At 48.6% G+C, this 117885-nt stretch overlaps 3 protein-coding genes across 5 annotated transcripts; all 3 read right to left on the bottom strand.

Moving 5' to 3' along the window:
* Positions 1–5205: 5205 nt before the first annotated feature.
* Positions 5206–56702, bottom strand: LOC144180688 (carboxypeptidase M-like). Of its 3 annotated transcripts, none has more exons than XM_077708981.1 (9): positions 56574–56702; positions 44150–44393; positions 39744–39838; positions 30410–30582; positions 26693–26892; positions 18955–19107; positions 17771–17947; positions 11163–11305; positions 5206–5488 (listed from the first exon to the last, which is right to left on the bottom strand). In XM_077708981.1, exons 2-9 carry the CDS (start codon positions 44352–44354, stop codon positions 5381–5383), a joined length of 1254 nt encoding a protein of 417 aa, XP_077565107.1. In that variant the 5' UTR covers positions 44355–44393; positions 56574–56702; the 3' UTR covers positions 5206–5380. The 3 variants fall into 3 exon arrangements, with proteins under 3 accessions (XP_077565107.1, XP_077565106.1, XP_077565108.1); XM_077708980.1 differs by lacking the exon at positions 56574–56702 and adding an exon at positions 45321–45388; XM_077708982.1 differs by lacking the exons at positions 11163–11305; positions 56574–56702 and adding an exon at positions 45321–45388.
* A 5706-nt stretch (positions 56703–62408) lies between these two features.
* On the bottom strand, positions 62409–72123 carry LOC144180687 (acetylcholinesterase-like). Its single transcript, XM_077708979.1, has 4 exons — positions 72006–72123; positions 68136–68433; positions 63260–63347; positions 62409–62732 (listed from the first exon to the last, which is right to left on the bottom strand). The coding sequence occupies exons 1-4, from the start codon at positions 72106–72108 to the stop codon at positions 62583–62585; spliced, it is 639 nt and encodes a 212-aa protein (XP_077565105.1). The 5' UTR covers positions 72109–72123; the 3' UTR covers positions 62409–62582.
* Positions 72124–77546: 5423 nt separating this feature from the next.
* LOC144180123 (cholinesterase-like) lies at positions 77547–105948 on the bottom strand. Its single transcript, XM_077708517.1, has 9 exons — positions 105941–105948; positions 105303–105548; positions 103519–103533; positions 101689–101711; positions 100720–100778; positions 95460–95694; positions 81425–81695; positions 79503–79752; positions 77547–77570 (listed from the first exon to the last, which is right to left on the bottom strand). The coding sequence occupies exons 1-9, from the start codon at positions 105946–105948 to the stop codon at positions 77547–77549; spliced, it is 1131 nt and encodes a 376-aa protein (XP_077564643.1).
* Between the last annotated feature and the right edge of the window lie 11937 nt (positions 105949–117885).

Raw genomic sequence — 117885 nt, 5'->3', positions numbered from 1 at the left:
CGACGCAATTATGTGTGTGCGCTTTCCTTCCTCTTGCATTTTCCTTAACATCATTGAATGCGTCAGTGGCACCGGATAAAAATGAAGGAAGCTCAGGCTAACGCGCAAGTAGGGAAGCCGTATGGAAGGGAAGCGCAAGTAGGGAAGCCGTAGGGAATGTAGGGAAGCCGTACGCAACTTTCATGACCATCACGAAGATTTAAGTCCACGATTGCAGCCGATTTGCTTTTTCTTCGCTGCGCAACGACCTTTCCTCCACAGTTGTTGCTAAGTGTCAGCTCTCTCGTTCTTTCAAAGGGATAATCGTTGGACATCACCTTGGAGGGGCGTATAGGCTATGACGGATCTTCGCCGTTCCGAGCAAGTGTTGCCACGCTTATGGCGCGCGCTGGAGTCTTTCTCGTTCCGAGTAAGTGTTGCCAGGATTACAGCGAACGCTGGAGTTTTTTTTTTGTATATCTTGGCCAATTACCTTAAGTGGGTATGCTTGGATTGAGAAGCGTGTGCAGGGGATGCTGGGCGATCGTCACGAGGCCCACGCACGCATTTTCTTGGTTGTGTTAACTGCCGGGCTGTCGCTGCGAGGCTCGCGTTCACGTGCGCGCGCCCAGCTATTTCTTGGTATTTTAACTGCGGACTCCAAAAATAACGGTTCGCTAAACAGCTCCGCTATTAAATCAAGTCGTAGCGGGATACAGCGTCGAAAGATGAGAGCATAAGAGCTGTTTACTTAGGAGCGCAAGCATACTGTTAGTTATGAGTGCAGGCATACGTTAAAAAACGGCAGCGCCTTTAAATTGTTCTTGGACCTCGTTCTAACGCAATCTGTTATTCTCACGGCCTAATTACACAATTACGAGGTCTCGAATTGGAAGCATGCTCATCCCGCTTCATTCTTCCTGGCGAACCGATGCGAGCAGCTACTGATGGAATGAGCAGATGATTGATTGATTGATTGATTGATTGATTGATTGATTGATTGATTGATTGATTGATTGATTGATTGTGGAGTCTAACACGCCGACGCCTCACAGGCAATTAAGCGCGCCGTAGTGGAGGGCTCCGTGTTAATTTTTCCCGCCTGGAGATCTTCAACATGCGCCGAAATCTCGAACACACGAGCGTTCTCGCTTTTCGCCTCCATGAGAACAGCGGCCGCCGTGGCCGGAAATCGAACCCGTGCCCTCGTGATCAGCAGCACAACGCCTTAGCCACTGAGCTACCGCGGCGAGAGCGAGCAGCTACTGCTAGACCGACTCGAGGACGTGCATATTGGCGTTTGGCCGAAGAACGCCTATGCTTATGGAAAAGCTAAGCGTTCTATCCTTGTAGAGCGACACATAGGGGGAGGGGCGTGAATGGGATACGAAACAAGTACAGAGGACAAGGGCGATCACATTGTTTTCTGTTGGGCTCACCTATCATGCACTGCAACCCAAGTATTCATGTCAACTGAATCGCTGAGCATCAAGAAGCTTTATTCGAAACCTTAAACTGAATTTTCACCCAAATATGCAGTTGTAGCGGACACACGTTAGTCTTCACCATTCGTCTGCTTTTCGGTACAAAGTTTCCTTGGGAAACTTAAGTCTGCCTAGGTTCTTTGAAGGCGAAAGCTTGGCGATGATTATTTACAAAGTTTTTACTGATACAGAGTGCTTGCGTCTTTTTTCTCGCTTTCATTTCTGTGTCTTTTGGCACAGATTACTTCGACTGGCTTCTTTTCGGCCATGCCGTGTTAGGGTATGTGTCTTCTTTTTCATTTCCTAATGAACTACTTCAGCAAGCAGGCAGTCACACGCCACAGCCTACCTGGAATCGGGGTTCTGCGAGGCTGGTATGCACGTGTCCTGCTCCCGTGGCGTCATGTTCAGGGGTCACGCGGCACGTACGCACCATTCTGCAACTTTTACTTTCCAAATTCAGTGTGGTGAATTGCGCGAAATGGGCACATCAGCTCCTCAAAGCTCCCACCACCACCACCACCACCATCATCATCATCATCATCACCAGCCTATCTATGCCCACTGCAGGGCAAAAGCCTCCCCCATTAATCTCAAATTACCTCGGTACTGTGCTAACTGCGTCCAATTTATCCCCGCAAACTTCTTGTTTTCATCTGCCCATCTAACTTTCTGCCGCCCCCTGCAACGCTTGCCTTCTCTATGGATCCACTCTGTTACCCTTAATGACCATCAAGGACCGTGGTTCGAATCCCGGTGCCGGACAATTCCCACCGGATTAAAAAAAAATCCGCGTATTGATGGAATTGCAGAATGGGGCTTGGGGTGCGGCCTGACCCCGGCGACCGTTGCCGGTACCGCACTCCCTCGCCAGAGCAGGATTGGCCACCCTGGTGTAGTAATGGCCACAACCTCCCATGAATACGCAAATTCACTCAAAGCTCCCAATTGCAGGTAAACCCTCAAGTGGGCATGTGCTACTAAGGAAGGAATAGCAACAACGACAACAACTTTTCAGATATCTTTTCTTTATTTCCAGTTGCTCTTCACCGCTCTTAGACCACTGCACTACATACTACTTAGACCACTGAATAAAAGAAAATCAAAAAGAATGTTTGTGTTTTGTGTAAAACTCCAATTATTACCGTGACAAAGACAACAATTCGACATCTGAAAACACTATTACCTGTCTGTTTTGATTGTTTTCTTCGTTGAATTATTAAACACGTTACTGCACACACATACCAAACGAAGGGCGGCTGCCATTCCGAGGCATCGCCCGCCACTCGCCCAACTTTCGTTCCTGGTGTCATTCCCGAGCGGCCCATGACTCAGCGAACGGCGGCAGGCGCGGAAGTTGGGCAAGTTTCGGTTGCGCGGCCCGGTCCAGCTGCCGCAGTTTTCCGCGACAGCTGGACCGGGCCGCGCCTGCAGCAGCGACTGCGGCGTCACCAACCTCTTTCGCCTGTTGCAACTGGTTGCCATCACGACTAATTAAACGTTTTTCAGACTCCACGTGCCACCAGGGGAGGATTTGGCGCTGTCGGCGCGAATTGCGCGCGAGCACGGTGGAGGCTACAGAGGCCGCCCCGAGCTGTTACTGTCGGTTTCAACTCTCCCCTTTACTCGCTTTGCAGGCTCTGCTTCCTGCCAGACGACGCCCACCGCGGGCGAAACCCGCTGAAATGCGTAGTCTCCGTAGTCTCCGAAAATAGATACGCTCGCTGATTGTGCGCTATCCTGCCAGTGACGTTTTAACAAGAAATAGGCATCACGTAACGCCTCAAGAGAAACTATATGCTGCGATGACGATAAATAAAACGCACGGTCAGGCAACGCCTCGTTAGAAACTGTTTTTCGAGCAGACGTTAACATAAGCGCAAGCTCCACCCGCGGACAGATAGACACGTGGTAGAACCCGCGGAAGCCCTGTCCGGCGAACCACTACAAAAAAGGCGAAAAACATGTCTGCAGAGATCTTATTGACTATCCACTGATGACGGTCGATGGTGCGGTCGCTACCAACGCTTCCGTGGAAAGGGGCCTTTCGTGAACAACCGCAGCGCACACAACACTTGCTTCTGGGCGCTCATGAAGTGAAAGCCGCCTCGAATTCGTCGCAAAGGGGTAGGTCCCCGTTTGTCTGCACACCAAATGCACTGCGATTTTCTAAAGACGAAAACGTGCTCGAAATTCCTCCTCTGAAAAAGATCTGTCGGTCTAGAAATATGCCTGCTACAGCGACCGTGGGCAATGAACCACGCCGCAGCAGCCGCCATCACGAGCCTCACGGCGCGGCGTAGCGACCGAAGCCCCGCCCAACCATGGCATTGACTTCGCCGGTGGGGTAGCGTCGCAGCCGCGAGGTCACTTGAATTTGACGCTTCAGTAACAAAGCTTAGCAGCAAACAATGAATGAAGGAGCTCCCCAGGGTGTTCGGTCCGAACGAAGAGCGCGCTCTATTACGAACCATAGCAGCGGCAAGACGACATGACTTTCCCACGGCAGCCGTCTTGATACACAGTGAAAACACAATCGATGGCAGATGGCACGACTTCAACGTTTTAAACGCACTCGTACATGTTCCAACACGCCCATGATACGCTGAAAAGGGGCGAGGTCTTATACCACGCCCGCCGTCGGCACGTAAACAAAGTAAGTCACGTTTGACAGAGTCGGGAGAAGTGCGCGTTCCCTTCGCTATTTAGCTTACTTGGTTGGTTTGGGCTTGGGCTGAGCTGCACGGGAGGCACCCTAAAACCACGTGGCAAACACAACTCAGTGGAAGCAAGCACAGAACGCCGAGCAAAACGGAGCCGCCCCGCGCCGCTTTTAGAGGCCGGAGTTTTGAAATAAATAGCGGGGTTATCTACTTTACGCAACGGAGTGCATAACTGCAACTCGATTCTAGATGGTGCTCTACGGAGATGTTGGCACAGGCCGTGCTTTTTCAACGTGAGCGGCCCCAACGAGCCGCGCGGATAATATTGATTTTGATGTTGATTACTTGGCAGAACCAAGGGGAGACGGAGACTAAAGGTAGATGTGGCCTGACAGAGGCCTCAGCCTAAATCAGGCCAAATCCGCTTCACCTCAGTGTGCTCCGCGCGATTGCGCCTGTTTCGCTCGAGGTTTATCGGATGCTCTGCTATCACTGCTTTGTTAACTCGAGTAGCTGAGAACTCGGAAGCAAGCTACTTCGGGCCTTCTGGAGTAGGCCCGAGGGCAGTATTGAAGTAGTCTGGTATGCTGCCCTCGATCAATGTTGTATGGTTGACGCCATTTAGCCGTCTGTCATTTTCTTAGAACGACGATGTCAAACAATGCGCGGTTTGATCATTCGTGATTAATTAGCGAGCCAAGGCTCAGGGGTTGTATTATCGAAAACCCGTTCCCGACCAAGCCGCCAATACGGAACAATAGCGCTCAACTTTCCAGATCTCCAATCGTCGCATTCCTAGACAGAATACATTGCACAAGAAGCTCATGGAAAGCACCATAATTGTAACCTGTAACCTCTATGCGCGGAGTCAGGCGCGACGTCACAACACAGTGGTCCTGATAACCGACGTCACTCCGGACGTAAATCTTAATAACTCGCAATGCACCTTCTTTAAAGGGAGGTCATCTTCTTTGAAGAACAAAAGTGAAGTCAATGCTGTTTTTTTTTGGAACTGGTGCAGTCAATAGGTGCTAGCCAATTCTGAACACAAGTCACAGCCGAAATGGAATAATGGGAAATTAAAACTATAGCAACGTAAACGGACAGTCAGCTGATACGGTGTCTGGACGTCCTCTGTGTTTCTATATGGTATCAAACTTCATTACTGATGAATGAGCGTGAAAAATTAAATTAAATATTTCGTGAAGTTATCTCGGTGTATGCGCGCAAAATCAGCATCTCCTTGGTCATTGTTCACGGCTCGTATTTGTAGCCGGTGTAGAGTTTCACTTCCAGCGACGTCAGGTGGCCATCGCTCACGTGGAAGTCGACTGCCGCCGGAAGGAAGCCATCAGCGCTGACCTGGATGTAAGCGAAAACAAAAAGTACGGTCGTTGGAACCACGTCTGCTACAATGCGTACACATCCGCTGCCGCTTTGTTTCTATTTTAAAATTGATTAGGTTTTAGACCTCGTTTCGCGATAACAGGTTGACGTAATAAAACTAGGGTATCATAGCACGAAAACAGTCGGACTTCACGCCGGTAGTATTCAGGTAGTTTGCGTACTCATCCAGATTTGCTTATGTTATCTCCTACGGTAACTATTCTCTTAAAACTACAGGTAACGCTATTTTTTGCTTTAACAAAATTTCGAGTTCGAGGTTTAATTCGAAGTGAGGATTTACACGTTCATTATACACCTGTCCTTTAAGGAGCGTCTTATGCAGGGCTGGTGGTCTTCAACAGGAACGTAATCTCGACTTATGGGACCTATACTCGCCGAGCCAGCATTCGAACCCGCGACATCGTTCCATATAGCATGGCACTTTAGCCACTCAGTCATCACTTCGGGTAACAGAAAAGACAAAATAATATCGTTTTTTTGTTCAGATAATCATTTTTGGAGTTAGAACTGCTTGCACAATGGTGTTAATCGCCGATTTCCTCTATCCCACGGTCGATACTGGAAAGAAGCACGAGTGACGAATGTCATGTGTCAAGGGCAGGGGTTGCATCAAAACCCCCGAGAAAAAAAAACAACATATAAACGGAAAGTTGGTGTGCGCGCCAGGAACGCACCAATGAACGAACGCCGCGCCTAAACACCGGGGTATCATGGCGAAATATGGTAACGCACTGGTCAGGCAATCAGAGAACGCCGCGCAGGGGACAAGTGGCGTGATGACCATATATGGACACGAAAAGCCAAGGAGCCAATGAGAGTGCGTTGCGATCAAGCACAGAGGGGCTAAAAGTCGGGCGCACAAAAGGTGAAGGCATGAAACCAGGAGGCGGAAGGAGTACGTGAACTTCAAAGAATGGGCCAGGAGGACGCGTACAGGCCAACGACTATGCCTAGCAAGCCTGGGTGGGAGCGGGCTGACCTCGCATCTGCTGCGGCGTCCTAGTCGCACCACGAACCTGCGTCTTCGTGGCAGCAGCGGCATCAGTCGGCCACCAGCTGTTCAGTGTCAACGCTCCGTCGACCTTTGCCTCGACGACCCCGAAAGGTTACGTTCGTGCGGAGACTGTCTGGGACCTGCAGCAGTAGCGGCTACCAGGGGGGAGCCACCGAGGAAACACGTCGGGACGCGCGGCGCCCACGCCATCCAAAGAATGACAGCGCGCATCGAACGCCGGCACGTGGCCTCCGCGATCGGCTGCCGGCGGCGCGCCGTTGCTCCGGCCGTTCCAATCGCCCGGAGAGAGCGTAATTCCGAAGAGGCCGTTTCGCCGTTTTCCGCCGCACCGCGGCGCGCTTAGCCTAAGGTCGCTTTCTGTGGCGCGGGCGGGCGCACAGGAGGAAAACTCGGCCTGCGCAGCGTGTGTGAGACGTATAATCGAAAATTACAACCGCTCATCAATGCAGTAGATAGAAGTATTTACAGGTGCCATTAATTACTTGCCGTTTAATTTTTGACGTGGACTGGGGCCGCTGTGAAGCGTAAGTGAATTCATTGCACATCAGTAATTTTTATTTTTGTTGTCGCGCATATTTAAAAAGATAAGGTTTTATTTCTGGAAAACTTGTATTTGTTATGTTAGTACATGAAAGAGCGCGTGATACAAAGAAAGAGCGCAGTGCATTGATTTTTTTTTGAGTACCAACGATATCACTTTTTTTGTTTGCATTCATTCAAGAGAAAAATTGTTAAGTGAAGTGTAATCTTTCACGACGCATAGGTGTCTTACAAAGCGTTGTTCCGATCCAGTGTTGGGTAAGACAAACTTCCTGCAATGCTTTCGTTGAAGTTGCCTGGCTGGAACTGGGTCAATTTTTTATTTATTATGAGGTTTAACGCGTCGACGCTACATAAGCGATGAGGCGCGCCGTAGTAGAGGGCTCCGGATTAATTGTGACCACCTGGTTATGGGCGTCGGCAGGATTTTACCTTGAGGGGACAAATCTATTGTTGCGCGAAGGAAGGGGGAGAGGGCATGGGGTAAATTGTTAGAATGGTTTGGGTGAGGGGGGGAGCAAGGGCCTTTTTTGCACCCCCTCCTCCCTCCCGCCGACGCCCATACGCCTGGGGATATTTAACGAGCGCCGAAATCTGGAACACACGGGCGCTTTCGCTTTCGCCTCCAGCAGAAAAGCGGCCGCGAATCGAACCCGCGTCCTTGAACTTAGCAGAACATTTTTCCCGCGGTTGCCAAAAACATTGGAGGCTAATGCACCGAAGCTACATCTGGGCAAGAGGACAAACAAAGTCATTTCAGGATACGTTATACTTTAATTACGGCAAAGAAAACCCAGAAACGCAGGCACACACACACGCATGCACACCCGCGCGCGCGCACGTGCGAACCTACACACACACACACACACACACATTGACACGCGCCGCGAACACACCGAGAAACGCAGGCACACACACACGCATGCACACGTGCGAACCTACACACACACACATAAACACGCGCCGCGAACCCACCCACATACGCATGCACACACCCGCACGCCACACAGGCGCATGAACCCCCACGCACACACACACGTAACATGCACGCGTGCGCACGCGACCGCACACGCAAGCACACGCGCCGTGAAACAACACGCGCGCACTGTGGCCAAGTACTTTCGAAACAGCCTGCAAGGCATGAAAAGGTAAAGCGCCGTGAAAGCTCGCGAAAAGGCCGTAAAAATGACAAAAGAATTCAGCACACTGGCATTCAATCTGCACGAAATGCGAAAAGAGTTTTGGCTGCCTCATTCGACTTACACGTAACCAAACCGGCTGCATGCAAAACGAACATGTGCCTTTTAAACAACGTAGGTACCTTAACTTTGTACTGCTTGCAGGAACGAGTGAAAACACACCGAGCGTATACTCAAGGTTTGTCTGCAGTGAAAACTCGACAACGAAGACTGACGAACACCTGAAATCGCAGGCAGTGTCGGTCAGATGAGCCTCGTTTCAACCTTAGGCTAACGGCGCCGCCTCGCGGCGCGTGTCGGAGTTAGCCAAATTACAAGTTTTTGCTGGGGGACGCGCCGAATGGGACGGCCGGAGCAACGGCGCGCCGCCGGCAGCCGATCGCGGAGGCCACGGCCGGCATTAACAAGAGACGACGGGTACCACCGCGTCGCAGCAACGCAACGGGTGCGATACGTCAGCACCGACGACCGGGGTGGTGGGCTAGTCCATTAGGGACACGTCTTAGGACACAACTACAGAGTAGTTGTGATAAAGACTTCGCTTAGGACAGTGCTATGGGTTAGTAATGAGTGTATTTGAACGAATTGTGCAGAATCTTTATTGTAGAGACTTTTGGATTGTATTTTGGGATATTTGGTTAGGGGTTTGATTGGTTATTGGTTGTGTGCAATTAATTTCTTGTGTGGCTCGCTTGAGGGATTTTCCAAGTGTGCATAAATTGTGCGTTTTGTTAAACCCGTCAACTGCTTTCCTGAGTTCATCTCTCTGAGCTGGTCAATACACCCTCACCATCCATTACTTGACAACGAAGAGCAGACTCGACGAACAGACAGTAGTGGCACTGTAGGGGCATCGACTGTCCTGTCAGCTTCCGTCACATGCCTGTGTTTCACTCCATTTTACCTCGAAGCAGTATACCTCAACCAGCCATGGAAATTTTCGTGTCCGCGTCAGCAGAAAACGCCAGGCTAAATGAAAGAAATTACTTGCACCGCAAGGAATCGAACCCGGACCCACATAGAGAAACGGAGCGAGAGCCCGTCGTCTTACCGACTAAGCTATACCCACACGATTCGACGGGGAGACAGACGGTGTACTCGACGAGCACCGCGGCGGGTCTGCCTCCTGCGCTCATTCAAAGCCGTCGTGTAAAGTCCAAACCGCATAATATATGATAAGGACGTGCACGAGGTTTGGATCAGCGGTGGACGGAACAGCGTCTGGGGAGGATGAGGGCGAAGAGGGCGACGCATGAATCCAGAGTGAGAGGGAGGCAGTGAGAGAGCCATACCCGCGCGTTCCGCCCACCCCCACCTCACCCTTCACCCGACGTTGCTCTCCGTTTTCTTTCTGACGTCGCTGCTGCGTTCGGTCGCTCGGTTACGCGATGCCACCCCAGCGAAACCCAGATAACGGCTGCCAGAGTCTCTGGCTTCACTCTTTGTAGAGCCACGTGCGTGAATTCAAGCGACGCCGCATGGGTCGGCGATGTGGGTGTCGTTTACAGCTTCGTAGCACAACCACCTTCACAGCGTGGATCGGAGCGAAATGTTTTTTTTTGGTGAAGATCAAGCCAATAAATGCGCCGGGAATTCAGTCCTACTCAATTACACAGGCTACCATAAGCACGCAGCTACCGTGGCATGTTGGCGTGTCATTCGAACGCAGCCCATGTAGTCCTCCTTCCAGCGACGGCTGGCGCCCCAAGCTGCCAGATCCACTCATTGAATGTCGCAGGACGTCGGCAGCTGCTGGAATAGGACGCACAACCATTCTGTGGGCGCCATGTAAATTGATGCCACCAACAAAGCTATTCTTTTTGGTGAACCGAAAACGCGGGCAATCAACAAGGGTTCTGTACTGCTCAATGAATATTGCGGGAAAATTGCGTATCGTTGCTAATAAATTACGTGTCGCAACATTCTAGTGACCGTATATCGTGAAATTTCCGTCATCTTAGCGGAAAATAGTACGGTAGATGCTTGATAGAAACATACCGCAGGACACTGAAATACGCAACTTCCCTTTTCTGATCATGCTTCTGGTCTGGCGATTCTGGTGGGTTCAGCGAACAGCAGCCGCCCGGGTTTCCCGAGAGAGAGCAACGTTAAATTTGCTTGTACTTTTAAGTTTAAAATTGAAATAACTTTTATAAATGCACACATCTTGAGAATTCGTTTTGCGTCTTTCTCTGCATGACACGAAGAACAGACGTAAAGCCTGAAAAGCTCTTCAAAGGAAAGCGTTGCAGGGGTCCTTTAACGCTTCGCGTTGGCACCTTTCCTGCCACCTAGCAGTAACTGTGGGAACTGCCGTTACAGATACAACGAAACTCTAGCCTTCCTCTGAACACTCAAATAAGGACGTCATTTTAATAGCACAATGTGAGCAAAACTAACTTATCTAGGAGGTCACCTCGTTGTATCTTTAGAGGGGAAAAGTAGGCAAAATACAAAATAAAAAATCTCGATGACGCCAATTTTATCGGCAACTTCAAAAAAAAAAAAAAAAAAAAAAAACAGCCGAAGTGTTTAACAAAACGTATAAATCAGAGGCGACTCCGCACCCACTTTCCGGTGACTTTTCTATGACGTCACAGAATCTTGTTTGAACGACTGGCGGCCGCTTGAAACGCGACTGGGACATTGTAGCGGGCCGTCTAGTTTCCTTTTAGCGTATCACGTGAACGCTGACAGGCTGTTTGCACGCTCATGAGTGCTTTTTTAGCGGTGGCTCATTATGCCATCCCTGCCCATATTACGTCACTGCCGCGCGAAATACAAAGTTGCATTTTGCTTTAATGCACTTTTGAGAGGTGTGTTAATGAAAGCATACAACATTATTATGGATGCTACCATATAGGCGAACGCATACCAAAAGCATGTAAGATCCAGGCAGGAGAATCCTCCAAAACTCCCCGAACTCGTTGGTTCGGAAGCCGACCGTCCGGTTGTGCACCGTCAGCAGAGCTCCGGCAATGGGCTCACCGCGACGGTTGGTCACCACTCCCCGCACACCTGTTTGCCAAAGGGCGCCATTACGTAAGTCTGTAAGTTCGAATTGAAATAAAATTGTGGTGGTGATAATAATGATTATGGTGGTGGTAGCGGTGGTGATGAAACGTACCACGAGGTGCGTAAGCTTAACTAAAATTAATGTCCGGCCCCAAGTCCTCCCGACGAGTTTGGTGAATTTGCACTGAGCATCGTGTCAATACAGCAGCCGACGTACACTCATGGCCAAAAGAAGTTCGAACACGAAACGATAAACGAGACTACGCAAAATTGAAAAATACTGTTTGTGGAGGTCCTATAATGGGGAAGTATTGGTATATTTCGAAAGCAAATTTTTTCAATTTTGTTACTTTAATTAGGCGATGGACCAATTTGACCAGAATGGAAAGGAATCGTGCTATTTGGTTCAATATTTTATGACCACGTTTCGTTTGCCTATGACCGTATTTTAGGAAACTGAGGGATGTGGGGCGTGATTGACATATAAGCTAGTTTCGTCTAACGCCTGCTTTGGACGGCCACGCATTTCTTATAAGTGCTACATACCTTCTCAGGGTATCGTGTTGAAACACGCACGAGACGCTTGGCCACCGTACTGAGCAGGTTTTTTCTCAATTTTCTTCAACTTTTTTTTTATCAATCTGAAATGCTTTCATAACGTAGTCAACCAACACTTAGAGTACAGGGCCACAAAGTACATCAACCGAAAATTACTGCTCTCTGCACACCAGATAGCTTATAAACTTGCTCGAAAGATGTTTCTCTCCTTCGGCTCTGACTCCCTCACCCAGCGCACGACCGCCAAAGAACACGTGAGCCAGTCCAACCTTACCAAGGCTATTCTGCAGCGCCTTGAGGCCCTCTAGGGCAACAGGACTCCTCAGCCAAAGAAGCCGAAGATAACTCCGCATCCCGATGCCCCCCTTCTGCCGGATGATGACGGAGCCCTCCGCGATTTCCGTTTATCAATGGAACTGGCGCTCATTTAACAGAAAAAAAGCACAGCTCGGTCACTCCTCAACCGTCTTATCTCCCGTCGTAACTCTTCGTGGCTTCGAATGCTTCTCCCGGGATCCCTCTCATCGTACAGCAGTGTCCGTCATTAAAACATTCATGGCGCAACACCACCATATCCCTTCATCCATTAACCACATGCACTTCAGTCGAGGATGTCCCTACTCACTCGGGTCAACACAGCCTGTTTATCCTCAACGTGTACAGTCCCCCGTAAAACCCGCTTAAGAACATCAACCCTTTTCTTTTGATGGAAACACAAAAAGCCGGTTTTAATTCTCTTATCCTGCTTGGAGATTTCAACGCCTCCACCACTCATGGGGCTATGACCAAGCCACAAGGAAAGGCACTGCCCTCCTTCACACAACGCAACGTCATGCGTTCACGCCGTGCAACGACTTAGCCCTCCCGACCCACACCAGCCCGGGCCTGACTTGCGCGCGAAATGCCCCTCATCTCTAATGCGGTCGCTGCCCATACTTTGGGGAGCAACAATCACATTCTGGCACTCGCTTTTCTCCGCCTTCCCTTCAAGCGTAAGATAGGTCAAGCTACTCTGACCGATTTGTCATCACCCCGCAAGGATCCCATCTCCCTGCCTGAGGACATCACGGACCTCGAAGGATGGACATCGCAGCTCATCCAGAAGTACACAGCCGTTATCCCCCTCACTACAGACAATACCCGTGGACGCGAGTCTAGCATATTTGTAGGAATCATCCCTACGAGGCTTAGTAAGCCGCTGGAAGACGCGCAATTATAATAGCTAGCTCAAGCGCTGAATCGCTGGAGTCACCCATTACGGCGTGCCGCGAAATACGCCGAAACCCTACAAACTTTGAATTGGCGCTAATTCTGTGACTGGCTGCAGGGTACGCTTAGCGCCAAGCGTAGGTGGCGTATTCTGAGACATCTGCAGGGCTCAAAATCTTCCAAGACTGCCACGTATCACCACCTTCAACCTGTGCTACCCCCATCCCCAGCCCACCTTCTACACACCGTACGCAAGAAGTTTTCTGTTCCCCCGCCATCCCCGCCCCCTCTTCAATTCGGTGACTACATGGTACGGCGCACCCTGCGCGTGATGCCCCCGCACTATTACGGAATTGCAGCAGGCCCTCACCCGCATTACGCGCAATACCATCCCCAGGAAAAGATCGAATAGCCAATAAGATATTATGAAATCTCGGCGAAGACACCTTCAACTCCCTCCTTACCTTCTACAACAAGCACTGGGCAGCCGGCACCCTCCCTCCCTAGGGGGCACGAAACCGAGACTAGAATGGAGCATTCACCGTCTGTGTTCTTTCGGGCTTTCTTGCTGCTCGGCCTCTCTGCTCCTGATCCTGTCATAAGTCCACTTCCCAGCGGACCAGTTACAAGGAACACCCACCGCTGGACACTACTCCCAATTTGGGACATGGAACAGTTCGCTGTCTGGCAACATCTGCGTGATACCGGGACTGGCACCGCAAACCTGGATACCGGGACTGGCACAGTGACCATTGTTATGACTCACTGGCGCCATGTTTGCGCGGGTCAGTCGCCCGCTGGGCGACCACCCCACCGCTTGTCGACGGAAACGAAAGGAGGCCGACACGACGCCGCGGCGGCCACTGATTGACAGCGGCTTTTGAGCGGCGTTGAGTGTTGTTGCCCCAAAAGGGATTAAGGAGCCGCCGGTCTTCCCCCGGCCTAAGCAACTGAACGCGTGTGCGCGTGAAAGCCCAGACGGCGACGACCGGACAATGGGACCCAGTGGCGGCGGCAGCACAGCGAAGAAGGCAGTGGCGATGGTCAAGCCATTAACCCTTCCCGGAGTGATTCCACGAACCTTGTTAATCTGTGCTGTTAGGCTCCCTGGGAACGCAGCGCGCGGCAGACACCAAAAGGATACGCGGCGCCCGCGCGTCTTCCGTTCTTCCCCTCTGCTACAGGCTCCTGACGAGTGGCAAGGGTGTGTGTGTGTGCGTGTGCTGTGCATCTGCCGACATACCTGAAAGGCGTGTCCCTACCCGAGGGCGGTGCTTCACAGCGAGGAACGTACACATCACCATTGGTCCGCATTGTTTTGTATGGGGATCCCTAACCTAGGGAACTAGGGATCGGGGGTCAACAAAAGTGGCGTGCTGCGGCCCGCCAAGATATGTCTTCTATCTTCATCTCGACAACGCACTGTAAAAATGTAAATAAACCCGTTGAGTTTGCTCTAAGCTCTCCCCTAGTCCTGGCTCGACGAAGCGACGGCGACCGGCCCCGCTACCAGCAGACTGCGGTCGCTACAACTCGCTACAAGACGCAACACCATATACAATTATCATTTAGAATTGTATATGCACATTTCTTTGTACTCCACTGTTTCTTTTGCATGAATACAAATTAGCCTGCGGGCTAGGGATTCAGATGTCCTGCATTATTCCTCATGTATGTCTCAACGCTCTAAATAAACTAATCTTCTCCTTCATCTTCAACGAGCGCACCCGATATAAGCTGCTTCCAGCTGACTGCATGCTGGGGCATGACACCGAGACTAGAATGGAGCAATCACCGTCTGTGCTCTTTCGAGTTGGTTACCTTAAACGGTCTTTCCGCCTTAAAACTTTGAATCGCTGTCTCTTTGTGGTGCCGTGTCCCTGCGACTGCTTAAAAACGGTAGGAAGTTGTAAAAGCTACGTTTGTTGTTGTGGCGGACGTCTATGGCTGTTGCTAACCGGCGATATTGAATCCAACCCTGGCCCCGATAGTGATAGTGTTCTGGCCGATGTACTAGCAACCGTCCAAAGAATTGAAAAAGGACAGGCTGAGCTGCGTAGCGAGCTTGTTCCTTTGGGGCAGTGGAGGGTGTCCGTCGATGCAGAGCTGTAGCAATCGTATGACAGGATTCGCCTCGTCGAAGTAAATATAGCATCTGTAAAAGCGACCACGCTTCTGCAGTCACACTACCATCCGTACCACCTACGCTGCCGCACTACAGATTAAGAAAATAGAATAGCGCTGCGATGAAGCAGAAGACACGCAGCGCCGATCCAATATAATTTTTTCGGCATCCCCAATGGCCCTGCAGAAACATGGGCGACTTGAGAAAAAACAAGTTGTCAAGTTGGGCTTCGAGGTTCTCGGTATTACCCTTGCTTTATCCGAAATAGAACATGCACGTCATCTTGGACGTCGTCAAACAGAAAAAATAGGCCCATTATTGTAAAATTCGTTCACTTCGAACCCTTGAACAGTGGGAGAGCTTGCTGCGCAGTGGCCAGCTCGCGGATGAGGAGTTTCTTGTGACGTACGCCCGGGCCGCCGCAGCATAGCGTGAACTACCCGGATAGGATGTCCACCCAAAGCCTACGGTCGCACTCCATGCAATCATAAAAAAATTGTTTTCCAATCCAATCCAAGCAAAGGCAAAGAAAATGTTATGGCTGTGGGCAAAACGTTTAGGACACTGACTACGCTGTCCAGGAGGATTTTTCGCTGCGGTGTCGTATCGCCCGGAAAAAGTCGCAGGATTACGCTATAGAGATACATGCACTTATCAAGCTAAATGTTGACAAACTGCGCGTGGACGGCTCCTATTATGTATACGATGCTGTGTCTGACGCTGCCATTGAATTGCCAATATAGCGCAAACGCGTGCCTACTTCAAGCACTACTCACAATTCCTCTCCCACTTCCACTAGGCAGTCTCAGTTGCCACTCTCTGTATCTGCTTCATTTACAGTTATTAGAAGCCTGCTTCCGAAACGCGATGTTCTTTGTTCTTTTCTAGATTATAGTAACTATGACGTTGTGGTATTAACAGAAACTTGGCTTACTCCCGAAATTAGTCATACGGAGTTGTTTCCGGATAACAATTCTTGTAACATTTACCGCCATGATCGTAGAACTAGAAGGGGAGGTGGCGTCCTGTTACGCGCACAGAGAAAGGTTTTCTCTTTCGTTATTGACACCAGATGTGATATCGAAATTGTTTGGTGTGCATCCGCGTCCACGTCAACTAAGGTGTATGCTGTTGGACCCCTGTAATGGGCAATCCTTTGTTGGCGAACTTCACAAAAATATAGCGACAGCTGTCGATATGTTTCCTTCTGACTACATGTGCGTGCCTTTGGGGGCTTCAATTATCCCTTAATCGATTCACTTCTCAGTCAAGTATCCCCCCTCCCCCCTCCTCACATCCCGATTGGGTGGACACCACACCAGGCCATTCTTCCCTCGAAGAAAATGAGGCGGCACACGCTGCTGCCCGCGTTCTTACATTCCGGGCGTTTTGGTTGACCGAAGAGGACCTTCCGAACCATCCACCTACCCCTGGTCCCTTTCCGATACACTGAAATCTTATATCATTATCGCCAACCACGGCTTCAATATCCGCCTCCTCACACATACATCAGCACACAGGCGGCTCGCATTTGGCGTCGCCCACAAACCAACACATACGACAGCATCTCAATACTTTACTACGTGTTTCCCTCCACTTGCTTTTGCTCTGTCCAGAACAGCACATACCACCTGGTCTGGGAATGCCCCTACGCGCCAAGCCCCCTTCCTTCCCCATCCCCTGAGCAGTGGGAGCGCGATCTGGCCAGCTCACGGTGCGAGGACCAGGAACGTCTCATCGTTCGCTCCCTATTTGCTGCGCTGGCTCGCGGCTACATGGATTAAGAGAGCCGCCCACTTTTATACTCAATAAAGGCTCTCAAATCTAGAAAAAAAATCTCTGCCCTGGATGTGGCGTTCCTCGACCGCTGGAATTACGTCATTACAGCGGTGTAGGCGCTATTGGTCGGTTTTCCTTCAGTTTCAGGAATGAACGCACTCAATAGCTACTTCAAAAGGAAATTCATTAAGCAAAACAGAAACGGAAGGCGTATCTGCCGCGAAGAGCGAGTCACGCAGCGCCGCTCAGTAGTGCAAAGGAAAGGTTGAAAGTGTTTATCGGAAGCGGCATGGTAAGAAGCGCACTAGACGGGGACAGAAGAAGAGAGAGTGACACGGGACGAGCGCTCTCTCTTCTTAAGAACGGCACCGGAAGTTGCCGCTGTGCCTTATCTCCGTAGCCGGATGTTTGTCCGCGCGGCGCTAGTAGGGCGTTACTGGGAATATTTTGAACAATGCGTGAGCCGTCCCCGTAATTTTTTGGACTTAATACGCTTATAAACGAGTCCTGTGACGACAAACAAACAGCGTGAGACACGGCAGACGATATCGCGCATTCATAGCAAACCCCTTTAAAAATGCGCGCGCACTGACGTCACGGGTCCGGCGCTCTGGCGGAGTGATACACTACTCGAGGTGGTGCCGTTCTTGTGTTGTAACCGAGTATAGTGTGCTTTTTACCATGTCGAAGTCGTACCAGCAACTAGCCCAAATTTCTGCGTTGAATTATTGGAAGCGTTGCAGGGTCCTTTTAAAAGCACATGGCGCGCCAGAAGTAGATGAAGATCGGTAACGTACCCTTGTTGGCCTGACGGAGGAGCTTGAGCAGTGGCCCCCGCGTCCTCTCGAAGAGCCCCTTAAGCTTGCTCTGGTCGTCGTACTTGCAGCAGCCCACGTACACGCTCAGCGGAAGAGAGCCTTCGTACGCGTACGTGTAGTCCGCAAGGCTGCCGCTGATCGGGTAGTAACTGGCGCCTGCGCAGTTGAGGGGGAAAGAAGAAAAAGTATTGCTGCGCAAGTATTCGTTAGCGGTGCAGCTATACCTGCGGTAATTCCCAACCAAACTCTTTTTCCTAAAAGCTCCATCATACGTTTGTACAGACAGCGAAACCCTCGCCTGTGTAACACCTGCAAAACCTCTTTAGAACTGTCTGTGTAGCCTTGTGTACATGTACAGGTACCCTCGTCTGAATAACATTATCTTCGTGCCACTAATAAACTGAGACTGAAGGTGACGGCCGCTGCAGAATAGCAGCTTCAAAACCTTGTGGACTACGTCGTCCCCTTCCAGATTAAAGGTTTGCATCTTGCAATGAACATTATTTAGACATTGCATTTAATGGCATACGATATTTTTTCACCACATTTAGGGACACTTAGGTCTTGTGCTCTGACTGGTTAGTTCGTCACTTTGTATTCAGACTCCTTTATTACATCGCCAAAAGAAATAATGCTGTTATAAGCTGAGACACTTCTATGGCTTTACTACATATTGATAATAAAAATGTGTCACCATGATATTTCCGGTAGACCGTGAGATGCTTTCATTTTACGCGTATACCGGCCCATAGACCTTTTCGTTTTCTATCAGAAAAAACCTAGAGAAATACGCCAGTTGCCTAGAGCAATTCAAATACCTTTGAACATAACTGGCACTTCGGGACTCCATGCGGTAAATTATACTCTTCAGCCCGGTCATGGTGCATAGTTCGACTAAATCAGGTGCACATATGTTTTCTCTAAGTTAATACGCCCTGAATAGACATAGTCCTCATAATCACAGCGCTGTCTTAAATCTGTACTTCCTCATTTGCATAAAGACCGCACACTATGGATCGCTTGTCAGGGCGTTGTTTTACTGAAAAGAGGTGACGGGTTCGATTTAGGGACGAGGCAGAAGCCACTTTTCCGGAGGAGGAAAATAATAAACGTCCGAGTGACGACCGCCTGGCTCGCGTGAAGCACGAATCCCGTTGACTCACCGTTGACGAATCCCTCGCCCTTGGCCCCCACGGCCGGTTTCCCATCGCACGGGGACTGTGCTCCGGCCCCCATAGCCGTGACCATGAACTTGGCAAGGAACTCGAAGACGTCTGCGTCCGGCGCCCTGCTACCCGTCTTCAGCCAGGGCATGTCTTCGGGGGGAGAGACGCACAAGGATTGAGCATTGTTAGCTTAGGGAAGAGTGCAAAGCAGTTTGTGCTAAGCGGGATACGAAGAAACATCGCAACTTTGTTCAGCTTAGAATAACTAGCCTGTGGTAACTCACTCAGCTCCATTCCAGCGAGAAAAGACGCTTCTTTAACATAAAAAAAATTGGACCCATCTCCCCACGAGGGGGGACTCGAGTAAATGCGTCGCGTAGGGGTGCGTGTATTGCGTTAACGTTAGTGTTTGGGGGGCGGTGGTGGGGTGGTAGTGAATGTGTTAACTATTATTGCTTATTACTATTAATTATTATTATTTCTTTCATATATTAATTATTACTTTCGTGATTTTGCGACTCGAGTCCCCCCTCGTGGAGAAATGGGCCCAATTTTTCTTTTTTTGTGACGCAAGAGGTGAAGGCAAGGAGTAGGTTGTTGTAAGTCGTTATTAATTTATTTTTTGCTGTTGTCGTTGTATTGGACGCTGAGAACGATGGCTTTGTGGTCGCTAAAGTGTACTGTTAAGGGGTTTTTAAGCAGTGGTAGCGCGTTGCAGCAACTGGTGAAACGAGATCGATGCAGCTGCTGCCGTGTATCAGCAGCTTCTTGGCGTAGTTTGAATGAGTCAAGGATATAAGGCGCGTTCGTAGCCTTCCATTCTGTGTCGGCTTTGTGGCGCAGTGGGAAGAGCACCATGTACCTCGCGTTCCGCCCACAGGATCGTGGGATCGAAACCAGGCGCCGATAACTATTATTTTTTTTATAGTGTAGGGGGAGGGGTGCGGACGGACAACAACGCTGCACCTGTTGTTGAGAGCGAGGAGGGTGCGGGGGAGAGACGCGCACCTGCGCCTCGCCGCGACGCGCATGCGCCGTGAGCGTGTGGACGCCGCCGCCGACGGTCGAGGGACATCGTGCGACTAAGAAACGCTCCGCGTTTAAAACGCAATGAATACGTAAGTGGTTTCGAACTTCCCGCAACAGTAATGTAATTCGAGAAGCAGTGACGTCATATGGGCCAGCACTAAAGAATGAATGATACACACACTAACGCGTAAGACTTCAAGGTTGTGAAACTGTGCGCAACCTTCACGACAATCCCGAAGGTTTAAGTCCACGGTTACAGCCGATTTGCTTCTTCTTTGCTGCCGCAACGACCTTTATTCCATAATTGTTACTATAAGTGTGAGCTCCCTTCTTTTATTTGTAGTGGTAATATTTTGGCGTGGCATATGCTATGACGTGTCTTTATTGCTCCGAGAAAATGTTGCAATGATTACGGCGAAAGATAGAGTTTTTCCTCGTTCCGAGCAAGTGTTACCCCGATTGCGGCCAACACTGGAGTTTTTCTGGCCAATCTTGGCCAATCTCCCGGAAGGGGCATGCTCCGCATTTTCTCAGAATTTTAACTCCGGATACAATCAATTACGATTTGCTAAGCACCTTCGTTGTTAAATACAGAATTATAGCATTATCAGTCTGTTAACGTCAGTATTTAAGTGACGCCATCACCCGGAACTAGCGACTACAATATCCCGCTCATGTTTCTTGGTGATGGTTGAGGTCAGCAGCCACTAATCGCACTGAATAGATTCTGCGACGTCTTACCGAAACGCGCCTGGGGATTCTACATTGCTTCATCTGGCTTCCTGAATATCTTCGTTATTTGCTTGAAGTTTGCGGCGGAAGTAATGCCACTGTTACCGGAACAAAGCAGTTTTTTAAGGAACCAAACGTGTGTTTTGTCTTCATGGGCCCTATAAGGAACCATTTATTGCAATAGTAACAAAAGAGAAAAGTGAGAGAAATGTTAGTGCAGTGAATAGTGCAAGGGCTGCCTATATTAATGAGTACAGGTGGCATTCTAAAGGGCATTACACGGGGAATCACTTGTTTGAAAGAATATACTGAACAATGGTTCAGGCAAGTAGTGGCAAATCACTTAGCATATTTTCAGTGACTCAGCCGAGCAGAAACGCAACACCAGATTTTTTTACCCGACCTGGTGCAGACGAGTGCAGTGTCGTGCCCACCAGTGCAGAGTGCTACCGGACATATAGATTCTACGGAGAATCAATATATGCAGCGCTGCTTGCACCACTGCAGCTAGTGCAATCAAAAAAGTTCTAGAGGAACAGGGCGGGCTCTTTGTGCAAACCTTGAGTTTGATGTTTTGCGTAACTGATGTTAAGCACCCACTTCACTTGGAAGTATGGGCTCAGTGGGGTCAGCGTGAAGTAAATTTCATGTCACAGCTCTTTAGATTCTATCATGAGTCGGGATAATGCCAGTATGAATGCTTTTTCTCCAAACTATGGGCGTCAGGGATATAATTTGATGAGGTAGTTTTGAGAGAAGGCGGACCTTCGTTCCCAAGGCAAACATCGCCTCAGAGATGTCAAAAAGTCGAACGGGAGGGTGCGGCGCCATTAGGAGTGCCGGCTGCAGCCACCGCCACTACAATGTTTCAGGGTTGCGCGGCAGTCGCGACAGCCACCAAAGGGGACCTGGCAGCGGCTGGTGGTGGGACAAAGGTCATCGATGGTCATCAATGGTCATCGATGACCATCGATTGGTCATCGATGCACCGTGTTCCAACCGAGCTGATGCCACCGCCAGCCGAAGTTTGGTCTTCATGAGCAGTGTCAGTAAAGTCATTTTTTACCCGACCTGGTGCAGACGAGTGCAGTGTCGTGGCCACCAGTGCAGAGTGCTACCGGACATATAGATTCTAGTGAGAATCAACATATGCAGCCCTACTTGCCCCACTGCAGCTAGTGCAAGCAAAAAATAGTTCTAGAGGAACAGGGCGGGCTGTTTGTGCAAACCCTGAGTTTGATGTTTTGCGTAACTGATGTTAATTACCTCCTTCCGTAGCCTTGATACTTTTTCCTGCTCTGGCGTAAACAGGTCGGTGCCAGGGGATGTACTCGGAAACATCGAATCGATATGGGAGAATTGTGTCCAGCGGACAGGATGATTGGCTCTCGTGTTACCTTCTTGTGTATCGTCTGAACTGCGCTTTAAATATGAATATGAAGCAACTCATGTTTGTTCTGAAGTAGTAGAGCTGTCTGGGGGGTTACAGTGTTCAGTGCCAACGGCGAATATAAGACGGCAGTGGCACGTGTCACTACCATGCCCATACCGCAGACACTCGAAGCTGCAGCGTGGGTTTAGGATCCATGGTTAGGTTTTACAGTGGATGAAACGTGCCATTACTAATTGGAAGTATAGCTTTCGTTGATGAGTGAAACTTCAGGAATTGTGCCGTGCGAGATGTTTGACGCCGTGCCAGTTCTTCTGGATCAGGAATTGGTTGAATGGTTCTTTCAAGGAGGCTTTGTACAAGCATAGCGCCAGATTAATTTTTTTTTTGCCTTGGAGCCAATAAGTCGGTATTTGAGTAAAGCAGCAGGAGCCACCGTTTGCGGTTTCGGCACTTCTATTCTGTAAAATGATTTACGCCCTCAAGTGTAACTTGTGTGTATAACAAACGCCCTTACACCCTAGCAAAAGCACCAAAGGCACCAATATAAAGCGTGTTATAAACGAAAAAACACCCTTTAAAGGGGTGTTTTCTTTTGCTGGGGATTAGAGTTGTTAGTTGTAAACACAAATCACCCTGGAGGGCGTAAATCATTTTACAGTGCACGCTCCCACTTCTAAAAGCATCGTCACGATAAGTTTTAGCCTAGCTTTGTGGCTCAGATATACGGTGTCGACACTCGCAGTCACTAAGATCGCTAAAGGTGTCCAGCACGCGAAAATTTTTAAACACCCACGACCTAACAGAATACTGTTTTGGCTGCAGCACATAGTCTCTCTCTTACAGAAGTAGCACAATGGTTTAAAAAATGTATGAAATGTTTCTTTCTTGCCACACGGCGCGCGCTGATTGGGCGCCGGAGAAGCGCCGGTGGGAGGAGCAATTGCACGTTTGCTGAGGCGGTGGCGCCCTCTCTTGGGCTGAACGGATTTGAGCAGTTTGCATGCCCCATCTGCCCATGTTTGGGGTAGTGGCAGCGGCAACGCGACCGAAGTGCATTGCCCGCGCGTTTCCCTGGGGTCTCCTCCTTTGTGATTAACGAGCCCCGCACAAGGTAAATGCCTTTTCTTGCATAGACCGACCACCGCAACCGATCAGGCCTAACGTCGACAGCCGGTGGGTAGTTATGTGGGACACAAATTATAACCCGTCTACAATAGCTTCTGCTTGTGCTTGACGATTGTTGAAGCGGGCAGGTTGCGTTCCAAAAATCTTTGAATTATGTTTATTTTGAATCGGACTTTTTAGTTTTTTAGTGCGCGCTACATTCGAGCGCGAGGCGTTGGAAAACGAGTGTCCCGGTGTTTTAGTACCGTAACTACAGCAGACGATGACAGGAGTCGCCGAGAACCCAAACCCTGAGGGGCTTCGCCCCTAAAAAAAACTTTTCATTTGTCTCTCCTCAAAATTCCCACAATGTTACTTCCGATGCATGCTTAGCTATGGCGCCAACAGCGCAGGAACACTAGGTTCATGGGTCGCTTTTCGTACACGAAGTAACGCTGTTAGGCAACTCCTGAAACCGCAGCCGTGCTGTTGTGCAGACTCTGCCCGCTGCATCGTGTGCTGACATCCTCTTCGCCGTGGTACTACGACACACGAGCGGGATTTTAGAAGCTGCTGTCTTTTCCTTCAGCTGCCTCTCGGAGAAAATGTCACCAACGGTGTGAATGAATATTCTCTCCACCGCTTCCTCTCCACTAGTCTTTGTTTCACAAGGCCGCCTTTAGGCTGGACGTTCGCTCTTTGACGTGACAACCCTCTTGTCAGGCTTCTAGATCACTCACTCCCAGCCTTGCGCTGTTGCGGTAGCTCGAAATCTCTAGAGTGATTTGCTGTGCGTCAAAATTCAGAGCACTCCGACCCGCCATTTATGCGATTAAGGGAAACCAACAGAATGCTACAACAGATGTCGAGTAAACGATCTTCGAATGTCTTGTCCTTGTGTTCCTCATTGCATTCCTGACGTGATGACGTCGTGTCGGTATCTGTGCCAACGAATTTGCGAGGTCATTTGCTGCGCGCACGTAATCTGTAATCTTTTTGTCTTCTTGTTTATTACGCCACTCTCTTCCGTACACTACGCGGCATACATGCGTTGTCCTTTTCTGCCATTGAATGAGCAAGCGATAATTCGCATGACGTTTCATTTGACTGAGTAGGGGTGATATCAGAAAACGAGTCCGGAAGAATCTCCGCCTAGTACTCTGCGTCGATGGTGTTGACAACACTGTCTGGTTTCACCCTGCATTACTGTCATCCATTTCCCTCATTCTATCTTCTCCCGGTTACTTCGTGCACTCTAACATGATTCACACCTTTTTTGTCGTTACCTTAAATTATTGCGCCCAAACAAAATACACAATAAAACACCCTTTTAAGGGTTGTTATCATCATCACCAGCCTATCTACGCCCACTGTAGGGCAGGGCAAAGGCCTCTCTCATAGGTCTCCAATTATCCCGGTCCTGAGCTAACTCCGACAACCCAGTGATGTAGACAAGAATTTAAAGCGAGCGTAGCGACACCTCGCAGCGCCCATTAAAACCCCCGGGATCGTGAAACTGCGCTACACCAAAACGTAAAAAAATATTAAAAATAGGAAATCTTGTAGTGAATTCATATTTTGATATAAGACGGCCTATATTGCCCTTGAAATGATGTCTTCACAGCAAAGCATTTGTGTTTAGAGGTGAAGCCGATTTTAAGGGCACCGAAGTTAACGTTATCTTTGTAAGCAGGATTTTCAGATTGTGTGTTGCATTGTGAAGCATGGTCATCAATGGAGGGAGTGCGACTACAGAGAACGGCTCTAACTCTTGTGTTATCGAAAGCATCCCGAAATAAGGTATATGAAAAATCGCCGTTAAGACGACTCTACAATTACTGCGAGTTTTATCTACTTGCCGTAGTTAGTTAACAGTGAAGTGTAAACGGTGCAGAATTACTGTCTGCTGTCAATACATGCCCACCTTCGAAGGGAGTACGGTTAGGAAAAATGGCTGCAACTGTTGTTTTAGTGGAACTACCCGGAAGAAAATTGCAGTAAAACCTCGTTAACTCGAAGTAGTAAAAACAGGAAAATATTTGGAGATAAGAGGATTTTCGAGATAAGCACAAAGTTGCGCGAACCTCCAATAAATATTGAGTTCTTTGAAATAAATGCGCTACTACGTACCAGCTCTTCACAGCAGCTTCGAATCTTGCTTTTCATAAAGCAAATCCCTATTTATTGCCTCAAATAGTCCTATTTCTTTATTTTATGGCATACAGGTTAATAAAACTCTTCAGTTAAGTGTTGAGTTTGGTTTCAAAATTTTTAGGTGCGCTGGCTGCAACGGGAGTTCTCCGGGGAACGCCTGCGCACCATACAATTTTTTTCATGGCAAAAGGGTCCCGCGCTCTCCATTACGTTTTTCCCCTCACGACACACCTCTATTGGCTAGTACACTGTGCCTTTGCGCATGTCTCTACCGTCACATGACGTGCCACAGGGTTGCTTGACGAAGTTGATATGCCTTAAGGCTCAGTCTCCATGTTCGGGGAAAACATCGGCTTTGTGGTAGTTGCGTCTAAACGAGAAAATATCGAGGGACTTAGGCGCGGCAGCATCGCGCCAATCTTGTGGAACGGTCCGCGGCGGTGAAAGTTTCGTTCCACTCTCGGGAAAGATTTGGAGATATCCGCAGTTTGGCCAAAAAATACTTCGGAATAAAGGGTAACAAATACATGGGACGTATAGGAAATGGTTCGGTGCCGCGGAAAATTTCGACTTAGCCGATTTTTCGAGATATGCGATCGGTTCCAGTTAACGAGGTATTACTGTATATGGCAATTATCCGATAAGACGACTCCAACATCACAGACCACACCTTCGCTGGTCCTTCTTGAGAGAGCGGAAGGGCACTTAATACTTTGCGGGGTGCTTGTTACAGACCATGAAAACACCCCTCAAATGTATAAATCATTTTACAGAGTATGTCCATGGGCAGTCCTGGCATGAAGGATTGTGAAAGCCGACGTAAAAATTCCCCCGCATTTCCCCGAGGGGGAGAACGTGAAAGTGCGAATGCACGGTTGTCGGCCCGCTTGCGGCGCTTGCGCTCGGCCCCCGCAGCCCACCGCCTCGCCGCCTTCTCTTCCATCTCTTCCATCGGGTTTGTAGTATCACGTGTACACCACGCAGTTATCAAGCCGCTATAACGCCGCTGAGTCACCAACGCACGCCGCTGACGACGTAGTTTGAATGCGTTAAAGATATAAGGCGCGTCACTAACACTGATATCACCGTCGTGTCCGTGGCTTGGTCGGTAGAGCGTCGCGCTGCGGCCGCAAAGTCCTCGGATCGAAACCTGGCGCCGGATGCTGTTTCTTTTTTAAATATAGAGGAGCACTGCGGACGCCGCCGCCGCCGCCGACGCCGCCGCCGCCGCCGCCGGCGGTGGATGGTTTGGGGTCGCTTATAAAGTGCATTAATCAAACTGGGTGCGTGCACAAGCAGGAAGCGTGCCAGTGGACGCCTCACCCGACCCGGGTACGTCGTCGTACGGGTAGAGGACGCCGAACAGCCCGGCGAAGAGCAGGACGCTCAGGGTGGCCGGGTACGCCCGTTCGAGGCGCAGCACAGCGGCTGACTCCGGCTCCAGGGCGGGCCGGCTCGCGGGGGGCGAGCGGTCAAAGGCACCCGGGAAATTGCGGTTGATGCCCACGCCGTTGCTGTTCTCTCTGCGTGCCGACCCGGAGCGGAATTCTCAGTTTTGCTCATTTCGTGTCCATTTCGACGTGTCCACTCCGGGCTGAAAGCAGACGACCGGATGTTACACAGCACAAACAAGGCGATAAAACTGGTGATTGGCCTCGCTAGTGAAACTATGTCAACTATGAAAAAGACGCAAAATGGATGTTTTTGAAACGGATACAACGCAGAATTCCGGCCCCCCGAGTTCGAAGAAAGGGCAGTGACGGACGCCCGTCTGGTCGGCCGGATGCACGGAGAAAGGCCAGGATGTCGACCACGGAGTCAGCAAGTAAAAATGCTTAGCATCTGGCTCCACCACAAAAGCCCTGCCGCAGCGAAAGAAAAATTTCACATATAGCACGTTCGCCTACGTGCTTTGAGGGCGAAAGACTGGCGTACTATTGTGACGGGTACTTTCTCACGAGTACGAATTCCTCGGCGAGTTTCTGTTGCATCACAGAAAAATTCATAGCGCATGCGGACGTGGCCAAGAAAAGAAAACAGACGCCACGGTGCGCCGCCTTTTGCACACATATCTAGCAGTCGACAGAGCAGTCACGATATTTTAAGGTCCCTAATCCGTCCCAATCCTCTTTAATCTAACGAATCTAACTTAATCTATTGTAATTAACCTTACTCCACCTTAATCATCATTAATCCTACCCTATTTATCATTACTAACAACCACTAAGCAATGATTAATTTGTCTCAACTCATCTTAATCCACCTTAATACCATCTTATTACACCTTAATATGATTGCTACATATCAAAAATCCATAATTACTTCGACAATCGTTAATAATATCTGATACCCAGCTGACATGCTTTGGTACGCGTCTGGCCTTGAGTTTTACATCCCGTCCACTGGTATATCACCACGTAACAGGAGCATGAACTCAGGCTTTAGCAAACAAACACGTTCCCCCACCTATCTAAACTTCCCGCCCTCAATCCAACCCTCTACAGCCCCACCTGCTAACATTGAGTGAGATCTGCACCCTTTACCACAAGATGTGGGCCTGGCAAAGAAACTGGAAAGTTCGCCCAATCCCCAACCCTTCCCCTGAGCCGTGGGAGAGGGAACAGCCCAGCCCCAGCAGCAATACTCAGCCTTGGCCGGTGGAACGTGCGGAGAAGGCAGCAAGCTCCAAAGGGATCTTTAAGGAATCTTACCACGTGCTCTCTTTTTTGCAGAGTCAAGTTTCCTCTATCTCTCTCTCCTTGAGTTTTATGCCGTTTGTGTGGGCGCCGGATTCATTCATGGTCACTGTCCAAAGAGACATATGAGGCTTTGCCCTTGAAAAATGCCCGCCATCTCGCCCGGCGAAAGTGGGTGTCCAGCGAAGCTTGTGCAAATGCTCATGTGGGAGGGTACGAAATGTTCCTCGTCGTCTAGGCGGGCTCGTCACTTGCTCACCGCTTCCATGGCGGCAGAGCCTGAGGCATCCGCTCGCCCTTGAATGACGTTAATCCGCCTTTCCCGAGCAGCTGCAAACCGAGTATTTACCAGGAGGACACAGGGGGGCTCCCATTGTTCACAGGGCCTTATCAGGTATACTGAAGGTTGCGATGCTTGCTTTGTGGTCTTTTTAATGAATACTGAACTTTAAGCTGTATTCCTGATTGCAAAGAAAGATTGCGCTGGGCTTCTCTGGCGCAAACGCTGGGTCCTGCCTAGTCGGACGCATGCGCTGTGGGGTCTTGGGCGAGGATCCTGCCTGAACTTTTTGTTTAGGGCACGAAATTTCCCGACCAACGAGAGGATAACAGCTTCGCTGTAAAAAGCATAAATTATTGCCCCTCATTTATGGCCCATGATTGCCAAAGCATCTTGCGCACGCTGTTGCAGATTGCTGGCATTCTGAATACACTTGTGCTCCGTCGTTTGCATGTGATACGGCTCCAGATAAAGCACACGTGCAACGTTACAGTGTGTTGTGCGCCCTGTGATATCGCAATGCTTATCAGTCACTGAGTTTGTGGTCCGCCTTGAGGCCTTTCACTCTGAAACCAGAGTTCGGGCACCAGGCGGCAAGAAACTCTCTAAATTGTTCCTTAACAGTTTGGCCGTGCGACTGCTTTTATTTGCTCAGTGCTCCGTAGCAGTTTTTGGGTTGTTTGTGCAGCCCGTACGTTATTTTCAAAGGGGCCATTAAAACAAAATGCAAGTTTGGTTAATTCGAAAGATTGCCTCGTTGGAGTAACGCTGACGCAACTTTTAACGCAAACTTCACTAAAATAAGATATATGATTAAGAAAAAAGAGTGGCCATGCGCCCCACTAGCTCATTTTTAACACTAGAGACTATGACGTATCATGCGCGGCTGTGCGCTTGGCTGAGGCTGGCCAAATCAGACGCAAGTTAAGCAGGGCTTATAAGCTTGCAACACGAGCTATTCGAGCCTACATTTAATGCATATTCTTTTTATAGCCGTACGAACGGCGAGGTGAGAAGTGGAAGTTACGAACGCAGACTCGAACGCAGACTCACGCACGTAATGCACGCACTATGCCGGTTATAGCTGCACAGCCGTTCGGCGCGTTGATCTCACACCGGCCAACTGGCGTAAGTGACATGGTCTTCTGTGGCCCTGTTTGTCGATCATACCCAATGTTTCAGGGAATGATTACTAGCAACCGTAACAAAAACTACCCAGGTGCAAATAGGGTCAAAAACAAAGTGAGTCCTGAGAAGTATCGTAGCGCCATCTAACAGGACTGACAGTAAAAAGAGCGTTTCGTCGCTCACTGCAGCCATATTCAGTATCTAACGTTCGCTTAAGTACAGTGGCTATTCTAGCCACTGTAGCTTAAGTACCTACCCCGAGTACGTCATCGAAGACGTCCCAAAACACATGATTCGGCGGGAGTATCAAATGTTGGCCTAAATTGTTTATTTGTCAGTGAATAAAGTATCGTTTGCTGCCGGACAAGCTCAGGGGGCACTATAAAACATCAAATATTTTGAATAAAACAAACTTGTATTATGTCTTTATGGCCTCTTTAAAACCATCGGCGGGTTTAGTTATTCAAAAACACATAGTTACGCTACTTGGGATAGCTTAAGCGGACTAATCTAAATGATAGCGCTTGAATATGTCTAATGGCATTGTCGGCGAACTAATTTTAAATGCTGCGCATAAGGATACGACAAAATGTTCTAAATGTACCCCGCATAACCTTCTAAATGTACGTCACATTGTCAAACCGTATGTCAGATAGTAGTGTAATTTCTTAGAGGTACGTTGGGCTTTCCTATCAGAAACGTATTTTTGTTATTATTGTATTGTGTTTACTGCATAATACCACACCTATCCGGACAGACATACCAACCAACTGAATACTGGTTTAGGCTTCAATGACATAGCCATATAACGCATTGCACAACGTAAGTACAAAGGGCATCCATAAATAAGAAGTGGCAAACTGATTTCAGGGCCGCTTTGATGTAAACTTCGGAATTGCGCTTTGCATTGACCACTCGGCCACGTGCGTTGTATACCCTCCGGTCATGCCGCTGCAGTCTCCAGGTATGGAGGCGTCCGACCCGTCCACGTTCACCGAAGGCACCACGTGGATCCGGACGTTGTTGAGGAGCCAGTGGACGTCCGGGTCCGATTCCTGGTTGTGGACCATGTACTCGACCAGGTGCAGAGCCATCTCTCGCGTCACCAGCTGCAGAAAACACGTCCAAAGGGGCCGTCAAGACAACATTTCTCCCTTTGAGAGAGCTATCTTCTGGGAGCCCACTCAGGTATTTAGAAAATCATAATTTTTTGCGTCAGCAGTTAAAAATACCTAGAAATTGCGGAGCGCGCGCACGTGAGCGCGGGCTTCGAGGCGACCGCCAGGCAGTTACCAAAATGAAGAAAATGCCTAGCGCCCATGTGTGCGCTCTTCGCGACGGCCGCACAGCGCCCCCTGTGCACGTTTGTCAAGCCAATCATATGCACGTCTCACAGCACGGCGCACGAAACGCTCGCGAACCCCTGCTTACTTTTAGCGACATTACCACACATTACCGCCTACAGCGACCAGAACTACCGCCCCCTTACACGTCTCTTCCTTCACCGTTGGACAGATTATGGCGACAATTACAGACCCATTCCCTCCCCACCAGACACGTCCTCCGCCACATCTATCCCACATTATATCACCACCCAAACTGCCCGGTATGTGGCGTTCGAGTTACCACGCCACACGCCATTTGGGAATGCCCCTCTTTACCCTCGCTCCGTTTACCCAACCCTCCCACTTCTTGGCTGGAGGTGACCGGGAGATCCTCTAAAACTCCTGACCGCCACATAGGGCTCAAGATTACCTGGCGCGCCTTCCCCACCTAAGGGACACTCGCTAGGACTAAGCCTCGCCAGAAATAAAAGTTTTTCTCTCTCTCTCTCTTAGGGAGGTTGGCCAAGATTGGCAAAAAAAAAACAAAAAACGCCAGCGCTAGCCGTAATCACGGCAACACTTGCTCGGAACCAGAAAGGCACGTCATAGCGCACGCCCCTCCAAGGTGATGTCCAATGATTATCACTTACAAAAAATGAAGGAAGCTCACACTTATAGCAACAATCATGGAGTAAAGATCTTTGCGGAAGCGAAGGAGACGCAAATCGGCTTCAATCGTGGACTTAAACCTTCCTGATGGTCGTGAAGGTTGTGTGCAGCTTCGCACCTTCAAGTCTTACGCGGTAGTGTTGTGGGTTTCCTACATTTTTGTACGCATAAAACACGCCAGGAATATTGAATAAAACTTTCAAATGTTGCGCAACAATGCGCCAGTAAAGATTCAATAGCAGGAAAACTAAAAACATATTGGTCATTTCGTTAACTGCGCGTTCGCATTCAAGTGATGTGATCAAACGGAACTATAGAGGCCTGTAAATAAGGCTCACTACAACCTCACAGTTACGTTTTTTTGCGGTGGCTTTTGCCGGCGGCCGACCATCACACAAGCAAGATTCTGTGACGTCATAGCGACGTCACCGGAAAGTGGCTGGGGAGTCGCGAATGCTTCATCTGTTTGCTTGAATATCTTGATTGTTTCAAGTATGCGATAAAATGTGTATCAGTGTTACATTACAAAGCAGCCTTCTTTGATAAACCAAACGTGTGGTTTGTATGCACGGCCCCATTTAAGTCTGTAGAACTTGCTCGCGGGCAATATCGCATTTACTAGGTTGCAGAGAGAACGCAATAATTAGGCCTAACATTGTGGGACCGCAACTTCTCACGGCGAATTATAGCACAGATTTTATGGCTTTCTACGTTTCTTCAAGGAACAAAAGTTTATTAGCGCGAACTTGTGCTCCACTAAGAATTCAAACAATAGATAACAAAGTGACGTGCACAGGCGAGTGTCGGTGAATCGAATGCCCAAGAATTTGCCGTGCGAGAATTTATCTTCCCGCGTGAGTATTTCTAGAACCATCCAATCAGGTCGAAAACAGCGGCGATTAAAATAGAACATTCTTAATTATCATGTTACGACAGGACCACACATTCTCCCTATAAAATGAGATGGCGTGCGCGGCATACAGAATAAAGGAAAGGACCCACGCGCTTCATTTTAAACGCAGGTAGGACATCGGCGCGCCACCAGACGGTAAAAAGAAGACACGAGTAAAGAAACACAATGCAGGGTTCGCGCCGATACATCTTCGCAGTGTTCACATACAAGGTGGAACCTGCCTGTAGCGCAGTACCTATTTTCTTAAAGGATGCCCGTAGCATTTCGTAGTTAGAAAAATGTCCTTAGAAAAAGTGCTGAATGTGCGTTGTAATCGTGAAAAGGGAAGGAGTCATGGAAGACCACCATTTTATTGGAGAAGACGCATACGAAGTTAATGACTGATGATTAATTCACTGTGCTGTGTAACGCGCCTAAGCAAAGCTGGGCTACAAGGCGCGCCGTAGTAAAGAGCTCCTGAATGATTTCGCCAGCTGCGGATGTTTAAAGGGACCCCGCAACACTTTTTCAGCTTTTTTCAAATTTTAAATGCTTACAGAACGTAGTCAAGGAGCATATCCAGTACTCAGATTAGGGGGTCGCAAAGTAGTTCAGCAAAACTTACAGTTTATGCCGCACAGATAACTTTGAAACTTGCTCAAAAGATTTTTCTCTCTACCCAGGTCTTGGCCTCCTTCGACCGCTATAATTGCACCAGTACAGCGGTGTAGCGCCGTCCATTGGCCACCTTTCCTTCAGTTGCAGCAATGAACGCATTCAGTGGCAACTTCAAAAAGAAAGCCCCGAAAGCAGAGCAGAAACGGAAGGCGTATCTGCCGCGAAGAGCAAATCAGGCAGCGCCGCTTCGTGCTGGCGATAAATATAGATTTCGCAGGGCTTCCACACGCGAAAGTGAGGGAGGGGAGGTGAGATCGAGGGTGGGTTAGTGGACAGGCACTCTATTGACCTGCCGTTCTAGGCTATGCCGTCGTGTTTGGACATGTTGTATTAACGGTGATTTGCTCAAGTCTATCGAAAAGGTAGGCAGTTTGAAACTATTTTCGTGACGTCCATCAAAAAGTTGTTGTTAAAACACGTTTAATTCTTGTGCGCACGCGTTGCAGTGGCTCAGTTGCAAAGGCGCTGTGCTGTTCAGCCCAAGGACGCGGGTTCCATCTATTCCCCTGTGGCTGCCTTTCTGAAGAAGGCGGAAAGCGAAAGCGCCCGTGTGATGACGTTTCGGCACACGTTAAAGGGCTTCGCGGGGACCGCCAGGCAGTTACCAAAATAAAGAAAATGCCTAGCGCTCATGTGGACGTGCCTCGCGACTGCCGCCCAGCGCCCCCTGGGCACGTTTGTCAAGCCAATCATGCGCACTTAGGGAGATTGGCCAAAGTGAGCAATGTGATCAGTATTATATCAACATGTGGAAGTCATGGCACCCTTTATTATTAAAAGTATTTTCCTATGCGGTGACGGTGTGACATAACGGGTTACAGGCTTTCCTCAGCAAGCCCCCACAGAAGTGGTGAAACAGCTAAGTTTCCTTTGTTGTTTGTATTACGTATTCCTTTCAACTGCTAAGGCTGCTACCGGCAAGAGTTCGGCACGAAAGACCTACCCTTTTTTTGTTGGAAATGCCCGCAAAACTGGTTCTCTAACAGATTATCCCCAGCTCGGCGGAGTGGCTTCGTGGGCTTCGCGCACGGCGCCCGGCGAACTTTTAGCGAACGTTGGGCACACTTTTGTCTTTTGGGTGCGGAGTACCTTAAGACCACACAATATCCGTACACGCCCGTGCGCATAGCATTTACAATCGACAAAAATCACACAGGTACCGGCAGGATTCGAGCCTGTGTCTGGAAGACCAGACAGAGTTAGCGTCAGTCGTCTTACCCATTGGGCTCTGACCGTGAGTTCGTAGTACCCGAGAGTCGAACGGCTTACTCCCTCGCCTGTAACTCTGCGGAGTACCTTAGAACCTCCCAATGTCCGTCCGCGTCCATCCGTGCGCATACCACCATCAAGCGAAAATGAAGCGAAATTTGATTTGAGGCGTGAGTTGCAGTTTCATTTAGGGAATAATGAAGGCGCAACTCACGGCTCAAATCCAATGACGGTCGGCGCACAAATCGGATGTCACTCGGGGCGCAACTTGGATGCCATTTCGAGTCCCCGTACTCCGAACCCTTGCCATCATCTACGGAGTGGAGATGCTGCCATTTTTTACGATTCGCTGAACTTTCTTTATGAAGGAATGGTAAACTTTCTGGTGCCGCGAAATGGACAATCATAACAAAAATGCCGCACCGCACTGCAAAACCGTGATGAGAACCTTAGAACAGCTAGGCGGCTGTTTCTTGTTACTGATACGAAAGTGGGAGTACGCACGTTCAGGTGGGAAGAAGCAGCTTTGCAAACGCAGCATACATTTTATGCGCAATCACGTCTGCCTTAGCGCGTAAATTCAAACCTTATTTTGCAGCTTGCCTCAGGCGTGAAGCGATGCCTCTCATTGCGGCAGCCCCTTTCTCACTCTTCTAAAAGGCTTCAAGTTTTGTTTTATTGCTCCGAGCGGGGCGACATATGAGTGCAAAAGTTCAAGCGGACTGATGTAATTGACCTAGCAGTGCTTAAAATTAAAGTCTTATGGTGGAATTGTCGAACAAATGCTTAAAGGAGCCATGAAGAGAAAATGCAAGTTGGTTTTATTCGAAAGATTTCGTGTTTTATAGTGCCCCCAGCGCTTGTCCGGATACAAACGGTGCTTTATTCACTGAGAAATTAAACAGTTTAGGTTAAAATTTTGATTTTCCCGCTCAATCGTGCGTTTTCGTGGTCCCAAGTGACATCACTGAAACCGACCGCTCTGCAGCCTAGAGTACCTTCATTCACGCATCCGCCGTACAGGGTAGAGACACGTATACGCTGGCGCCGCCATTTTCGGTTGCTCGCTCGCCGCCGAAGCAAGTCATTGTGTCAAAACCGCGCTAAAATTATCGCCGCAACGCGGTTTACTGAAGAAGTTTGAATCATATTGTCTGTTTCGCGTTGCTAGGTCTCGTGGGAAACGAAAGGAATAACGCGTTGAGCCCGTTGGCCCAATTGCGGCGGCACGGGACCGTTCAAAGGTTGTCTCCACCCTGTACAGCGGTGTTGGTTTGTTCCCGCGTTTCTTTACGTTCCGTAACCTAGATGGCGCCACCATACCGAGGCAAGCGTTTGGTTTGTTTTTGCCCGCATTTAAAGCTGTCTTGTTTTTGTTCTGGGAGAAAATATTCGTTCCCTGAAACAGTGCTCGCTCGACAAATGGGGTACCGTAAGACACCGTTGCTTGCGTCAATCGGCCAGTGTCGTCTGAGACAACCCCAAGCCCCGTAGTGCTGTGCAGCGAAACGAAGCATGCTGTGCGCAGTACTAACATCAGAACGCATCAGTACTTCTATGTGTACATGTGCTTTCGTAACTTCCACTGTTTGTCCCATCATTCTTATTGCTTTGTAAAGAATGTGCCCTAAATTTAAGCGCAAATCGCTCGTTAGTCTAGTTTGTAAGATCTACCTAATTTGCGTCTGCTTCTGTCAGCCTCCGCCAATCGCAGAGCTTGGCTCATGTGACGACATAGGTTCTGTTGCGGGAAATGAGCTGGTGGGTCCCATGACCATTCCCGTTTTTCCTAATTATGTAGCTTATTTGAGCGAAGTTTACGTTAAAAGTGGTGTCAGTATGATTCTAACGAGACAATCTTTTGAATGAACCAAACTTGTGTTTTCTCTTCATGGCTCCTTTAAGCACCGTTCGATGCACCAAATTTCTTAAAATGCGGCTTCACTACTGCACACACATTCATTGAAGGGAAGGCACTTTTGTAGCGTGGGCTACGCTGGCCGAGGTTGAGCAGTTGCACGTGGCTCCTGGAGAGCCATGCTGCGCATGCGCGAGGAGCAGTGACGTCTCACGGGGCACCGCTGGCGCACCGGAGCCGCCGCCGCCGCGACTGGATTGGATTTGGCTGGATTGGATTAAATTAGATTGGATTGGAAATCGTTTTAGCAGCAGTAAGCATCGGTCGGTTTAGCAGCAGTCGGTTTAGCAGCATCGGTCGCAATGATGAGGAGGTCAAAAAAACAATATTACACAGATCTTATCGCTCGTCAAGGGGGTGATAATAGGAAGGTCTGGAGAATTGTAAATGATGTTATCGGAACGAGCCGGAAAGATACTGTTGTACCCGACAACCCCTCTACTGATGTCTGTAATTATTTCAATACCTATTTCACCAACATAGGTAAAATTGCTAGCAACGGACCTATCGCAGACGAAGCTGAAGATTTTCCAATGACCAATAATGTTTTCAATATTAATACAGTAACGCAGGGAGATATAATAAATATCGTAAACCAGCTATCGGAGAATAAAGCTGTCGGTTATGACGCAATACAAGCGAAAGTAGTGAAGCAAAACATTGACATTCTGTCGGTTCCCCTTCATCATATAATTAATCATGCAATTAACTCCGGTTCTTATCCAAATTTACTTAAAATTGCACGAGTTGTTCCAGTTTATAAGACTGGAGATCCGAACAATCCAAATAGTTACAGACCAATATCTGTGTTAAGCGTAATTAATACCATTTTCGAGAAATTAATATCTATACAGCTTAAAAAATATCTCCAGGAAAATCACGTAATTTGCTCGCAGCAGCATGGGTTTGTTCCCAACAGAACTACGTCCTCGGCCGTTGTAACACTTGCTCAAGTTATAAACAGCGCTCTTCACAAAAATCAGTTGGCAATAGGAGTGTTTTTGGACATTAAGAAAGCTTTTTACTCGGTTAATCATTCAATTCTAATAAATAAACTGGAAAAATATGGTATAATTGGCAACTCCCTTAAATTCTTTGCGAGCTATCTTTCATCTAGAAAACAGAAAGTGGTAATCGATAATCACCATTCTTCATACAGTGACTTAACATGTGGTGTTCCGCAAGGATCAGTTTTAGGTCCTATTTTATTTTCCTTGTATGTAAATGATCTCCCACTCGCAATACAGAACTCCACAATACTAATGTATGCGGATGACACCGCAATTATATTTTGTGGTGATTCTCTATCTCAAATGCAAGATACCATACTAGCTGAAATGGACAGTATCTACTCATGGTTTTTGAAAAGTAAGTTAACCATAAATACCGACAAAACTAAATGTGTCATCTTTCAGTCGAGGAGAAAAGTAATTGATAATAGTTATTTTAGTGTGTATATAAACGACAAACCAATTGAGAATGTAACTTCCTTCAAATATCTGGGTGTTGTCTTTGATTCACACCTATATTGGAAAGAACAAATACAAAAGGCGTGTAAAAAACTTGCGTTTAGTTGTTTCACATTAACCAAAGCGCGGTCTTTCTTCCCATGTAGTATGTTACGATCTTTATACTTCACTTTATTTCAGTGCCACATTATTTATTGTACGGAAGCCTGGGGGCTTACCTACAAAACATATTTTACGCCTTTATATCGATTACAACGACGAGCACTAAGAATAATATCATTTTCTGCATTCAGCCGTCCTGTCAATACAATTTTTAAGGAATTTCGTGTACTTTCTTTTTCAACTATGTGGGAATACAAAATATCTCTTTTAGTAAACACAATTATAAACCATATCTTCCCTGTACCCTTAGCACGTTTTTCTATCCCTGTTCGGAGCACTAGGCAAGCATCCAACGGCAACTTCAACTTGACAATATGTCATAACGTTTATGGCGAAAGGCTTATTGAATTCTACGGTGCCAAAGAGTGGAACGATGTACCTATTCAAGTGAAAACTGCGAGGAACTTCAAATTGTCTTGCAAGATGTTTTATTTGGATAAACAGAATGCAGTTTAATGATGCGATTGTGATTACAGTGGATGTTTATACTGTTTTGCGTTTCATTTATTCCTTGCCTATTTTGTTCATTTTCTTTATCTTCGAACCTTGGTGGATACCTGCGACTCATTTGTATGTGTATTTTTGCATTGGACCTGAAACTAGCCTCCTGGCTATCGGTCCAAATAGTGTGTAAACCTTTTTCCTGTCTTGTGATAATAAAGCTCTTGATTGATTGATTGATTGATTGATAATCAGCTAACCTTAGACAACAAGGAAACCTAAGAATAACCAACTGAACCTTAGCTGACGCTACGTATATCCTGGCATAGCCGAGCTAAGCCACTGCTAATTTTTATACACGCGCAATATAAGCAGTCAGATAACAAAGCAGGACGGTCTTAGAGCCCATCTTTAAATAACGCCAAAAAACCCAATGAATCCTTTGAAGAGCCATAAACCGGGCCCTTTTAACAATTGGGCGACTGTTACATGCAAACGTGTTCCTTAAAACCACTTTTTCCAGCGCACTATAAGAGGCCTTATAAGAAAATTTGAAGTCCTACACATTTTTAATGACTACTCCGTGAAATCTCCTATATCCCCATGCAGCGCACCCAGGTGTCCTGTAGTGTCGGCTTCACAACCACGCACTGTTGCATTGCTAGAAAGGAACTTTTTCCTGAGCGTTGTAAGAAGTCTGATGTCGAAGTATCATTGGCCAAGGACATTTATCATTACCTCCGTAATGTCCCATGTGTCCCTGTAGAATTTTGTCTTCACCCGCACTACTATACACAAATGGATTGCTGGAAAGACATCTTTTGAGCAATGTGATCAGTATTATATCCACATGTGAAAGTTATAGCACCCTTTATTAGTAGCATTTTCCTATGCGGTGACGGTGTGACATGGGTTACAGGCTTTCCTCGGCAAGCCCCCACAGAAGTGCTGAAACGCCTATGTTTCTTTTGTTGTGTTGTATTGCGTATTCCTTTCAACTGCTAAGGCTGCTACCGCAAAACGTTCGGCACCAAAAACCTACCCTTTTTTGTTAGAAATGCGTGTAAAATTCGTTTTCTAACAGATTATCCCCAGCTCGGACAATCCGCAGCTCGGTGGAGTGGCTCCGTAGGCTTCACTTACGGCACCCGGCCCTCAGAGCGACGACATAACCGACAGCCGTCTCTCATTTTGTTTTCTGTTTTTTTTCCCCAGCGATGGAACTTCGAAACGTTTGATTTCTCACGTTTACGTTAAGGTTTCACTAAGTTAAGGACACGTTCAGTGCTCATGGTAAACTAACAGCTCGTGAAACGAACTCGAGAATGGGAGGCACCCGTTCCTCTGCTTCCATATGCTTTCCGTGTTTTTTCGTATATTTGTTTACATTTCCGTCATTGCACGGATAGCCGTCATCTGTGCACATCGGCGCGCAGCAGCGACTTCGTAACGTCCCGTGTTGAGATCATTCTTTTTTCGCCGCGCACTACGACCAGGGCGTGCTTACGTCGTTCCCGTAGATGTTCGCAATAATGTGCAGGTTGGGAATGAAGCCGTCCTGCTTGGCCCTGGCGCTGAGTATCAGGTGCCATATGCTCCGCCCTGCACGGAGCAAAGACAGATGTCACGGTTCAAATGCACAAAGGCAACATAGGAGTTCGGGCAGTTACAAGCGCTGCTTTGTCCCTGCAACAGTGATACCGACTGTATCGCATCTCCAAAAAAACATAAATAACCAAGGCATTAGAGAAAACTAATGAACCAGTGGCGACTTCAGAGTCGTTTTCGTCGCTTTCTCTATGAAGTCACAGAATCTTGTTGGGGCCATTGACAGCCGTTGACCTAGGACACTGCCAGGAAAGATGGGCGCGCTATTCTAGTGGGGACTCTAGTACCAGTTTATTGTAGGCTAACTTGAATGCTAGTATGCACTTTAAGCACTGATAAAAATGTTTCAACACTAGCACATTTACGTCACTCCTGCCCATATTACTGAGTAAGTGCAGCTTGCTGGGCCAGTTGGTACTAATTCACGGATGGGGAAACCAGCGAAAAGAGGACGCAAACACAAGGAGAGACAAGGCGATACGACGGCGTTCTATTGCCTCGCCTCTCCTTGTGTTTGCGTCCTTTTTCCGCTGGTTTTCCAATCCGCCCATATTACGTCACTGCAGCGCGGAATTCAAAAGTTATTTGAATACTCCATTGATATTTTCGTAAAAAAAAGGTATTTTGTGGTTCGAGCTGGGTGAGCTGCCGAATTCCAGTTCTTCTATAGGGAATTCAGTCGTATTTTGTCTTCGCGGCCATTTCAAACAGCTTATCAGTTTAACAAAACATGTTCTGCAGCACTTTACATGCCCTGGCTAGCACCTTCAGTAGTGCACTAGTTTATTGCGTTTTTTTTTGGTCGGACACAGATATATCAAGATCGAAGGAAACAGAACACTCCGGTATATTCGATGATTCGGAAATAAGAATTACAAATTTCCTGCAAATAATTTTCATTAAAAAATTTAAGAATATTCGAAATAAGTATCATCCGATATGCTCGAGATGGATATCACGCGCAAGCAATAATTTAAAATATAAAGCACGCTGAACTGAATTCTGCTATTTTACATGGTTTTATTTAGAGTGAACAAATTTCATTATCGGTAGGCTGATTGTGAAGCAAATGAGTAGACCTGTAGCGCGTCTCTACACGGCTCCTGTAATTACCAAGGCCCCGCGCTAACAACGGAACGCGTCTCTTGCTTCGATGTGTTAGGCGATGGTGTAATTGTTTACGCGTGGTTACCATATTTCTCGATTAACTCGGGAGCCTATGGGGCATATTACTACTCTCAATGAAAATTTCACGCGGACCTGCGCACGTATTTCGGGCTAAAAAGAACCGGCCGCAGGACAGACACACGAACCACTTCGGGGCACTCCATTTACGGCACGGAGCGGTTGAAGCGTCAAATCTCCGGCCACCCAACATTTCCCCTCATGTTACGTTCGTTCACAATCACGGCGGTTTTCCCTCCAAGAAGCAACTGCTCACGCTTGTCGGCGCTCAGCTAAGACCCTTGAAATCTCGCGCTTCGTTCCTAACGCTGAGGGACTAAGAGGGCGGCACCCGTCGCCCCCCGTGTGCAATACTAAGTCCCTCTCAACCCTGTTGCAGTCTGCCCTGTCCCACTTACACCGCAGTCCATCCGTCTGTTATTCCTAACTGGCTGACACACATGGCGACTCAAAGAGGGGCTCATGTAGCCCCAGTGAAAGAAGTTGCGTGGAGCCTTCAGGCACGCAGCGCTATTTAGCCCCGGCCACGTGCACAAATGCACCACATTTGTGCACCAATTCCTCAAGATTGCAAGGAAGGGCTTAGTTTCATTGCTGATAGGCGACCGGATGGCGGCCTGATGAAAAAAAGATTTCCATTAGGGGCGAAATTTTGCCAGCCAGCCACCACGCTCGCCGCATCTTATTTCCGATTGTCAAATTCTTTATCCATGGCGCCGCAGATGCCTGTCACTGCTTCCCTCTGGAAGTTGTGAGAAGAGAGAGAGAGAGAGAAACACGTTTTATTCCTGGCCAGGCTTAGTACGGACGGTTGAGCAGCGGAAGCGCAGCTTTATAGGCCCGAGCACTGTCGACCAGGGCTCACTGGGACTGGGCGTCCGAGCGCGCGAGGGCAGACAGCCAAGAGTCTGGGGGAGGGGGGTTGGGTAGGTGAAGAGGAAGCAGGGCGGTGCAGTGCCAGATGACTTGAGGGTGTCTTCGTAGTCCCCGCAATGTGGAAAAGCGGTGGTGGGAAAGAGGGATGGCGATATGCGGGTGAGGATAGATCGAGTGGGGAGGGAATGGGTTCGCATCTGTCTCCAGAGGGATGATTCAACTAGGGATAACGAGGGGTGAGGGGGTGGAGGGGTGGTGCGTGAAAGCCTGTGGGGGAGGGTGATTTCACGGAAGGTGAGCAGTCGCTCCAGGTGAGGAGGGGGACGGGAAGCCAGGAGGGGGCTCTTCTGAGGGGTCCGGTACATCAAAGCTCGAGCCGCCTCGTGTTCCTTCTCCGCGCCGCCAAAGCCCATATGGCCAGGAGTCCACAAAAGGCAGATGGTGCGTTCAGGAGGGGGGAGAGAGATAATTTTGTGGGCGAGGGGCGAAATGATGCCCGTGCAGAAATTACTAACGGCCGTTTGTGAATCCGTTATTATGAGGCTAGTGGTGGGGTGGAGGGTGGTGGCCAGGGCAGTTGCTGCTTCCTCCGCCCCGTGGGGATGGGCAGCGCGGAATGTGGCTCAAGTTGAGGGGGTTGGGGTGTGGTTCACTGCTGCTATGATGTATGTATGGCGGGGTTGCTGTTCTGCAGCATGAAAGTATACCGTGTCCGAGCAAGGAGGGAAGTGTTGGGCATGGTATCGCGCTCGCACCAGGCGACGGCTTGTGTGATAGGTAGGGTGCATGTTGCGGGGGATAGGGAGGGGATAGAGAACCTCTCGATATTCTGGAGGGATGAGGAGGGGTGGCGAGGGGTGGATGGGCGGGTAAATTTTGAGGGAGGATAGGACGGTTAGTCATCTGGCAGTGGAAGTTGTGAGAATATGTTGCCCTACTTCTGCTTTACATTGACAGAACGCAGAGAAGACCAGAGAGAAAGTCTATAGCCATGCGCTTCTCCTCCAGCTTTCTAGTGACAGCATTCGCGGTCGCAGTCGCTTCGCAGTCGCGAGTTTGCGATCAGGAATTGACGCAGCCGGATCGGCGCCAGCAGGCCGGTCACAATCAAAAAGAACCGATTGGGTTCCATTGCGCACGCTAGCTACCAGTAATCGAGGACAAGCTTGGAGTGGCCTCTCCGCCAATCTTGAGCCCTTATCATAGCTTCAAAATTCTATTGTTTACTGCTTACATTGATGGCTCTCAGCAAACTAAAAACGAAGAAGTTAAACAGAAAACGATTGAAGCACGCACTACTGACTTCTTATGAAGCTTCTCGTCGTTAATAAGACAAGACGGTAGTCTGCCTTTCCCGTGTTCAGCTTCTTTGTCTGTAATGGTTAAAAAGCGCTGCAGAAAACAAAGAACAAGGGCACGGAGAGACGGACGGTGCGATATGCGTGTCTTAAGCGCCGTGTGGCGCGGTTTCTCTCTTCTTGTAATTGTGCCTTGGTTCCTGCAAGGCTTTTTAACCCTTGAAACTAGGTGCAAACTCGAGCAAACGACTTTAACTTCATCTGTAGTTGGCTTAGCGCCGGAAACGTACGCAGTTAAAAACCAGCTTCGCCTCCTTCCTATAGCATCGGATTTTGGGGCAGTGAAATCTTTTCGGCATTCCATAAGAATCGTTTTCAACCTCTGAGGCCGCCTAAGGAGCATCCTCAAAGCTTTGTAATGCGCCTTACCGTGATATTACGTGATAATAATCCTTGCTTTTATTATGAACACAAATGATGAAAAATTTCACTACGTATCCACGGATAAGTATTCCCTCGCGCCCGTGCGTACATGTTATTAGGGGCGAAGCACCTTAGGACCTCGTTCTGTCCGGGGCTTGGCGTCCGTGTGCAGTGTTGCGCATGCGCGAGGAGCATTGGATTGCATTAAATTGGATTGGATTGAAATTGATTGAACTAGATTGAAATGGATTGGATTGGAATAAATTGAATTGTATGGGACTCAATTGCATTGGAATTGTATATGCTGTACACACGCGTTGTCACTCATTGCCACGGGTGATTTAGGGTAAGAACGATCCGCAGTGCTTCGCCCATTCGTCATGATTCACTTCGTGGAGATGCGTGAATTTTTAAAGTTAAAAACCATGTGGTGACTACAAAGCGTTCCGAATTCCTCGCAGAAATAGACAATTTACGTTTCTCCAAAGCCTCCGCAGCGTAAGCGTCGTCGTCGTAGCAATACCTTTGTTGGTCTTCCCGAGCAGCTGCAGGGTGGCGACAGAGCTGTGCTCGGAGACCAAGTGATGCATGAAGGAGTTGATTTCCTCGAGGCTGTGGTACTTGAACTGCATCGGCGTGTAACACGAGGCTCCTCCCAGCAGCAGTAAGAGGAGCAGGAGGAGCGGCGGGGATGTCAGGCAGTCACGGTGGCCGGACAGGCAGAGCATTGCTGCTGGTTGTGCTGGTGGCGATGGGCTTGTCTGGTCCTGCGAGAGAAGTGTGCCGGCTGAGGAGCTCATAGGTCTCTCGTACAGTCTTCAGTGAGAACAATAGCGGACAGAACTACAAGATGATGTTGATAATATAGTACAGACGATATCAAGACATGCGCGATGCATTTGGACTGCACCCAAATGGGGGATCGTTAGGAGGATGGAACACTATGCCTGCTATCTGGAGTCAGACAAGTGCATTACGAGTAAATGGCAATAACTACATCTAATGGGCAGATCCGTACCAGTGGGGACACGGCAGACCACAGAGCACAGCTACCCACGGTCGGGACCGAACGGCAATCTCGTTCCTCGAGCTTTTCTTCTTCTTCCGCTCCGATCGTAGGCACCGTGGCGCATACCCAAGCGGCGAGATGGCGAGATGACGAACAGGCGCCAAAAGCTTCAAACGATAGGATCACTGTGGCAGTATAGTTGATATGGGGCCCTCTCTTGGCTTGTAATTTAATGTTTGTATACATTCTAAAAGAGTTAAGGCAGGAATGCTGTTCTAACTGCTCATTCTATGACCGTTCCTAGGACCGAATGTTACACCTCTCCATATTTTTAACCAAAAACGTGTTTGAAACCCAGCTGTTTCCGCTTCCTAGCAACAATTAGGAGCAACTGATACAGAGAGCGCATTAGGATTTCTGAAAACGTAGAAACTAATGTGCGCAGACCGCGAATAGTGCATCATGACGCCGGCAGTTGGCTTCAGCTGCGTCGTAGCGACGCCGACGGGCGAATGGCGCGAACTTGAGTGATTTGGTGCGAAGAGGAACGCCAGCGGGAAGCGGAACGCGTTCGCGCGTTCACGTTTCAAGCTACGCAGTCTACCGCCCGCGTTCCACAGGCTGAGCTGGTCCCGACGCAACCGTCTGCCGTACACACCACAGAGCAAGACCGAAGTGGTCGCACCTTTGCTGAAGTGACCCGCTAGCAGGACGTCGCTCGCCAAGCACACCCACAAGACAGCCGCCGACCTGCAAACCATGCGCAGCTGCAGATTTTGCTGCCAATTTCACTTTCGTGTTTGACCGATTCCTATGACAGAGAAATCTACCACAGTTTTTCTATTTATTTATTTGGAAATTCCCGCCAACAGTACTAGGCCGTCTAGGGTGGTGTAGTATAAAAATATAAATAGACACAAAACAAACAATAAAATATGGGTACTAGTTGCGCAGTACAGTGAATCAAAAATTGCACCGAGGAGACCGGCACGCCATGGCGTTAGTTTGCGCCACCTGCACCGCTAGTCTTTCTCTATCTCATCAGCTGAGCTTTTAACCACTTGCAGTAAAAATTTGGGATCTTTCGCGGAGAGCACAGGGCGAAAGGCTGTGCATTCGAGGCAAGGCGGATCTTCTACGGCTGTAATAGTCCATCCGACCATCATGTGTCGACGAACCGCACGGTATTCATCCCTTCCATGACAAGGCAACGGGGCTCGACTTCGCATGACGTTGAGTCGTCGTGTGGTAGACGTGCCCTCGAAGGTCAGGCTCTTGGAAAGCGTCCAGAGCACTGACAGACGCTAGTTGCTTGGAGCAGTAAGCTCCCATTCTGCTCGATCAACAACCGTGCGAATGGCCACAAAAAAGCGGGTAACTGACGCTTCGGTGCCAGAATATGTTTAGTTTTGTGGGTATTTCGGCGTGCCTTGCATGGCGCATTCTGACCGTATGAAGTTCCACAGAGCAAAGGTTTTCTTTTCCTTTCTCTGCCTTTCTTTGCTGCACAGCCATAAGCAAAGCGGTGACCTTGCATCTAGAAGTGTAGTCGCACGCGGACACCCGTGCCGGGAATTTCCTGCAAGGCGAGCCTGGCGACCACTCGCGGTTATAAGAAGAACGGTGTTCCTCATGCCAGAGAAACTGGCAGAACACTTTTAACAGCGAAGATGTTTAGCCATTCGTTGTTTCTGGCATTTCACAAACCTGAGTATGGCAGTGTAAAGAAAAGAAATCACCAGCACCGCAGGATTCTGAACCTGTGCCTGGTAGATCAACGAAATTACAGTCAGTCTTCTTACTCACTCGGCTACGACCGTGAGTTAGTATCCTAGAGTCTAACGGCTTTATCACTGCGCTGTCCCTGTGGGGAGAGGAATCTTGCCACCTGCTCGAAAAAGAACGCGCGATAGGGTACACGTTGCAAGCGCGGGCGCATAGTTTAAGTGCGCACGTTCCATTCGTTCGTTCTGCTTCTCCAACAATTTGCTTCTTCTTCGACGTTATAGCAACAAAAAGATGGAGAGAGAGAGAGAGTGAGAGAGAGAGAGAAAAAAAACGTTTATTGTGAAAGCGTTTACGGTTTTCTTGTAGGAGTGGCTCCCTCTTCACAGGAATCCATAAGCTGTCTTAGCAGCGGCTGCCCTCTCGATGAGCAGGAGCTGGTCCGAGAGGCAGGGGCTGGACAGCAGTGTCTTCCACTGCTCTGGGGGATTTGAAATGCGGGGAAGGGGTGGTGGGTGCATGTTTTTTCGACACTCTAGGATGATATGTCGTAGTGTACCAGGTTCTTAGCAGTATTTGCATTCTGCTGGATACTGGGTGGGGGATATCCGGTGAAAAAGATGGAGTAAACGTCGTTCCGGCAGCGAAGCATAAGCAAATCGGCTACAATCGTGGTCTTAAACCGTGGTGATGGTCGTGAAGGTTGCGTACAGCTCCGCTACCTTAAGGTCTTACACGTTAGCGTGAGCTTCCTTCATTTTCTTTCCTCCGTTAGCTTCGTGCTTTGGTAGACTTGGCCTCAAATTTGCATGTCTAACAGATGTCTCGAAGCAAGCGGCTGTAAACCTATACGATTCTGTACCTACGCAGCTCTCTTAGATCTCGTTTACGGGGTGCACGAAATCAGGAGGTGTGGATGCCTCCTTGTCTGGTGCGTCTCTGTGGTACCATCAGCAATGTTTGAACATCGCGAGAGAGAGAGAGAACAATCTTTAATGAAAACTGGCCATGTCAGCCCAGCTAAGATGCCTGGTTTGCTACGCCAGATGAATGCGATGACTATGATGATTATAATGATGTACAGGAATACATATGATTTTAACTAATTACAAAGTCTGATCAAGACTTGTGTCTTTTAGGTATGCCAATAAGGCTTTCGTTGCACGAGCGGCACGTTTGGAAGTTATGTATGGCCGCGCAGAAAAGCTGCATTTATTGTTTCAATGATGTGGTTTCGGAACACTTCATTGTCAAGGCTGCCAGAAAGGGAAGCTATGCGTGTGTTACTCTTAAAGGGCCCCTGAGATGGGGTTTTTTGGGGGTCGATGGTATCGGAGCGCAACGGCTATTTCTTGAACTAATATGTGACGTACTAGTCCGACGTTGATTTAAGCAATTTTTAACGAGCGTAAAAACACCAGAAAGCTATCAAAGCATCTTTCGTGTGCGTTTCCGTTAATGCAGTGCCAGATATTTGTGTTTTACCGAAGTGTAAAGCGATTACACACCCGGCTCGACGCTCACCTGTTCTCGGCGGAAGGATACAGTGAGCGCATGAGCAACGACGTGCGCAGTGCGAGCGCTCGGCGTTTTGTTTCTGGTATAAGAGTTCCACCAGTTTCATTTGTTTTCTTGGCTGCTCGAGCACTTGAAATGATTCTTTGGACCCTCGTCTGTGTTTCTCCTGTGTGTTTCGAGCGTAGCGTCGACGTTGTTTCAGCGAATGGCGCGCCAAGAGAGCAACGGCGAAGTCGGGCACGTAGCGTTTGGACGACGCCGGGCCATGCTCGTGATCACGAGGCGCACGCTCACGTGCGCTCACGCTGGCTGAATAAATAAATAAATTCAAGCCCAAACACTGTCGCGGCTGACTGTCTCTGCGTCGGTCGCGACAAGGTGAAGAGCATACGCATCCCGTAATGACAACTCTAGCCAAAGATTTCATTTCGTTTCTTCCCATCAAATCATGATCGCACGAAAATGTGGTTTGGCGCGCTCGGCCTTCTGAGTGAACCTAGTGTCCTTAGTGCGCTTTACCGTTTACCGTGTTAACAGTGGTCATATGCTACTGAAAACAAAAGGACTCCACCGACTTAACTCTGCGGTTTCATGCATTCCGGCTTACCGGCTGCCATGTAGCGGCATCTGACGAATTCGTCTCGAAGCAAATGTCACAAAAGTTTGTTGCCCAGAACTGTTCGCCTACGCTTGAAAGAGCTTGAATCTCGGACGTTTTAGTTTAAACTCTCACAATACAATAACTTTCTTTTAACAAAGTCGTAGACGTCTGCCGCAGAGTTAAAAAAAATAAAACGATGTCGATTTCACCATTTAGTGAGAACAATTAGCACCAAGTAACGCATTAACTAGAATTAACGTTTCCGCTAAGCATTTCGACATAAAATGAGTAATATATATTGTAATCATTCCGCAGTTACCTATATTACCTTGCAAACACGATTTTAAAAGCGTAAAAGAGCTTAGCTGACTCATAAACGCATCTGAACCATTGGAAGGGTGGAAGGCTAGGACTAGGGGCGGAGATTTTGCTAGGTCTTCTGAAAGAAAAAAAGGTAATTTTTCATACTCCTGAGCATCTTATAGCAAAAATAACGTAATAAACAACATCATAGATTAATTATTTGTATGAAGCGCCGAGCGCAGTGCATTTGCTGTAATCTAACCCGGATGCAAGCGTACACTTCGCCGGCGGAGAGAGCTATGTAGCGACGGTGCGCGAAGCAAAAACGACTCCTGTAATCACGGTATACAGACTACTTCCTGCTCAAAGTCTGTAAGAATAGGAAAGCTAGCACAAAAAAATCGTCGTCATCCTATGTGCGACACACTCGCTGAAGTAACTATGGTAATGACAACGGTGTAAACAGACGTGGGTAGAACCACCGCCGTGAAAAATCGCGGACATTGAAGCGAATTCCGGCGGGCAACCATAAAATGAGTGCTTCGATCGCCTCAGACGAGGTCGGACTTCGTAAGCTGCCGAGCCAACAAACAGTCGTCTCTTGGGGGTAATAAGTTTCGTTAGCGTGAGCAAATATGCTCACTAGTTTAGGACTTGCCTCTACAAGAACCAGAGAGTAGATTTTTGACACGAAGAAAACCACTTTGAAATCCATCTCAGAAGCGCTTTAAGACAATGCAAAAAACTTCGCTCGGTCGTGAGAAGTAATGTGTGTATTAGTGTCTTTAAGGCAAGTCGGATCGAAGTTTCCACGTTTTTCACTCCTTTAACGGGGGCAAGCCAGTTTCGGCACTCCTGGTGTGGGCAGTGCTTAAATATTCGTGTGGCACTAGGCAGCACTTACATATGATGTTAGTTTGGTTTTAGATGCGACGATGAGAGAAGCATCTCTTGCCGGCGGCCCTGTCCTTCCTGCGTCGTCGTCGTCTGCGTCCGCACAGCTGCGTCTCTCCTCCGCTCACCCCCTCTCCTCTCTCCGATAGCGAACACTCTCCCCCAACATCTGTGGAGCGCGCAGTGCGGCGCCCGCAGTGCGGCGCGCTCTCTCACTCCGCCGTTGGGCGGCGCTGCGCGCGGCGTCAGCGCGCTGTGCGCATCTGCAGCGCCCTCTCTCTCCGCGGTCTCCTCTCCTTCGGGCGCGCTGCGCATATAAGCGGAGTGCCGCCCTCAGGCCGGTCTCTCAGTCGACGGTCGTCCGCGCGACACTTGCTCTCTCTCTCCCTCGCATTACCCGACGATTGTTCACGCCATTCGAGTAATCGACCAAACGGAAACGCACAATGGAACCCCCTTCAGCGTCGCATCACACCAGGGTTCCCGCGATGGGAGGTGGGCGTAATTTTTTGTTTCTACCGTCTCCTTCAACTACTAATGCATCCTCCACCTTTAGGGGGCCATAATACTTCCCACTGTATAGAGTTAAACCTGGATGTGACGAACCTCTGTGTAACAAATTCCTGGATTTAACGGAGGTTTTCAATTCCACATTTCCACCTTCATTGAAGACCATGTGTTTGTGACCTCCGTGTAACGAAGGAGTTGCGACGCTTAACCTGGATGTAAGGAATTCGGAACTCTGATGAGTCAAGGTTTCTTGCCCTTTTTCTGAAAAATCGGCCCACGAAATGCACTACTTTAGCGAATTTCGCACGCACCGCAATCTCTCCTCGGCTTTCACGTGTGAGCGTGGTGTCGGTTAGCTGCTAGGCCTGCCTGCCGGCGTGTAGTCGCGTGTGTCCCCTGATGTGTGTGGTCTGAGTTCGTGGATGATTTCTGCTGCCTGAATACAAAAACATTTGTTTTTTCAAGACGAGCTCGAAATTTAAAATGCCGTCTCTTCTGGCGAGAAAGAAGAACGTCACCGCCCGGTATAATGTACCAGCTAGCATCCATTCGACAGTTTTGACTGCCGAAAAAAAGCATGAAGTTCGCGAAAAGGCTCCCTTTCAGCATAAGTTTGGTTCTTGAAACGCGTTAAGGCACCGAAAAGTATCGGTAAGCAAAAGTGATACTTAGTTACTTTTTGGGTTTCGGGGGCCATGTAGCAGTAAGCGCAAATCGCGCAGTTTTTCAGTGTGAAATATATCCTTGAACTAGGGTGAGTTCAGAATTACTGATGCCTAGCATAATGGTTTTATTTCTGCTTCATTCCCGCGAGCTTCAGCTTGAAACCTGCATGTACCGAAAACCTGGATGTAACGAAAAAATGCGAATTTTTTTAACTTCGTTACATCCAGGTTTAACTGTACTCCTAACCTCCACGTTGCATGACTGAGCTTTTCCTGATCCTGCGGTAACATGAGAACTTTCCAGCTTTCCAACAGCTTAAATTCGTGATAATTGTTACGTAGGTCGATCCGCGGAATGCTCTCGTTTTTAAAGAACTGTTTTCCCGCAAGGGAATAAACAAACGTGTGCGGGTCACTTGCCTCAATCCCAGGAAGCGGAGAAAATTCAACGGCTGCTTCTTTTACATACACGCATCCCGAGTCATGTGCTATCAGTGGCAAAAAACAAAGACTCTTTCCTATGAGTCAAACAATCGTGCTTTATGTTTAGGGAGATTTTTCCTAATTAGCTAGTAGTGTTAATTGACGCTGCAAGTCTTTGTTCGTTCAGAGCGCTAGCATCCTTAGTAAACAAAAAATTAGCAGTGGCTTAGCTCGGCTATGCCAGGACATACGTAGCGTGAGCTAAAGTTCGGCTGGTTATTCTTAGCTTTCCTGGTTGTCTAGGATGAGCTTGATTATCACGCTTACTGCTGCTTCAATGACACACACACACGGGATACGCATTATGTGACACATGTATATTTATTTATCAAGCGGCTCCGGCGCAGCGTCACCAATCGCCCCAGAGCTAAGCTGGTTCCACAGGCGCACGCCCGTGTTGCTGCGACGCACGAGCCATCGATTGCAAACGCGGCCACCCCTGGCATGATCATCAAGTGGACCGGGCCGCCACGTGCGGAACGAAAGTCGGCGAAGACGCTGGGCGCGAGGGGTGAGCAAGAGATGCCAGGCAGCGAGCAACGTTCTGTGCGCCGTGTGACATCACTGCTCCTCGCGCATGCACAGCACGGCTCTCCAGGAGCCACACTAAACTGCTCAACTTCGGTCAGTGTAGCTCACGCTACAAAACATGAAAATTATAACCTTTTCCGTTCGGAAACAGGGGTGCACGTGAGACGTATTGACCTCAGCGAAAACTAGAACGACCAAAATCGAAACGGAATGACCGAAAAACAAAAAAACTCCCACCTCCTCTCGCGGGAACCCCTGTGTAGATGCGACGCATAGGGGGTTCACGTTGCAGCGGTGGACAGCGGAGGAACGGCGCTGGAACGATGGAGCGGAGCGGCGCAGGCACCGCGTTTTACAGTCAAACCCGTTTATAGCGTATTGCGATATGCACCGGGATTAGTTCGATATATCCAATAGTTCGATATAGCCGAACCCGCCTATAACGAACTTATTGTTACCAGTTCCCCCGTTCTCGCCCTCCCAACTCCACCATCCCCGCATGCAGAAACAAACACATTAAAGTAGCCAGTACCATACCCAAAATAATCCATTTATTGCAAGTAATAAAGCTACTTTCCGCCGGAACTGCCTACTTTGCAAAGAAAAAAGCGGTAGTTTTTGTTTTCACTTTCGTTTTGGCAGCTTCAACTAGCATAGCATTCTCCACACGAAACATTGTTACACCAGTTCGAGTCCGCGTCCTCCAAAATCTAAGATGCATTGGCCGAGCACATTGACTCCCGAAAGCGCTTCATTATAAGCGTCGGACGGCTTTCATTCGAGACATCATCGGGAACAATGGGGGATCTCTTTCCGCAGTTCACCGATGCTGCTGTCTTAGTCCGGATTCGCTGACTGCGCGGGTTCCGTCGTGAGTCCCGCGCGTCGGAAGCAGTTACGGAAAGTGTCTGGCGTCACGTCGTCCGTGCGAGGCGCAATGTCTCAGTCGCAACTCTTGCTTTGTGGTCGCGGCCAATGCGCATCCCAATCGCCGCCCCGAGACCGTGCATTTCGGCGGCCATTTGCGGTGCGCAGAGTTCGATATATCGGATGTGAACTTCGTTATAAGGAATTTGTTTCCCATGTATTTCCGTAACTGAAATATTTTTCTTCGATATATAGCATAATTCGCTCTATCCGGGTTCGTTATAGCCGGGTTTGACTGTATAGCGCGCATAACGGTGAGGGGACGCGCCGGCGCCAGTGCGTCTGCCGCGGCTATGACGCAACACAATCCAACACAATCCACTTTAATCCAATCCAATCCAGATCCAATCCAAGCCAATCCAATCCAATCCAATCGAATCCAATCCAATGCCCCTCGCGAGAGAGTGTTCGCTATCGGAGAGGAGAGGGGGTGAGCGGCGGAGAGCGCAGCTGGCGCGGCGAGGAGAATGGGGGAGGGGTGGACGCCGACAACGCCGAATGGATGCAGGGACAAGGCGAGTGAATGAGATGCGTTCGCATCTAAAATTATAGCACTTCTACAGAAAGCAAAACGCATTGACCGAAATGAGAACCAGACACTATCGACCAACAAAAAACGAAACCCTTCCATTTCGCTGAGCTTTAGCCAGACGAAAATGTTTGGTATACGTCATTGCAGATCATTACTCCGCCATCACAGAGAACGTTCACATTCTTCAATGGCTGCCCGCTCTTCCGCGGAGCGAACGACGCCTGGCCTACCCATGCCGGGCTAGTAGGTGAATTGCCCGACGAGAGCGAACGACTGCACCTGCGACGTGAGACGATGCGGTCGACGACACTGATTGGCTCCCTTTGTAGCGTGATACCACGCTACACTTGTGCGTGCGCGCCCGCGCCAGCTGCGCGGGGTGCGCGATAGCTGCAGCTGAGAAAGGAATCCCGGGAGGGTTTGAAGTTGAAGCTGGTCATTATTTATATAAAACAAAAAAATATACCTTTACAATGTACACAGCGACCCAACTACGTTACCAAAGGATCCCAACCAGATAATACTACTTTTATTACAAGTTGGCAGTGACAACTCTAGAAAAAAAAAAGAAATGGTGCTATAAAAATCACGCTATCACATTTATTTTCAGACATGAGATGTTGCTTGGCACGGTTTTTTAACAATACGAAAGAAGAAGCAAGGTTTTGAGCTTCGGCATTCAAACTATTTCAGCAAATTGCTCCCGTGAATTCGAGCGTTTTTTTCGATAATTGGTACAAGTTTTAGGCAGCAGAAGGTGTTGGGGGATGGTATCAGTAGTTCGATGGGAAGGTTGGGCGCAAGGTGTGTTAATGTTTAATTTGCGACGCCGAATTTTCAACATAAAATGAGGGATGTTGTATGTCACTAAGTTATACACAGTAAGTACATTAAAAAATTCAAACGTACTCATTATTTCGTTACTTGTAGAACGTTGAACTACGCGAAGTGGTCATTTTCGTAACCGCGGACTGGGCAACAGATGTGTATTATATGTGCAGCCCCAGACTACGATAAAGGAATTTGTGTGGCAGTGGTTGAATGCATAGCACCGGTTTACAAGTATGTGTAAAATAAATTTTAAGTTATTATCAACAAGAATACCTAAAAATTTGTATTGTTAGTGCGTACTATCAACAAAGAAATATAAATAAAGGAGATAGATCGCCTACGTTTTTAGCCTTTGAGTGGAATACAATGTGTGCTGAATTTTGGCGATTAAGCCGAATGGTTTTAGGTGTACAACGGAGGCAGAAGTTTTTTAGTTGTTCATCAACTCTCGTTATTAAGGCTCTCTCATTACGGTCCGCAACTAATAGATTGGTGTCATCGGGGTAAAGCACTTGGCTTGCGTAAGCTAGCTGAAAATACAGGTCATTATTGTACAATAAGAACAATATAGATCCAAGGATGGATCCCTGAGGAACTCTTAGATATACAGTTTTAACTTCTGATTGGGATTTACCAATATGGACGATCTGTTGTCTATATTACAAATAATTTTCTATGAAACTCAAAGGAACGCCATTAGTGCCGTAAAGCTCTAATTTAGCTTTTAGAATTACATGGTTCGAAAAATAAATTGCTTTACAAAAATGTGTACAGATTCCTCCCGCTAAAGAACCAGTATCTGTATATTACCGCACTCTATCTACGAAAGTCAAAATAGCTGTGCTACTCGAATAGCCTCTCCTAATTCAGATCAAAACATTTGCGAGAATATTATACTTTTCAAGGTACGCGTATAAACGAATAACGAAAAGTTTTTCCATTACTTTACTTAAAAAGGGGGATGAATATGGCCCGATAATTTTTCATTATATCTCTCCCTTTTGATTTTAATAGAGGAAAAACTTTAGTAATTCTTATTCCGTCAGAGAATATGTACGTGAGAAAAATAATGTTTATTGTATGGACAAGAACAGGGGATATCGTATCTTCTACAAGCTTTATTGCCTGTGCGGAGATGTTATCTACCACACTAGCAGGCGTGCGTGATCCTGATTGGCTGAATATACTTGAAATCATCTGTAGGATAAAGGTAAAATCAGTAAGCTGAATGGCATGCATCGCACTCTTCGATTATAGGACTCTCCAACGAAGAAAAATATCTACAGTTGTCTTCGGGAGAACTCAGAATTACATCATTACGAAGTAAATGTTCTAGGGCAGGTTGTTGATGTCTCTTCCTAAGAATTAGTTAGTAGATTCCAGATTTTTCGAGAATCATTCCTTTTTGAACGAAATTGTTCACAAAATAATGTTTTTTTCGCAAAAACAGCGTCGTTTAACACCGAAGCACATTTAAAGTATCTTTCAGATAGGGAAAGATTAAACGGTAGTTTTTTAAGTCTTCTATAAATATTATATTTCCTTTTTATACAGCGAAACACGGTTACGGTACGAGTGGTTGATGCAGACGTGATGTTTATACAAAGTTTCCCAGGACTCATTCGAGCACTGGAACACATTAATACGTGAAAAATCTACTGAACAAATATAATTTACAAAGGTAGAGGAGTCAAAGTAAGACTTACATTGATACTTGGCCTTGTTTTCGCACAGTTGGACAAGGTAAACATTACCGGGTAACGATATGAAATATCGGCTTTAAGAACGATCGCAGTTTTACATACAGGAGTGCGACATAATACATGATAAATAATAATGCTACTGTGGGCTGCAACACATATTCGAGTCTCCACAAGATTGCTATACCCATAATAACTGGAACACGATCTACATTCTATAGAAGACAACGGACTAACTTGTTGCGTTGGAATTTGTGGGGATCCTGACGCCATAGCCATTGCGCGATCACTGGGTTTGTGTCATTACGCGGCGCTCTTCCCCTCTATCCTCCAAAATTCCGGCTCGTCTTGGCGCCACTGCGTAGAGCCGAGCAGTCTCTCAAACTCTTGCGTGAGGTGAAGCCTGCAGAGACCGTTGCGGCGATAAAACACTGTCACGCAGCGGGCGCTCCACCCTGGTAGCGGAGCTACGGCGTTTCAGTATCGTGAGCGTGCTCAACTAGCTCGAACCCACGGTGGTTCCTCGCGGTGTGCATGAATGCCTGCCTAGACGCTTCCAGGACGCCGAAGGCGTTGGCCGAAGGTATGTGACGCTTTCTTTACCGGCCGGCTGCAACTTTGTTGCGCCGGCAAAAGCCCACCAGCCCCTCCGGCTGCGGCCCGTGCCCAAGGCTGCTCCTGTCGCCCCTACGCTTGCATATAGTAAGGCCGTACCTACCACTCGACGATCACGCCGTGCAGTACGCGCCTGTGAGCGAAGGGGGCCCCGTCTCCCTCGCTGCTGCGAGCCGATCCGGCCAGCACGGCGATGCGCGCGCGCTCAACGTGCGCGCAACCCGGAATTTGCCCTGACAGAAGAGCCCACTGGCTCTGCGCCGACGAAACGTGCGCACTTGCGCGTGGCGCCCCATCGCCCCTTTCACCTAACGGGAAGTACGTACCTGTACTGCAAATTGTGTAACTGGGACTGTAAAATATGTGATTAGAACGTCAGTGTAAAATAAACGTCTTCCCTCCGTACCCTGGGCATATTCCTTTGTCGCCCCTTTCTCCACCTGCCCAACAGAGGCGGTGTTAAGTTGGCGCGACGGCGTTTCAGTATCGTGAGCGTGCTCAACTAGCCCGAACCCACGGTGGTTCCTCGCAGTGTGCATGAATGCCTGCCTTGTGCAATGATAGGATTATGCATATTGTGAGGTAGAGAGACCACAAATTCTACATAAAAGATGCCTTAATTCATAAACAGTTCTGCATTGCAATCTTCTTTGATATGGCGAAGGCCTTTGACACAGCCTGGCGATACGGCAGCTCGAGTGATTTGAGGTCATTCGGTGTTTTCGGCAACATGCTTAACACCCTGAACGAACTTTCCGTGTAAGAATTGGTAGTGCACCCTCTAATGTACATGTACAGGAAAATGGCGTGCCTCAAGGCGGTGTTTTGAGCTGCACTCTCTTTATAGTGAAGATGAAGTCGCTCCGTAAGGCATTGCCATCAACCATTTTCTGTTCAGTTTTTGTAGATGATGTTCAAGCACCCTTTAAATCATATAATATATCAATCTGTGAACGTCAAGTCCGGCTCGGAGTGAACAAACTTGCTGGCTGGGCGGACAGAAACGGTTTTAAACTGAACCCTAAAAAAGTACTTGTGTTGTGTTCACCCGTGTGCGCGGGATCAATGTGGACCCTGATATTACTATAAACGGCGTGTCGATTCCTGTTAAAAAGGAGAGCGACGAAAGTTTATTCGCCTTAAGTTTCTTTATTCTCTTATTAACCGCAGGCTCGGTCTTGACCCCTCCCACTTCGTAACCCCTCTATCAACGCGGCGAACTCGTCATTCACACGCGTTATCTCTCACGCCGTTTTTTGCTCGGACCGATTTGTTCAAATTTTCCTTCTTCCCGCGAACAGTCAACGATTGTAATAACACTTCTGTAGAGGACCTGCTATCAGTAGAGCGCCTTGAACCCAATGTTTAAAATGGATACCTGTCATGCTTTAATCGTCATAGCCACTTTTCTGCGTATTGTTTTGCTAACCGCTTTGTTGCATTTCTTCACTGTTCTGACCGATTGTTGTTCCTCTTGTTTTGTCATTGAGTTACTGATACTATCGATGTCTTGGCTCATCTTGTGTATTTTCCAGTATGTACACAAGATGCTTTTGATGTTTTTGTGTGTCTGCGATGTATGTACCCCTCCTGCTCGGGCTTATGGCCTGCAGTATTTCTTAAATAAATAAATAAATAAATAAATAATTTTTAGGCCTAACAGTCGACAACAAACTAACATTTCTTTCACATCTGAAGATGCTTAAGCAAAAATGCCTAAAAACTATGAATATTTTTAAAGTCATGACCCACCAATCCTACAGTGCAGACAAGCAGCTCCTCCTGCGTCTTTATACTGCATTGGTAGTCTCGCTTGGACTACGGTAGCGAAAACAGCACTAAAAATGCTTGACCCGGTTCTGCATTTGGGGCTTCGCCTTCCTTGTGGCGCCTTTCGCACTAGCCCTGTTGAAAGCCTCTATGCAGAGTGTGACAAATGATCCCTGTATAACCAGAGGATACTAACTTGTTGTATGCCTCTAAAATAATGTCTGTGACAAATCATCCTTTTAATTCGACCAGTCATGATGCATCCTCACAGCAGCTGTCTTTAAACCGTCCATCTATTCCCATGCCGTCCCCTCTCAGAGTGAGAGCCGAAGCTTCTGAGCTAGCAGTGTCATTTTCACACATCTACAAGACACCCATCACTGATTTTGTTGTACCATGGCAACTCCGGGCTGTTTGTTGTGACTTGTCCTTTTTGAAATTCGACAAAAACAGGGCACCAAGGGTACCTATTATGCAGCATTTCCTCTCCCTGCAGGAGAAGCGCCAGTGTGGAGAGTTTTACTGCGATGCATCAAAGACAGCTGATGCTGTGTCTTCTGCTGCGCACGGACCGAGCTTTAACGTGAGAAAAAGAATGAACTGCCACAACAGCATTTTCGCGGCTGAAGCACACGGCATTTTACTTGTTTTATATCACATTGTCAAACATTAAATTTTAAAGTCCATAGTGTATGCGGATTCTCTTAGCGTTGTAGGTGCCCTCTTGTCCAGAAAACGTTCAAAGAATTATGTAATCGATCTTGTTTTAAGGCCCTTATGTCGGAATACGCCTCAAGTCTCCAGATAACAATATGTTGGGTTCCTGGCCACTGTGGAATAGCTGGGAACGAACCCGCAGATCAAATGGTCACTGCTGCTACACTTTTGAATACAGTGGACATAGGAACAGTGTCGTACACAGACATGAAGCCATACATCAGACACCAACTTCGCAAAAGATGGAAAACACACTGGAGTGAACAGACAGATAACAAGTTAGGTGTTATAAAACCACGCTTGGGACCATACACCACTGACACACCCAGCAGATACACAGAAGTTGCCCTTACGGATAGGGCACACACGTCACACACACGTATCTGCTCGCGGGGTCTTCAAGACCTCTGTGTAGCAGGTGTGGAGAGGCCCTACCCGTAGTTCACATACTCATTCAATGCACAGCACTCTACACAACACAACGCAAACACTTCCCACAACTATACAGACTACACGTCCCACTACACCCAGCGTTTTCCCTGTCTGACGATGCAATGTTTTCTATCAAGTGCGTATCACTCCCTGGCCCTATACACCAGCCAAGATCATTGTCTTCTGATTTTACTTTTGTTTTTGATGACTTATCTTAGTGTTTACGGTTTCACCTCTCATATATAACCATTGTTTTGGCGCTCTTTGCCCAGGTTGACCTCGAACCATTAACATCCAACCATCATCATCAGCACTCACACGGTTGCCTGCATGCGCGCCTCGCCAATGAATACAAGCAATTGCTGCAAATGTACCTGCAGTTTTCTTTGCGCTAAACAACTCGGAGATGTATGACAAGCGCCAGCGGTTCACGAGTTTAGAACGGTTATGACTATATTACACCGCTTCGTTTTCAAAGCCTAGATCTGTGGGACGCCGCTACGACGAGACACCGTGGGTCTCTACATGGGTCCAGCGAGAGAGCTACGACGACAAGGCGAGCCTTTAAAGTGCTATGCGCTTAAAAAATACCAAGAAAAATACCCCTGTGGGGCGAGGTGCCCGACCCTACCTTGGCACAGCTGCGTAGGCTGAGCCAAGCGTCACCCAGCTATGCCGTCACTGCGGCAACGCGCGGCGTCATCACACGTGCCGGCACCGCTCGACCTTCAAGAACACACTATCCAGCTTTCGTGCAGTGACCTCTGGCGCGCTTTTCTTCTCGCCGGTTCATACGTGTTCGCGCCTGAAGTACGCCGAGTTCGCGTTGCTGCAGCGGCCCGGCCTGGAGCCACGACCCCCAGGCACGGGGCAGGCTTTACAGATCGCCACCACATTTCCGGGGGTCCGTAGCAAGAGGTCGACTCCACCCGAGGCGGTCCACCAAGAGGTGGCTGCCCTGCTGCAGGGTGACTCTGCCGGACCTTTGTAGGTGCACACGGATGGCTCCGTGCAACAGTCGACGGGCAGAGCCGGAGCCGCCTGCGCGGCCCTAGAACTCGTCACCACCCAGGTGTGCAGCCTGCCCTTCCCGGCCACACCTACCCACGGAGAGCTGGCTGGACTCCACTTGGCCGCAAACCTTCTCAAGCAAGGCACCCAAATCCGGGGGGCCATCATCCTGACTGACTCACGGTCCGCCCTCCTCCATCTGCGTGCCACCAACCAGCCAGCCAGCTCCAGCAGCTACGTTGAGCGGTCGCTGGCGGCGAAGCTTCATGCGCAAGAGGCGCAGGGTTGTCCACTGCGACTTCACTGGCTGCCATCGCACGTTAAAATCACGGGCAACGACGTTGCAGACGCCCTGGCCAAGGGTGCTGCTCACCAGGCAGGGGTCTCAGCCTCCCGGGAATGGTGTCATTTGATGCTGCAAGGACTATCCTGTCACGAGTGGTGGAGGCCATGCATTCCGATGCCCGAGTAGTCAGTGGCCAGGCCCCACGGGTCTTGCCCGGTTGCATCAGCAGAGACGCCTGGTCGCTCGTGCTTCACAAGGCCTCCGGGCGTTCCCCACCTGCGCCGACTGCCCAGAGCCCGAGACGCTAGAGCACGTACTGTGCTCTCGCCGCCAGCACGACACCGCGAGGGCAGAACTCGGGGCCGCACTCCAGCGACTCGGTGCCCGAAGCCACAAGCTGGAAAACTTCGTGTTCCCCACGGGACCGGACGCCATCCGACGGGAGGTCTTCCAGCACCTACTCGCTGGTTGTGACAGGACTAGCGCTGCACTTGTAGCCATCCAGTCATGGACAAAACGAACTCGAAATAGACTGTCCCCCACTCTCCTGCCGCTCTTCTCTTCCCACTTCTCTCTTCCTATCCTTTAAAACCCCAATCCCCTTCCCTGGACTGCGTTGTATGAGGGTGAACTCTTAAATGAGTTCAGCAATATCCTCAGTCCTTTTCTCTTCCCGCCTTTGTAAATAAATCACCACCGCACGCCGAGTTCGCGAAGACGGTTGCCGCCGGTTCTGGCGCGTGCTAATTCGATCCACCGTGGGAGAGATGTGAAAGCCTGCGGACTTTTTAAAACAAGCCTGGCCTGCCAGTAATGGAGAACATTCAGCGGCAAGTTCGGAAAGCCACGTGAGGTGCAACAGCCGGGTGTCTGACGAAGGGAGATATTGGGTGACACAAGAGCGTCACTCCGGAAGACGCGGAAGCATGGCATGAAACCCTCCGGGCCGCCACTCAAGAATGGTTATGACGACCTCGGTCCAGCCCCGAATATCACACCGGTGAAGAGGCGGCGAAACGTTAGCGAGTTGCACAAGATCCGGAGTTACGAGCTGGCGTAGATTATAAAGTACCTTAATGACTGTTCATTGTTCTTTGGGGGGACAACGACGACACCACGCAGAAAACTTTACCTTGTTTCGAGGCATAACCATACAGAAAACTTGGCCGCGTCTCCAAGCATAACCAGGCATAAACGTAGATGAACTAAGAATAAGCTACGTCGGGCCAAGTGCGTCGCTCCTTTGCCCAGTCTTAGCGCGACTTGTGCGAAGCTGCCCCAAATTTTTAAACAAAAGAAGGCTAAAAGCATCGGCAAACTTTGAAATTTTACGTTACCGTGTCCCGTTTTGGGCAGGAGTGATGTCACATCGGCCAACACTAAAATAAATATTTTCATTTCGAGTGCACGTTAGCATTCAAGCGATATATGCGGCCAAACGGAACTCTAGGCCCCGCGGCCATCGCCCAGTGACGTGTCCTTCCGATGGGTTAGCTCGGCGGTTGCCAGTCGCACAAGCGAAACCTGTGACGTCATAGAAAAGTTGCCGAAAAGTGACTGGGGAGTCGCCCCTGATCCACATGTTTCTTTGTTGTTTCCATTATTTGTACGGAGTTTGCGGTAAAATTGGTGTCATTGTCATGTAGACAATGCGGTCTTTCTAATCAACAAATCGTTTATTTTGCTTAATGGGCCCTTTAATTCCCCGACATTGTCGTTGTCTATAAATAAATAAAAAGTGTACAGAAAAATGCTCATTTAGTATAAATCGCAATGACGCATCGAGAGCACGACATGGATCATTAGCAGAATTCGTATCCCCATTAAATGCAAAGGTGAAAGTGTGTTCCCAAACTAGATTCTCTTCGGTTGAGAGGGAGTTCATCGGAGTCTGAGTTATCCCGGCGCTTTAGCAGGCTTCGAAGCAGGCTTCGAAGTTGCGGCTGCTTTTGGGCTCTTGCGTAGTGCTGTTGTGGCCGTGTTGATGGCGCCCGGAAAAAGGTCATCCACGAGAGAGCAATCGTTTTTCTTAAAATCCCACATAACCTGAAAGGAAAACCAAGAACAATCGGTATTCTAGTTATCAGTAGGTCGACAGCACATTAGTATTGAAGTGGCTCGATCAAAGAAAACTGCAGACCCCTGCCCAATCGCCCAGTCATTTTCTTGGCGTTGGCTTTGATGTGCGGCCACCAATCGCAACAAGAATCTGGGACGTAGTAGCGAACTTACCAGATAGCGGCTGTGGAGACACCACTGGTGCTTCTGCCTTTATTTATATCCTGATTATTTGCCTGAACGGTCCGACAACATTATCATTGTTATCGCAACAGAGCAGTCGTTTTGGGCAGCGAAACGTGTACATTGTCTTCAAGGCCCTCTTAAGATTAATCTAATTTCGCCCATGGATACCATTTGCGACTGTGGCTAATAAACGGGCGCAGACACAGCTGTGAATTGAGATGGGTTGTCTTGTGAACAAGGCCACCGGAACAAAACATTGAGAGACCGTTAGGTATATCGTGAGAAACGGGAAGATTCCGCACTGAGTGACTTTTAAAAAATGTCCTTACTTTTTTCTTTTTCAAATTGATGGCGACGTGCACGGCCCTTCTTTTGCTGTAAGCAGGCCAAGCTTTTCCGTCCGCTGGTGGTGGAGACCTGAAGCAACCAGAAAGACTCCAATCACGGATTATGACATCATACCGCAGTGCTCTACGTTACGGTATTGCAGTGTATTGACACTGCACAGCCCGATTGCAGCAGAGACTGAATTCCGTTCTAAGCTCTCTGCTCAAAAATGTAGCCTATAATCTATGCCTCCCCGGAGGTGAAAATATTTTCACAACGTTACAATTGCACAATTTTACTATGCTGCTAATGAGCACAATCGTGTTAAAGCATTTTTGGACGGGTTACTACAAACAAAAATCCATTCCTACGCGTACCCTGAGACCAAGAGACGTGTATCGGATACCACGGTGTCTTCTTACAAGGTATGGTCAAAGAATGCGGCGCTACAATGTTCCGTCGTCTTTCAATAAATTGCCATCCAGTGTATCTCAAGTGAGCAGTCGTAAACTAAAAAATCGCCTACGTGCATTTTGCTATGAAGTTGCCTGACTCTGCTTGCCGCTATTGCCGACCACCGTTGGCTTGTTGCTATGTTTCCCGTCACTCTGTGGCAGAGTGTAGCTTGTAATGGTTTTGCAGTTTACCCTGTTTCTTTTCTCACGCGTGGTTATGTTGTACCCTCTTCAATAGACAATTCTGTTACTGATTGATGCTCGGCTATGTGCACGGATTTCCGCTGCCCTTCAAGCCTACAGCGGCTTTGGCAGGCCTGTGCCTTTGTACACCTTTCTGCTCTGTGTAATAAAAGTATTATTATTATTATTATACTCTGTGAGAAGGTGGAAACAGCACAAACGCTCCCTCATACCTGCACAGATATCTGTGCTAACCTCTACTTCAACTGATTTATTTCCTTTCCAAATGTTAAACACATGTGATTTAGATTTAGTCAGCCTACAAGAAAGAGGCCTTCCTGTACCTTCCTAGCAATGCACAGTCTTAATGGAAGTTAATCGCGGGCGTATTAAAGCGAAGCTTTTTATACCTAACTGATGGCGACGTTGTCCAGAATCGCCCTGCAGGAAAACCAACCTTCTCGGACAATGGTGATGATCGTGGGTAAAGGGAAGATGGTTGAAACGCGGAAGTTGCTCCTGTAGAAAGTCGATTTATTTAAACACCAAAGTCGAAGTCCCAAATCCAGATCGTCTCGCCCGAAGCGCACGGAAGAAAAGCCATGCATCCACAATGGGTTTCCGAAAAGACACAGGAAGCGCCTCAAGAAAAAACTAGCAGTGGCTTCGCTCGGCTATGTCAGGATACACGTAGCGTGAGCTCAGGTTCAGCTGGTTATTCTTGGGTTTCCTGGTTGTCTAGGAAAAGCTTATTATCGTGCTTACTGCTGTTAAAACGTTTTCCAATCCAATCCAACCCAATTCAATTTAATCCAATCCAATCCAATGCAATCCAGTCGTGGTGGCGGCAGCTCCGGCGCGCCAGCTCTGCGCCGTGAGACGCCACTGCTCCTCGCGCATGCAAGCACGGCTCTCAAGGAGCCACGCGAAACTGCTCAACCTCGGCCAGTGTAGCTACAAAAGCCCTTTCCGTGGTCGGAATTGAACGTGTCCCATGGCGTTATGAAGCCGACATTTGTGCAATATTGCGCCATTCCGACACGGTTGAGGGAGTTTGGATTTTGGCTTCTGAGTTTGATTCAGGTTGCATAGAAGAAATCTTAGCGTCTTAACCACATTTACCTTAAGAAAGCGGCTTTGATTTTATGCAAGCCTTTTTACACAGCACTTTCAGAAGGAAGTGAAACGATGAACGCACGAGTGAGTGCAACGCTGCAAAACCACTGGTGAAAACCCAGATCACTTGTCTTTAGGGAACCACAGATTTGATAAGCAATGAATGTCTATGTGAAGCCCTTTTACACCTCTACATTTTCAGTCCCGTCAGGGCAGGAAGCCGCGTCCTGTCAGAACGAACAACGCGAAGTGTATAAAAAACTCCCAGCTCCCCTCGCGGGAACCCCTGTGTAGATGCGACGCATAGGCGGAGCGGCGAAGGGAAAGCGTTTTATAGCGCTCATAACGTTGAGGGGACTGCGTAAGCTGGTCCCAGTCGATGACGACGTTGGCGTACTTGTAAAGCGGCGTGGACTCTAGGTCTTTGAGCCAAGCGTGGATGTTGCTTCGCCGGAGAACGGCACACCGGTTATATGCGCAGCGCGCCCGAAGGAGAGGAAACCGCGGAAGAGAGAGTACTGCACATGCGCCGGCCCCAGCGCGTCTGCCGCGGCTATGACGCAACGTGCCGCGGCTATGACGCAACGCAATCCAACACAATACACTTTAATCCAATCCAATCCAAATCCAATCCAACCGAATCCAAGCCAAGCCAATCCAATCAAATCCAAACCAATGCCCCTCGCGAGAGAGTGTTCGTTATCGGAGAGGAGAGGGGGTGAGCGGCGGAGAGCGGCGGAGAGCGCAGCTCGCGCGGCGAGGAGAATGGCAGAGGGGTGGACAACGCCGACGACAACAACGACGACAACGCCGGAGGGACAAGGCGAGTGAATCAGATGCTCTGCATCTAATAAACCAGTTATAAATCCAGGTAGAGAACAAACATTGCAATGTGAGGTTTTCGTAGCTGCAGAAAACAACTGCTCCGTTCCTCCATTTGTCTCGCCCTTTTCATGACCTCACCACCCAGAGGTATTGGGGTCCCTGCCGTGTTTTCAGCCGCCGGTACATATATTACGCGTTATAGCTATACAGGTCTAAGTGTGACCTAAATAGGTTGCAAACTTTGCCTAATTGCGTAACCGCATTGAGGTGTAGAATGGGTAACCCACTTTCTGAGTTTTTCAGCGATACAGACACACGTTCAAGAATAGGAGTGCTTCTACAAGCGCGGTTTCTCTCGCACCCTTGTCCCCAATTATTTGCAGACATCGGTTATGGTGACACAACGGCAAAATTGTATGCGGCTAAATTTAACCATTTGTAGCGCGTTTAACATGCAAAATCTGTTTCGAGTGTGCACCTAGTGGACATTACGGATGCAAATATTGAACTTTGGGGTTTCAAGGCCGAGATTGAATGAAAACGCGCGGCGAACTGTACACTGAAAAACTGGGCGCTGCCACTGGACCTCATCACTGCAGCCGGATGTCCCTCCGCGCGGCGCACAGATGGCGTTACTGCGTGTATTTTGAACGTCAGACCAGTCGTTTCTGTATTTTTTCTGATAAACCGGTTGTAAACTAATGCAGTGACGACAAACAATCTATGTGAGAAACAGCACATACTGACACGCATCAATCACAATCTCTTTCTAAAACTCGCGCGCAAGTTAACATCCGGGTCCGACGCTTTTACGAAGTGATACACTACACTAGCTCAGTGGTAGAGCACTCAACTTTTGCTCTGGGGATTGGGGTCTACACTCAAGAGAAACCGAAATGTTTGTTTTTCTTTGCATCTGCGGGTGCTTTGTACCATTCGTGTTGGACGCGCCGACTACGACGGCGACGGCGGCTGCCACTTTTCACGCTCCATAAGGTATGTAAGGCTTTCGTGTTGAAAAACGTTTCATAGCTGCTTTGAAGAAAATCGCGAACAAAAAGTGCAGCCACGACAAAAACTCATGCACCCCTCCGTCTAACGACGACGGTGGTTGAACGCAAATATTTCTCTTGAGGGATTATTTGGTTGGCCAATCCCACACTGACAGTACGAGCTACGATGGAGCGCTTGCGTGTGTCGCTCCTGTCTGTCCCCGTTATTTGTGCGCTTTGACGTTTTCCATCATGCACCAACTAGCCCAACTGGCGGCTGTGGAGGTACGCACAACTTCTTTGGAATACCCACAGCAACTCTCGGGTGTGCACTCCGTCGGCCTAACGTTTGGCTTTGGGGCGTACGGCGCGAATCGCTACCTGCTGCTTGGCGTTCATTTCTGCCATGTCGAAGTGGAGCAGTCGGATAGACGCCGGCTTCATAGCGCGAGGGATCCATGTTCTATCCGGCCACGGGAACCGTTCTTTTTTTCACTACACCCACGATCATTAATCATCATAGTCAAAGTTGGCTTTCCTGCAGGGCGTATTGGCCTACAACGGTATCAGCGAGGACACTAGGGCTTCGCTTTAAAGCCTACCTGCACAGACAAGCTTATCAGAACGTGCGGCTCTGTTCTGGCGATACATGTAGCTTTCGCACTGTTTGTAGGCTCAAAGGAAAGAGTGAAAGCATTCATCAGGCCACCGCGTGGCCATTTGTAAAGGCTTCGGGAGCACTAAGCACGCAGTAGGCATTTAAAAATTCTTCGCAACGTAAGGCCTGACTTTAGCGTCGAGCATGAGTTTCGTCATGTTTTTTTTTCATCAAGAGGATTTTGTTTACGTTATGAAACTGAATTAGTGACGTGCGAAGCAACATTTAAATTTACATGAATTCGCGTGGAAATATGACTGCGTTGGGGTCTCACGTGCTGAGCAACATAGGCGCGCTGGAGTGCAGGAGCCTCCACACCACCCGGAAATCGTAGACGTGTGCCGAGGTATGGACACACAAACCTTCGTATTTCGCCTCCATCAGTAACCGTGCCCCCCGCAAGGTTCGAGCCCGCTTCAATGGCGGGCAAATCAAGTACTGGGTCATAACATTATAATGCAGCAGTAGCGTAAGGCCCATCACAGCATGGCCGCGAAAATCATCCCTGAGACGTTCCAAATCGTCTAGCCATTTCTTATAATACATGCAGCACACTTTCCATAACTATGCTCAGACAACGTTACTAACACAGCGTTGCGACTGTTTCTCTGGTAAATTTAATCGCAGGCTGCCTCTTTACAGACATTACCCTGTACGCGCGAAGATAGACCAGGTCTGCATGATGAACCCGCTCAACTCCTTCTCTTCGTCTGTCGCCGCGCGCGAGCCGTCCAGCGGCCTCCCGAATAGAAAGTCAAGTTCGGAAAAGCGTCCGGCGCCGTACGAGTCGTTGAAGAGCGCGAAACTTGCTCGGTGCTCGAAGACGTAGCCGAACACCTTGTTTCGATGCTCGGCCGCCAACTGCTGGGCCAGGCGTATCAGCGGGCAAACGTAGAGCACGTCGCCCAGCAACTTGGAAGCCCACCAGTGGTCGTCGGCGGCGGCGCCTGCGTTTGGAGAAAAACCTTGGCTAAGTTAACATTGTTCAAGCAAATGTTCCAATACAACGATATCTTTACGTCTACACAATGTGACACAATATGGCCTATCCCCATCAATTTGAAATCCTACGAATTAAAACCAAATCCTTCTACCACGAAACTACCCCACCCTTCTAGTGCGCCCTCTTCGTCGGTACACGAACACAAGAGTTCTACGCCTCACATCGAATCGATCGACGGTGTGATCACCCGGCCCAATTGACTGTGTTTTCAGGTAAGGGAAAATACAACTGCTGCTTGATCATGTAGAAGAAGAGCGAAAATTATTCTCCCCTCGGATTGGATTGGAGAAACGTTTTCCTATCCAATCCAATTTTAAAACACATCGGGCAGACGGTTTACATTCCATAGCTGACCCACGAGATTTCTCACCGCCTCTCCGTATCTACAAGTCCTGTTCAAATAAGAGGCTTGGGTGCGTATCCACAGAAAAATGAGGATTTACGGTTTTATAAACTTATCGTACTCGTGCGAAAAAATGTCATTAGAGATCCCGGACTGGCACCCAGCACACGGTCACTGCGCGATTTGAAGCATATGCTAATATAATGGTTTTATAAACTATATCATTAATATGTTTTTGCAGAACTTCCCGCATGATCATGCTCGCACAGCGCTCAAGGAATCTGGGAACACTAGAGACCTGGGGACTGCACGTTTGAATATGCGATTTAAAACAACAAACATTCCATAGGCTTCAGCCATAGAAATGCTGCTCGTGAAAATCAAGGCATTCATGATCTTCATCAGCCCGTCTACGTCCATAGCAGTGCGAAGGCTTCTCCTATAGATCTTCAGTTACCCCGGTCCTGTGGTAACCGTGACCAATTTATCTCCGAAAACTTCCTGATCTCATCTGCCCACCTAACTGTCTGGCGCAACCTGCCACGCTTGCCTTTTCTAGGGATACACTGTGTTACCCTCATCTTGCCTTCGCATTACATGCCCTGCCCACGCCCACTTCTTCTTAATTTCTACTAATATGTCCTTAACACGCGTTTGTTCCCTGACCCACTCCGTTCTCTTCTTGCCCCTTAATGTTACACCTATCATCTTCCGCTCCATTGCCCACTGAGTCGTTCTCAATTTAGGTTGACCCTCTTAGTGAGCCTCCAAGTTTCTGCCCCGTAGGTGAGTACCGGTAAGATGCAGCTGTCATAGTCTTTCTTCTTCAGGGGCAATGGTAGGCTGCCATTCATTATCTGAGAATGTCTGCCGTATTCACTCCACCCCATTCTTATCCATCAAATTATCTCTGCCTCATGTTTGGGATCTGGGGTCACAACTTGGCCTAAGTCGATATATTCGCTTACCACTTCCACTGCCTCGCTACCTATCTCAAACCGCTGTGCGCTCTTGAGGTTATTGAGCCTTACTTTGCATATTCATTTTCAGGCCCACGGTTCTACACTGTTTGTTCAGTGCGGTAAGCATGCTTTGCAATTCCTCCCCCGAGTTACTTAGCAAGGCAACGTCATTAGCAAATATGAGGTTACTCAGGTATTCTCCATTAACCCTTACTACCACCTGTTCCCAATTCAATGTTCCGAATACTTCTTGTAAACATGCTGTGAATAACATCGGAGAGATCACGTCTCCTTGCATGACACCCCTCCTAATAGGTACTTTACTGCTCTCCTTATGGAAGACTATGGTATCTGTCAGGGTCTTGACACTAAAATCGGGTCTGTGCGCAGCGCACGACACTCAAAGGGCAGTTTTTGATGCATCACAAAAAATCTTCCGCTAGAAGTGCTGTAGAATCGTAGTGGGTGGTGCTCGTTTTTATTAATTTTCGTAAACGACAAGTCGCACGACACAGCTCAGAACTGCCGTGGTGGTATATGAATTCTATAAGCCGTTGCCGATGTTAGCCTCAACGACGTTTGTTGTAAAACGTCCGACGACCCCTCAGAATTTCTGACGGGTTGTGAAGGTTAAAGAATGAATGCTAAGCTGAACACCTAGGACACTTCGCTTTGTTTCGCGTTTTCGAAGGCCGTTACAGTCTTCCCGCTGGCAACGCCTTGCTTTGCGACCCGCCTTACCGCTTTCGAATTCTTCGATCTGTCACATTGCGCCGCTGCTGGAGTTATAAGAGTTGACGACGAGCGTTGTCTTCGCTCCTTGGCTATGCGCTCGTTTAAGTCAATTCTCCACTCCTTTAGTTTGCAGTGTACTGGCGCTGTGTGACACGCATCCCTACCACCGACTTTAACACGCGCTATAGAACGCCCCATGCAATGAATCACCTCGTGCCACGCACCGGTTCAAAGCAGCCGTTTTACAGAGAAGCTGTGTATGGCTGAGATATGAGGGTCTCGCACGGTCAGCAATAATTTACTCAGCGGCGCGTGCTCGTGCGTCGGGGAGGTCGTTGCCTGTACGGAGTGTGCCGCAGCTGTCATGGCTAATGGATGAATTCGAAGCCGAAAAAAAATACTGCCTCTCTCGTACGGCGTCCACCGTACCTCTCTATGGGTGACGGATGACCCCCATTACGTCGGGGCTCCTTACACCCGGCGTTTCGTTCGCCGTACGCGCTTTTGTAGAACGAGAGGGTGATGGAATAAACTCACATAAATACGTTGAGGCAGTTGTGCACTTAGATGCCATGGGGAGGCCACTTGGGAACTGCCGAATAGCTACTCCGCTACATCGAATGTCATAGATAACATATGAAATGGAATATGAGCGTCGCCGTCATGAGGCCCGTAAAGGAGAAGGGCGTGTAGAAGAAGCTAACCGCACATGGTAAGCGCGACGGAAGAATTCGTAACGTCGCCAAGCGGACAATGCTGCGAGACGCCGTTGACATCAAGAGTCTGGGAAGAGCAACTTCAGATGCGCGAACAACAATTTAAACGTGATTTTCTGCGTCGACAGTTCGGAGAAAGTTGGGACGTGTGCGACCGGTTGTCGTTTTATAACGATGTGTTGCGGATCGGCAACGCGCCTGACGCGGACGCCAAAAGTTGGGCGCTGCGGGGCCTTGCAGACGGATTTCCGAATTCCGCCAGAGTCGAGGGCTTCAAGGTATGCAGCACGTGCAATTGGCCTTAGTCAAGGGTCGTCATGCCGCGTTACTCGACTATGTTCCGGTACTTGTATCCTCCGCGACCAATACACTTGCCGCGACTGGACGCAGTCGCGAAACAGTTGATCTTCCGTTTGTCGTCCTGTCGCATACAAGGATTGGTGGGTCAGCTTTTCTTGTATCCAATATTCACGGAGTAGAAGGGTTTGAATTTTGTTTTCCCAGACGCCGACACCAACGACCAAGCCAAAATTTCGCATTAAAAGACCTCAGGCCTAAGGGACCTCTTTGAATACCATAACAAACCATAATGACACAGCAGCGACTACCGGTGTGCACATAAATTGGTGACGAAGGGGCCTGGTTACGGCTCACTAAAGTCTCCGAACTGTTCCAAAATAACGTTCGCCAAGGTTCTCACTCAGCTACGTGACGGGGTTCAACTTCTAATTGAAAGCAAACCTTTTGGCGCAGCCCTTACTTGTGTTCTCATGCGCAGCTCTACTTCGAATGCCCTCGATGACGTCAAGGCTCGTATTCAAGCCGTATACTGTGCTCAAGAGATCGTTGACTTTCCATGCCATGTCCACATCCGGCCCAAGGGTCTGAAAATAGAAAAGAACGCTCTTTCAAGGTGATATAATTGTGCGCAGTGTTAAAACGAACACCTGCTTATAAGAGCAAAGGCCACCTCACCTAATAGTCGTTCACAGAAATGCAGAAGAGAAACAGCTGCCCAGGCCGCAGCGATTCTTTTGAATGCCAGAGGAACGTATAAGAATTATTTCTAAGGAAGATTTTGCTAAAAAAATCCGAAGAACGGTTTTATAAGCAATGTTTTTTCGGCCTCTTAAGCATCAGGTCCTAACTATGAAATTATCATACAACCGTAAATTGCCTGAAAAGTGTGCCCTTTTGTCATTGGTGACAGCACCTAGAAGGGTACTAAAACAGAAGTGCCATGTGGTGGCTTTAAACAGTACGCAGTTCGGAAGTGGCTCGGGTCCGGCAGCACATCAGTACAACGCAGCTTTAGCAGCCCAAGTGGTCTTCTTCAGGTATAACGTAAGCCCCCACTGTTCAAAGTCGAAATGAGCTGCCGGATGTCGATCTTCCTCTTTCCACCTTTGCATCTATGCACTTGTTCCTGCAAAGTGATAGCTCCATTCCTTGGCGCCACATTTTTGCAATGAAGTTTTTTACGACTGATTGACAATGTTTGCCACTGACGTAACAGTATATTCGGGGCACCTAGTTGGTGTCGTAAGTGATGCGTTCGATTTCATTCTACTGAACGTTTTTACCAACCAAAACGACCAGATTTATAGTAGTGTATATCGAAGTCCTACATGCAAGCGCAGTAAAACAAACTAGCCCAGACGCAAACCATTACAAAGATATAAGTGCAAAAAGATGTTTATCTCTAATTGCTTCTGATTTATTCCATGAATGCACTTTGGCGATACCAAAATAAAGAAAATGAAAAGAGCAGTTATAACTACTCGAAGAGTGAACACTAAACTTAAGGAACTGCTTGATGCATACAAATGTGATGCGTCCAAGTCCTGATACTAACCTGGAGACTGACGCAATATTTCTGAATTTCCCAAAAGCGTTACAGGGTACTTGATAAGTGACTGCTAATAAAACGAGGATATATAATTCACATCCTGACATTTTAATTTCGATTGAACTATTTCTAACTAACCCATCCAAGTTTGTTGCACTCGATGCAGCGCACTTTAGTTCCCTTCTACAACATGATGCAGACAGCAAGAGTGCTCTCGCACAGGCCTCAAATAAAGCACGTCATCTCTCTCTCTCTTTCCACAACATCAGGTGCCCCACAAGGCGCTGTTCTCTGGCCCCTTCTCTTAATTTATATTATTGACCTACCTTCGCATGTCTCCTCCAGTATCCGTTTGTTGCCCGCGGCTTTGTAGTCTATCGCTCAATCACTAACCCCACTAATCAAACCGCTATCCAAGATGACCTTGACCACGTGAAAGAATGGTGACCTCTGGCTTATGAAACTAAATACCAACAAATGCAAAACGGTTTTATTCCATCAGCGCCGCAACCCCTTCCGCTTAACGTACGTAATTGCTAACGTCGCCCTGGAAGATTATATCTTTAGGTTTTATGACACGTCACCTTCGGCACGCCCCGAAGAATATGAAGCTGCAGGCGTCATCATCATCATCAACAGCCTATCTACGCCCACTGCTAGGCAAAAGCCTCTCCCATTAATCTCCAGTTTCCCCGGTCCTGTGCTAACTGCGACCAATTTATCCCCGCAAACGTCTTGATCTCATCTGCCCATCTAAATTTCTGCCACCCCCTGCAACGCTTGCCTTCTCTAGGGATCCACTCTGTTACCCTTAATGACCAACGGTTATCTTGCCTTTGCATTACATGCCCTTCCGACGTCCATTTCTTCTTCTTAATTTCTGCTAATATGTCCTTAATACGAGTTTGTTCGATGCCCCACTCCGCTCTCTTCTTGTCCCTTAATGTTACACCTATCATCTTCCGCTTCATTGCCCGCTGAGTCGTTCTCAATTTAAGTTGAACCCTCTTAGTGAGCCTCCAAGTTTCTGCCCCGTAGGTTAGTACCGGTAAGATGCAGCTGTCATACACTTTCTTCTTCAGCGACAATGATAGGCTGCCATCTGAGAATGTCTGCCGTATGCTCTCCACCACATTCTTATCCCTTTTAATTACCTCTGCCTCATGGTTGGGATCCGGGGTCACAACTTGGCCTAAGTAGATATATTCGCTTACCGCTTCCACTGCCTCGCCACCTATCTCAAACCGCTGTGCTGTCCCGAAGTTATTGATCATTACTTTGGTTTTCTGCATGTAATTTTCAGGCCCACTGTTTTACTATGTTTGCCCAGTGCGGAAAGCATGCTTTGCAATTCGTTCCCCGAGTTACTTCGCAAAGCAAAGTCAAAGTCATCAGCAAATCTGAGGTTACGGAGGTATCCTCCACTAACCCTTACTCCCACCTGTTCCCAATCCAACGTTATGAATACTTCTTGTAAACATGCTGTGAATAACATGGGACAGATTGTGTCTCCTTGTCTGACGCCCTTCCTTATAGATATTTTACTGCTCTCCTTACGAAGGGTGATGGTAGCTGTGTACCCATTGAAGATATCGCCTAGTATTCTTACATAATGGTCATCTACCCCCAGGTTCCGTAATGCCTGAATGACTGCTGAGGTTTCGATCGAGTAAAATGTTTTCTCATAATCAATGAGGGCTATATATAGGGGTTCAGTATGCTCAGCGCACTTCTCTATCACCCATTTGATCGTGAAAATATGATCCATTGTTGAATAGCCTTTACTGAACCCTGTGTGTTCTTTAGGTTGACTGAAATCTAAGGTTACAGAAATTTCAATTACGTTGGTTGCGATTACCTTTTTAAGTACCTTGTAGACGACTGATAGTAAGCTGATCGGCCAGTAATTTTTCAAGTCTATGTCATCTTTCTTATGCATGAGGATGATTTTCGCGTTCTTCCAGGATTCCGGTACACTTGCGGTCATTAGGCATTGCGTATACAGGTTTGCCAGTTTTTCAAGTCCAATTTCTCCGACATCCTTCAAGAGGTCTGCTGTTATCGGATCCTCACCAGGTGCTTTGCCCCCCTTCATTTCTTTCAAAGCCTTCCTGATTCCTTCGGTTGTTACTGGTGGGATCTCTGTCTTGTCTGAATTTCTTTCTCGTTCGGCATTATCCTGGATGTCCCGGATACTGTACAGATCCCTATAGAGCTCCTCGGCCACAGTGACTGTTTTATCCCTATTTGTAATGACATTGTCTTGCTTGTCTTTAAGTGCATACATCCAGTCTTTCCCCACCCCAAGATGCTTCTTCGCTGCTTTCATGCTACCGCCGTTTTTTACAGCGTATTCGATCCTCTATATAATATACTTTCGTATGTCAGCTGTCTTACGCTTATTGATTAACTTCGAAAGCTCCGCTAGTTCTATTCTGTCAGCTGGGTTGGAGATTGTCATGGTTTGCCGTTTCCTAATTAGATATTTCGTCTCTTGGGAAAGTTTACCAGTATCCTGTCTAGCCATCGCGTCCCTGACTTCTACTGCACACTCCGTGATAATACGTGTAAGGTTGGCGCTGGCTTCCTGCATCGTAAACTCTGCTTCCTCGGTAAGACCTCATTATCTGTTCTGCAGCGCGATCCTGAATTCTTCTACTTTACGTGTTACTGTTAGCTCATTAATCGGCTTCTTTCGTTCTAGCTTGTTGCGGTCCTCCCTCAAATGTAGCCTAATTCGAGATCTTACCATACGGTGGTTACTACCGTTACCCTACCCTTCCGAGCACTTCCACATCCTTCACGACGCCAGGGTTGTCGCATATTATGAAGTCTATTTCATTTTTATGCTGTCCATTCGGGCTCCTCCACGTCCACTTCCGGCTCTCACATTTGCACAAGAAGGTATTCATTATGCGTAAGTTGTTCTGTTCGGCGAACTCGACTAGTAGGTCCCCCGTGCTATTTCTACAGCCCAGACCACAGTTTCCAACTGCCTTGTCTCCAGTCTGATTCTTACCTATTTAAACATTGAGGTGCCCCATAACTACGGTATACTGTTCTTTTATTTTAGCCATTGCCGATTCCACATCTTCATGGAAGCGTTCCCCTACCTGGTCGTCGTGGCTGGATGTGGGCGCGTAGCCCTGTACCACCTTGACTTTGTACCTCTTATTGAGCCTAATTACAAGCCCTGCTGCCGTTTCGTTAATTCTATGTTGCCAGCTATGCTTTTATTGACTAGAAATTTCGCTTCCAGTTCTCTTCTGTCCACTAGACCACGGTAGCATACGACGTGTCCATTTTGGAGCACCGTAACTAAGCGCTATGACATCCCATTTAACGCAATTTAATTCCTCGAACAACACCTCTAGACTAGCTTCGTTAGATAAGGCTCTCGTGTTAAACGTTCCAAGGTTGAGATTGGAATGGCGGCCGGTCCCAGTCCAGGTATTCTTACCACCCTCTGCTGCATCACAGGTCTGATCGCCGCTGTGGTCAGTTGCTTCGCAGCCACTGGAGACTGGGGCCCGTGGGTTAATTGGCGTAATATTGGGAGGATGTGGCCGTTACTACACCAGGGTGGCCATCCTGCTCTGGTGAGGGAGTTCGTTACCGGAATGGTCGCCGGGGTCAGGCCGCACCGCGAGCCCCATTCTGAATTTCCGTCAATACGCGGAGTAATTTTTTAATCCGGTGGGATTGTCCGGCACCGGGATTCGAGTCACGGTCCTTCTGCACGCGGGGCGGATGCTCTGCCTCTACGCCAGCGCTGCTTTTTTTTCTTCATTGCCGACTGGGCACAACAAAACAAGTACTACAGAATCAGCCCAAACGGCTGAAAAAGGAGAGGAACATACATTAAACCGCCGCGCTTTTAGCTGGCGGTTACGTTTTTGTGAACTTTTAAAACAGCAAGTTCATTCATAACAGATATCACTTCGTCTTCATGTTCCAGCTTCAAAAACATTTCGCGGAGCTTACACACGTGTTCAACAAAGTGGTTTCCAACAGACTTTGCATTGACATCTGCATTCCGCACTTCCATTCTACTCTCCCATATGCTGTGTAAACCCAAAACAAAATACAAGTCGTGTGGTAGAACATCTGGTTTAACATCTAGGAAACGAATTCCACGTGAGGTAAGGGGCAGGTCTTTTTTCGCGGTACGCTGCAAGACATTCCAAAAAAATACAGTGTCCAAACATTCGATAAAGACATGTTCGACACTTTCCGGTTTTTTACATAGTGTACAGTGGGCACCCCATGGCAAAAATAAACCTTTTTCTAACATTCAAGTTCTTACCGGTAAAGTATTAGTGTGTAATTTGAAGAAGAACGTTTTAACAGGTCCTGGTATTAGGATTCTTTTCACTCTCCGTAGAACATCAAGCCCAGATCATGTCCCAGCACTGCTACCCGAAGCTGCAGGCGTACAAGTCTATTATTCGGTCAAGTCGGATATGCGTCTGCAATCTGGAGCCCACACCAAGCATACAGAACCGATTCACTCGAGGCAGTTCGAAATCGTGCTTCGTATTCATTCTTCGTATTCATGTAATACCAGTGTACCATCCCTAAAAAAAAAAATCGGCTTTTCTAAACCTTCACGTCCGCCGCCGTATTTCCAGCCTGTTTTTCTTTTCTCAAAGCCCGCTCCGTCGTGCTTACATTGTTCCACCAGCCCTCATATCCCACCGTACTAGTCGCCCGTTTAATGTCGCCCGGACACGTATTAAAACGACCTTTTCTACGTCCTTACTTATACGGACTTCAAAGGTCTGGAATGACCTTCCTCAAGGCGTCGTCGCCTGTTCCTGCCCAACAATAGTTTTAGACCAACTGTCTTTCACAATGAAAAACTGGTGGCAATAAAAAATTCTATCCTTTTAACCCACCCCTTATGCAATACCCCCTCGAGGGGTGTTTAAGGAAATAAAGTAATGTGATGTGAACACTTTGAGATGCAAGGTACAGTAATCTCTCGCTATAACGAGGCCAGCGGGACGGCCGAATATTTTGTTACAGGCAGTGTTTCGATATAAGCGACAACTCGAGAAAAGCTGAAGCGTTCGAGCTTTAGTTGCGCCGCAGCCGTGAAGAATAAAAGAATGTATTCAGTGAACCGAAACTTTATTCAGATGCCAAAAAGCAGCGAGCTTTCGCTGTTTCAAGCTCTTGCTGGGCGCAAGCAACCGCTGCTCCAATTTGGCCAAGCATTGCATCACACTGCTTTCGCCGCACAAAAGTGGAAGTGGCAGTGGCAACTTTTATAGTGGCGTGCGGGCTTCACAAAACGCTACGAGTTTCGCGCTAAAAAAACGGTTAACCGCTCATTGTGGGTACTAAGCACAATCATGAAAACCGGCGAGATTTGCACCAGGGGTGTTGTATTATCACTGGATTATTTTTTCCCGAGCTGTGCAGTCGTTAAGTTTGCGACACGAGTTTTTTTAAAGCCCTGTTGTGGAAGGAGTGTCGGCGGAACGGGTGAAACGGAACGCCGACACCCGTTCTATGGAGCGGGTGTCGGCGTTCGCGCACCGTCGCATCAAGGCCATTGACCAATGTCGAGGAACAAAATTCTATTACCCTTCTACGCATTTGGACCATATTTGTGAATTCGGATGGGGATAATCGAGCATGACCGGCTCGAGAGAATCGCCGAGGAAAGACCAGCTTGCGTTGACCCGCCATGTTGATAGCCTGACTCGCCGCTTAGTCGCCGCCGATTGGCGACGCCTCCGGTTGCCACTTCTCTCTAAGCGGGTCAAGCTCTTCGTGCGCTTCGAGTAATGCAACCTAAAATGCATGTGTTGGAGTTGGGACCAGAAGAAATTTCGAATAAAGCGATATTTCTAGTGAAGCGATTTCGTTATGACGAGGGATTATACTGTATGTCTTTTAGTGCCATTCTGTCGCTTTGCTGTAATATTTGAAGATAAATGTTTTTATTGAATAGCGCAAATGCCAGCAATATGTTTCACAGCAGCGGGAAAAGGTTTACCTTGCCACGATTGATGATATCAAAGAATAATCGTCTGCACCTGTGGCATAAATTAGGGTATGCTGTTCTTCACGTCAAAAGAAAAATATTGCAAGGCCGTTTATTTGTTTAATTACTTCTAATAGATTCCAGAATACACTTTTGGGATACCGGACGAGCGCATGACTCCGCGGCTTCCGCTGGTTACCGACCACTCGTTAGACCGTTGCTTCTGCTTTTAAAAGAGCTACTATAGTAACCAGAATACCACCTCCATGCAAAATGGGCTGGAGCTTTTTGTTGGGCCCCATACTTCAATATCAGTTTACGAAACAGTCTCTCGCAGAGTAATGTATTGTAGCCTAGCACCTATATTTCTAAAGTGAGCTCCAAGAACGCGGCGTGAAAAAATGAAAGCGTACACGCATGAGGTAGTCGACGAGGAGGCGGCCTTCGTCGGACACTGTGCCGAGGAAGAATCGGCGACCAGTGGTCGCGGCCGCTTGCGCAGTACTCGGTCTGATGGTCGGCCCGAAAAATGTGGAGGGGTCGGTGGTCAATCTTACTATGTCCCAGGCCGACGCACGGCGCAGACACTGCAGCTGCAAGCCCTCATCGTCGTGGATGCACCGGAGCGAAGTGCTCAGGTTTTCCGGCCGGTTGCTGAAGTACCTGCAACGCGTGGTGATGTACGGCTGAAGCGTGCCGCAATGTCAAGCGGGCCTGTCGCGGTGAAGCACTTCATCCGTTTCCAGCAAGGCAGTCAATCGTGCGTTAGAAAGTACGGCAAGAATAGCTCGATTGAAAGCTCTGTTGCCAGGAACGAAGCGGGCTTTGACAAGTAGGCGTCTAACGCTACACTTAGCACAGCCGACAGATGTGGCTTTTCGGGAAGTAGCACGTGGGGTTCTCCGCATTTCAGCGCAATGTTTTCGATTTGTCCGCATTTTAAACGTTGATTTCGCACTTGACGGCTGCACGGTTCTGCTTCTACCACCCTCCTCCTTATTTCCGGCACGTCGTGGATCCCTTTGTCGCAAATTGAAAACTTGTGATCCCCGTGGTCCTAAACAATAGCAGTCTCTTGGCTATATACCGGCCCGCTAATGAGTAAACGTCTCCCAAGGCGGAATTATCAATTGTATCCATTTTCAAAATGTCGATTCTGCGACCGTTTCAGTCATGACGCCATTGGACTTGCGAGGCCCCTCACCAACGATACTGCCTTGCTTGAGCTACGTCACATCCGGTTGTCTGCTTTCGGCCAGTCAAGGCTCGCTCGAAGTCGACACTTTGAAACGGATACGAAATGGACCCAACTGAAATTCTGCGCATGGAATTTTTATATTGTTAAGTTCGACGGGGTAACCGGGCGGATATTATTCGAAACATAAAAAGTATTCTTCTATCCAGCACCTCCATAAGATTCACCCAGCACCTCGCCCAAATGATACTGGGTAGAACGGTATTAACAGGAAAGTATTCACAGTACTTATTTAATGGTTGGCGTTTACAGAAGGCGCGGTGGAAGAGAGCGCTGCGCAAGCAAGTGACCGAACTACACACGCGTCACAGTCAGCGTGCTCTTCGTCTTTCCTCCATGATGATGATCCCACTTCAGTACAGCATCCAGCGTCCGCTTTATAGCGAATTTATCAAAGGCCTCGTCAACGCAATATTTTCAATATACAAAAGGCGGCCACGAGAGAGCCGGCGCAGGAGCCGCGCCCCACACTGCTTCTTCGTCGTCGGAGCCCGGCACCCCAGTGCTATGTTCCACTGCCCTTTTGTCCTATTGTCATCCCTGAGGAGGTCACAATATATGTTCAGGTGCGGCAAATATGAGATGCGATGTGAACAAAGGGTCAAGGTTTTCCCATGGTGCGCGTAGCATCTGCCCCGCCGCCGCGTAAAAATATCCACGCTAAAGCGTTACACGGCTAGGCAGGCGCCCTTGAAAAGCACCCACAAAGCCGCCAACCCTGTCCCTCGGCGAATTCCAATTTCGCTGAGAAGTGTTCCATTGCACGTGCTTCCCAAAACCTCAAGGCACAAATAAGCGAGAATGCATCAGAAATCCCTTCCCGCACCCTCAGTGTGTCTCCAGCTATTGTTGAGGCAGTGTCGTACCATCATTATTCACCAAGTATAGCAGCAGTGAGTTCGATGTCGAGGTTCTGCTGTCGAGGCAGAGAGTCTGATTTGGAGGACTAGTTGGCGAACATAACCAAGAGAAACGCTTGCGTCCTTTGGTCTGCTATGAATAGGGATAATTGTGATCGCTATTTCTACTTTACCCACATTTCCTGCCTGCTATCTACATGGAATTTCTCTGCTCTCCCACCTCCTCAGCGGCGACTCGCTCATGAGGATGGCCTTGGAGAAGCGCGGGTGGTCCCAGAAGCCCTGGTCCCAGGGGGTCGCCGTGGCCCCGAAAAGGTGTGCGCCCACCGCCCAGGCCCCCGAGCCGCTTCCGACCAGCACGATGTCGCTGCCGTTGCCGCCGAAGCTGCCGATGTGCTCCACCACCCACTCGAGGGCTAGGCGCTGGTCGTCGAGGCCGACATCGCCGGGAGCGCATCGCACCGCTCCCGCTGTCGAGTTGAGCGGACAACCTGCGGATGAGAAGGCAGCGAAGACGATGCTTCGACGTTGGGACCTGGACTCACCATTTAGAGCCAACGGTTGGCTTCTACTTCCAGGGATATACCAAGACTTAGTACAAGGGCATACGTGTTTCCTTTGTTGCCAGGGTTAATGGGAGCAAATAAGGGCACACTGGGGTACCCGTCACTATGAGGTAACGTCTTAGTTACGAGGCGGCTTCAGCTGAGGCCTCGGATTCATGAAGTTCACAAGGATGGCTTGGTGGCTAGTGGGTGGGGCATCATAAAGGGGTTAAAAGCGTACAAAGACGACGACACACACAAGGAAGAGATGGCAGGACAGGCGCTGAACTACACCTGGTGTTTGCCTTGAAAGACATATAAACGAAGACACATCCAGTAACAAGGCCCAACAAATATGACGTAAACCCTTATTTCGCGCCGTGCCTTCTGCGCACGTTGCTCCAGATACTGTTTTTTTCTTTTTCTGAGAGCGGAACACATGGCATGCTGCCGCAGTTTTCATCAAGACCGTCAGTCTCGAGTGCCTCGATAACCTCTCGCGTATGCCTGCCCTCTTCTCAAGCAATCCCTGAGCACTCCCCGAACAGCGGAGGGCAGCTGCGCTCAGCGGGAGTGCTCAGCGACGGCTTGAGAAGAGGGCAGGCATACGCGAGAGGTTATCGAGGCACTCGAGACTGACGGTCTTGATGAAAACTGCGGCAGCATGCCATCTGTTCCGCTCTCAGAAAAAGAAAAAAACAGTATCTGGAGCAACGTGCGCAGAAGGCACGGCGCGAAATAAGTGTTTACGTCATATTTGTTGGGCCTTGTTACTGGATGTGTCTTCGTTTATATGTCTTTCAAGGCAAAATAAAAAATCAGTTGTAGTTCAGCGCTTGTCCTGTCATCTCTTGCTTGTGTGGCGCCGTCTTTGTGCGCTGGTAATCCCTGTATGCTCGGGTTCACATTTCGACGAATTGCCCCATACTTCGTCAAATCTTTTCTTAGAATGTAAGCGTTGCTCTGGTGTCATAAAATGTATGTGCCCTTGACCTACGTTACAATGAAATCACTTTAGTAAAATTGTTGCTTCATTCCAAGTTTCTCAATGTCCCAGCTGCAGTGCAGGAAAAAGAAAACCGTCCATGCTTATAACGAAGTACTGCTTATAATAAATTCCGTTTGCTTTCTTGAGGGCTGCGTTATAACGGCAGTTCTAAGGCTTCTAAGGTCTACCTAAAACAACTGCATGTTTTTAGCATGAGAGCGCCGTTTCTTGAACTTTCTATTCGTGTCCTCGTTTCCCTAATGATTTATTGTAGTCGCCGAGTCCTGTTTTGTTCACGTTTTTGTTTTCGTGGTTTCGGACTATGCAGTCATTAAATATTGCCACTAGCCAAGGGCGAGGAAGGTTTCTTTAGGGAGCAAGGGTTTATTGGAGGGAATTTGTGCTCCGTTAAGAATTCAAAAGATTAGATAAGCGACGATGGAGCAGTCAACAACGTGACGTGCGAGGGCAATGTTTCGGCGAATCGAATGCCACGGCGTTTCCCTTGCGATCATTTATCCTTCTGAGTTAATGCTTATAAAACTATCGCATCAGATCTAGAAGGCTGGCGATCCACGACGAACATTCCATTCTACTGACAACAGGTGATACGCTTTACCTATCAAATTAGATAACATGCGCGGCATACAAAAGAAAGACGGAGTCGCGCGCATCCCAACAAACTTAGATAAGACAGCTGGGTGCGGCAAGACGCTGGCAAAAAAAAAAGAACAAACGACAGGGTAGAGTACGCGGCAATATCACGTAAATAAATTCTTCCTCCACCCTGTCTATCAGGTTTAGCTTGTGAAACACGTTGAGCTTGACCAAATATATTATTTTAATGTAATGTCACGCGTTGTCAATTACACAAATGGACGACACGACCTTCGCCAGATTTTACGAATGGGTACTGTTAAGAAATAATCTACAACAAAGTCCGCTTCTTATGTGTAAATGCCGCCTTTTAAATTACTTCGTGCGTGATGGGGACATGGGGTGACGGTAAATGCACCCACGCAAATGCGGTTGCACTAAATATGCTCATTTTAAACCATTACGATTCGAATTCATCACACTAAACAGAGGCCGTGCCACGGGGAAGCCAAAAAGCCATAAAAAGCAAAAAGGTCTGCTAAATTGTCTGTTCCATATTCAGAAAAAAAATCTAACTGTGGTATTAGGTACAGAAAGCTGCGCCAAGTTTTTCAATGCGTAATTATTCGTAGTTCCGTGCATAATGAAGGTAGTCTATATTTTAGGACTGTTGCCTACATTGCCAACGCTTCGGAGTTCACGTGACAACTTCAGTTCAAAGAAATTATTTCATGCCTTCGTGTGAATGCATCACATGTAATAAAACTTTGAATATGATTACCATTTTATTCATAAAGACGAAAGCACATGCACACGCGATCAACGCACTTGCACGTGATCCTCAAGTAAGTGAAGTGTCAATATCATCTCTCGTGATGCCATCCTTCCTTCTCCTCCTCCTCCACAACACTCCACCATACCCTTGCGAAGAGGGTTCCTCGTTCCTTCCCATATTAGTGAGGTGCGGGCAACCCACCGCTTAATCTGGAAAAAGTATGATGATAGCCATAGCCATGACCGTGCGGGTCCACGTGAGTAACAAAAGAAATTTTCACCGGAGCCAAGCATGCCTGACCTTCCGAGCTGGCATCTGCCGCCTTGCGAGCGCATAAGCTCGACCGCTAAGAAGCACTTGCAGTAGCATAACTTCTCAATGGTTTTAAACGCTGCTTCACTTCAATATGCCTTATCTAGAAAACATACCGAGACGTTTTATCTCGCGGTGCCCGCACGGACGATCGCTGCAGCAAATGCTTAACTTGAGTTCAGCATGACAAAACTCAGAGAATCCGCTATTCCGCAAGAACTCAAAGATGCTTTCAGCGCTCAAAAAGTACCACAAACTTTGGAAATGCAATACATGCAGATTTGGTAAAAAGGGTACAGAAATCCAAATTTCTACGTGAAGGTAAAGATTTCTTCATTGTATTCTTAATAGCACGTGAAAACCACGGTCACTGCAGGCCATGTTTGTAACTTAGAGTGGAAGCTGTGACTACAATTCCACAAATATTACAATTATACCCCTCCGCAAACTTGCAAGAAGCCTTATGAACTATTTACACAAACGTGCTGGGACTTTTGTTGGGGCGCAATCATGTGCTTTGGATGCGATAGAAAGTTCTTGAAAAGATTTATTTTTGTTGCAACCAGTTACTTTTAGGTTGATCAGGGTACTAGCGCCCATTACAACCCTGTAGTGAAAGACATCAACACCAGTCCTGTCTCAAACTTTTACGCAGCAGGGGGTCACTGGAAATGTTCGGTGTTTGAAGGCCACTGCGTTAAATAACCCCGAAACCCACGACGAAGTCAAATGATAAGTCGAGCATGCGGGTCATTGCTCATTTGAAAATTTTGATTGAGGATGAAGTCAAATGATGAGTCGTGCATGCGGGTCATTGCTCATTTGAAAATTTTGATGCCTTCCTCAAGGCTTTCCAACCATTGTGTTACAGCTCATGCACTGTTCTGCACGCCTATATTCGGAGCATTCGAAAACACTGGGATGAGTTTGCCCTAATCTCGAACCTTCTCTGAAAGACAGTTGATGATTTAGGTCTCACTGAAAGTAATTTTACTGACGACCTGTCCACCACCTTCTGTCTGTTGGGTACACCAAACCCTTCCTCACCCGCAAAAATAGCAGTGGTGGTGGTATTTCCGCGTTCGTTAAGCACAGTTGGTTAGTTTCAATTATTAACATTGTATGTTATTCGGCAGAAGCTCTGGATTACGAGCTAACCAAAAATTATCTTATAACTCGTTTACTAGTTGTCTATCGTCCCCCCTCCGAAAATGCGCTTTGTTTTATAGGAGAAAGGCTAGAAGTGTACAAGAAAACTTTCAGATCAGGCAACTTGTGCATCATAGGGGACTTCAACATCGACTTGCTGCGAAGTGAGCGGTCAGCCGTTGAACAATACTTGAACGCAATTTCCGAATTCGGTATTGAGCCTCTTATCTGATAACCCACAAGGGAGGAGTTCCTGAAAGATAATCTCACCCGTACATTCATTGATCATGTCAACGTGCGAGCATCCGACCTTTCGTGTACGGCCGGGGCTGTAATTATGCAGAAATTAGCAGATCACTACTTCGTAGGGAGTCAGTTAACCAAATCCCACTCTTTACCATTGGATCACACTCATATTGTCACCCTCTTAGATAAAAAAATGTTTGATGAAGAAACTGCTAGCTTTGACTGGAGTTCTTTCATTCTATATAATAACGATGCCACTGCATATGACAACTTGGTTCGCACTTTAGGCCACATGAAGGAGGCGTGTAAGAAAACGGTAGTAATAAAAAACCGGAGTGCTGGGCCCCAATGCCTTACCCCTGGTGTTTTGGCACTGATAAAAGAAAGAAATATGCATTTGGCAAGATGCCGCCGAGCCCCTGACAACACAACGCTGCGCGGCCAGTTCCGTATGGATATAAATAGTGTGACCGTGCAGATGCGTATGTCAAAGAGGCAATTCTGTACAGAACAATTGAAAGCGTCTAGTCGCAATATGGCTAAAACTTCGTTCTTAGTAAATCAGTTACGAGGTAACGAACGCCTGTCTACAGAAACACAACAGAACGCAACTTTGGTTCCGCTACTTCCGACCTAGCCAACAAATTCAACGAAACGATTTCTGTGGAGCAAAACGATCCAGTTTATTGTGCAAGTCACAATATACTACCAAATCATGTGTCATCGTCCGCATTTATCCAGTTTATGACAGAGCCTGATCTCCTTTGCGTAGTCAGTAGTTTAAGCCGCGACAAATCACCAGGGCTTGATAACATACACATAGGTGCTCTCTGTAGAAATATTGGGTATTTAAAAGGGGTTATATTGTTTTTAATGAACAAAATTATTGAACATTGCTTTTAGCCAGACAGGCTAAAGTGCACACGCGTTGTTCCCCTCTATAAAAGCGGCAAAAAAGGACCCTTTCTAATTCGGTAGTATCTTGTTTCTCCCTAATTCTTGAAAAGCACATATTGGGTGTCATGACTTCCTTTATAACAAAACATTAGTTACTGCGTGAGCATCAATACGGGTTCATCTCCGGCGCGGGCACGCAGGGGTTACTTGAAAAGATGTCTGATACCCTTAAAGACAGCATAGATCAGAAGGAGGTTTCGTTTGGGTTATTTCTTGCTTTTAAGAAAGCGTTTAATACTATGAACCATGATATACTCTGTAATAAATTATACCGTTACGGATTCCGCGGACCATTTCTATATCTGCTTCAAAATCACCTTCGGGACCTTTCTCAAGTGGTGTCACTTGGATCGGTGCTGAGTGATAGTGTCAGACTTAAGAGAGGTGTCCCGTAAGGTTCAATCTGGTCACCTCTTTTTTTTAAAATTGTATGTTAATGGCTTAGCTACTGTTGTTAAAACTTCAAAAATTTATCAATACGCGGATGACACCCTGCTGGTATCTGGCCACTCTGGTTATTCTCTCGCTCTCCCAAATCTTCAAGGTGCTGCCAGAAATGTAGAGGATTGGTTCGAAGCAAATATAATAACAACCAACACTGCAAAAAGTTGGCTAGTTTCTTTTCGAAATCTAAAGAAAACAGTGACGAATGACTGCTTCATTACGGTAGACACATGAAATTGTGCATCTTTTCCCTTTGCCATTGTTTTCCGTTTCCAGACTGTTAAATACCTAGGAATATATTTCGATGGGGATCTTTCGTGGAACACACACATGACTCCCATATGTAAAAGCTTAGAAGTACTGTCTGTATGTTGTACAATTTAAAAGTGTTTGTGCCTTTTTCTGTTCGAAAAACACTAGCTCAAACTTTGGGTTATAGTGTTCTTCTCTATGGCATGTGCTGCTTTTTCAGCTGCTCCGCTACATGGAAAAACAGAGTTAACAGTATTTTAAAAACATAGCCAAGAGTGTTCTTTATAAGTCACACGTGCTGGATTTGGACAGCGTATTTAAGGCAAGCCGTTTACCGTCATTCGGTATTGTCACCAAGCAAAAGGCGACGCAGTTGTCTTGAAAGAAAATAAGTTTATTGGAGCGAACTTGTGCTCCCCTGACAACTCAAGGAATACACAGGCGGCGAAACAGCAGTCAAGAAAGTCACGTGCGTAGTCGAGCGTCGAGAGTCGAATGCCCCGGCATCTGCTCTGCGGGAACTTATCACTCGGCGCGAGGGTTTCTCGAATAGTCGAAGTGTATCCAGAACACTGTAGATCAAGGAAGATTATTCTAGGCTGTTCACGTTAGTTCTGAACGCTCTCCCTATCATAAGAGATAACACATGCGGCACAGAAAGAAAGAACGGAACACGCGCCTCTCTTGGCCCACAGACAACACCGATAACACAGACCGGTGCAGCCGGGCGGGAAAAATACCTGGTTCGCGGCATTACCACCCCCCCCCCCTTCCCTCTAAGATTGCATCGACCCGATGCTAACATAAGCGACAGTCCGAACAAACAAAAAATCGTCCGTCATTGGGCGTAGAACGGTTTTAAGAAAACCACGTGGACGACATCGGGCCGCGTGCGTCGTCGTGATGTTCCGGAATCACCATCGGGGATCACCTCGTAGGTAAGGTGGCCAACACGTCGTAGGATCAGGTAGGGTCCGAAGTACCGTCGTAGAAGCTTCTCACTGAATCCACGTGGTCGGATGGGAGTCCAAACCCACACACGATCCCCTGGGCGGTACTCGGCGTCTCGGCGTCGGAGGTTGTAGAACCCAGCATCCACCAGCTGCTGGTCCGTTGTACAAACTCGAGCGAGCTGGCGGGCCTCCTCCGCGCGCTGAAGGTATCCTTGGACGTCGGCGTTGAGGTCGTCGTCTTCCACGTGGGGAATCATGGCGTCAAGCATCGTAGTCGGCCGTCTTCCGTAGACAAGCTCGAACGGTGTTATCTGCGTCGTTTCTTGGATGGCCGTGTTGTACGCAAACGTGACATACGCGAGCACTTCGTCCGCGGTCTTATGTTCAACGTCGACGTATATAGACAGCATATCCGCGATTGTCTTGTTCAGGCGTTCCGTTTGTCCGATCGTTTGTGGTGGTACGCCGCCGTTCTTCCGCGATCCGTGTTGTAGCGTAAGATTCCTTGCATGAGCTCCGCAGTGAAGGCCGTTTCGCGGTCCGTGATTGGGACTTCAGGGGTTCCATGTCGCAGCACAACTTGGGTTATGAACAACTTGGGGACTTCTTGTGCAGTCCCCCTAGGAAGAGCGGTGGTCTCTGCGTACCGCTTCATGTAGTCTGTTGCTACGACAATCCACTTGTTCTCGGATCCTGACGTAGGGAACGGGCCCAGAAGGTCCATTTCAATCTGTTGTAAGGGCCTAGATGGGACGGCGATCGGCTGCAGAAGTCCGGCGGGTCTCGTCGGCGGCGTTTTTCGTCGCTGGCAGTCACGGCAGCTCCGGACGCAGTGAGTGACGTTGGATGCAAGGCGGGGCCAGTGGTACTTCGTCTTGATTTTTCCAATAGTGCGAGCTGTGCCGAGATGTCCGGAAGATGGGTCGTCGTGGCATGCTTCGAAAATTTCGTCACGAAGGGGTGTAGGGATGACAAGAAGATAATTCGTTCTTGTTGCAGGGCTGAACTTCTTCAAGAGGACGGAGGTTTTGAAGTGGAATGCTGGTAAGTTCCGTTTGAAGGCCCTAGGCACGGCGAAGTTTTGTGCCTCGAGGTAGTGGATCATTACGCGTAACTCGGGGTCGGCACGCTGCTGGGCGGCTAGGTCACTCTCCGTCACGACTCCCAAGAATGCGCTGTCTTCGTCAGAGTCTTGCGGTGGTGGGTCGGCGGGGGCGCGAGACAGGCAGTCGGCGTCGGAGGGTTTCCTCCCGGTTTTTTAGACTACTGTAGCGTCTAATTCTTGCAGGTGCAAGCTCCACCTACAAAGACGGCAAGAGGGGTACTTCAAATTGGCGAACCAGCCCAGCGCATGGTGGTCTGTCACAACCTTAAACGATCTTCCATACACGTATGGACAAAATTTCGAAATTGTCCATATAATTGCGAGACACACTTTCTCAGATGCTGAGTAGTTTTTTTCTTCCTTGGACAGACCACGGCTGGCATAGGCGATTACGTTGTCGCCCCCGCTTTCCTTTTGAACGAGGAGGGCACCCAAGCCTATATCACTGGCATCCGTGGGAATTTCCCTTTCGGCGTTTTCGTCAAAATGAGCGAGCACAGGCGGGCTTTGCAGGCGTTGTTGCAGTTCGCAGAATGCTTCCTCTTGGGCATTTTCCGAGCTGAAAGGAGTGCTATCTTTCGTCAAGCGTGTGAGTGGCTCTGCAATGTGTGCGAAATTTGCGACGAAGCGCCGGTAGTATGCCCACAGTCCGAGAAATTTGTACACGCCCTTCTTATCGTGCGGTCTTGGGAAGTTCGCTATGGCTGACGTTTTCGCCGGATCAGGCAGGACTCCCGTGGCCTTGACGACCTCCTAGTACGCGAAACGGCACTTTTCGGACTTCAGCGTTAACCCCGACGTACGGATGGCCTCGAGTACAGATTGCAACTTTGCAAGGTGTTCGTCGAAAGGTTGGAAGAATACCACAACATCGTCGAGGTATAGGAGGCAGGTGTGCCACTTCAGGCCATCTAGCACTGTGTCGATGACTCTTTGAAACGTTGCTGGCGCCGTGGATAGCCCAAACGGCATCACCTTGAACTCGTATAGGCCGTCAGGGGTTATGAATGCAGTCTTCCCTCGTTCTCTCTCGTCCACTTTAATTTGCCTGTTTGCCTGTAGCCTGTCTTAGGATCCATCGATAAGAAGTACTTCGCGTGGCAGAGGTGGTTAAGGGCATCGTGGATTCGTGGCAGGGGGTACACGTCTTTTTTGGTGATATTGTTCAATCGCCGGTAGTCAACGCAGAACCTCAGTGTGCTGTCTTTTTTCTTCACTAGTACGACCGGCGCATAATGGCTGTATAATGTCGTCGTAGACCATGTCGTCGACTTGAGTCCGGATGGCTTCACGCTCGTGTGAAGAGATGTGGTACGGTGACTGTCGGGTAGGTCGGGCTCCTTCCTCGGTTACTATCCGGTGCTTCGCCAGAGGTGTCTGACGCAACTTTGAGTTCGACGAAAAACACTCGCCGTAGCGACGCAGCAAAGCCAATAACTTGTTCCTTTCTTCTTGCGGTAGCGCCGGATCCACGTCGAAGGGATGCGGAAGCTTGAAGGTATCTTCGGGTGCGCGTTCAAAGTCGGCAAGTGCGATCACCTCACTTGGTTTTTGCGTTTTTTCGAGGAACGCAATTGCAGCGCCCTTGTTTAAATGCTGGTACTGCTCGGTGAAATTAGTGACGAAAACGTGTGATCTGCGCTGCTTAAACCGCGCAATGCCTCTTGCGACAGAGACACCGCGGTCGAGAAGCATACTGTGGTCACTCTCTACGATAGCGTCGACGTCACGAGCAGCACCTTCACAGTAAACGGTGATCATCAAGCTTGTGTGGGGTGGCAGGGTGAGATCATCATCGGCGATCCTTACAGCTGCACGGTGTTCGGGGTTCGGTTCCGGCGTCATGGAGTGATCGGTGGAAAAATTTATCGACTTGGTCTGCAGATCGGTTATTGCGCCGTTGTCTGGCAAAAAGTCTATTCCGAGAATTACGTCGCAGGAGCAGTTAGGCAAAATGACGAACGCCGATGGGTACGTTGTGCCGTCTATGGTGACGCGCGATGTGCACGTTTCACTTGGCGTTATGAGATGAACTCCTGCTGTGCGTATGTGCGGACGCGCCCACCTGGTCATAACTTTCTTCAGCTTAGACGCAAATGATCAGCTCATGACTGAGTAGTCGGCTCCCGTCTCAATGAGGGCAACTACATCAAAGCCGTCGATGGATAGCTGAACGTCGGAAGCCGCTTTCCTCGAGTTTCGGGTGCGTCGGGGCGTCGTATCTCGGCTTGTATGTGTTGACGGTCGGGCACTATGCGTCGTCGTCTTCGTCGTATTCTCAGTGGCAGGTTCGGTCATGTCGGATACGCGTCGCGCCGTTTTGCTCTCGTCGTGTTCAGGAGTCACGTCCGGGTTAAATCGGGTCATCGGGCTGAGGGCATGTCAGGAATATCGTCTTCCGCTATTCGTTGCGTCGTTGGAGGGTTTGCATTTTTCCGCGGTCATGCAACTTCACCTCAGAAGTTGCTGCCTTTAGTTTCCCCCGCGTGGGCTGGGGGACCTTCCACGTGCGAAACCAGCATTGCTACGGTGGTTGGGCGATTGGTATGGGCAGGGCGACGGCGATCGGTTGAAACGGGCTGGTCCACGGCTGGTGTTGGACAGGTATTCTTCGATCTCAGATTGGCGCTGGCCGGGTTGGGGGCGGGGTGCGTCGGCGGAGAACCCTCGCAAACCAAGCCTCTTGTAGGGGTAGCCATGGTATATGTGGTCGGCCTCTCCGCAGTGGTAGCACAAAGCAATGGAAGTGTTTGGGCCTGTTGGTTCATACTTCACACAAAAAACAGCGCTCAAGACGGGACAGAAGGAAGGAGGCTACACACACAGCGCTGTGTGTGTAGCCTCCTTCCTTCTGTCCCGTCTTGAGCGCTCTTTTTTGTGTGAAGTAGCACAAAGGACAATTATCGGGAGGTCGCCAGACGTCCGTCTTCCTCGACGTCTGATTTTGGACCACAGGGGGTCGGGCGGACGACAGTGGGCGGTGGTACGGCGCGGTCTCTTGACGAAGAGTTGGAGCAGGGCAGGGTCGACGAACAGCTTCGGCGTAGGCCACAGCTTGTGGCTCACGGGGTGCTTCCGATGGCGTAGAAGTCCCCAATGCGTGTTGAACTTCTTCCCGGATAACGTCGGTCAGGGAGGCGACGGGGGGTTGCGGCGTTGTTGGGAAAAGTTTTCCTAGTTCTTCGCGAACGATGGCGCGAATTGTTTCCCGTAAGTCTTCTGTCGCAAATCCAGGGGCGTTGATGGGGTTCGCAAAAAACGCGTTGTGTGGTGGATCGTACTGCCTCGAACGCATGTCCAAGGTTCTCTCGATCATGGACGCCTCGGTCACGAACTCAGCGACGGTTCTTGGGGGGTTGCGAATTAGTCCAGCGAAGAGCTCTTGTTTTACGCCCCGCATGAGAAAGCGCAGCTTCTTCTCTTCCGCCATTTCTGGATCAGCTCTTCCGAACAGCATCTTCATCTCCTCAACGAACACTACAACACCTTTGTTGGGGTGTTTGATTCGCGTCTGCAACAATAGCTCACCTCGTTCTTCACGCACCACAGTTGTGAAAGTTTTCAAAAATTCTGTTTTGAAGATGTCCCATGATGATAGCGAGCTCTCGTGATCTTCAAACCAGACTCGAGCCGAGACTCTGAGGTAGAAAAACACTTTCCTAAAGGTTTCTTCGTCATCCTATCGGTTGAAATTTTGGACGCGCTCCAGCTTCTCCAGCCACTCTTCGGGGTCTTCCCCAGGATATCCTCGGAATGATGGAATGATGGGGGGGCTCCCGAGGTTGCTGCAGAACGACCGGAGGATTGGTTGGTTGGCCACGGTGTTGGTAGCGACGTCTTCCTTCTTCAATTTCTTCGGAAGTAGAGCCAGTTCGGCTGGGAGGCCTTCATGTCGGCGGCTGGGGCTTGCTTGGCGACTTGCAGATGGTTTAGGATGCATGTACACCGCACCTCCACCAGATGTCACGAAGCCAAAGACGACGCAGTTGTCTTCAAAGAAAATAAGTTTATGGGAGTGAACTTGTGCTCCCCTAACAACTCAAAGAATACACAGGTGGCGAAACAGCAGTCAAGAAAGTCACGTGTGCAGTGGAGCGTCGAGAGTCGAATGCCACGGCATCTGCTCTGCGGGAATTTATCACTCAGCGCGACGGTTTCTCGAATAGTCGAAGTGTATCCAGAACACTCTAGATCAACGAAGATTATTCTAGGCTGTTCACGTTAGTTCGGAACGCTATCCCTATCAGAAGAGATAACACATGCGGCACAGAAAGAAAGAACGGAACACGCGCCTCTCTTGGCCCACAGGCAACACCGATAACACAGACCGGTGCAGCCACGCGGCGAAAATACATGGTTTGCGATAATATATTGTTTAAGCAAATCGTCGTGCTAAAATATTTCTGGTGTACGGATTACGGAACTCCCAATGTTAACCCCATACCTCTGCGGCACATACCTCGCTATATGACGCTGAGGGTCCGTACCTATTATGGAATGGCTGCAAGGCTATAATAGGCACCTGGTATCTTCAACGAATTGCTTGGCGAATTGTTCTCTTCAACAAGGTGGAAACACTTGCGTGCTGCTATTCTAGCAATAGAACTCTTCTGAAGTATGTATGTTTATGCGGTGCCAGTTGGTTATTTCTTTTTTCTCTAATCTGCTTCTTGGTGATGAGGAAAATGCCACCCATGCAGATAGACCCCTTCAAGCTACTGCCCTATTTCGGTTGTATCTTGTTTTTTGTCTTTCCTGTTTGTATGTTTTTTTTTTGGATTTCCTGTTTTTCGTGCCTTTTATTTGTTTCTTCTACTCTCTATTGTTTCGTTGTCTTTTTCTTACCTCCCTATCCAGTTATCGCTGTCAATGAGTACTTTTTACAGAAGTGAAGGCCGTTGCTGCCGGACGACGCCACACAAGCCCACCTGTTGGCTTTGGCGGGCACATTTTACCGCTGTATGTATTCATGGATAATAAATTTGATTTGAAATTTGATATTTCATGTTAAGGCCCCTAATGAGCGTAAACGCGAATGGGCGACAAGCGGATGTGAGTGTGCTGCAGGCCCTGCGAGTACCTTGTCTAATGGCTAGCTTCAGTGACACCCCGTACATATGCCCCGTAGTTTCTGCACCACAATAGTCCGCTTAAGGTGCCCTCCCTGTTGAACCGGCTACGCCTAAAATGTTGAGGCACTGCTGGTGCCACAAAGAATGCCACACTGTTACACTTCACAAATTGCGAGGAAAAATAAATAGGGGGATTGATTTCGAGCTACGGATTCGGTATTCTTACGATTCTCGCCTATGACTCTATTATAAACGTTCGAGAAAAGGGTGGTTTAGCTTTAATATGGTGCAAGCTCTCAGAAAAGAAATTCCCGTGGTTACAAGTCTGCCGCACGTTACGGCGTCTCGTCATTCACCTCATCATGGCTGTTGTCCAAATCATAATTACGCCTCTCTTCGAGAGACCACCAGAACCACACTGACTCGCGTAAACGAGTAATGAGTGGTTTTATCAAGCTGACGCTCATGGGAGGTGCTGCCCGTAATCCCCACTCACCGCTCAAGTGTGAACGTAGCCGAGAGAAGAGAAGGCCAGTGAGATTCAGCGTAGGAAAGCTTCCGCGCTAAGCTCGCGCAAGTAATAAACCCCCCAAAAATGACACGGAGGATTATTTGTGCATGCTACTTATTATGTACACCACTAGACCAACGACACATTTTGCGGATGTGTAAGCAGGTGTAGAGTTATCTTTGGTAACTGTTGGGCTAGCACGGTTTTTTTTTCTGGAAAATTAATGAGGCACCGAGATCGTTATAACTACCAGATTTGCCGGAACTAACGAAACATGGAAATGCTTTCATTGGGATTCGATAACTGTCCAACTGATAATCGTTCAGCCGGGGCTAAATTGAGGTCGTACCGAGATTGAGGAACCCAAAGGCCCCGAGCCGGAAGTTGGGCGCAACGACGACGAGCTGCCCAATCGCAGCCAGCCAGCTTCCGTCGTAGTAGTTGTTGTCCCCGTTCTGGAACTCGACCGCGTGGAGGAAGACCAGCACCGTCTTCCGGCAGCCCGGATCCGTGGCCTCCGTGCACGGCGTCCACACGTTCAGCTGCAGGCACGCCTCACTCGAGTCTTCGTGGCCGCGCACCACCTGTTAGTATACACGGAGGACGTGCATGAACGAAAGACTCGATCACGTGCATACACAAAACAGAGAATGACGCTAAAAGCCCTCGGACACGTGTTTTCAGCTACAATGAAGATAGCTGGGAAACATGATAGCTTGTTCTGTTCTCCACTTATATTCGTTCTCGTTATCCGCGAAATATTTATTTCTTTGTCAGTCAAGAACCAACTAGCTAGCAGCAAAGTACTATTTTGAACTGAAAGTTAACCAAAAATTGGCAGCGTGCGTGCTTTCTTCGCTGCAATTGTCGTCGAAAGATGATTGATTGCCTTCTGCCGCCCCTCCGAGTAACTTTGTGTCCACTCTTTTTCCAACCCGCACGCTCGCCCCCTCCCCTCTCGCTGTTCCTCTGATGAATGCAATGGGAATTGCTAACTGAATGGAACTTTGCCGCGTTAGCACTGCCCACATGTCTTCTGGTGGGTCCTTTCTTGAATTTTCCTTACTGTTCTTAGAACAGTATGACCAGCCATATTTACCTTTTTGTTTGCTTCTATCTCGCCTCCTTTGACCAGCATTCTTTAAAGCACGGTGTTTTCATTCGCCAATGAAAAAAAAACCTTTGAAACGTGTGTTTTTAACTAAACAACTCTGTTGCTCGCGTTTATGTTCTCTCATTTTGCCTGAAGTGTAAGTAGTTTAAAACGGTCTTGCCTGCATAACTATATACCTCGCGTTCGAAATTTCTGTCCCCTTGGCCGGACAGCTGAACAAACAGACGGATGGACTGGCGGACGGACGGACGGACGGACGGACGGACGGACGGACGGACGGAGGGACGGACAGACAGACAGACAGACAGACAGACAGACAGACAGAGACAGACAGAGACAGACAGACAGACAGACAGACAGACAGACAGACAGACAGACAGACAGACAGACAGACAGACAGACAGACAGACCAAAATTATCGCATTTCGGTAGTCCAGGAAAGAGTATCGATAGTGTACTTTCGGCTACATGTATACCCGCAAAGTTTGGTATGTCCCTCGATACGACCACACAGCGAAAAACCATTACAAGAATGTTTTCGACACGTAATGCATATAGGCAGTTCTGTTTTGAAATATAAGAACTGCTGTCACTGCTCATACATGTGGACATTACTCAGCGCGAAGGAAAAACTGAGGCACAATATAACTACCTACCGGAGAGTACCCGAGCCGGTTGGGTTACTCAGGCACGTTTGATTGGCTTTTACGATACCAATTCAACAAACGTCTGTTTTTTGCACGTAAAGCATTTTTTTGCACTTAAAGCATGTGCGTGAAGTCAGTGAGGAAGTATTACCACTTTACGCTAGTCTTAACACAGCTATCTGGCCTAGATCTACGAACAAGCAGTTATATAACTCATGGCACGGGACAATTGCTCTTTCCACGTCCACGCACCTATCACCTTTGGGAGTAATTGGCATACAACATACCAAGCATGTTGAATAAACCACAGGGAATTGGCAACAATTTCGGAACACTATACCCGCGCTTCCTGACGTATCATGTTTGTCGGAAATGATTGTTTTTGAGTTGTATTTGCGATATTTTTTGTGTAAATATTAGGGGTGGGCGATTGATCGATTAACCGTGCGATTAATCAAATAATGCTTTAAGCGAGATTATTTTTTAACTGGTTAATCGGTCGGAAGTCAAGTGAGCAATATTTAACAAGCGTGCAATGTCGAAATTGTGCTCCAGCGCGTCGAGGATCATATTCGCGTTCAAGTAACCCGCCTGACGTCACAACAGAAAGCGATGCAGGAATGCTTATAGCATCCTCGATTAACCGCACCGGTGCACACCGGGGCACACCGGTGCGCCTTTTCATCTTCGATAAACCGCACCGGTGTGCACCGTCCGTCCTCGATAAACCGGGGCGCACCGTCGCGGGGCAATATTAAGTGCGAATGCACTTTATAAGCGACCCTGAATTCCGGCGACCGCCGTCCGTCCACATAGCAACAGCTGCGGGTGCGCGCGCTCCTCGTCTTCCTTGGCAACGGGGGGAGATGGGCGCGCGCTGCCTGGCCGCTGACATGGCACATACCCACGTGGGGGATTGGCCAGGAATCGGGCGTGAGAAGGGCTAATGCACCCGCTTAAAGGAGTACTGACACGAAATTTCAAAGCTGAGATCCGCTCTAGCAATCAAGTACAACGACAACACAAATAGGTGTCTGTGAATAAATGCATCTTTCTTTCTTTGTAGTTGTGTGTGTGTGTGTGTGTGATCTCTCTTTCGCGAACATTACCGAATCGCGCAAATTCTACTCGTGCATTCGCGCTTTCACATTCTTCCCCTCGGGGAAATGCGGGGAAATTTTTTGGTTGCACCGCCGCGCACCAAGAGAGTCGACGGTGCGCCGGGGCGCAATCCCGAGATGCATCGCGGACGACGCCGGCGAAGGGGCTTCCTCCACCGTCTGATGCAGCGACGGCGCATCGCCGCACTCGTGTCAAGGCGGGAGGAGCTGTGTATTGTTGCTGAGAAGGATGGCGTGCTTGTGAATTCATCGGGCAACGATGCGACAGGCTCCTAACGGGTGGTAACAACGGCCAGAAATTGTAAATGAGTACGCGAACTTCGTGTACTTCAAAGACGGCTGCATGCATTGTCAGACAGTTGGGGATTGACATTCGTTTCGTTCGATCGAATTATCATGAACTGTCACCGGAGTGCCTAGACGATGAAGACCTACTTGTTTTTCTGTAACGGAAGGGCGTAACAAAACAGGCACTCGCATTACGGCTCAAACGAAGATGAGAAGCAGCTTGTATGTAGCTGTTTAGTGGAAGCGGTGGCGGTACGTTGTTCCGCATGTGTGACGGATTTAAGTTGTGCGTGCAATAATAATTGGCCTTCAATAAATACCACTTTCTAATAGAGCTGTGTCTCATTACAGTGCTGTATTGCTACTTGTGGACGTTTTTATGAGTTAGATTAAGAGATTACGCCTTAGATTAAGAGATGACGCCTGGGTAGAACCGCCCCGTTTGTCCTCGATCAACGCTCCGTGCCGGTACGCACCGTCGTACGGCACTGTGCACCGCGCCGGTTTTGGGGGCAACACCGGTGCGTGTTTATCGAGGACGCTATTAGAGATTAGTCATTAAAACCGAAAGCTTATATCCCACGCAGACGAGAAAGTGGCTACTCTTAGACCAAATTTACGCATTACAAAAATTGTCGAGCGGGCACTCGCATGGTTTGGCTCTTGTATAAACAAACTCTGACGTACGTAAACCAGAATTATAATTTGGCGCCCCCTGCAATTACTTCGACTGCCGATGTTCCTGATTAAGTGTCAATGAAAGAACGCGGTGAAAAGCGTCTCGCCTATTCATCGGCGCCATGATGATGACCCGCTTAGCTCATTCGGAATTTCTGTGAACTGGCCGATGAGCATATTGATGTTATTATCATTAGAAAATTATGAACACTAATAAAAAAAATTTCAGTTGCTTTTCATCATAAACGAATTCAACTGATTAATTAATTAACCGATTAAAGCAATCCGATTAATGGGATTAAATATTTTAACCGACGCCCCGCCCCAGTAAATATGCGTGAAATCCTGGTCTGTTCTTTTACCTGAACATGATTATGCAACGCCGAACCAATGCGTTCAAGGTCGTCGTACAAGTATTTTTTGTGACATTTTTCGGCCTATTCTTATGGAATCTTGTCGTGGGTACTGTCCCGCTCTGCCCCATGTTGTAACTGCACTGTATTTTCAACAGTCGTCATTGATCTGCCAATTTGGCTCCCTGACCCCGTCAAGCTGTAGCAACAGCTTTTTTGCCAGGGAGGACATCGGCATTGTAGTCTGTTGAGAAAAAACAAAATTGAATGTAATTTTGACTTTGATTTCCCCGGCATGAGATTCGGTTATGTCCCGAAGTATGTAGTTACTCTGCAGGAGGAATATGCTCATGCAAGCACGAATTGAAGTCACTTTGAGATGCAGTCGTTACGGTTATGATAGCACGAGGTAAGAGGCGTAGAAACGTCCAAACGGCGCCAGGAAAGGAGCCATAAACACGTAATGAACGAAAATTACGAGAAAATGTACTGCTAACGGCAAAAATGTCAATAAAGTATTGCATGGTTATCTGATAGTTCCAGTCACCAGATGGGACTTCATTCACTGTCCGACCAAACGGCATGATAGCTCTGTATGCGACAGTATGTGTACGTGTGCATAGGCGTTCTGCAGTTTCATCGATACACTTGCACCAAAAAATATCTCCTGGTAGCCCGGGCAGGGAAGCTTAAAAACCTCCACTAGAGAAAGTTATGTGAGCACCCAACATACGCTCCAAATGTGACGTGCCATATCAGTCGAGAAATGAAAACACGTTTCGCCCAACTGCGAAGAGCACAGCCCAACCTATGAAATATTTGTGACTTCTACAGCAGTAATACGTGGGCAATTAAGTGCGCCAGAATAGAGCAGGAAGGGATAATTCGGACTCCGTGCAGAAGTCTTGGGCACCTGAGTGAGTGAGTGAGTGAGTGAGTGAGTGAGTGAGTGAGTGAGTGAGTGAGTGAGTGAGTGAGTGAGTGAGTGAGTGAGTGAGTGAGAGTGAACTAGCGAAGCAGCCAGTGCAGTCTCATTAATGACGAATTTGCTTGTTGGCGGTGCTGCGATATGTGACTGTCGCGAAATTTGTATTAAAATTGCTGTTTAAAAATGCCAATTAACAAACAATGAATACAAATAATTTCATAGATATTAAGGTTTAAGAAAACTTTTAATTTCTAAAAATTTGCGCAACGGTTGTACACCTGCACTGGTAGAGGCGGCTTAATGTCTTGTAACTTTTTCAACACCGAATGAATACAAATTTCAAGAATATTTTTTAGGATTTGGGAGTATTGAGTACATGAATAAAAGCGTACACTTCACTTCAGAAGCGTGCTGTCATTCGTCAAATTTTGAAAGCAGAGGAGACACTGCAACACATATTACTCAGCCCGGTGCCATTACCTCTCCCTTGAGGATGTACGGCTTCTGGACGCACCCGGGCTCGGTCACCGTGGCGTCAACTTGGCTGCGACCGTGCTCCTTCTTTTTCACAGACTTCCTGCATTGCGTCCTGCAAATAGCGTGTACGTGGACACGAGAACTATACAACCTTGTTCAGTTTGAAGCGACCAGCCTTTCGTATAAGTACAGCGTGTTGTTGGGCTAGTTGTAATTGCCTTTCGTTACTCACTAAACTCTATCCCAGCAACAAAAGACTCCTTTTAGCCAAAAAATGCAACAATAGTTATTAAAACCTTCCCATTTTTACGATTGACGACGTCAGCAATGGCGCCGTAGAGTTAGAAGTGACGCAACAGAGGGAAAACTGAAACAGATTTATCAATAGGGTAACTGCGCCATGCTAGCATTCGGCGGATACGATGAAACACAACCAGAGGTCCCGCTACACTCGCACACAACCCCGTTTTTCTGACCATTGCTTTGGTTTCCTGCCACCAACCGAGCAAACAAGTACTCGTGACGTCATAAATACCTAACTAGATAGGGTCTGGGTAGTCGCCAGTGCTTCGTCTGCTTCCCTTAATATCAAGGCTGATGCTTTAAAGCTGACAGTGAAATTGGTGTCCCTGTGATCGGGGCAACGGAGTCTTTTTAACAGCGCAGCTGTTTAGACCGACAATTGTCCGCCCGTCGCCCCAAAATACCTCGAAGTGAAGAAATAAATATTATTAGGGAGGTCCCGGGAATCGAACCCGGGACCTTTACGCTATGAAATGCGAAGCCTAACCACTGGGCCACCTCAAAGGCCCGAGGGGTATGCAGTTGGAAGTGGCGGGGAACGATAATACGTGCAGCCAAATGGGGAAAAAAAGGCCGCGTATCTGCTCCTTCCGTTGCAAATGTCGCCGAAAAACGATAGTCGACTGGCGCCCCTGCCAAGTAAAGGCCTGCCTTCTCTTTCCCGCTCACCTCTCACGCTGTTCCTCTCCCGTCTCGTTTCTCCCAAGATAACACGCTAGAGGATTGCTAAAGTCCATTTAAATTTACCGCATTCCGCTGCTCCAAGTCGGGTGTCTCGATGCCAGCGCTGCCGTACGCAGAGACGCGCGTGAGTTGAGGCACCCTACTACAACGCTTATAGAACCACGTTGCTTTACTCCACGAGCGTTCAAGCGGAACGTGGATCCCATCTAGTGGAACCTTTCGTTGCTGTTGCCGTTTGATTTCTTAAATGCCTTGAGGAGGTAGCGCTGGCAACAGCAGGCGGCAGGTTTCTATCGTTGATGTAGTATTTCATTTGCTATAGCAAAAAACCAAGTATCCATTAAGTTTTTAGTAAAGAAACACGGCAAATATCACCTATGTTCTGATTTGCTGCCTTAAGTTTGCGTAATGTCTTGTTCTTGCTCAACAATGCTGACAAGTCTGAACATTCAAACCGGAATTAGACGTTAAGATTTGGCTGTCAGTATATACGATTATTGCGCAGATTGAGTTTCACTTTGGCCGGGTGGCTGAATTGAGTCACAGACAGACAGACAGACGGACATACCGACAGACCAAAATTTCTGCGTTTAAGTAGCCCAAGAAAGACTATCACCTATAACAAATTGTGTTTGTACGCAGTTCGCAACACCTTAAAGGTCGGATACGAGGTCAGATCAGAATTTTCACAACTATTAGAGCAAAATGTGTTAGTTTCGAAGCGGAAAAAACAGATAAACCTCACAATAAATTTGGGCGGCCATCGCGTGCAAGCGTGCAACAACCATTTGATCTTGCCTTCCCAGTCCGCATCATAACAAGACGGCAAGACAAACGCACACATGGGTTTGGCAGACTGGAAATAAATAATAATAGAACAGAAAAAGCGATAACATAACCTTGTAAATTAAGCCCAACAGAAAACAATTACCAGACAGCTGCCGCATGAAACAGAAGCAGACGAACAAGGGAAAAAATCTCGGGCCGTCTCCACTAACGTAAAACCTGGGGAGGTACAAAGTAAGCAGTGTATAAGTGTATTCAAATATTGTAAGTCTCTCTCTTGCCACACGGCGCGCGCTGATTGGGCGCCGGAGAAGCGCAGGTGGAATGATCGATCACGCGCTTGCTGAGGTGGTGGCGCCCTCTCTTGCGTTGAACTGTATTGAAGCAATTTACATGCCCCATCCGTCCCAGTTGGCGGTAGGGGCAGGGGTCAACGCGAGCGCAGTACAATGCCTGCGCCTCGCTCAGGAGGCTCTCCCTCGGCGATGAGCGAGGCCCCGGCACAAGGAAAGTATTACTCGGTGATCAACAATGACTCGTCACCTGGTAAGTATGCCTTTTCTTGCTTCGGCCGATCACCCGACCCGATCAGGCCTAGCGTCGCGGTGGGTATTTGAGTGTAACAAAAATTATAACCCGCCTACAAGCAGCTTCTGCTTGTGCTTGACGATTGCTGTAGCGGACAGGGAGCGCTCCACAAATCTTTAAATCATGTTTGTTTATTGCGTACCGGTTTTATCTATTATACACTTTTCTTTTAGTACGCGTTACGTTCTAGCGCGAGGTGTTGGAGAACGAGTGTCCCGGTGTTTTAGTACCGTGACAACATGAGACGACGACGACAGGAGACGCCACAGCCTGAGCCCTGAGGGGCTTCGCCCCTAAAAACGCTACCCGCGGTGGGAATCTAACCTGGGTCCCTGGCGTCATGCGACCTGCTTCTATGCGATATCCTTGGTGGCGTGACCTCTCGCGTGCTGTTCTCCGCGCCAGTTCCGGTGCGTTATTCGCGCTTGAACTGAGGAGCACAACGCCGAGGTCGCGCTGCAAACGCCGAGGTCGCGAAGCGGGTCGCCGCGGTTTCTAGCGCGTGCTAACGCGGTCCGCTTTGGGGCAGATATGATAGCATGCGCACGAAAAGCTCCGGTCCTTCCAGTCGCCGAGAACTTTCAGCTGCAAGTTGGGAAATCCATGTGACGCGCAACATCCGGGTCTCCAGCCTTGCACCACTAGTGCAAGCTGCGCCAATTCTTTAACAGGTTTCGCCAATCGTTATTTCGCGTGTCCGAAGTTAAAAATGCCAAGCGAAAAATTCCGGGCCATCTCCACTAGCGTGAAACCCGGGGAGGGGCAAAGCATGCCGTGTATTCTCGGCTCCTTGGCGTTTTGGTCAACGTAGATGAAACCGTTTGGGGTAGAGGTGTACAACTCTGCTGAAAAAGTCTCTTGTCTTTGAAGCGCGAAGCTCTCCAGCGCGAGGCTTAAGCGAGTGTCCCGGTGTTTTAGAACAGTGACTACATGAGACGACGATTACGACGACGATGACGATAGGAGACGCCAACGATACCAGCCCCTAAAACCGAGCGCGCGTAAGGGCAAGCCTTGCGGCAAGCGTCCGGCAGTTTAAAAAAAACCAAGAAAAGTCCGAGCGCTCGTGTGTGCATGCCTCGCGGTGACCGGCCTGCATCCCTGATGCACTTTTGTCAAGGCAAGCATACCACTTAGGGAGATTGGCCGAGATTGGCAAAAAAACTCCAGCGTTCGCCATAATCGTGGCAACACTTGCTCAGAACGAGAGAGACACATCATAGTGTACGCCACTCCAAGGTAATGTCCAATGATTACCACTTCCAAAGAAATGAAGGAAACTAACACTTGTAGCAGCTATGATGGAGTAAAGGTCGCCGCGGCAGACGAAGGCTAAAATCGGTTGCAATCGTGTGCTTTTACCGTCGTGATGGCCGTGAAAATCTTACGTATTACTGTGAGCTTACTTAATTTTTTGTAATGAACAAAACATTTATTTTGTTTACCCGGCCGCTTCAGGTGTGAGAGCAGCTTCTCGTAGTTATCGCAAGCATCGGGAAAGAGTGATTGCGACACTCTTTATCTGCTGACTGGTAAACTGGAGATACTAGGGGTGTAAACAGAACTGTGTTAAAACGACATTCCCCCGCGAAAAAAATTCGCTGTCACAAGGGACAGTTACCGAGATGGCGCGTTGTACACCTTGCTTCACTTGAGAAACACTTCTCAGTGCTTGCAACGGCTCGGTAGCATATAGGTGTTACTGTTCACACCGATTTCTGAATATCGATGGTGTCAATATCGTTGCTCTCAGGCGCCCTGTATTGCATTCGACCACAGGACACTCTCCGTAAATTAGGCGTTGTTTCCGGTTATCACCGGCTCAGGTGACAGAGTTGCAACAGCACAGGATTAGAGTTGGAATCATCCGTATAAAGTGGGAATATAATGTACTACATTGGCACACTAAGACATGTTTTCAGTCGTTTACACCCAGGGCGTCGCGAGACTTGAGCCACTTTCCCGGACCAACCCATGCCGGGAAAGAACACGGCCGGCCTCCCCCGATTCCATAAGAATGTTCGTGGGGACTGTTTTTTCCAGGATCATATAATCCTGTAAAAGCAGTTCTCGTAGTTCTGTTGCCTGTTGTGTAACTTTACCCACTCTCCTCTGTAAAGCATCTGACCTCGAAGGTAAAGCAAATAAAATGGAATGTGGGATCAGCAGTTTTAGACAGCTCGTGAAGGCTGCGCGTGCAAAGATGGGCCAGCGTGCGTCCTCACGCGAATCGCATGGGCCCTGCGGTGCTCCCGGCGAAGGGCACGCCCCGGAAGACGTAGACGGGGCGGTCGACCACGTAGGCGCGTACGCCACGGAAGGTGCCCAGATTGGGCACGACCAGCAGGAAATCGGTATTCCAGGCTCGAATGAAGGTCATCAGCAAGACGGCTGCTCCGGAGCCGCCCAGGACGAGCACGACCATTGCGACGGTGCCGGTCTGCGGCTGCCGGTTCTCTTCGGGGTGGCCGCTGGAAAACACGGGAAGCAGTGGGTTTTAGGAGCGAAGCACCTTAGGACCTCGCTTTGTCCGGGGCTTAGCGTCCGTGTACACAGTGTTGCGCATGCGCGAGAAGCATTAGATTGGATTGGATTGAATTGATTGGATTTGATTTGGATTGGATTGAAATGGATTGGAGTTGTATACACTGTGCACACGCGTTGTCACTCATTTAAATGCCCGAGTGGGCAATGCCATGGTTGATTTACGGTAAGAACGATCCCCACTGTTGCCCACTCGTCATAATTCACTTCGTGGAGATGCGTGGATTTCTTTTCGATTGCTTACAGTAGGGAGAACTCAAGCTAGAGTTACCGAAGAGCATGGCAGCCGTCCTATATTGCACATGGCAGTCCAACATACCTGCGCATGCTCAGAAGGACCAGAAGGCAACGCGGGTTTCGCTACAGCGTACCGGTCACCATACCTTTATTGGTTTACCGCTTTCCTACGACGCGGCAATGACAGAGTATCGCATTACATGTCGGACGATTGTAACCGGCCCGGTGATTCTTTGCAAGCGAACACTGGGGTGAATACGTCAAAGTCCTGTTTTATAGAGCCATTCTCCAGTTTTTATGATCATTGTCAGTCTACTAGGTCCCCTGCAGAATGAAGGCTTCTCTCAATGAACATTCGTCCGAATACTGCACCAAGGGGAGCTACCTAAACCGCGGCCCGAGCGACTCTCTGATTCCTCAACGCGCAGCCGAAATTGACGAACATAGGGACTTGAAGCCTCGGGCGTATACATCTCTCATAGTGCAGGGACCCTCTAAGGCAGAATTTTCGGAAATTTTGCCCCTAACCGAGGAAAAGGGGGAAATTGTGTTCACCCAAATTCGTGATTATCTCGATCACCCGTTCGCATATCGAAGTGCTACTTACATACATACATACATACATACATACATACATGCATACATACATACATACATGCATACATACATGCATACATACATGCATACATACACACATACATACATGCATACATACATACATACATGCATACATACATGCATACATACACACATACATACATGCATACATACATACATACATGCATACATACATACATACATACATACATACATACATACATACATACATACATACATACATACATACATACATACATACATACATACATACATACATACATACATACATACATACATACATGCATGCATACATACATACATACATGCATACACACACACACTCTGCCATTATATTACCTGGTCTGGAGTACTGTCTCATTTAATAGAAGTAACATCGCGGGAGAAAGCTGAGTAATCTACCTAGATATGTCCCACCAAGTATAGTTAGGCTCTCTGGAATACAAACAGTACAAGATCTGCGCACCCTGCTGTAGCATTAGGCAGAAGTAGACCTTTAGAACTCACGTTTTAAAAATGTGTACATATTCAACGAAGTCGCTTGGGACATGACCTGCCATTCTTGACTTTATTCCGTTAATATAATTTTACAACGCTTCTTACTAAATTTCCTGTTACATTAGGCAAGGTTGCATGCAATCTTTAATGCTGGAAAATTGGTGGATCGGGTAACGTTTATACTTAACTAGCAGTGGTAATCTTCACGGCCAGTGCTCATTGCTCGAAGATACTATATTAGAGACGTTGCCTTTGACACTGCGTGTTTCCTATAACGAATTGAAATCGAAGCACGCTAAAGCCCGGACATCACCATTTGTTTTAGTTCGCGCTTAAATTTCAGTGATGTATGTTCATCAACTAGCTCGTCTCTCCATTTTATTTCCCATATGTCCCACATGACAAGCGTGATCCCTGCTTTGTTGAGGTTCTGGATATTCTGCTCACACTAGCGACACTGGGATTATCACGCGACTTCCTTTGTTTGAAAGCGGCGTGAGGTGGCTCTTGTCCTTTCTATAATAAACGCAGTTGAGTACAGAACCTCGCTCATTACTAAGATCCTCACTTTATTGAGCACTTCCATGACACTAGCCAGAGTAATCCATGAGGAGTCTATTACGATCCCGTTAGTGCTGATACTGATTGCACAGTAAAGGTCAAAACTGGCGAGCAAACAAAATTCGAAGCATCATCGTAACCTCACTCGCCCTTAAGCTCATCAGGTTATGGAGCATGCCAATAACACCACAATTGAAGGACGTTCTTCTTCAAACCTGAAGCGCCATATGGCTCTTGCCACGTCGATAAGCCGTCAGAATCACGCAAAGGCACGGATGAATTTTAATTGCCAAATCACCCAAGCCAGAGGAATGCTTTTGCTTTGCCAACATCTGCACGCAGCAAAATCACTACAAAACATGAACTTTCTAAGTGGCAGCTCGTACGGCTGCAGAAAGCGAAAAGTTCTGGTTTTGGAAGCTGCGAAATGTGTCCTTAATTTACGAGTGCTGCGGCTGGAGCAGCGAACTGTATGTCTGGTTCGGAAGTTTTTGTTGCGTGTTCTTTTATGATCAACCATTAACCCCTATTTACGTTTCAAAACGAAGGAGATTTGTAGCAATGATATGTTCTAAATGTGCGACAAAATGAACATTTACGAATGAGAGAGCATCGTACGCTCTTATGTTTTTAACCTCATCGAGGGCGAAACAAACTACCAAATATGAAATAACTGGACAATGTAAAAACTTGTATGAGCAATCAGCTTTACACTACCAGAGTAATTTTCATTCACCCGAAGCCAAATTTTGCAATATCTTGACTCCATCTATGGCACCTGGCCTTTAGTCAGGCTCATGACACTATTTAGTAACTTTCTGTAAATGTTCCGCACAGGCGAATATTGTCAAGCGTTTACTAACTTGCCATGTTAGCGACAATAAAGCGTTTGGAATGACTGTTGCATGCAGTAAATACTTGCTTTTGATTTACTCCTCCAGCCGCTACTGATTGCGATAAGCCAGACTTGCTTTCATCGGCATCCTGAAAGCAACGATGCCATTAGTGAATTCATAGCGGTTTCTAAATATCCCGTTAACACGTGTTACTAATTTGCGGCAGTCAAATATACCATCTGGGACTTTTTGCTGCTTCGTGCCGAAAGAAAGGGCAATGACGCTAGGCTTAGCCGCTGTCAAAGCAACGGTAACACTTTTATTGAGTACACTTGCCAGAGCGCTTTCAGATCTGAGGGGAAGAGTCTTAAAAAAGGAGAAAAACACGATCTGAGCTCTACTGGGTGGTATGCGTGCTATTAAGCTACAACGGAATCGGTCGCTTATTCTGTACATTTTATAAATTTACCATTACCCTCACGTCCCGTCTGCTCAATGCCACGCAAAATCATTGGTAAGTTCCCGAACCTCACACCACGTACGCGCCACACGCTACAAAAAAGTTGATTGCCGCTGATTGTAGTGATCTTCGTACATCAATGCCGCGTATGCTTGATTCCTAGCTTGCCGCAGAAAAAAAAATATTTTCGGTTCTCGTTACTGCGTGATAGACAGAGTTACTGGCCTCGTCTGTTTTGTTCCTAACGCAATTGAAATTTTCTGAGGGGTACGGAGGCTGCTTTCCCCTTTCCTGCGAAACGCTACTGATGGCGCCGTGAGTCTCTAAGCGTTCTGCCATAATTACTGATGGTTTTGTCTAGTAATTGGTAACAATCTACGTCAGTGATTATGGTTGGTAACGGAGACCTAAGGAATAACCTCGGGAATAGTCACATCGCAGGGAGCCGACAGTTCTTCACGACAAGTCGCGTTAAATAAGTGGCTGCTCGTGGCTTCGAGTGCACTTGGGGATTCCTTGTCGCCTGCTTCGTACCGAGTCCGAAATTCAGATGTTTTAGTTATGTCGGTATTTTAGAATATTCCCTGTTTTTGTCATTTAGGCACCCAGGTTTCTGCGAAAACCAAGCACCAGTGCTGCTGAATTTTATGCAGATCGCCGGGGCGTAGCTATTATCTAGATGAGCGAGTTTGTCCTCGAGTATGCAGTAGCCAGCACTCTTCTTCTGTAAGAGCCAAGCTACCTTTAAGAAGGTACTGTTAAGTTCGGGCTCCGCATGTAATTAATGAAGGCCGCCGGTGGCCCATGTATTGGCGTCGCTTCCGCTGGTAGCTACTTTCCCGTGTCCCTTTCATGTAGCCGCACGGACGCCAAGTTCGGAGCCGCGGAGAGCGTGTGTTGTGCCCGTCCTTTTGTGTGTCAAAGGACGGGGGCGAATAGCCTGAGTACCTCTGTCGCGTCGAAGGTGGCAGGGTCATTCGGCATGGCAAGCTGACGGGAACCTGAATGATGGTGCGTATGTTAGTGTCGAACGGGCGCGCGGTGTAAGGTTTTGAGAATCTGCGAAGCCGCCGCCGGGAGCGCTCCGTTGACGGGTCGTTCGCCTTGAAGACGATCGCTTGGGCCTGAAGCGCCTCTTCCTTGGGGACAGACGGCAGGCGGCGGCGTCCTTCGTCTGGGAGGGAATTAGCAACCCTCATTGCCCGCGCGTCGTGGGACAATTGGGGCGTCGCGGGCGGCACCGCGCGGAGGGAGGTCAGCCGCGCGAGGACCGCTCCGGGCCCTCGGCTTGGCTGTTGTTTGTGCAGATGCCGCCCGTTGAACGTAATGGATGGTTCACTTTAGGCCGCAGATGTCCTGTATTTTCTGACCGGGTGCAACAGCGTGCGAAGGAAACGCACTTTGAGTGCATAAGAGAGAGGGTTGGGTCACGTGACCGCAGGTGGGGACACATGTGTGATTGGCTGGTTCCTGTGGCCAATCAATGGGTTTCTATTAATTGTTTAAAGGGTTTTTCTCTCTTTCTTGTACGCCCCCTTTTTGGAGGCGGGGTTTTTGTTATCAAAACCGGAGTGTTGGGTTTTTTCGGGGGTCGGTCGAGAGGGGATCTAGGTCAGTATAGATCTCGGCCGAACAGGCTGCTGCTATCAGAGTGACAATGTAACCGTCACTCTGACCTGATGTAAAGTTGGAGTAACGTAAATAATCTAAATAAACCTAATATCCAGCAAGGAAGGCAGGCCTCATCCCTCACCCGCTCCTAGCACCGGTCGTCGGTCATCGGTGCGAGTCGAGATTGTCCTCTCGGCTCGCACATCAAAAGAACATCACTATTTCGTCTCCATCAGTTCGCCAAGAAGATGGAGAGGCGAAATTTAACTGGCGCAGTCGACAGGATGACCACGACCATGGGCTGGAGCTGGTGGGGCATTGCGGAGAGACTCCTTCAACGCAAGGTTCGGCTCCGACTAATGACGAGCCAGACTCCAAGCATCGACGGGGCGACACCTCAGCGGGAGGCCTCGTGAGTTCCGGCTCAATGCGGCAGCAGCCGCGATTCTACGGCAACGGGGCGACACCTCAGCGGGAGGCCTCGGGGGCTTCGGCCCAGGGCGGCGTAAGCCGCGGTTCAACGGGTCGACACCTCAGCGGGAGGCCTCGTGGGCTCTGGCCCAGGGAGCACGGCCCCATCCCAGCGGCGAGAGCGGCGCATCGGGTCCACGAGCTGCTGCACGAGCGACACTGCGACCCGGCCGAACCCGGAGCGGGCACAGGTGGGCCCTGACTTGTTTTCTCCGGGCTCACCATGGCCACTATGCTAACGGGATGTCGCGGCACCGACCGAAAGGTTAGTGCCATTGTGCTCGAAATTAAGGAGTTGAGAGCTGAATTAGCTCTCAGAAATGCCCAGCACGCTTTAGAAAAAGCAAGGCTAGCGGGTAGCAGGGGCGCGGATAGCCCGTCCGAATGGACGGCTGAGGAGCTCAGTGCTCAATTAGCCCAAGGAAGAGCGGAGATCGCTTACGAAAAAGCGAAGCTCCGCAGGATCGGTAAACTCCAAGAGGATACCAATGGTTTCACAGTTTTCGTCCCCTCATGGGAGTTTCGAATGCCACAGGATGAGGAGAGTGGGAATGCAGTTGGGGTGGCTGAAGCCACTCTAGTTGTTGAGCAACCCCATAGCGTTTCCACTGCTGCAGATGAGATCATGGAATCTCGTGAGGCTGATGTCTTAGCTGCAGCAATTCTTTCTGTGGCGGCGGCCAATGTTGCCGTGGCGGCGCAGGGAAGTGTCGAGTGTAGCACCGCCACATGCGCCGACATAGAGTCCGCGGCCGATTGCGAGGAGCCTCGCGTGGATGAGCTAACGCAGAGATTGAGCGAAGCTGCAGAAAGCATTCTCATCTCGGAGGAGGCAGAGGAAGCGCAGGGGTCGGGCAAGGGCAGCGGATCGGCGCGCCTAATTGTGGAGCTTCCGTGCGCGAAGCATGAATGCGCAGGGGGTCCGCGGCGTCTTCAGCGTAGGTCGATTCCGACACGTCCGAGAACGCGGAAGGCGGCGGCAGGTGTGGCGGCGCAGGTGCGACACCGTCGTACGCGCTACCGCCGAGTAGGGTGTTCCTTCTCTTCCGGGGGCACAGGACACCGCGAGCCGAACCAGGGTTCGTGTAGGATCAGCTGGTGGCGCATGAAACGGAATCAGCTTCCGTGCGACGGTCGGTGTGTGCCGCCGTGGAAAGGGGCGTTTGCGCTGAATAGTGTACAGTGCTAGATAGAACAGTTCAGTGTTGTTTGGCGCACACTTTGTTGTTAGCGTGTTTTGCTGTGTGTGCGTAGGGATCGCTCCGACGAGCGTTATTCTTAGTTGTCCCTGTACTGTAGTTCTCCCCCTTGTTGTTAGTTTTTTTTGTTTGTGCATGTGTTGGTTGTGTTCAGCTGTCGTAAGGCGTGTGATTTACGAGTAGCGCAGCTTGGCGGGTTTAACTGTCTCCTTGAGAAGTTGAGCCGAGCCGCTGTTACAGCGTGGTGGGGAGTTTACCCCTGGGCACAAAGGCGAGTGTCTCGTTATTTGCACTCGTTGGCATGCGGTCATGGTGGGCCATGGAATGTACAAGTGGGGCCCCTTTGTGGCGCTTGTGTGAGAACTAGTGTCTGAAGTACTGAAAAATGAACTTTCAGTACATCGAATGTGGACAGCAAGTGAACCGCAACCGGGACGAACACTCTGGGTCGCATTCTGAAAGAACCGGCGTTCGCGAGTGCGTTAAGAGACGCTGAACTTCCTTAAACGTTTTTTTATTTGTACAGGACTAGCCTCATCTGTGCGTTTGGGTTTGTCTGGGTGTCTGTTCCTTTCCTTAGAGTGAAAGAATGCTCCTGCATGCACGTAACGTTTAGGAGTGGATGGTTTTATTCATTTTGTGGTAAAGTTTGAAAATTTACACCCTTCGTTGGGTTGGTTGCCTTTAATGGTTAGAGGGTGCCACGAGTTTGTTCTCATGGGCCCTGTAGTTGAGCACTTTTGTTTATTGTTTGATGTTGCGCAAGCCATGGCTAGGCCAAGGCACTGAGTATGCCGTGTTGTATCCGTTTTTTTTGGTGCAGTTGGCCGGCGCGTTGTGCTGGTTGGGTTGGTGTGTACCGGCTTAATTTTTTTTATTGTTGTATTGTATTGTATTTTGTAGTGTACCCGCGTAACGGCTTGAGCGCGTTTTGTTTAGTTCTTGCTCTGCAGCAAGACATAACAAATAGTGAGAGTTAATGTTGTACGTACAGCTAGTGTACGGACAACATTCTTAGTGCGGAGGTGTTAAGTTCGGGCTCCGCATGTAATTAATGAAGGCCGCCGGTGGCCCATGTATTGGCGTCGCTTCCGCTGGTAGCTACTTTCCCGTGTCCCTTTCATGTAGCCGCACGGACGCCAAGTTCGGAGCCGCGGAGAGCGTGTGTTGTGCCCGTCCTTTTGTGTGTCAAAGGACGGGGGCGATTAGACTGAGTACCTCTGTCGCGTCGAAGGTGGCAGGGTCATTCAGCATGGCAAGCTGACGGGAACCTGAATGATGGTGCGTATGTTAGTGTCGAACGGGCGCGCGGTGTAAGGTTTTGAGAATCTGCGAAGCCGGCACCGGGAGCGCTCCGTTGACGGGTCGTTCGCCTTGAAGACGATCGCTTGGGCCTGAAGCGCCTCTTCCTTGGGGACAGACGGCAGGCGGCGGCGTCCTTCGTCTGGGAGGGAATTAGCAACCCTCATTGCCCGCGCGTCGTGGGACAATTGGGGCGTCGCGGGAGGCGCCGCGCGGAGGGAGGTCAGCCGCGCGAGGACCGCTCCGGGCCTTCGGCTTGGCTGTTGTTTGTGCAGATGCCGCCCGCTGAACGTAATGAATGGTTCACTTTAGGCCGCAGATGTCCTGTATTTTCTGGCCGGGTGCAACAGCGTGCGTAGGAAACGCACTTTGAGTGCATAAGAGAGAGGGGTTGGGTCACGTGACCGCAGGTGGGGACACTTGTGTGATTGGCTGGTTCCTGTGGCCAATCAATGGGTTTCTATTAATTGTTTAAAGGGTTTTACTCTCTTTCTTGTACGCCCCCTTTTTGGAGGCGGGGTTTTTGTTATCAAAACCGGAGTGTTGGGTTTTCTCGGGGGTCGGTCGAGAGGGGATCTAGGTTAGTATAGATCTCGGCCGAACAGGCTGCTGCTATCGGAGTGACAATGTAACCGTCACTCTGACCTGATGTAAAGTTGGAGTAATGTAAATAATGTAAATAAACCTAATATCCAGCAAGGAAGGCAGGCCTCATCCCTCACCCGTTCCCAGCATCGGTCGTCGGTCATCGGTGCGAGTCGAGATTGTCCTCTCGGCTCGCGCATCAAAAGAACATCACTATTTCGTCTCCATCAGTTCGCCAAGAAGATGGAGAGGCGAAATTTAACTGGTACCCAACACAAAAAGCGAGAGTTCGTGTTTATTACAATCAAAGTTACTTTTTTGTAACAGCTAGTCCGCTTTGGCATAAAATTGGTGTTTTTATAATTGGAGGAACGAAGTCCCCCGCTCTAACGTCTTAACAGGATAGAACATTTGATATGAGCATTTTTTTTGGACCACACATCCGCATTTTTAGCTAGAATGAATATTAGAACAGTGCGCACAGCATCGTGTCGGGCTTTTACCTAGCTAGGTTGGACTTAAATCGGTACAACACATTATAAACGCACCACACTCAGAATGTGCTGCAGAATTCGCTGTAGTTTGCTGTAGCAAACTACAGCAAACTACTGTAAAAGTTTGATAAGAATGCGAAGATATTCATCTCTGAACTCGTGAGTCCCTTCAGGGACCAATAAGAGACACCAACACCGATTCCACTTGAGCGTCATTTTATAACTTTATTGCGCATTGAAGAAAAAAATGCTGATAATCACGGACACTACAAGGTACTGTCTCTTCAATGCAAGGAGGTGTGATGCCAAACCCCAGGCCCGGCTTCATACAATCTCGCACGTCGCGGTCACTACACAAGGTATGACCTACGTTTCATTGATGTTGTCCTGCACCTGTGCCGAATCATGGTCACAGTTTTTCACCGTTTGCAGCGCTCCTACTCGTAGGGACCTGCTAACCCTCCTGTTTGCAGACATGGCGGTTCCAAACTATCCCACAATGCATCGTTCCTGAATCTTCGTTTCTCTCCCCAGGGTTTTCTGTGAGGAAGGTCACTTGACCTGTTTTCCCACTTGGACAATCGCCAGTTGTCCGTGAAGGATTTGGACGCATCTTAACCCGATATGACACCGAAGGACCCTGCAACACCCAGCGAGTTCGCTGCAAATGAATGCGCCGGAACTCCCACCACTACAAGATTCCCAACTGTGCTGCTGCTGGACAGTTATACGGACAGTGGCAACGGATGGTGCTACTGAATGTGCTTTGAAGCAAATAACGACTTCAATTCCTTTCAATTTTGACATCCGTTAGTTCGGATTACATTTCTTCCTTATACTTTTTGTATTTATATGTTCCCCTTCTCGTTTTTGCGATACCGAATCCCGACCACCCTACACACAGTTAATGAGCCGCGACGTATTGGATGGCTCCGGATTAATTTTCGCCACCTGGAGATCTTTATAGCGCATTGAAATCGCCAACACGGGCGTTTGTGCTTTTCGCCCATCAGAAAAGCGGCCGCCATGGCCGCAAATCGGAAACAAATGAAATATTGGTTCTGGCTCATATTTATGATATAAATGGTACCTAGCTCCCGTGACGTCATAGGGCACGCTCTAAGACTGTGCAAATATACGCAGTGCAGGGATAATCTTCCGCGCAATTAGTGAAGTGCGGTTGGATAGATACAGTGCTTAGCTAGACAGCGACCAGAGTTTAGAACACTGAAACATCTAAAAGCCTATCAGTGTCTTAAGATTGTACCAGGCATGACTGTCTACAGTGCGCCTGTGAGCGCCTTGGTTGCCTTTCCTCCAGTTCTTGTTAAGATTGCGGGAACAAATATGTAGCGATGTTGAGCTGCCGCCCCCGAATATTGGATCTGAACACGGAAGACTTGATTTCAGCCTGAAATCGGCTGGCCCTCCTGTGGCAGAAATTTTCTCATACGCTTCATCAGCGAGTTCTGTGAGAAGTAAACGGCGCTGGGAAGCCGCTGGACCGAAGCCGGCAACTACAACTATTTCGCACTCCGGGTAGCAGGATACATTTAAGTACGTAGCCTGCGCTCTACTCGCTGAAGGTGCCACTTTCCAAATTTCGGGGAATTGATATTGCGAAGCTGATGAATCGCGTTTCTTAGATTTCGCAGTTCGAGTAGCAGTGAATCATTAGCACTGCCGAAGCAGTACCGCAACAATCACAGTATGTACAAAAACTGCTCCGTTGCTAGAAACATTGTGGGGCAGAAAAAACAAACAAAAAAAGAATTTGCCCAGCTTGCCCTACTGGTGCAAGGCTGGAGAAACAGCACAGCTGCCGGCCCCTCGCCCTTCGTGGGAGACCGGGATGTTGCCCCTGGCATGTATTTCGGAACTTTCTGCAGAAAGGTGTGCATACTGCAAGGCCCGGATCATTTTGTCCGAAGGCTTTCACATCTCTCACAAAGTGGACCGTGTTAGCACGCGCTAGAACCCGCGGCAACCGGCTTCGCAAACTCGGCGTCTGTTGCGCGCTCCCTACTCGGCGTCTGTGCTCCCCACTTCAGGCGCGAACGCGCCTCAGCTGGCAAGGAGAACGGCACGCCAGAGATCGCGCCACGAACGCTGGGAAGAGTGTTCTCGAAGACCGAGCTGATAGCAGGCCGCTCCTCACAATGCGCTCGCACTGTGGAAGAAGACGAAGAAGAAGCACAAGTAGAAGAAGAAGAAGAAGAACACTGTGGAAGAAGACGCAGCTACTACGTCATCAAGGGAGGGGTCAACGACCCGGACGTGCGTGCATGTGGTTGGGAAGGAAATGACGCCAGAGGAGTTCACGAGATCGACCGGTTGACTTCGTATCGGCAGGCACGGCAAAAGCAGCAAAATCCGGACCAGCGAGACGCTCAGGATGAGCCGACGGCCATTACCATCACCGATAATTCCGAGCTTAACGGCAAGGCTACGCGAGGCAAGAGCGTGAGGAAGGTGGTCATTCGGGCCGCGCGCATGCCGAATATTCATGCAAAAGAGATCAAGATCGTACTTTAGCTCCGCGGCGGGCTAGACATCGCGAGAAGAGGCGCAGCGCGCGTCGCGGTAGACATCATGGCGGTCGCAGGCATCGAGAGGACCGAGCGGGCCGAAGACATGGTTCATTGCTACCCCAACTACCACCTCAACATCATGGTGATCAGTACACCGAACTCAGACAGAGCAGAGAAGTACTTCCGAGAGTTCCAGCCCCAGGGAACCAAATACAAGGTCAACGTGTACGGGATGGCCGCACACGGCACGTCCAAAGGAGTCATCAAGGAAATACCGACGGAAAACAGCAAGGGAGAGATCTTAGAGCAAATATTGACCGAGCACAACCCAACGGCGGCGGGGGCCGGGCGTATCGACACATCGATGACGGTCATCGTCGCTTTCGAAAGCGAAAAGGTACCAAGGTACGTTAGATAGGGTCAACGCTCTACCAGTGCAGCCTGTACAGGAAACAAATCAAGGTGTGCAGACGCTGCTGCAAGGTCGGCAATAGCAGTGACGTATGTCCGACACCGAACGCAAGAGTCTACCTGGCGTGCGGCGCCATAAACCCAAGAGACGACCACAAATGCGCCCCCAAGTGCAAGCTATGCGGCGAGGGCCACCGCACGGGAGACAAGTCGTGTACAGCGAGATCCAAGATCCCGTTCGGGGTTCAAAGACGAAGATGGAAGCGAAGAAACGCCAAGGAACAACGGAGGCTGCGGGTGCTTCCGCCAGGCTCCTTCCTCCAGCTCGGCGACGTGACATCACCTGGCACGGGCGGATTACGTCACACATCGTGCAACGCATCACGCCACGCGTCGTGGAGTGCGTCCCGCCCCCTTGCGTCACGAAGTGCGTCATGATGACCGACGTCA

This window comes from Haemaphysalis longicornis, unplaced genomic scaffold, assembly GCF_048455015.1.
Source record: "Haemaphysalis longicornis isolate Haplotype H1 unplaced genomic scaffold, Haemaphysalis longicornis Haplotype H1 scaffold_4, whole genome shotgun sequence".
NCBI classification, from domain to species: Eukaryota; Metazoa; Arthropoda; class Arachnida; order Ixodida; family Ixodidae; genus Haemaphysalis; species Haemaphysalis longicornis.
Note: the sequence above shows the minus strand (reverse complement) of the source record. Positions and strands in the feature narration are given on the sequence as shown.

Excerpts from the sequence above, each read along its gene's own strand:
- LOC144180687 (XM_077708979.1), bottom strand. The coding sequence starts at position 72,108 with ATGGCATGGAAAGTCAACGATCTCTTGAGCACAGTATACGGCTTGAAT. Across the intron at positions 63,348-68,135 it reads TCTATCTTCGCGCGTACAGG|GTCTCCACCACCAGCGGACG; the intron begins GTAATGTCTGTA and ends TGGTTGCTTCAG. Across the intron at positions 62,733-63,259 it reads TCAATTTGAAAAAGAAAAAA|GTTATGTGGGATTTTAAGAA; the intron begins GTAAGGACATTT and ends TTTTCCTTTCAG.
- LOC144180688 (XM_077708981.1), bottom strand. The coding sequence starts at position 44,354 with ATGCTCTGCCTGTCCGGCCACCGTGACTGCCTGACATCCCCGCCGCTC. Across the intron at positions 39,839-44,149 it reads GCTCGGGAAGACCAACAAAG|GGCGGAGCATATGGCACCTG; the intron begins GTATTGCTACGA and ends TGCTCCGTGCAG. Across the intron at positions 5,489-11,162 it reads CTGGATCTTACATGCTTTTG|GTCAGCGCTGATGGCTTCCT; the intron begins GTATGCGTTCGC and ends GCTTACATCCAG.
- LOC144180123 (XM_077708517.1), bottom strand. Across the intron at positions 81,696-95,459 it reads CTTTGGGTTCCTCAATCTCG|GTTGTCCGCTCAACTCGACA; the intron begins GTACGACCTCAA and ends TCTCATCCGCAG. Across the intron at positions 77,571-79,502 it reads TCGTCGACTACCTCATGCGT|ATTGCAGACGCATATCCGAC; the intron begins GTACGCTTTCAT and ends TGTGGGCTCCAG.